At 44.6% G+C, this 144,179-nt stretch overlaps 8 protein-coding genes and 1 non-coding gene across 10 annotated transcripts in view; 6 read left to right on the forward strand and 3 right to left on the reverse strand.

Annotated features, from left to right (window-relative positions):
• The first annotated feature begins 15,803 nt into the window (after nucleotides 1-15,803).
• On the forward strand, nucleotides 15,804-88,734 carry LOC128301962 (receptor-type tyrosine-protein phosphatase mu). The gene is made up of 15 exons (XM_053038649.1): nucleotides 15,804-15,902; nucleotides 78,361-78,485; nucleotides 79,120-79,143; nucleotides 79,293-79,573; nucleotides 79,689-79,823; nucleotides 83,686-83,826; nucleotides 84,711-84,877; nucleotides 85,187-85,322; nucleotides 86,379-86,628; nucleotides 86,938-87,014; nucleotides 87,182-87,313; nucleotides 87,399-87,620; nucleotides 87,741-87,835; nucleotides 88,450-88,585; nucleotides 88,654-88,734. Exons 1-15 carry the CDS (start codon nucleotides 15,856-15,858, stop codon nucleotides 88,732-88,734), a joined length of 2,049 nt encoding a protein of 682 aa, XP_052894609.1. The 5' UTR covers nucleotides 15,804-15,855.
• A 157-nt stretch (nucleotides 88,735-88,891) lies between these two features.
• Nucleotides 88,892-94,616, forward strand: LOC128301961 (uncharacterized). Its single transcript, XM_053038648.1, has one exon. The coding sequence runs from the start codon at nucleotides 89,178-89,180 to the stop codon at nucleotides 93,186-93,188; it is 4,011 nt and encodes a 1,336-aa protein (XP_052894608.1). The 5' UTR covers nucleotides 88,892-89,177; the 3' UTR covers nucleotides 93,189-94,616.
• Nucleotides 94,617-98,926: 4,310 nt separating this feature from the next.
• LOC128303259 (CCHC-type zinc finger nucleic acid binding protein) lies at nucleotides 98,927-103,915 on the forward strand. Its single transcript, XM_053040152.1, has 3 exons — nucleotides 98,927-99,103; nucleotides 100,722-101,120; nucleotides 103,665-103,915. The coding sequence occupies exons 2-3, from the start codon at nucleotides 100,910-100,912 to the stop codon at nucleotides 103,913-103,915; spliced, it is 462 nt and encodes a 153-aa protein (XP_052896112.1). The 5' UTR covers nucleotides 98,927-99,103; nucleotides 100,722-100,909.
• A 189-nt stretch (nucleotides 103,916-104,104) lies between these two features.
• Nucleotides 104,105-105,023, forward strand: LOC128303258 (mediator of RNA polymerase II transcription subunit 23-like). The gene has a single exon (XM_053040151.1). It carries the CDS (start codon nucleotides 104,108-104,110, stop codon nucleotides 104,651-104,653), a length of 546 nt encoding a protein of 181 aa, XP_052896111.1. The 5' UTR covers nucleotides 104,105-104,107; the 3' UTR covers nucleotides 104,654-105,023.
• A 5,086-nt stretch (nucleotides 105,024-110,109) lies between these two features.
• Nucleotides 110,110-112,299, reverse strand: LOC128303249 (phosphatidylinositol glycan anchor biosynthesis class U protein). Its single transcript, XM_053040141.1, has 5 exons — nucleotides 111,947-112,299; nucleotides 111,217-111,871; nucleotides 110,726-110,997; nucleotides 110,504-110,646; nucleotides 110,110-110,436 (listed from the first exon to the last, which is right to left on the reverse strand). Exons 1-5 carry the CDS (start codon nucleotides 112,068-112,070, stop codon nucleotides 110,323-110,325), a joined length of 1,308 nt encoding a protein of 435 aa, XP_052896101.1. The 5' UTR covers nucleotides 112,071-112,299; the 3' UTR covers nucleotides 110,110-110,322.
• On the forward strand, nucleotides 111,294-113,034 carry LOC128303260 (uncharacterized). Of its 2 annotated transcripts, none has more exons than XM_053040154.1 (2): nucleotides 111,294-111,563; nucleotides 112,544-113,034. In XM_053040154.1, exons 1-2 carry the CDS (start codon nucleotides 111,544-111,546, stop codon nucleotides 112,938-112,940), a joined length of 417 nt encoding a protein of 138 aa, XP_052896114.1. In that variant the 5' UTR covers nucleotides 111,294-111,543; the 3' UTR covers nucleotides 112,941-113,034. The 2 variants fall into 2 exon arrangements, with proteins under 2 accessions (XP_052896114.1, XP_052896115.1); XM_053040155.1 differs by lacking the exon at nucleotides 111,294-111,563 and adding an exon at nucleotides 112,418-112,481.
• Nucleotides 113,035-113,279: 245 nt separating this feature from the next.
• LOC128303238 (uncharacterized) overlaps nucleotides 113,280-144,179 on the reverse strand; it is a 62,346-nt gene continuing 31,446 nt past the window's right edge. The window contains exons 3-15 of the mRNA XM_053040122.1: nucleotides 131,652-131,763; nucleotides 131,457-131,554; nucleotides 125,656-125,776; nucleotides 125,471-125,536; nucleotides 125,273-125,357; nucleotides 124,116-124,201; nucleotides 118,319-118,443; nucleotides 118,027-118,244; nucleotides 117,680-117,868; nucleotides 116,022-116,215; nucleotides 115,742-115,863; nucleotides 114,725-115,657; nucleotides 113,280-114,635 (exon numbers count right to left, since the gene is read on the reverse strand). Coding sequence (XP_052896082.1) covers nucleotides 113,627-114,635; nucleotides 114,725-115,657; nucleotides 115,742-115,863; nucleotides 116,022-116,215; nucleotides 117,680-117,868; nucleotides 118,027-118,244; nucleotides 118,319-118,443; nucleotides 124,116-124,201; nucleotides 125,273-125,357; nucleotides 125,471-125,536; nucleotides 125,656-125,776; nucleotides 131,457-131,554; nucleotides 131,652-131,763 — 3,358 coding nt within the window. The 3' untranslated portion in view covers nucleotides 113,280-113,626. The remainder of the gene's footprint in view (nucleotides 114,636-114,724; nucleotides 115,658-115,741; nucleotides 115,864-116,021; nucleotides 116,216-117,679; nucleotides 117,869-118,026; nucleotides 118,245-118,318; nucleotides 118,444-124,115; nucleotides 124,202-125,272; nucleotides 125,358-125,470; nucleotides 125,537-125,655; nucleotides 125,777-131,456; nucleotides 131,555-131,651; nucleotides 131,764-144,179) is intronic.
• LOC128306101 (U2 spliceosomal RNA) lies at nucleotides 121,125-121,319 on the forward strand. Its single transcript, XR_008287529.1, has one exon. It is a non-coding gene; the product is annotated as a U2 spliceosomal RNA (small nuclear RNA).
• LOC128303252 (zinc carboxypeptidase-like) lies at nucleotides 132,228-133,337 on the reverse strand. The gene is made up of 2 exons (XM_053040146.1): nucleotides 133,222-133,337; nucleotides 132,228-133,152 (listed from the first exon to the last, which is right to left on the reverse strand). Exons 1-2 carry the CDS (start codon nucleotides 133,335-133,337, stop codon nucleotides 132,228-132,230), a joined length of 1,041 nt encoding a protein of 346 aa, XP_052896106.1.

Consider the following 144,179-nt stretch of genomic DNA (forward strand, 5'->3'; position numbering starts at 1 on the left):
TTTGTGTCGTCTGTAGTCTTTAATGGATGGATTTACTGACCATTGGACAATCGCGACGATCTGTCTCTTTTAGGGACAAAAACCTAACTCTACAATCCCCACGACCAGTTGTAGTTGTTTAACAACAGAAAAGAGATGTGTTACGCATTGGCAATGTAAATCAAATCGTAAACCTTTCCGTCACAAATGGACATCAATTCTCCGATAACTTGACCAATAAAAGTAGGAAGCGGAGCGCCCGAATGTGTAGTGCCGAAACGACGGATTTTTTTGGCATCTCTACTCCATTCTCGCTCTAGCTTATGTTGACACTTTCCATGTGGCATCATTACAGCGAGGCAGGAGAGAAGAGACGCGTTGAGATAACGTTAGGCAAATGGCAGTAACGGTTGATATATGCAAAACAACACTACCCTCTGTTCATTCATATTTATTTCTTAATTTGGGTTGCGAAAAGTCAGTGTAAAAGTGTGTGTGTGTGTGTGTGAGTCGGATAACATAATTAAGTACGTGTGTTGTACGATGGGAAGCGAAATGGCAAACAAAAATACTACACCACCCGGTCTGTCAAACACGACGAGTGCTCTTTTGTTGTGTGTTTGTGTGCGTGAAAATGTCCATTTTGGCACTAAATTGACACGGCATCAGCGGGTGTAATAGTGACTAGTAGTTTAGTAGTATACTACCACCATTACGTCAAAAGTGACAGCTGACACGTCAGCATGTATCTGTTTACAAAAACCGAAATTAATCAGCATCCATTCGTATCGTGATCGTACAATGCAAATCGTTTGATCGTTTGATCACGGCTGCGTGTGTGTTGCTATGCGTGGCTCTAGTGTGGACGCCCCATTGGTGTTGGTGTATCTGTCCACAGCAGATGATGATGATGCCCTGTGGCCCGGTTTTGAATGGGATGAGAATGAGCAAACCGCATGAGACGCGCATTTCTATAAATATAATTCGGCCTTTCAAGCGCGTTTGTAACTGCTGTCCCGATCAGTATGCTGCCCCATGGCCCAGGCACTCTACCGTACCGACGATGCAAAGAACCAAAACACACACACTTACACATTCGATGTACAAGTTTTTTGTTGCCATGAAATGAGTTGGTTTAAATGAAATTTTCCCCTCATTTTAATAGTCTTTTTATTTGGATGAATATTTGTTGATTTGCACTGTTCTTTGTTGGGTCTTTCCAATAATTTTGATATTCTAAACATTAGTTAAAACCATGAGTTATTCTTTTTGTTGTTGGTTTCCACCCATTTACCCGATGCAGGGTTTTTCAAATGTCAAAATGTTTTTCCACTTGCAATTTATTGCACATCGTTATACAATTTAAAACACACTGCTTGGGTAATATATAAAAAATTTTGCCTTTAAACATACTTTTTCAAAAAAAAAGAATCTATGTAAACATCACTCATTGGCGCCAAATGTGCGTAACGTAACCGTTGCCGAAGCCATCGTGCTATCTGTCTTGGACGATTTTCATAACATACACGGCCGATCACTGGCCGGCGTTCCGGGGACACTTCCACCAAGCGAAACTTCCCCGCCAGAAATATCGGTGAGCAAACTTTTGCTGATCGAATGGCAAACCAGAACGAAGACGACGTCGCCTGACGATGGCGATTGCAATCGAAAGTGAAAATATTTGTTTTTGCACCCTTCTTCCCAACGGCCGCCCATGGCCCGATCATCCGTGGCATCCGGCCTAACGTTGAGCATGGCTTTCGTTGTTGTTGTCGTTGCCAGCATTAGCTAGCCGCCTTTCATCCGCGCGTGGTCGTAGAGGGAAATCCCGGGGAACGAAAAAAAAAACACGAAATATCTGCACGATCTCTTAACTCATCCGTTGATTGCTCGCGTGTGTGTAGGTTCGGGACCATTTTTTGTGGTAACTGCCTCTTCTATAAGTGTGCTCATTTTTCGACGCCTGAAAGAGACAGAGTGTCGGTATTCTTTCTCTGTTCGGGTATTCTCTGTCGAGAGAGAAAGAGAGTATGTATTTGTTACTGGATGGGTTTGAGGCCCTTGTTCTACGTACGGTTGGGGTCTGTGTTGGTAAATAGTGTTCTTTCCTCCGTATCACATGCGAGGTGAAGCACTTTCGGTGGTATGTCAAAAGCGTCTGGCCGCTCGAAACAGCGACAAGCAACGAGGTTTTGCCATTATCCTTCAATTATTGTGCATATTAATTAAGCATCGGTAGTGTCGGTACAGTGTGTCTATTAAAAACGTCAGCAAGAAGTGCATGTGTAGCAGATCATTCGTGTGATCTTTTTTTCCTAACCCCGAAAAATTCATCACGCTCCATTCAGTTTTGTGCACACAAGAAACGTGTGCTTCCCACAACCACATCAAAGGGTTGGGAATCGCATCTTTGTTTTTGGGCCTCTGTGCAAACGCTCATCGGAATGCAGCAATAGCAAAAACAAAAAGAATGATCGTCTAAAACAGCCGCGTGGTCAAGTGGTTCGTTGAATGAAAAATAGTTTGAACCCGCTCTCCCCGGGTTGTTCCGCCGTTTTGTCGACAAAACCCATCGTTGTGACAGGTGTTAATCAGAATTATATCTCCAACCAGGTCCCAGTGTGATGTGTTGAGGTGAATTAAACAATATTCACGTGGGAAGGAGTGTGAGAAATAAAAAAACGCAGCATAATATAATTAAATTTCAAACAACTTCGCGTGTGCTGTGCTTTGTGAAGAATTGCATTTGTGCGTGCGTGTTTGTTTTTTTTTTAGAGGCCTCATCTCATCCCCCACACGGTGGGTGTGTGATTAAGTTAATTTTTGTCCACGTGTACGTCCCCAGCGAGCTCCCCCGGAAGGAGGAAGTGTTTGGTTTGTGTACGCGAGTGTGTGAATTCTGTCTGCTGGCGAAGCTTCCGCAGTAACGAGTTAGTTATCAACCCCACACCCATCCACGAGGTGATGGCATTTAATGTTGTGCACCAGCACAAGTGAGTCAGTTCCAATAGCGACGCAACGTGCGAAAAAGGAGGCCTGCAACAGTGGAGTGCATCGGTGAAGGTGCTGCTGAAGGTTCATCATCATCAAACGAAGTCACTGCGTCGATCGGCGGCTTATCAAAATGTATGCAAACCATGGCTATGGAGAAACAATTTGTTTCTTTAAACAATCGCTTCGTTCACTTAGTTTGTTTTACTGTTGTTTATCCAAATGCTTTTCTTTTACTTTGCCTTGATCTCTTGTGATTTTTTACTGTATCCACCTCCCGAGTTGGTCTCAGTTTGACTGTTTTATCTTTTGGTCACCTTTACGTATTGCTTCTGTTTAAATATTCATTTATTTTCTCGACAATACTTCACGATCGTGCAATGTTAGCAAAAGAAAAAAAAATCATAGAACAGTTTCCACCGTCATACAAATACGATCGTTTGTTTTACATGTTGTGCCATAGTGTGGCTGTCCAACCCTGCTAGTTCGGATTCAGAGTGTGCTCACTTGTGCTTGAATATCATGTTGTGCCTAGTGCTTTTTTACGGTTCTGTTGAATGTTTCGTTCCATCTCAAGCATACAGTGTTGAGATAAGGGGTTTGGTGTTTTTGTATGGTTTACTCCTTTCTTAGCTTTAGTTACGCTGGTTCCTTTCAATGCTTATAGCTTAAGTTCATTTTTTGGAGACTTTTTATACTAAATTCTTCTTAAGAAAAGTAAGTAATGTTAAAGGAAATGTGAAAAAATACAAGTCCCGTGACTCAAGCCCAGTGACTGGCGTTTAACGAATTGTCATCAAGTTTAACACTGGGTTTCAGGTTTCGAATCCTACCTGATGTGGGAAATCAGATATCTTTTGCCTTCTGGAGCAAAGACAGAACGTTACAAAGTGCGGTGGATCCTAAGAACGAAGGTTGAAGGCAAAGTGATCGTCATGGTACCTCTTGGTGGTCGACGCAACCACTGAAATATTGAAGAAGTGCCTGGACAAGATGGACATTGTTGTGAGAATGTGTCAATCGAAGCCATCTATCCCTGACCACAGTTCCTTTCTGATAAAGCGTGGCATCTTGAACAGTAACGCCTATATGACACTGGAATGGGTACGGATGGCACGGTAGAATAGTGATCGCTTTTTTTCTCCAGCAAGAAGAAGCATGGAAGCAAGCATCCATGACTCTCATAAAATTTTCCTGAAGAAGCTTTTTTAGTGGTTGGTGATCAGCGAAAACGAAGTCCACTTTCCTTCAATTTTTTGTGATGATCTTGGAACGTGGGACGAAGTTCTTTCTGGAAATTGCCACCTTTTCCATGAAGTTCCATGAGAATGAATATGTGATCGTTTGGACTGTTATAGCCTAGAAACTTCATCTCGATACTGTTGAGAAATTAAGCTAAAGTTGACAGATTAAAAAGCTTTGCCGAAGATTTTCAACTCTCTCAAGAAATCTCCGACACTAAGCAAACAGTTTTTGAAGTTCCACGTACGAAGACATTTACTTTTTCGTCGGTCTTTACTACGTACTCCAATTTATTTTGTTTATTACTCGATGGGATATCAATGCATTGTTTTAGATGGTTTAATAAATTATTATATAAATTATAAATTAAAGCTTAACTTTGTATTATCCTTATAAGTTGTTGTAATTCGAAATTAGTTGATTGTTAACATTACGTGAAAAGAGAATATGTAAAGTTAAACAAATTCTTCAGTAAAGAAGTTAACTAAATTTCCAGACAGTTTTTCGCAAAAGACTATAATCCATCTGTATATTTTACTTGGAGCTTATTTTATCCTATAAAAAGAGCAACCCATTTTGTATGTTTTATCCTAAGAAGGATTCGCGTACGGTCGCCTTCTGACGCTTGCGGAGTAAATCCTGACAAATGTTCTGACAGCTAATCGAATGATAATGTGTGTTCCTATCGGCTGATCGGTTGAAAGGATCGGGAAACTTTATCACTACGTACGTTTGAATTTTCGCTGCCGGGGCTTTGGCAGGGCCGGATTTTCCGGCGAAAGGCGACCACATAATCCGGCCCGAAACAATGTGACGGTGGTGCGGTCCCATGGTTACGTTGGTGAGCCGACACGAAATGACCGGGCCTGCTGGCTCGGGGCTTGTATATCCATGTCGGTCCCATATTCGCTTATCCGGTTCGTTCGGCAAATCATTTTGCCTCCCGTTAGTGGGTGGGAATGACAACGGAAAAGAAATGCTCCCGAACGAACCATCGACCGAGCACCGACGGTTTTCGATATTCACATGCAAATGTTTCCGCTTACATGTGTCGTAAAGGATAATACGAAATCGATCAATTTCTATCCACTCGTACGCTCGTCCACACCCACACAACCCGGTGTTCGATACACCCCACTACAAACCAATATCACCCTCACCTTCCCCCCATTACTTATGGGTCCAGTTGGCCGCCGATTGGCGCGAGGGGCCGACACGACGATTGAGTCATGGAAAATGCTTTCGATTTTCCACCTCATGTCATTTTGTTTAGCGAACTCGATTGGGTGAAGTTGTTTAGCGGAGGAATGAATCTTTTTTCCGGTTGCTCTCTACATACATGGGAAAAATGGTTTGCCTCGTTTTTTTTAAGCAGAATCTGACACTGTGTTCCTACTGGTGTTTCCCGTGCGGCCAATTTGGGTAACCAAATTCAGCCAGAGATGGCATCTTGAATCGCTCAATTTCGACCAAACGACCATAAATCTTCCATTCCGTACATGCCGGTTTGAGGGGCAGAGTGGGAGGGTGGCAATATGGGTCTACATTTTTCCGGGATGACACGAGTAAAAAAAACAGGCAAAACATGGCCACCATCCTTCTACCTTTCCATACGGTAGTGTAGCAGATTCATGGTGTTATGAATGTAGATTGTTTTCCTGGAAATGCTGCGGGTGCATGAATAAATTCTCTAGCACGAAATGTTTTTTTTTGTCAGTGAAAAACCTGAGCTAACGGACAAATAGTACAAAATAAAATGTTTAAGAATTGTTTTCACATTCCACAAACTGGGTTTCCAGAGCAGAAACTTCGAATGGAGTAATATCCTCGCATCGTACAACACGCTTAGACGGCACGCATATTAATGTAATGTGATGGAAGAATTTCCCAAAACCGAAAAACAAACATGTGGGGGCACACAGTGTACAGTTTGCATAATATTGACATGCCTTTCTAAATCGAAATAACATTCGCTTACCTTTGCAAAACCCATCATTATATTCTCCACCTGCTAAGGCTATTTTAACCTCAGCCCCTTTACGCACACATTGAAGCAGTCCGGCCATGACATCGTTGCTACAGCACTTTTGTTGTTGTTATTGTTAACCATTTTCCACAACCTCATCATTCTGATGATTTTTACATATTTACATAAGCATAAAATTCAATTTATTTTCCCACGATCCCACGATCTCCGACGACATTCTTTTTCCTTCTAGTTACTTTTTTATCCCTTTACGCTCTGTTTCTCTCTTTCGCTTTGATGCGGTAGAGCAAAGCTGCTAGTAGCTTTTTTCCTGAACGATCAACGTTTGTGTTGGCTTCAAAACAAATTATACGTACAAAGATCAACTTTTTCAATCATCTAGTGTTCTGGTATACCATTTTTTCGATGCGATCCAACTAAAACACCAGGCGTCTCCATTGAAAATTGTTATCGTTGCAGAATTTTATCGTTTCGGTGCAAATGTTTTGTTCTAATTGCTATTGCGTTTCATGCTAATCTAACATTCTGTAAATGAAATTTTGGGCCTTATTTTTGTTCCGAACGAATTGTGTACACGCAACAATAAAAAACATTCACACACACAATAAAATTCCCACGAGTGTGCCCCGCTGAAGCTCGTTCGCATGCGGGTCATTATGTCGCTTGATTGTTCTATTTTCAAACCCATTATGTTGCTTTTATTTTTTGTTAAGCTTTTTTTTTCCTTTGCCAACCTCGCACACGAGTTGTGCTAATCAAATCGTTCTCTGATTCGCTGATGGCTGTCACTTGTCACATAATCTTCTTCCTTGATTTTCCGCATTCTCGGCCGCTAAATGTTGCCCCCTGTTTTTCCCCCGTGCTGCTCATCTTCCTTTGTCGCATTCCGCTCCCTGTCGCATTCAGCGCATGTTGATTCAGCAGAACGAGGCCTAGCTTTCACTAGCTATCTCTTTTACCTCTGCCTGATACTATTTTCCCTTCTAACCAAACAAACATGGCAGCTGCTGGGGCTTGATTTGAAAATGCAAACACACACACAAAAAACGCACACGAATGGGGTACGAAAATGGTTCCCAGTTTGCGTGACGCGCACACGTTTGTTTCCTGACCTAGCACGCAAAATCGTATGCATATTTTACAGCAAGCTCTATGGGGTTTTTTTTATATGTCTTGTTGTTTGTTGCCTCAGCGCAACGAGCAGCAGGTTTTACCGTGGACATGCAGGGCACCGTTGGTTGGAATTTGATTTTCCAATCGTCATCGGGGATGGCGTGAAGTGCACGCCAAGCGCAAGTACAAGCACAAAGCAGCGCCACTCCAGCGACGTGGCATGACAAATTTGATCAATGTCAGGCATCTGATTAGCTTATTCAGCAACACTTGCTGTGGTGGGGGGGGGGGGGGGGGGGGGGAGGGGAGTTTTTTGTGTTTTTTGTCGTTGGTTGCAACGCTCTCAACAAGCAGACCAAAATTTGCTGACAATGAGTGGTGGGATTGCTCGTGTATATCAGTATCTGAGGAATAATAATATTGGTGCATGCTTTGGTTTAATTTTGGTACAATTAAAAGTCATCACATCGTGTGATACATACGTAAACTCGTTTATTTTGGATTTAAATAATTGATTTGTTTGTTGAAGTTGAAAATCATCAAATCGTTTACTAGGAGGTATGAGAAAATTAACATATTTTATTTGACATTTGCAAATTAATCTGTGTTGATCAATACTCCTGATCATGATTTTGTTGGGAAAGCATGTTTGAACATTTCTGACGTCTCATACGACTACACCCTGGTTACGATCTAGATTTGTTGTAAGAAGCACCTGCTAAACACCTCTTCTTCTGGGCCTGCTGTACTAATCTGACCTTCTCGTACTGTATTAACCCCTAACTTGATAATTAATTCTTTATATGGGTTCGGATAGGATTTGATACTGATCCCATCGTTTGGATCCGGCACCACTACCAAATACTCCTATGTCAGTCCTTGCTATGGGTCTTGTGCAACATCAACAACCACCCCACTATGATCAATCCAGAGATCAACGTTCTACTTGTTGGAGAACAATAAAATTCCACGAGCATGCTCCAGAGCATGAATCAAATGACCTCGACCTACTCAGCATGTTGAACCGTAGTGTATCTTATGGTTGAAGAATAATGCTTGAAGCAATATAAACCATCGTTCTTGGCCGTCTTCCAACTATCTTTTTCCTTCCCGTATTTGTTATAAGTAACATTAATTCTCATCTTGCGTAGCTTGCATCATCATGATTCTTGGAAAAAAGAACAATTCTATGATTGATGCAGCAATTCGTAAAGTTTGTTTTTGTACGTCATCCCTGCATGGAACCTTTTCGAAATTTGTAAACTGGAATGTAAGTTGGTTTAATAAGCGTATTTAATTGAAAAAAAGAGAACATTAAAATCAGTTCATCGCTTTTGCGAGATCGCTTTGTGTCTATCACTCTCAGCGACAAACAAAGCGAAAACCTTTCGTCCATCTTATCTTACATTCCATCCGATCTTTTTCTACGCTGCACGAAAATGTCACCTTTAAGCTCGCGAAATGACGACGGGACGCAAATAAAATATCAACGATAAAGACAATTTTTTATAGCGTCTCGTTCATTTTACCGAGCGTATTTTATCCTTCCCTCCCATGTAATTGTTTATTGTGTGTGTGTTTTTTTTGCTGTTGTTGTTGATTTGCGTTGTTTTGGTAGTAATTGTTTCGAAACCGTATCTGTTTTCACCGTTTTCTTTCAACGGTTTTGCAGATCAACACACCGTCGCCAAAATAAAGTCGGTCGGGTTGATATTTTTGTCAAATATCACCAAACAGCGGTGAGGGAAGGAAACACATAAGGGAAAGGTAAACCATTAGCGATATGGTTGGGCAAACAACAGAGACAATCCTTTCTGTGTTTTCTATTTTTTTGCACTGCGGTCCCGGCACCGATCGGACGCAGGATGAGATGTTTTACTTAATTCGGCCATTAACCAATACAGCTAAGCGCGCAAGATGGCGCACCGAACAATGGGTGTTTTTTCGCAAAAGATTTATTTCTGTAGCTATTTTTAAGTTCCGTTTCCGTCCCCTCCATTCTCCGCAGATGTCACATCAACTGGGTATCCCATCACTCGACGTCCGTTCGTTGGAAGTATTTGATATTGAAGTTGAAAGGGTTCTTAAGTAAAAAAAACCCTTATTCTACCAAACACATTATGCTAACTCTACATTTGTGTGCGATAAAAGACGAGAGAAAAAAAGTAGACATATGCCGAAACCTATTAGAGACTTTATTTTCCCCTATTAATCTGCTTTTGATCATGGTGCTACGTTCAATAGATTGTTGGAGGCCAACGTCGGAAAGCCGAAAACTTTGTCATCTTCGAGTCCGTGAGACGGCACATAAAGGATTAAGGATTTTCCGTTTCAATCTCCACCAGACACCTTCTTCCGCGTGTGTGATCTACACGCTCAACAGGTGGTTGTACGCTGATTGTATTGCAGAGCCCCAATGTGGGCGGTGGGAAAATTTTGTTCCCTCTTCACGATGCCGTTCATTCATGTCCCGGAGCAATTGTTGCTGGCGCGCGTTGATGATTGTGCATTGAATCGCGGAAAATAGGCCTGGGAAATGGGTTTTGCCAAACTTACCCGTCAAGGTGTGCCAAGGCGTGTGCTTCAGATTAGCTGGGAGGTTTTATGCGAAGGTGTTATTGAATAGGCGCACGTCTGTAAATATGTACATCAGATTTCCTATAAGCTTGTAATTTGTGTATTGTTGGCTAGCGCTTTCATAACTTTCCATTGTACATTGGAGCCGTGCTGTTTTTTTTACTTCATCTTCACATGGTTATGGTAATGGATCTTCCTGTAGTATTAGATTAAAGTTCCTCGATTGAGATGTATGCATTGGAGACCGATGGGGTAAACTTCACACTCTCCGGTTTAGGGAATATTCTGGGTTGTAAGTTGTGAGGCCTCCAAGATTATGGCTCCCTCACAGATTTTCTATTGGCACAAACCACATATTTATATGTATGAGCTGTTACATTTATGTGTATGTTTGTGTTTATGTTTAAACAATTATATTGAAGTTGATTTTAAGTGTAAATAAAAACTTTAGTTTAATTATGTCTACAGAAAAAAAAACTTAAGAAACACCTTTAATTTATTCTTAAACTTCCGTAATGAAGAGGAAATTTGCCTTGGTAATATACACTCACGCTTGTAAATATCCTTTTTGATACATCAATAACTGTAAATAAAAATTGTATTAAGTGTTAGGAAATTCCGCATTCCTAATGTAATGAAAGTATAGCCTTTATTGCCGACACTTTGTAAACAACGAGTGTGCCAAAGTATTGCTTTTTATTTTCTAGTGTTTCGTCTTGCAAGAGATCGCAGACACGTCCTGATTAATTATAGTATATTCTTTCTTACATAAAATTGCCTAATACTCTCTATTAACAAATTATATTAAAATGTTATTAATGATTATTCAATAGAAGGCATAAAGAAGTATATAAGAATGTGAGACGAGAACGCAGATTTTGTATCAGACATCAACTGTGTTTGAGTTATATTTTTTCACAAACAGGGCCACCGGGGCGATTGAACTCGTCTCGTGCACTAACGGAAGGTCTTTCCCGTCCGGGGTCATTCGCTCAAACACACGGGCGGAACGCGCGGAACAGTGTTTTCCACACCGATGTACGCGATCGAGTACACGCGATCGTACCAGCCAAGCCAGCACAAGGATTTGTCGTCAAACTATTTTTAAACTTGCTAATCCCACGAATTATTCACCTACTTGGACCGGATGCTGGTACGTAAGGTTCGATCACTTTAGCTTTCCCGATCCGATCGTGAATGCGTGAGAGCAATGGGTGACGGGGCATGAATCGGAACGGCGGGGCAATATGAAAGACACACTGTACGGTGTTCCGTTGGTTTTTTTTTCCCTTCGCAAGATGCGCTCGCTTCGAGGTCAATGTATGCACGCTGGGGCGCTGTGTACCGCCGCGCTTGCCAAGGCGTTGCTGGTCATTAAACAATGTTTTCACGTTGCCGTCACCGTACGGGCGAGCGGTTTGGACGCCGGGTTCCGACTTTACTTTATTATTTTGAGGCAAAACTTTGCATCATCCGTCATTTGTGTGTGCACCGAGTGAAGGATGGATTGTTGCGTTTCGGTGGCGTCGTGTCGACGGATTGATGTGGAAACATAGTCCCACCCAGGGATGTGATGGTTCTAAGAATAGTCTCGCGGTATTTTGCGCAAAAACAACAAACATCAAGATAGCAGCACCTGCCTGCAGTGACCGAATGGCTCCGCGGTATGAGGGACCGTTTTGCGCGCTGAGTAAGGCAAATGCGTTTCGGATGCGTCCTTGCTTGAGGTAGAAAATTGTGCGATTAAATTAAATTGGGCAAACATTGGGGAATTTAACGTCGGAAAACTGTGTTTATAAAACAGCACAGTAAAATAAGCAACCAAAATATAGTTAATGGTTGTTCCACCGATGTCCATCCACTTTCCAACGCCATTGACCGTGACCTCACCCTGAGGGTAAGACAATCCCGGACAATGTTCGTCTTTGCTCTGACGCACGCACGTCCATGGCTACTTGATGAGGTGTAGGAAAAAGTGGTCTTTTTCTTCGTGTCGGTTGTTCGTGATAAAGCACGTAAAGTGTACCTGTTTGTAGGATGATGCACAATGGGTGTACCATGATGGAATACTGTCACCCGATACTACTTGAAACCTCGAACCGGGCAAGACCACCCCAGGTGGCAAGTGCGCCAGGTAGCATCATATCCTTCTTAAAGTCTCATCCGTACCAGTTGGGTGGGACAGTTTTCTCACCTGTAATATTCACACTTTTCGCAGTGGGAAACTCCTCCGTTCGGGTTGTGTATTTGAGTGTGTGTAAAGGTGCTGTCACTATTGCTGTAGGTTGTACTGTTGTCAACGTGTACAGCGATGTAGGACGAAGGACAGTTTGCACAAGTCAGTTGCTGCTGCTTCATCTCTTTCCAACCCATCTGGTCACGGAATATTTCGGATTGGCCTAGCGTCCCTCTTTCTCGTTTGTGGCTTCCATTCGCTTCACCAGCATCAGCACCAGTTAGTGGTCGGAAGGTGTGAAAAAGGACTCCTAGCGGAACAATACCTCCCACCGCTTTCAAAAGCCAACGGTTGGGCGCGGAGGCACCAACCTGGCTGGACCGGCGTTATCCGGGTGGGATGTGTGTGGTGGGTAAATTGTTGTTTCCATCTCAGCATGATTTTGCCTGTAAGCTGGTGACCGGTTGTTGGATAAATTATGAGCCCAGCAACAAACTATGTTACCCTGTTTGTTTTTGGTCGTAATCAGTATCAGTATGGTGAGCGAGTGCTTTTATTTCGGGTGAGGAATTACACAAGAGATTTATGGGGTTGATGTAATTGCATGGCACATCGAAACAGAAATCCAATACCAAATCGATTACTTCTGCATTTAAATATGAAATAAAAGCTTTGAGTTTAAATAGGGTAATTGTTTCAAAGGCTAATTTTGTTACTAAAAACAATATTTGAATTCAAAACTGAGTCGCCTTTTCACAAAAAGTCAATTCTAAAGCACTTTCGTGGGTTTTTCTCTCACCTACACATCTCACAACTTAGGTACGCCGGTGAAGTTTTTCCACCATCATTTCTTTTCCCAAAAAAAAGTTACCCCAAGGGACATTTTAAAAGGAGTGAATAGTTCACGCCACGCGAAGACTTGCTATAAATTTTGCAATGCTGCAGCTTGAAAACAACCGAAGCAAAATCACGAAACATCGCTTACGTTCCGTTTAGTTTTATGTCGGGGAAATTTTGCGAACAGGGCACAAGGTTAAGAACGATGGCAACGATGGAAGACGATGTATAGGGTTGGATGGAATTTTTTTTTGTTTTGGGAAGAAAGCTGGCTGGAAACATTGTAGACAAATTAGCACCATTGTGTTTCGACTCGGCAAGCGTGGGACTCATTTCAATGATTTAGTGTACATGGCAGCATAGTTGTAAGGAAACGGGTTTAATAATGTATGACTTTAGTAAGTAATGAGGGTTTTCCCTGTCTAGGACAATTTAACGATAGTTATTTATTGGAAAAGATGTATTACGGCTGCGTTGAACTGAAGGTAACTTTTGCTGATGTGAGATTATTTCAAGAGAATATAGCATAAAGATTGTCTACAAGGTTTTTGAGAGTTCTTTACCAACAAATTAGAAATCACTTCTAAATTCTTTGCACGTTAAACTGGAATGGAATATTTGTAAGGTGAAATTAATTCTGTTTCTCTTACTTACTTCGAAGACTAGATTTCTTGATTAGCTGAAGCTCACGAAACTCTTATTCAACGTTTATGTCCTCGAGAAAGCGTTCCTTCAAGCGTTGAAAGTTTTTAACACGGAAAGCCCAATGCTCACCGTAGTCGCTCTATGCACATTTGAGCACTATTCTGCAAGGGTCATTGTAGTAATTTTAAAAGCAACACTTGGAAGCACACATAACTTTAGAGAGTTCAGCCGAAATTCGTTCACCGAGAAATGTAATGGATTTTAGATACGTTACGCCTTAAATACGGCGAAATGAAATGGTGTTTCAGTGGAAATGGCATGTCCTTGTTTCAGGAGCAGAATGTAGCCGCTGGCTATATTTGTGTGGAATAAAAACAAATCTAAAAAAAGAAGTAAAAACCCATCCATTACATAAATCGGATAAATTCCGTGCACTGGTTACAGTATTCCGGTGACAGGAAAGTGAAAAGCATGAGTAATCACATAGGGACTTAATCCGATTAAGATTTGCCATAAGTGCATTGAAAGCATTAAATTTGTGAAGGTACCTTTAAAAGGTTAATTTCCTTTGTTTCCAAAAGTTTCAAAGTTAGATGGGAGGATTGAGATTACAAAATATTTCAATTTCTTCGAGCAAACAAACATGAATTATCATTCTATTATTTCAAAGAAAACGCGACGCGACGTGGGTGAACGAGTGAATGAGGCTACACTACAGTAAAAAGACTGGCGCTACCAAGGCTAGCATTAGAGCAAAACCGAGTATGTTTATGTTCACTTTACGGTGCGATGAGCAAGAATAAATTCAATAGAACTTGTATTTGTTCAATTTCACGATCCATTTCGTAAAAATAGCACAACCCATCATGGCTAGCGTATCACCAGGCACACACCAGGGATGATTCACTTGACGTATGTGTACCCGTACGCCATATCGATTGTAGTTTCGTTTGAATGAAGATATGGATAGCAGATTAGGACTCCCGGTGCCAAGTGTGGGGGGGCGCATTGGGTACTCGGGAAGATGAGAAACAGAAGAATTGGCGATGATTTTCAAGAACCACTGAGCAGTGAAAACACTGCACCCAACAACGCAATTTTGTCTGTTCTCGAGATTTATTCGTACGGCACAAGATATTTGCCCGTTGTATTTATACACACGCGAAAAAGCACACATGAAAAAGCACACTTATTGGCAAAACAAACAAACAAACGATCGAATGTGTATGGTTCTACCTTTCCTCATGTGGAAACCATTTTCGGTGTTTCCTTTTTCTAGTTTTTCGGTCGTATTCGGTCTTTATCTTTTCCATTTCCTTCTATTGTGCGTCTTTTCCTGTGAGATGTTCTCGTCGTTATCGTTAAAGGAACAATTAGCCGAAAGGAATAGTTTTGGTTGAGCATAACTACTGTTCCTCGTACAAAATAACAATCAAAATGCTCTTTACTAGGCAAGGAATAATATTGTCTACTAGATATGTATTAATTATTGCCGCTAACAAACGTTTTCGCTCGTGTGGTAGTAGTATAACAATGTAGACGACTAGAACGACCCGGTCTCCCGGTTGGCCGACGTTCAGACTAGACCAGTGTCGTAATAGTGTTGGTAACGATAGTTATTAACCGATTGTCCTAATTTTTCGTCCCGTTCTTCTCGTCCCCACATCAAACCATTAGCGCGCGCGTAACGAGCCAACCACGTGCGACCGTGAGCGCAAATACCGGCACCGGGACGATAGTGCAAACGATACGGCTAGCAGTTGACTCGTTGACCTCTTTGCCCCCAATAGCCAGCGAACATACGGGGGGGAGAGGAGGTTATATCGTAATGCCAGCGCACTAACGGGCCACCGGGAAACGATTGCACAAACACGCAAGCACCAGGAATCGTATCCTTTCCGTCGTCGCGTTTCATGATAGTGGCCAACGGACAAAAGCATACCACTGCCTGACAGTAAACGTAAAAGCAAGAAAACAAAAGGAAATAATCCAATACCAATCGGTAATCTTTGTCTGTGCGCTAGCTCTAGATGATATAGTCAACCGGAAAACGAAAAGGAGAGAGAGAGAGAGAGAGAGAGAGAGAGAGAGAGAGAGAGAGAAGAGAGAAACGGGGAAAAGCACATACATAGGAAAACTTTTTAAAACAAAAGCTCTCCGATAGAATAAACGGTCCCCTTTTCGGAAGGGAGCTGGAGTGATCAGCGAGCCATACACAATCTCCCAAATCCCGCACACTTACGTAAACACGCACAAACACATATAAGCCCCGGTGAACCTTCCCCACACATACCATCGCGGTTTCAAAATGTCCCGCTCGACGGCATCCAATCAACAGCGACGGCAAAGATCAAGGTAAAGGAATGATTCTTTTTACTACTCTCTCATATCGTTTGGTTTTTGTGTTTCTTTTCTAACTCTTTTATAACCTTTTACGAACTCTTTTCTAACCTTCTATGTCTCTTTTTCTATGTTTTTTAAATGTCTGTTTAAATGATTCTTCGGTACGTTTTGTGCTGTTTTCAATAAGTTTTTTCTATGAAAGTCATCACACTGTTGCGTTCTACGTATTGTGCACAGCTTTTTGAAATGTTTGAAACTTATTCGTCTCGTGGCGTCTTAATTAAACCTTTTAAAGGCTACCGATTAGAATCGATTAGACGTGCAGCTCATGTTGCAGGAAAAAGATACGGATCTTTTCTGCCGGTTTTCTACATATTCGGGTCGCTAATCGTTTTTGTCCTCTTACCGGTTCCTGCCACTAGAAGGTCGTCGTATTCGAGGCTGTGGAACGGTTCAATAATTTTCATCTCGCTCTTGAGCATGAAACTTCCACCAGTAAAAAGCGAGCAGCAGCAGCAGCATCAAACGAACGGTAGCGAAATCGAGAGCTGCAGCTACAACGATGAAAGCAAAGCGAAACATCATTAGACAAGTTTTGCTTTCCTTCCTGGTTTTTTGGGAGTTTTGGTTCCCTGGAATCAAACGAATCGCGCGCTTCGGGACCGATTGTTTCGTTTTTTTTTTGTTGTTGGGAGGGAATGGCGTTTAGTTCCGTGCGGTCATGAAAGAGGGTGCTGATCAAATTTCGGCTTTATACGGATAACAGGTTTTAGGGATTTTCCGTGGACAAGCGGAAGGAACAGAAAAAAACCCTGGATACAAAATCCCGCACCGGTTTCGAATGGGATGGAAAAGTAAAACGCAACGCTTTTTTCCCTCATGGAGATGAAGCAGAAAACGGCAAACATTCAGATCGGAGTCCATCCGAGTGGCCGAGTGTGGTAGAAAAGACGACTCCACTGAAACCATCGTACCGGCTTGCAAGCGGAACACAGAATTTTCACTCCACCGGATATCGATTTCGATCGATGCCTCTTCACGGGAGTGAAACTTTCACTTTAACCTACCCTTATCGTGCACCGTTTGGGGCCGGTTTCTGTTGGTCGATCGATGCTTCGATGCTTTCGATGTCCGCTCATCCATCCGAGGACCATTTCCGGTTCGACGGACATTTTGCCAGAGCGCAACCGGCAACAAACTGGCGAGTCGGTGGCAGGTCAAACCGTGCCAATCCCGTGCCCTCGAAGAAGACACAGCCGAACGGGGTTCGCTCACCAGGCGGACAGTAATGGGGCAGCATTTCACGGTAATAATATTATTGTATCATTTTTCAACTCAAACAGAGCAAAAGCGTCCGGGGACGGGTGGCATCGTTGAAACACCGAGACCCCATCACGGGCATTCGAGTGGTGGCATATATCTATAAAGTCCTTCTGCTGTCCATGCCTTCTTTTATGGCGCTTCCTTGCGTCAACAAATTCTTCTCGGGGTTTTTTTTTTCTTCGTTTGTATGTGTGCGTTGTCTCTACTCATTGCCCGGTTTCCATTTCGCTTCGTTTAGTGGCGATTTTCCGGGGCATTTTTCTTTGCCATCCTTAACCACACTGGCCCGTTGGGCACGGTGCACGTTTGCCGCTCGATAGTCGATAGTGGGACCGCTCGGGTTTTGCGTTAGCGGAAGGCAAAAACTGGCATTTAGTAATGAATTGTTCGGAACTGGAAGGATAAAACGCGCCTGACACTGGTGGGCTTTAGTTTGCTCCAGATAAATACTGGCAAATAGTGGCACAAAAGAACAACGCGTTCCGCGTTGGGCGTTGGGCGTATGTTTATATATTTCGTTTCGGTTTTGTTAGTTCTCTATCCATACTCGGCGCAGCACATTCAACAAGAAAATCAAACACTAAGCGAGAGAAGCCTGTATTTGTCAGCATCCATCGCGATAAACATGATCGATTAAGCGATTGACTAACGCACCTTGCACATCATATCAAGTTGGAGAGCTCGTTGTTTTTTTGTGCATCAAAAAGAAGTTGTTAGTTTTTGAATATGAGTTAATCATTCATTATCATCATCGAATTCCCTAGCAAGAGCTTTAAAAACTATTGGTAACCTGTTGTTGGCTATTGGCAAACTAATTGGATTTAAAGTGGAATACGAAGTGAGAGTTCTGGAATATTTATCACTTTATTGAGCTTTTGTAAGGTATTCTCAGGTTAGACACTTCCAAAGCTTTTCCATGTGAGGGAAGTATCAGTTAAGGATGAGTTTCTTCTTCTCAACCATGCAAGTTTCGACAATATCCTCCAATGGCAGGATGACCTTCGTTCAGCCGCCAGAGACTCGATACCGTACTCTATTTTGCCTCTCGAAATCAAGAAGTTATACTGGGGAACTTTGAGAATGGTTGAAGAACTTGTTAGTTTTTATTATGAATTAATGATTGGTGGCCTGGAATTCTCAAGCGAGAGCTTTAACAATGTTCATAGTTTGTTTTGGAGGAGTGTTTTCAAGATGAACTGCAATACGTAGAGGATGAGCTGGAATATTTGCCATTTTACTAAACCTAAGGTATTCTCAATTCCGATAATTTGAAAGCTTTTCAACTTATGGGAGATGTAAGTTGAGAAAGGTCTCTTTATTTTTCTTGTCTCTAGGGGTATGAACAATATCCTACACAGGTTTACCACACTTTTCATTGGCTCTGAAATTCTAGGAGTCATATTGGGGAAACTTGCAAAACTTCGTGTTTCGTAAAAGAATTCCACAACTATGTACAAGATACTTCAATTTAACTTCAGTAACATTCGACATGACTTCAACTTTACTACTTGCATCTGTTAAATTCCGTGTTACCTGTACAAGTTTTAATCACAAATAAGATCAATATCTATTACCGTATTAGGGACAGCATACCGTCAGCTTTTCGGTATTTATCGACGTCTTTTCTAGCGTGAGTTCACCGTCCCCAAAATCCTGGTGATTGTGCAATCTATTTACCGTACCTTGAAACTCGTCTAACCCATCCATCTCCTGCAAGTCAACGAGTCGAAAGTATCAGCGCTAGAATTAATTGATGGGTAGCTTACCCATATGACCTCCGCCGATGCTCCCTCACACACCTCAGACCGCGCAACCTGAACATGGCACATGGTTGGAACTTTATTTCCACGCTGACTGTGTGACGCACCTACGGAATTACGAAATTAAGCTGCCAACCATCTACGTACGTGCACGATCGTGAGCGGTGCGGTGAGTTTTATGGTTAAGGTTCGAAGGTACGAAGCACAATTTCACTTCTTCGTGTGCTCTTCGCCGCATCTTACAGCGGGTTTTCGGTGACAAACATGGCTCGGGGAACCGCACGAACCACCACCGAACGATGATGTCATATGGCGTCGTTTGCAGCTTCGCAGAGCGGACACCACACCACACCCTGCGCCACGTGTACTGCTGACTTAAAACGAATCCATCCACCCACGGCCCACACACTGCCACACTAACACACTTTTGTTCCAAATTATCATCTTTATCCGTCTACATTATTCATACCACCGGGAACAATCCCGAACGGCGTTCCGCCAGGTAAAGCTTTGTCGGGCTTTGTCAGGGTTTTGCGCAACCACAACCGATGCAGCAGCACAAGGTCGATCCGAACAGGAACCACCATCATTTCATATCGATCGTAATTTAATATTTTCACTTCTGAAGATTGGAAAAGTTTCCCGCTACGTAGGACGGTGTCTGTATGTTTTTGTGTGCATGTGTGTGTGTCTTCACTTTATGCTTCCTCCAGTGCCACTATCTTGTGCTTCGTTAAGCGTCGGTTTTGTTTTGCTCTTGCATCCCGGAACCCCGGAACAGTGAGCAAAACAGTTTTCCGGTGAGGTTGTTGTTTTCGTTGCAGTACCATCGACCGAGTACATCCACCGTGAATGGCTTTTGTTTTTATACGGCAATGCTTTTTTTTCCCTTTCGGTACCGGCCTCTTGACGCTGCCGAGTTATGGCTGGAACCAACCAACGATCCACCCGACCGGCCGTGCTTTCGAGTGCGTGCCACGTACAAGTCTTAAGTGCCTCGCGCAAACTGCGGATCGTGGCACCGTCTTAACGGTTCTGCCTTGGTCGCCCGCCACCAAAGACCACACAATGTGTGTTTGCCACGTAATGGCAAAATTGCGTCTCCTGGTAGCCTGCGGCCATGAAACGGGCGATACTTTACGAGCGCACCGACGCATTACGCGGGTGAACTCACCAAACCAACCTGTCGACGGGTAGAGGCTGTCGTTTGCTTCCACAGCTGGGCCGCTGGGTATTGTAATCGGTACAGTGTGTGGCACAAAGCGGAACAATTCATTCGCACCTGAGTGGTGCACCTTTGGGGGTGTGTAGGTGTAATTCCACCCCAAGACCTTGAAAGTGCACAGATGGCTAAAGCACACGGAGGCTTTCCCCGTGCAGGTGTGGCACCAACAGTGCTGAGTGCTGCAGACTGCAACGGCCTTTAAGTGGGGCCCAGATGTAGTAAAGAATAATATTTTTATAGTTGCTATTATCGCACGGGAAGCTCTGGAGAACGATAAAACAAGCTTCTTGTCCTAAACCAACCCACGCCAGCGAGCGTTGGAAGTTCAGTTCAGCGCACTAGTGAACGTTTAAATCAAAACTGTTCGGTTGTAGAAGCAAAAGCTCCCGGGAGATATTCGGCTTTCCACTAGAACAACAAATCCCCATATCAATCCAAAATGTTTTCTTTGCCTGCAGTTGTTTTACTCGTTGGACTTGAACTGTACCGGGACACTGTGTGTTGTGTCTTAAAAGCTTGGCTTTGCTAGGCACATAACATTGCAAACACTCTGTTGTGCCCGGAAACGTTGAAAGCACACATAAGGAGCGCTCCGTGCGCTCTGTTTGCATGTGTGTGTTTGTTGGGCTAGAAGTTTCCTCACGGTGACATGGTGAACGTTGCCATACCCCATTAGCATCGGTACGCAAAGACGATGAGAAAACTCCCTCCTCCTCCCCTCCTTCCCAACGCACCATGGTCTTAAGACGATGAAGACGACCGTCGCCAGCGTCACATTCATATGTTGCGCCAACATATGGGCTCCGTTTGATGCAAAACAACAACAAGCTCCTTTACCGCTTCGTGCATGATAGTACTTGGGGAAATGTTTCTTATGGCATGAAGGCCCGCACTAGTGGAAGCCTCGTATCGCGACCAGGCAAATCAAAACAACTACTCGGCGGTCCGAGAGGTGGGCCACAATTTGCATGGTAGCATTCGAGTCGGCGAACGCTATCCGTGGATTTGTTGGACCGATTTTAGGTGGAACGAAAATACATCAAAAGGCACCTTTGACGATAGTGGTTTCCCGGTGGCTGTCTATAATATCGCGACCTCTGTTTGGGTCTCGCAAGTATCAAATAATGTGCCATAAGGGTAGGTGCTTCATCCATTATTAAACAGATGTTTGTTGGGGTCCTTCTATTGCTGATTGGGGGTAACTTGTTTTGTAGGAGTACCGTAGAATGAAAGGTGTGTTTTTCCAATTATTGTTCCAGGAATGACACATAGTTTTATGTTTTTTTGAGTTCAAAAAGCAACAGACCAGTGGTAGTGTGAACTGTACAAGTGTGGAATATCTCCGTCATAAAGCACCACCTAATGTACTTTGGACGATGGAACAATTTGAAAGATCTGAAACCAAAGGGAAAACGTTGGCGAATTGTGGGTTTTATGGCTCAATTCTTCCCTTTCGCAGCCGAGGGAATGATGGCAGTAAAAATTTAAATGAGTTCTATTTTTCTATCAAACTCCCAAACAACCTTGTTGACGTTTTTGGGACACAGATTTATTTTAAGCTTTTCGTCCTTCCCCTCCAGGAAAAAAAATCAAGCTACACTGCTTTCTACTAGATTAAGGTGGCTCAATTTTCATGACGCATTACCTCACGCTGCAGGCAACGTACAAGCGGCTGCCAGATGTTATCCGGGTTCATTTATATCGCACCCTACCCCCCACATAACAAAACCCACCAAAATTTGGTACGGCGTTTCCCGAGCTTTCTCGGGTGTACTTTGTCATTTTCATCCCACTCATCAGTGACAACGGTGAGAACATTACTCGACAAAAACCAACAGACGCCCCATTACCAAGTCGCGATGTGTGTGAACTGTGCCTTGTTTTTTTTTAGTTTGCACCCGTAAATCATTGCCCTCCATCGGATGGAGGAAGTTGTCACCGGGATTTGGGATAAAAAATAACGCCTCATTACCTGTTCCTTCTGGCGACTGGAGTAAATAGTGATAGACTTATCATACACATCCAGTGAGGTTGATATTGTGTCGCCCGGGGAGCTCGCTGTACACCTGGGAACGATTGCACGAAGGAAATGTTGATTGTTGTGTGTTTTTGTTTGATGATAATCGGTTAGAAAACGTTGATTAAGTCGATTAGCTCAAGAACAACTTGTTTCAGTAATCGGGAAAGGAAAAAAAATCAACAACCCCCAAAACTCTGCTACACTCCAACAAGTCACCAATGGCGAGGAATGGCTGTTCGTCAATTTGCTGGTTTGCCAGCTTGCCTAAAAGTTGATTTAGTGCGCGTCAAGAAAACAATAATACAGTTCCCGGGTAGTTCTTGTTTGTGTACGGCGCGAAACAAACTGTTCCCGAAGGGGTTCGCGAGTGGCAACGGTGGCACACCGAACTCCAATTTAATCGACGCGTTGAGGTTGATAGCGTGGTACGTGTCGGTGGAGTAATCCACTTATTTAGAAAGATATTTCGGCACTCGAGACACCGGCCAGCCTGTGTTTGCGGTGCTTTTGCGTTGACTCGTGACATTCGTCGAGTATCGAAGATCTGCACGCGGTGGCACGGGTAAAAGAATACACCGACAGTGAAAGCCACGCAAAAAGGCTTACGGGGCACTCGCTTCACCCTTCAGCAATTCCCCAGGGGAAATATTGCCAGCGCTGAATCCAAATGTAGACAATCAATAACAAAACCATCATCCAACACGCCACACCACACAGTGGTTCAGCTTATGCTAACGGGCGGACATCGCGTACATATATCTTTCTTGTACATGTTACCTCTTAAATATATGAAATCCTTTTCCGGAATCATATAAATGTTGGTTGGATATCTAAATAATTTTAGTGCTTGCAACTGTTATATGATGCGGTGAGTAATAATATCCATGATGGGTTACACACCATCAAAGTGTTCCGCAAAATAATAAATTAAGATAACTCATGCAAAACATTTCCGCTACTAGCTTCTGTTACCTATTCATTTTACGTAAAAAAGAACTTGTGGATTGATTATTTGATACTCGAACTTTAAATGCATATAACTTTGAGTGGGGCAGTTAAGGGCATCTGAACTTTGTACTGATGATATAAAAAGAGTCAAATTTTATTACAAAACAATATGGCAAGTGCAGGTGGCCGCAGGAAAAAAAAATATGCGGGATCTTCAAACACTAGGCATATAAGAATTGCAGGACTTTTTGGAACAATTTTGTTGTGTAAATTTCCATTCGTGATGGTGATATCTTTACATTTTATGAATGAAGAGTGGCCAAATTTAAGATGATCGTTAATTAACAACTCAATTTTTAAAACTCATGTTTGTGTTTTAATCAAAACATGTTAAATTGTCTGCCCAATGTCCACCTCCGATCCATAGTGCGCACCATTTCCCTGCGCTTTATCGGGTCGTCCGGGCTTTCGTCGCTCGGAACAGGGAGTTGTTTATCTTTTGCCGATTTCTTTCGTGGCACGTGGAATGTCACGAACCACGGGTGACACACCGAAAACTCCTTGCCCGACGCCTTCGAGAAGGATTAGACTAAAACCGCCCAAAACGTGCCCTCATTGACCGATGGTGGTGGGCCAGGAGTTGATGGAATCCTACACCCGTTGAATCCTTCGAAGAAAGCATCAAGTACCCGGAATCTATGTTTACACTTCCATCCCCGGAATCCGACTTTTCTATCGCTCTTGCTCTCTGTTTCTCCCCGGGGGGAATCGCCACCGGCTTAATAAAAGGTACGTTAATATAGGCACATTTAGCGGGAAACGCTGGCCGGTTTCCGGACAAACGGACACAAAAGAAATTGGCACTGGTTTCTTCGATTCCTGCTATAAATCGGACGCACCAATTCCCTTCACGGGGCCAAAGGTTGCCTTTTCACGTGCCGGATTTCGCTTGAGGTTTCACCTCACGTAACACATTTCGTTCCGTTTACTCTACACTTTCGGTATTTTGGCGAGGGTGTTTTTTGTGTGCCTCGTCTGTGACAATGAATCGCCTCCTGTCGTCAGGCCGGTTTGCTCACGAAATTCGTTGCGTTGAGGACCGGCCGTGTCTAGAGTAGTGTTGGCATTTTTGAGAATTTCCTAGAACCCAACCGGATCCCCCAAACACGGCAACGAGCCTGACCTGTCGACCACGCGCAAAATGAATGTTACATTTGGGGGATCTATTTAGTTAAGTAGCATCAGTGAGGTGAGCGAACTAATATCCTGTGCTGGTTGCAGGACGCAAAGAGTACAATCCGCATTCAACCCTACCCGAATCGAATGATTTCGGCTTTCAACATGGTCCCCAGCAGAGGATAGGTCAGCACACACGTTCATCTGATGAGGGAAGGGGGCGTGTTTTTGAATCCATTTACCGACCTGCTCCAAGCTCAATGTTTGCAGGACACTCGGGAAAAGCACAAAGAGAGAGAGTGAGAGAGATATGGAGGGAAAACCACTCAATCGACCAGGATGGTGAGGTTGTTCCATTTCCGCATTCTCGAAAATGCTCTTAAACATTTAAACAGTCCAATAGGCATGAGTGTGTGTGGACGCAATATGAAAACGTGTGGTTGATTGCTTTGTGGTTTGTTAGATTTCAGGTTCGTCAATCATTCAGCGTTGAAAGTGTACCGTTTTGCATACCGATAGAGACGTGACAGGCAGGCAGGGCTGAAATTCATCAATCCCAGGCATAAACCTCGATTAGGTTCGACATTAGCTCGACTTGTACTCAGTGCCGATGTGTATTAAGCACTTCGTTTAACCACTTTCGATATGAAATTGATCGTTTCGTTAGACATTATTTGGAATGGTACATTATTTAACATCAATAAGCAATTCGCCTGCCCAGTAACGTACTCTTCTTTCTTACGAACCGATCGTACCGCTCAGACTCAGAAGCGCACTTCAATTGCAATTTATCTTCCGTAATAGAATCGTGAGAAATCACTGCAGCTGTACCGTGATTGCATGTTGCTTCATATTATAATTATTATAATACAACGCTTTTGATAGCTTCTGACTACCCATCCACCCGTCGGTGGGTGCTTTTGACGTCAGTGTTATGGTCGGTTCTGCACGCTTCCTTCACAAACCCCCGGTAAGCGTGGGGAAAGCCAAACGTACTTTACATCTTGTAACGCCACACACTCTAGACTTCTACCGACAGCCTTTCTTAGAACGAACCTTTACGCCCCATGTTTCGACGGTAAGTAAGAAAAACACACCTTGTGAGAAAGGTGCCTAAGTTAGGAGCCAGCTTGATCAGCTAGCGGAGGAGTTCGTTCGTACGTTGCGTTCTATCAGTGCTTTGAACTACGGTGTAATGAAAATTTATTATCTTTATCTCGGATGCTTTCCGTTGCGCTGGTTTCCGTAGCAACAACCGCGGATGGTGGAAGGCAGATTGCACTGCTTCAATCGCAGCGATGAAACAACATCCTTCGCAACCGTTCGCTCAAAACCCCCAGCATGCAGCACCGTTGGTATGGGTGCAAAATAATAAAAAAAGGCCACACAACGCGTGTGAGCGAAACCATCGCACTATATACCCGGTCGTGCAAGGTACGCAATGTGGTAATGGTAAACCCATCGGTACGGATTTTGTGTGCAATGGTAAGCACACTTATGCCCACGTGCACTATAAGCGCGCCGCTTTGGTGCGGTGTGCCCGTCTTCGGTCTTACCCGAGCTACGCTTGCCGGCGGAAGACACAAATCTTGATATGCTGGTACCGGTACCATAAAGAAGCATGAAAAAATGATCCAAAAGCTGTGGTTATCGTTGAAACCGCAATGCGCGCTGGTATTTTTGCTGATGTAATAGCTTATGCAAACGATGGACAACCGATGGCTCCGGTACGGGAAGCTTCAACCATTGCGTTACGGAGTTGGAATAATGGGTTGTGATGGAACGGTTGGATTCAAAGTCGCGATTAAAACTAGCAAAATTGGTATCAGGGCATTCATCACGTGCAATTTGTTTCAGTAAGATATTTGTATCAAGAAAAACCATTGGAAGAAACTTACTCTTCCACAAACCGAAATCTTCTACCTGGCCTACTAACTAGACGTTATGCTCTAATAATTGGTATGCTTCCTCAGTGGCCATCTTCCGCTACATAAATTGCAACCGAGAAAAGAAAGGCCTCGGTAGAAATGGTTGTTACACTGCCGGATGTCCAACGAGTTGAAGGTTATGGGTCAGATAAAATTGACCCCAATTGGATTATAGTAAGTGAAGCAGCCCAGTTCCGTAACCATTGTCGTCGCTAACCACATTAACTAACTCGTTTATTGTAATACCGGCCCCGGTTTGTGTTGGCCTCTCGCAAGAATGTAGTTATTGTTATTGAGATGATACCGGGCCTGGCCCCAATTCTTTGCAACGACTAAAAGGCAACGTATGAAGACGTCAGTAGCGAGCTAAAGGTATAATTCCCCATCGTGGTGACGTTCTGAAGAGATTACATACGCACGTTGGGGAACTGTTTTGCCAGAATGGAGCCCATCTTGAGATGTTGAAATTCTCGGTATCTAAAATTTCCTTGACATTCTACACTGTGTTACATTTAACACAGCGCTAGATTGCCTAAATGCAAACGCCAAAGGAATCATCGTTAAGCGACGACCCCTAGACGGATGGATTGGCTTGGGTAAGGACGTCATAACGTTGTCGGGGTGTGATTGTTGAAGCCACCGAAATGATGAGGTAATAGGCATTTACTGACGTACGACTGACACACAATGTGATACTGGGTGACATTCCGACAGGGATTGAAGCGATCTCCCGCTCCAGAAACCGATGGTGACAATGGAGCGACAGCCAGCAGCAGCCTAATGGCACGCAAAAGCATTCATTTGCTTTCGCAGTGAGCGACGTCTAACGCCGCTTAAACATTGCGAAGATTGCAGACAACAATTCGCAACAAGGTCCCAAAAAGGTGTCCGCGTACTGGGATAGCAGTAGTGACAGGACTCCGCAAAAATTAGCCAACACAACATCAACGTAGACTAATGCCGGTTTCACATCCGCTGAGCCGTAACGTAAGGACATTTACACTCTGTCTTCATCTGCCGTTTGTCTAGCTGTACATGCACCATTCACGAAACAGTTCGGCAAACATTATTCGGTGCCGGGATTTCTTTTCGGATGATGTCAACTGTTTTGCCGGCAGGATGTAGCAGAGATACACGCTCGCTGGGAAAAGTCACTGTCAGCGTTGTCTCCTGGGACGGCAGGGCGAGGCAGCGATCTAGAAGTCAAGAACAAATCCTCACCCGAAGCAAATCAACGCGGAACGGGACGAGATGGGACCAGATGGGACGCTTCACGGACCGGTGAAGACCGTACCGAATCTGGTGTCCAAATTTAGCCAGATGAATTTATTCATTCGGTGCCTACCACCGTACATATGTGAAGCCACGGACAAGATTCGAACCGGCAAAGACTAAAAGCAAGACAGCAATGTTATGGGTAAATATAAATAAACGGATTGTTGGGGAGAGGGACAAAGTGCCAGCATAAGGATAATCACACAAATGAGCTGTCCCCTGCTTACGGATGTACATTTGCTACATTTGTGGAACAGCTCCAGTGCAGTCATCCTGCCTGGAGGATGTTTTGATAATGTTTCGGTGGGATAAAATCTGACCAAGAAGCGCTTTGAAGTAGATAAATAGTAATCACGAAAAGCGAACAGAGCAAAGCTTCATATTCAACTGTAATAGAAGTTTGGAGAAGAAATATTGGAACACAAATAAGCGAACGATGTAGAAATTCGTTGAATTCCAATAAGTTTCGCTTTATTTTTCGACGTACGTATAAATCAATATCAATTAAAACACCAGCAGTAAGCTAGAAGTCCTACTTGCGTATCGTGTGTTACCACTTCAAACGATATTCGAAGCCACATACAGTTTTGTGGCCAACATCTGGTATCGGCCGAACGACGAGGCATTGCGCCTTGCGGCACACACTGTACGGTGCGCTCCGTTGCGAATGACAGATCTACTAATTAACTTGCTCCCTGTTTACAGTGTCGGGTTGGTGGCTTTTCGCTAAGCTCCCGTTTGAACACACAATCAATATTGATGCGTCCGTAAGGATGGAGGGTGTATTCGGGATGGGTAAACTAATCTGTGCTGCAGTAGGTATGGTTGGACGGTGTAACCAACTGATATTTATCATATTTGTTGACAAACAAACCGTTCGATTGCACGAGAAATGACTGTAAATTGAGTCAGAAATTTCATGTTTTGCGTAATAACCAAACGGTTGACATTTGCGTAATAAGCCAAACAACCAGACGGATGTACATGCTCGGCAAACAAACTACGCAATAGGTAATCTTTACGCAAAAGCAATCCAGTACCGGGTTCACATTGACTAACCGCTCGTATCACCAGTCGTGGAAAATATTTGAAAATTGCTTGAAAATATTAAATAATTACTCCACGCTTTGCTTCCCTGTCTTCTCTCGCTCATCCTTCATTCGACAACTGATAATTATCGTTTTCATTGAATCATGACATTCTGCTGGGGGTGGTTTTTTCCTCATTCGCCGCTACGAAATGGTTCAAGTTGTTTCCATTTCTACACCATTTCCATAGCAACTTAGCTGCATAGGGGAGGGCAGGGGTGGGGATGGAGGGAGGAGGTACAAAAAATAAACCTTAAACCGAAACAGAGCGAAACACTTCCTGTGCGTCATTATGGCATCATTAACCATTTTCAACGATACCATACGATCATCACCGTCATTAATGTCGTCTGCGCTTGATCGTAATCAGCACAGCCTCATTGCTCCTTCTAACGTCGAGTTATCTGTCAACGAGCCGAGCAGAAACGAGGGACTGTGGATGATTATTTTACCCAATTTCCTACTCGTCATGGTAGACAGAGCTTGTGGCATAGGGTGACACATAAAACTACACAACACATCGTGCATGCTGTGTACATGCTATCCTGTGTGTTGTTGTATTCGTTTTGCCGAGAACACAAACGAAATGTCACAAGAAATACCACTCAGAAATTGAGGTGAAACAGTATGTTTCACCATTTCGTCCCCAACGCGAGCATTCTTTCGAGTGGGAAATGCGAAACGATCCCACATCGCTGGTGAGTGATGAAGGTGCACGAAATGATCGATGGAAAACTGTACAGTCCAAGTACGGTTCGCATCCGAGCTGATGTCCACTAGTACACAGGAACGACGTCAGCAAAACCACACGACGTAGATAAAAAAACACTCCCCCCCCCCCTCTGCCCAACCGAACCACCCTCCGGGGACTCCCAGTGGACCGATTTTGAGTGATGGAGGCTTGACTTGCGTTTTGAGCGACAATGAACATTCCAATGCGAAGGAAACGGAAATGCAAAAAAGGACGAAGGCCATACATTTGCAAACGCTCTCACCATCGTCGTTCTGGTGGCAGTGGCTAATAATAGAGTCCGACTATTTTTAGCGTGCCATCTTAGTATCCTCGATGGTCGGTTTTTCTTTTGCGTGTTCCCCGGATTGCGAATTGATACTGAGGTTACAGAGGGCGTGATTGTGAAGGAATGTGTGCCTATCAGCAGGGAGCGGAAGATCTCTCCAGCACGGTAATGATTGTAAGTTATTCCAGGAAAAAAGGAGCCCCAACGTGACAGGGGCCGGAAAAATGTTTGCTAGACAAGGAAAGCTTTCGTATGAGCTTTTGGAAAAAAATCTATAAGAGTCTGAGAGGGTAAAAAGGGAAGCGAAAATGTCGATCAACCTAAAAATCAGGCTAGAGTATATTGGAATTCATCGAAAGGATAGGCACAGAGGGTCAAAGTGGGGGGTGTGTTGTATTCAGAAAGGGAAATTCAGAAAAGCTTAAGCATCAGAGGGAGAGTCTGTGGAGCTATTTTTAGTACACGAACTCAGTTTGGCGTTTGCTTACATGAGCAGATTATTTGTTTTCGTGTATGAAAAGCGCGAGCTGTTGAGTGGAAGGCTTTTACTATTTATTTTTTTATTTCGCGGACGTCTAGCGCACATCACCTTTTCTAAGCTTTTATGGGCTTTTTTTTGTTGCTCTCTTTCACCGAAAACACTCGACCCGACGAGCCATTAATGGCGCTTATTTTCGGTATCGATAAATCGCCAGCTCGAAATGAAGCACTTGCCGGTATTCTCCTTCATGCCGAGCGTATCAATGTTTGTTTTGGTATGGTGCATAGGATTTTTTTTTCCTCGCGTCTCCTTCTTTGCATGGTCGTAATTGTGATTTTAAGAGGATATAAATAGCTCACAACGTGTTTTATTGAATTGGGATTGATTCCATTTGCACAGTTATTTAATTTTCCCCCTGTCTCTCGTTCACCGAGCTGGTTCCATTTCCTCATCACGCGCCGGCAGTCATGAAATGACTTGTGTGGTTATTGCCTACCATGAAAGCGTATGCTAGGATTGTTGCTTATTTTCTATTTGCCACCCAGTTTTATGGTTTTGGGTTTTATTACCACACGCACGCTTCCTTTCCGTGGGCAGCTAGCGCAGCCTACGTGTCTGAAATACTGGGGCGGGCATTCCTGCCTGGGTGGAATTTGCTTTGTTGGGTGTACCGAAAAGTGCCCTTAAATTTGGTGTTAAAAGAGGCATCTACTGCACTGTTTAAGGCTGTTTGCTGTTATGATTGCAATGATGTAATGTGATTGATTGTTACGTTCTTAATTATAGCATATTTTATATATCAAGGAAGATAGCCCACCTAATAAGATTAAGTTGATATTGCTGGAAATAATTAATTCCCTTCCCCATCGTCCTAGTCCGTCTGCCTCAGGGTCACTTTGTGGAGCTTTTGATATTGTTACTCCATTTTCGTCTATCTTTGCTCCCTTGAAGTAGCGATAGCAAAAAACTCAACCGCCAACATGTTTCCCTTTTGTGGTTTTTGAGTGAGGGCGCGTGTATCTTACTACGCGCTTTGCTCTAACCAAAGTTCACCGGTAATGCTTGTTGCTTCCCCTATGTCAAAGGTGGTTACGCACGAGTGAAGTGGAGCAAAGTCATAGTCGAAATTATAGACCTTCAAACCTATTTTTTTCTTCCATTCGCTAAGCCCGCAAGCTTCTCGTCACGAACATTAGCGGAAAAATGTCCGGAAAATTGGTAGCAAACCCACCTGTCGGACGGTAAAAATGTTTCCCAGTTCGGGTGCTTTTTTGTTGTTTTTGTTCGCTTTCCATTTGCTACGATTTCACGGTTTTACCCGATTATGCTTGGGAGGGCACGTCTCGCACACCTCGATGGGTACGATGGGTAAAATTCAAATTATACACAATTAATGCCACAAGACAGGAGCAGGAGGAGAGGGTTGCAGATAAAACGAGGGGTCGATTGTTCGGTTGGGTTGAAAGAAAAAGAAGTGAATTGCCGCTAGAATGACGCCGAAATCGAAATGAGGTAGGATTTTACAGTTTTGGAAGGATAGAAACGATAAGGAAAATTATAGGAAATTTATAAGATTGTTTTGGTGGTTTGCGTACATAATAGAGATAATTAAATTGAAGTACAATGTTAACGTGATATATTGCAATGCTATGTCTTATATTTCTATTAATTCTTCCTCCGTTTTCGGTTCGATAGTGAAATTATTTGCAATAATGCAGCCGATATATAATTCATGTTATTGAAGTTTTTACTAATTTATGTTCACACAACTCCATGCCTCTTAAACTTGTTGCTTATTATCAGTTTTAGCTTCTCAAATTATTGAATCACCTTCCTTATATACATATTTAAAATTCCGACCATTCAATGTCAGCCCTCGGCCTTTCGGAAAAGAAAAGTTTCCGCATCCATGACACCTAACAAGGATACGTCGCCTAATTAATCATACGGTATGGCAACTTTAATACCCGTCGCTTTCAGCGCACGAGTAAATTAGGAAAACTCCCATCACCAGGCCCATTCTCATGAACGCTTCACTTAGCTTTCCGCTTTGCTGCGTTCTGAGAAAGTTCAGCAATACTGGGCGCCTCCACCGCTCGGAGCAAACATAACCTACCGGGCGCCTCCACCAGGCAGTCCGAACACAAGCTACCAGGCGTCTCCACCACAGAATGGTAACGGTGAAATAACCGTTTCCCTCCATGCACAACCATTGCATGCATTGAGAGTGAAAGTATGAAATGGTCGCAAAAAAACAAAATAATACAACTCCTTGCCACGAGTGATGCTTTATCGTAAAGGAAAGCAAGTAGACATTAATCTGTGCCATTGTTTAACCTTTAACGATTGTTTTTTGTGCGTTTTTGTTTTTCGTTTTCAAGCTTTTTGTCTGCTGTTTATACTCACAGTAGCCATCTCGTGTGACCTGGAATGATGAAATCTCGGGTCCAAAACCGTAACACGACGCTAGGAACTTCATTTATATCCGGTGCTGTAAGTCGGTGAGCCGGTGTGTTTTTTTAATGCCTTAAAGCCAGCCATCCCAAATGTTTATTTTCAAAACGATGAGAGGTGAAATAGAACATCCTTAATCGTAGAGGCACGCTTCTTTGTTTGCTGGTAGCCAAAAAGGACAACCCTTTTTTTCTTCCCTTTTTGCCGTTGGAAATTGAAGCATAAAACGGACAGTGTTCAACAAGGAGCAGTTTGGGAGAGGTACTATGATGTATGGAGCGCTGTTGGTGTAAAATAATGATAGACATCAATCGACTCAATAGGGTTGAAGGGGATGAATAGATGGTGGCCGAATCTGTACTATGGTTTGTCCCCTTTTCTTTTATGTTTCATTGTACTTTCCAAAACCACTCAGATGAGATGATGAAATCTCGTCAATGAAAAATGGCGCTGAACGTATTCTTGCATTGGTTTGGATGTTTGTGAAGAGCTTTCCCTCAGTGGATGCTTCATTTGGATGTAGTTATTAGTTTCGTTTTCTTTTCGCGCATTGTAGCTCAATGTAACTTAAATTCGCTCTCTTCAATATAGATTATTGCTGCTCGTCTCAATGCGGATTCCTTACCTGTGCAAACAACTTTTTGCACAAAAATCCATGTTGTGTAGCTGATCCCATGCCAGAGGTCAAATGAGAAACGATCTTAGGTCTAAATTAGTAACTTGAATCGAGTCAAAATCCATGACCGGCACAGAGCACAGAACATCAAGCGTCAAGGACAGCATAAACAAGTCCAACCCATTCTATGTAAACTGAAGGGTGACAATCTTGACATTGGGTAAAATGAGCTCCATCGGGAGCCATAATGATTTTTTGTTTGCCAAACCTCATCTTTTATACCATTTCGAACCCAAAACTTTATCCCAACGCGAAGGTAGAGAATTCAACTTAAAGCAACCTTCTCCTGTGCGTTATTTTGCCGGTGCCAACGTTGCCATGTGAGATGAACAATAAAATCGCTCCAAAATATCAAACAAAGGTACAAAATGGTTCGAAGTGTTACGAGAGAGAGAGAAGGAAAGAAGAAAGCAAAAAGTGACCGTGCGTCACAAGACCCGTTTACGGTCTGTTTCATCAACGGAAAACGATCATTAGCCGATATCGGGCTGAGTGCCATCGGGCAAGCAAATGGAAGCGAAAGGTCGTTCGCGCCGTCCGTCCATCGTTGATAGTGTGACAAAAAATAAATAAACACATGCCGTTAAAAAATAAACCCCTTTTTGGAGAGACCGGGTCACCGTGTAAAAGATAATAAGAAGAATAAAAAAATGGTCGGAGCAATAAAGAAAATTTGTTCCCCATCGCTTTTGTCGATCGAACATGACCTTCCGTGGCTCTGTGCTACGGCAAGTGCACGCACGAACACCCTTCCCGATCAGGGTCGTCCGATATCGGTAGTGTAATTGAAAAGGAATTAGAGAGTAAAATAGGCGTCCCTAGCGTTATCTCTCTGTTGGCGGCGGGGCGTAAGGGTTTTTATTTCGTCTAGACCCGACTAGGGGTGTCGATCGGATGTCTTAGGAAGCCTTTTATCGATTGATGATTGGATGCCACCGGTGAAGCCCTAATGGATGTTATGAAATAATGTTTTATTGATTCCTTCATCATTAAGCGAGTTATATGTCAATAAAACCTGTGCTGCAACGCTCGCTAGCCTTTGAATCGATCTTGCAGTACATCCACTACAAGAAAACCGAGTTTTAGTAATCAGTTCATGTTTCCAGCGTCATTAAATTACGGTCAGAAACGAAGTTTAAACCACTTCACCTAAACGATCTCCTGTTTAGCTTTATGTTTTCGAACATTTATTTTCTGAGATGAACATCATTTTCCGACTTTTTTCCTTACCTCGAAACCCAAACCAACAGAAAATGGAAACATCATCTGTTGCCCCATGTTTTCCTTTATCACGCAACAAAGTCACAACCGCTGATGTTGGTAGGCGAAGCACACGAAATGATGTTCCGTCCAGCACACGACCCAATGTCGATAATGATGAAAACAACGACTACGTGTCATGCTACCAATAATGGAAAATCATCCATTAGGAGAGAGTCCGAGAGCTCCAAGAAAACCCCCAACAGCGGTGATGTTGTGGATACGGGTAGTGTGGCAGGATTTTTGGTTTGTCGTAGCAGAATCGTATTCTGTTTTATTTAGTTCCCCACTTTTCGCCTAGACAAGACAATATCCACCATGACCACAGTTAGTTGGAAGTGGTGCAAAGTGGTGTGTTTAACCTGTGGAATCTCGGATTTGATGTTTATGAACACTGAACACGTTTCTGCTGGTGCTGCGTTCATATTCGTATTCAACACTTCCTCGTAAAAGTGTTCCACAGCTAGATTTGGGTAAATTGAGTTGTGCTTGTAATGCAACGAGTGTCAAAATTTGGAAAAGTTTAACATCAATGTGCAATCTGTAGTTCGTTATACAAATAGCTCTTGGATGATCTTACTGTAATACTAAACCCTGTTCCTCATTAAAATGCTTTGTGGAACGCAAAAAAAATAACGCCTGAACAAAGGAAATAAGAAAGCTTAAGTCTAAGTTATGCAAATTATAAGCTGCCAGCGATCGTCAACCGAATATCATCCAACTACCTGACGTGACTTGTCGGTGGAATTTTTCACCCATGTGCATATGAGCTTTCTTCGTCGAAAGACTGACAAAGAAAGTGTTTTACATAACTAACACCAACGCTGCAGGAAGATCGATGAATAATTTCAATCCTTCTCTGACAAAACCACGGAATGCAACATAAAAAGAAGCGGTCTAAAACTATTTCCGCTTGAGAAATGAATCGAAATCCTCGCGTTCGGGGAAACATTTCTTACAATAAAACCATCTTACACATCAACCGAACCAGCTCGCCCGACACGACATGAGGTAGCCGGAAAGACCTTCGTTAGTTTAGTTTTCCTTTCTGTTTTTTTTTTTCTAGCTTTTCCACCTCCTTCACAGTACTCCGGTCTCGGTACGAAGCATCGCACAATGCCTCCGAAATGCATCGTGCCCGAAGCGGGAGCATTAATTTCCTGTTTCGTAACGGTGTTTTTCCGCGTGTCACGCTTCACGGTGGGTGTTGGTCGTACGTACGCGACAAGCATTTGGAAGAAGCTTCATGCTTACGCGGGTGGCGAATAAAAATCGTGTGTAGGTGGCAGACTGGCTATAAAACATGCTGTCATACCTTCAAAGCTTACGATCCGTCGCTGGCGTCGAGTGGAAACGAAGAAAAACTAGCCGGGAAATAGAAAACTAAGCTTAGCAAGGCTCAACGGAGGGGGATGAGACTTTCGACGGCGAGGAAGCAACACTATCTGCTTAGTAGTGGCTCGAAAGGAATCTTTCCGGTTTGGTTTATTGTAGCATAGCTAGGAGATAGCACAATGGATGTGTTGAAAAGCAACGAATATCAAGAAATAACGAAACGACTGCATGTGATGTGGCGATGGTGACAATCGCTGAGAATTTTCTCATTTTTTTGGTTTCCAAGTGAGGAGTCTTAAGCAATTCTCCGTTAAAAAATATTTGCCCCATTTTGCAATAACAATCGTATCCGTGGGACTCACCAGCGCAGTACGGCAAAAATAAAATCTCCATTAGATTTTTCCCGATAAGCGGCAAGATTGTTCCTTCTTTCCCGCAAAACGAAACCATGAAACATTAACATCCAGGGGCGTGCTCCGTAGGAGATCGCCATCGTGATGTTATCGTGCCCATTATCTTCATTATGTCGATTATTAGCCCCGATCCATTGGGCTCAGGTTTGGTGAAAGAGAGAAAGAAGCAAGCCGATGAGCACCTCATCGACCACCAGCAGATTGACGTCATAACACGTTGAATGTGGCTTAGGACAGCCAGTGGCAGGCCAGGGGATGGGCCCCTTTGTTTCGGAATGCCGGCGCGGATAGTCAAGTATCAAATTAACGCAAAAATGTCTCACGCAAGCCACGCGGAGTGGAAGAAATCGTTTGAAATGTTGCGAACCTTATCGACTATTATCGGACAAAACCAACTCTGACGTTTTGCGGGGGGGGGGGGGGGGGGGGGGGCTCGCCCATTCGGACTGGGCGGGTGGAAGGCACGCCTGCAAGACGATATTAGCATGGTCAAATTTTATGAGCAGGTCACAAAGAAACAGGAAAATATAATGATGGCACCCAGGAAGGCCGGTCGTACTGCTTGTCATGTTTGGCTGTGGCCCGTCCGCTGTGACGGGGGTTGTGTTTTTCTTGATGGAGTTGGACGCAGAAGGGCCAATTAATTTCCGTTCATAGTAAGGAGCTATTATTTCATGCTCGATCGATATCATGTTGCATTGATTTACAGGGTTTTTAACAAAGACTTTAGTCTGTGTAGATAAACCTGGGAGAAAAGTAGTCAGATTTACAGATAAAATTACAGTGAAAATATGTCGTATAAATTAAAGAATTAAGATGTTCGAGAATTTCACCTACTGTATCGCGTTACCAACAACATTGATGTTGAGGTACATTCTTCAAGATGGTCAAATCTGGGATAACGTGAAGCTTATGTAGTCTCAGATCTCACATGCACCTCAGAGAGACAAAGACGCTCGCTGCGTCTCTGATAATTTGGGGATCTTTGAGGATTCATGAATCTGACTCAGATTCACAATTTTAACATGTACAACCAAGTACGAGAAGAATTATGTCGACAACTTTGAAGTCAACCTGCATTGCAGCTATCAGTGCATGTCTTACTCTAGAATTTGCTGATGTTTCTTCTTCGTTACGCTCCGATGCTTATTCGTCACACATAAACCTTTCTGATGTGTTAAAATTGTGAATCTTATAGCAAACAAAATTCCTGCTCTGATGCAACTCAGGCAAAACTATCGACGTGGCTCAATTGCGTGCCCCGGGCATACCAGTATTTTCCTTACCAAAGGATTAAACGCACCAATAAAATCAGGGAATTTCAATAAATATGTTCCGAACACAAAACCTGATGGGTGGCGAAGTTGAGCAATAGCGCATAAAACGATGTACGATCCTTCCGAGTAGGATCTCGCAACGCATAGGAAGGTCGTTTTGGAGCTGATGTTGATTTCAGCAACTGTCTAGGTGGAGCACTAATTGCATATGGCAAAGCCTCGAAATAGATTTTTACGCTTAAACGAAGCGCACTGGGTTCGTGCAAATGGGGGTACGAGAAATGTTTTGCCAGCTTCTTGGAAAGAGCTCATACAACCGTTTGACTGCATACTACGTGTTTGCCGACCCGGAAGCTTTGATCACATAGTGCGGACGTCGTACCAAGAACGCCTTCCATGAATAGGGCAAAAACGGTACGATTGATTAAACCTTAGCCGTGAGGCAAGTGCAGATGCATACCTTTGAACCGCTACGAAGCTTGATTTCGATTTCATTCCGCTGTAAATTCAATTTTTAATCCATAAACATCAATCAGCGACAGTTGCAGCGTTGCGCTGAGGGTGATCTTCACAGTGCGTCGGTGGGCGTTCTATGACTTCCAGGCACCCAGTGTTTCCATTTCATCCCTGCCAAGTGGATACTTGCTTTCGTTTACCTTTTGCCTTGCATGCGAAATTTATGGAAGAGTTTCGAAACCACTAGAGAATAACGCTGCAGATGTTGTTGAAGACGTGCCACGGTTGTTCGCACTGCTAGTGCTGGTGTGCTTGGTAGAGATTGCGGTTGGTCTGGTTCCCTGAGAACGACGGATGCGAAGCTGGCTCTTTTATCCTGCTCTTTATAACCTTTTGCTTTCATTACGTTCCGTGTATTTATTATCATTCCTTGTGATTTATCCGTTTGCTTTCGCTTTTGATTAGCCTCAATCTTGAAGAAATTAATCTAAGTTTCTGTTTACTCTCTCTCTCTCTCTCGTTTCAGGTACGTTACAACTACGATATGGCTTTATACTTTAAACACAAGATGTCGAAATGTGACTTCCCTCAAGTATGTTGTAGAATAACAAAACAAATTCGTTAAGATGAAAAACAGTTATTCCTGTTAAAGTTTCTTTTAGTCTCTGATAAAGCCACAGCGTATTTTTTTTTTATACGAAGAGATTTACTAAACTCCATCAACACAAGACTTTAAAACAGCGAGTGATCAAATCCACGTCATGTTCAATCACTCTCACTTCGCATCAAGTTTTGCTTAGCACGAGAAAAAAAAAACCTGAAATACAACGCTTCGACTTTCGATTTCGATAATGTCGAATCTATTTAACCACCTCTTGCCGGTGGGGTGAATGGTTTTTTGACAGCTTCCAGCACGGCATTCTCCTCATATCAATCATATATCCGTTTTGCGCACTTTTTTTGCGCCCAGAAACATTTTTCTCCCCCGAAGAACCATGTTCTTTCAAGAGTGAATCAAATCGATCGCCCATCTCCGTGTACCTTCTCGGAATTGGTCCAACGGTTCGGGGAGTCCTTTCGTACGGTGCCATAGCGGGTGAGCGTTTCCCAACGCACAAATAAAAGCAAAACAGCATACCCCAAACGGTACCTTTTCTGGCTCGTTTCACGTCCATTTAGCAGCAGTTTAGTTCATAGTCTAATCTGACAGCTAGAGTGCGTTCGATAGCGAAGATCGACATCCATGCTTGCTATGTTTATCAGCTCATCGCGCTTCAATCAGTGTGCCGGGTTGGGGAAATAATGGTTCCACCATTTTAAATGCCGCTCAGGAATCTTTGGTTCGGTTTCAAATTGTGATTCTTCAAAATATCACATTTGATTTTTCACACTACGCTTCCACTTTCTTTTTTGTGTTTTTTTTTTGGTTGAAAAATGGCAAACGAACGAATTGAATTTTCTCGTTTTCCACCGACTGGCAGCCAGGAAACCTGTTGTCCCGGTCGATCGTTCCCTTTTACGCACGACCCTTTGCCTCTTTTGCCCTCTGGTGCGAAAAGCAAAGGATGGGTGAATTTCCACTTTCCCAAATTGAATTGGGCTGGGAACGATGACGACGATGGCGACGACGACACAAATCCGAGTCCGACGGTAAAACGGCAAGAAGTGCTTTCGATTTCGACACTCCGATCGAAAAAGGAAGGTAGAAGGATCTCCACAGGAAAGCTCGGAAGGGCCGAATGTATGTGTTTCAGCGCTACCAGTAGATTCTCGGTCGGATAACAAGGAATAATTAAATGAATTTTTAAACTGCGTCCCACGTACTACCTTTGGTATTACCGCATGCGGCAAAGCGCACCGAAACAAAAAAAAAAAGGTCAAAGCAAATGATGGAAAAGGTCCGCAGGAAAACGATTTTGTAGAAGCGCACACACACACACAAACAGCGCTACATATACATAAACAAGCACGACAAAAGGAAAGCGCCCTTTCCTTCCAGTGGTGGGACTATTGTAAATTTCGATTATCTTTCTCACTGTGCTCCACTCTGACCACGGTGAGTAAGAAATGAAATCCTTTCGCGAACGGTTTGTCATATTAAATTGGCCACCTTCAAGATGGAAGTGACCTACTTTGGTATGATTGCATGGTCCAACTGTCCACCGGCCACCCGTCCCGGTCTACCCCGGGTTGTGGCTAGAAATGTAATTCTAAATTGCAACCGATTTTAATAATTGGATCGTAAAACAATTTTGCCCACCACCACCGTCCAGACTGATGCGTCCCATTGCGGTGTACACCTTCACAGCCGTCCCTTGGGTGCTGACATTCGGCATTTGGTTGTGATTGTGTCAGCATGGATATGGGTGTATGTGTGGTGGCAAAGCATTATTTCCGAACGTATTTGAGTATGGATGATTTATGTCCTTTAAATGTGCAACCGCATCGTAATGGGTTAGTGAATTATGTTAAAGGGGGTTTGTATGCAGTATTCCGATCTATTATCTTGTTGCTCACAACCAATACTTTTCATTACTGAGGATCGTTGTAAGGGATGTATAAGGAATTGTGAGGGTGTAAGATGGATGTCAATAAAATGAAGGATATATTCTTGAAGTCTCAAGATTAAATCGAGTTTCAAGAGCATGTTCGACAAACATATAAACAAAGCATTCGTGAAAGATTGCTTAGCAAAATTATTGTAAGTTTCCTATTATTTGAGGAATTGAATACTATCATTTCAGAAACTATCATTTGTTTGTTAATAATTTATATGCGGACAATAAAAATGTGTAGAACTTAATATGAAATTCATTGAAAATTCTTCAAATTTACATAAGATCACAAGCTTCGTATAGAACAATAGAAAATTTTCATAATGATATAAGCTTGTTACAACTCAGAGCTCGATATTTAATGAATTGTTTGAGAAATGCCGTTTTGAAATTTTATACTTTTTACTTAAACCATCATAGAGCATAAAAAGAGGTTTAAAATAATGGAGATGATCAAATCCAAACAACGATTTGAAACGAATTGCAAAAATAATTTAACTACTTTTAAAGTATTTGAACGATTGAAGCCTCGTCCGAAGAAGTACGCATGGATGCAGTTTTAATTACATCTTATTTTGTTTGCCCAAAACTTAGGAATCCACCTCCGGTGAACTTTATGTCGTGTTGAATTTGTAAATAAAGGCTGAAAACTCTCCCACCCATCGTACCAGCCGCACTATCAGCAATAAGGAACACACGCTGATGCCACATGCTGTGCATTTCGTCAGGTTTTTAGCAAAGCATAAAATGTCACTGCCAACACCACAATAAATGTTCACCCATAGTTTGTTGTGTGTGTGCGTCTTCGTTATACTCGTACGTGTGTCGAGGCCAGGAAACCAATCCGTCCTTACTATCGGTTGTTGGGAAGGTTGTTGGGCGAAAGGAAGGGGGCTTTTTTGTGACCCCGGCACAACGACCATGTCAACATTCTTGGATGTCCTTCGGGGATATCGTTCCGCAACCGATCTGTCGGGTGTCGGGCGCCGGTTTTTCGGGTTGAAGATCCGGGTGTCCGGGGTTAGCCAACGGCATAAAACGCACCCCGATAGTGGACGTGGAACGTGCGTGGGATGTCGGCACGGGCACGGCAAGCCGAGATAACTTGTGTAAGCTTTCGGTTATGTAAATTACATCGTTGGCCCATAAAAGGAATGTGTGCGATACCCGGTCCCGGTCACCACGGCACACCCGTTTGGCGCTAAATCGACGCTCGACGCCCAGGAAAAATCTTCGCGAAAATGCTTCGAAAGCAATGCCACGAATCGATCGGACGTCTTCTCTCCTTTTTTTCCACCCCGCCGTGGGGGAATTTCATTCAATAAATTATATTGATATTGTTGGTGGAACCAGGCCAGACCCTTTGCTTTGCTGGCATTTGTGGTGGTTGCATGTGTGTGTGTGTGCGAACGTTTGTTTTCTTCTTGTTTTGCTGTCAGGCCGTTAGTTTGCTGTTCCGATATCTTCGCAAGTTTCTTTAGCATTGTACGGTGCGAAGTAAAGATAGTGTGCGGTACGGTAGTGCGATTCGGAACGATCGTAAGGTTTCTTTGCCACCTTCGCCCTTTCCCGTGGTGGCCGTGGAGATGATAAAAAGTGTTTTACTGTTGTGCGAAACCCCGTTGGGATAGCCCGTTCGACATCTTGCAGTGGCAGAATTACAGACGATGCGATTTGCCTCGCTGGTTTTGCGAATAAATCAAACTTTGCCTTTGAATTTGATCGCTGTTTATTAGAAGCGTAATGTGTAATCAGAAGCAAATGAACCTTTTTCTTCTTCGTTTCGCCTCCGTCTGAAGTTTTAATTTAAAAGTATTCAGTTCAGTTTTAAATTTGATATTAAACTCTCCAAAGTTCTCTCGCTTTGCTTCAAAGTTCTGAGAAATAAATCTCATTAAAGTGTTTATGCTAGCAGCATAAACTTCCTATCCGCTTCAATATGCGCCCGCAAGGCAGCTTCCCGGTCTGGGTATTGCATAACACCACTGCATCAGCATTGCACAGCCTCACAGGGAAAAAAGGCGATGCAATTGGCAACCCATTTTCCATCCACTGCAAAGTTGTGGCCAGATTTGACTAAAGTTTATGCTTCAACGCAACAAAAAAAAATCCCCTGCAACTCCACCGCTGCTTCACTTCTATCAATTTCTTCCATTGATCATTAGATTTATAACGGTCAAAATTGTGTCGTTTTCAACCGAAGGGGATCCAAGCTTAGGGCACGTGGCAACGAGCGTAGAAAGAAAAACAAATTAAAACGTTCGGCCTTGCCCTTTCGGCTGGCAAACGTTTGCGGGCAGTTCGGAATGAATTGCGAAGCGGCAATGTTGCCTCAGTCGCCATTGGCATGAGGAAGTAGAAGGAAGAAAATAATCACCACATTTTAAATGGGCAATGTTTTTCCATTTTATATGCCTCCTCCCTGCTGTTTACTTGCCGAAAGTCGAATGAATGCTTGGAGTTGGTGCAATTTTAAGATTTTCCCGGATGGAAATAAATAGTTCCGATGGGAGATTAGCACCAATGCAAGGTCTAATCTTTTATCTGTTGTTGCTGTAAAGGGGTATTGTGAATGGTAGTTTGACTTTGAAACTGGCGAAGAATTATATTTATGGTTGTCTTAGAAACTATTTACAGTGTAGTTTTAAGTTCTGGCACGCAACCTATGGAAGATCAATTGCACAGTAACAGAAAAAGAATATTTACACAAAGCGATCATACGCAGCCATTTTTATAAACAATTTACATTTCATTCTTTGCTGAAATGTGACGAGCAACAGACAGCCGGATTCGACATTGTACGCAGCCATTTATAAACATCCCCAACGCTCGTACACTCACGGTTGGACACGGGCCCCAATCCATTTTGGTTAAACCCCTTGAAAATGAGATCCCAACCTGATGTCCGAACCCGACCCCCGGCTGGGAGGTACAATTTTTCGACAGTTGTTTTTTCTATCCCTTTTGCCGTAGTGTGCAAAATCCACCCAAGAAACAATACATCCGGGGCCGTACATACGGTCGCGGACCGCGAGCTCGCATCATTGTTGCTAAAGTGCTAAAGATGTCTTATGTCTGCTTTAGAAATTCCCAGCCACTCGGCAGCACATTATTTTAACCCTTGTTTGTAAACGGATCCGACCTTATCCTCCCTGCTCGGACCAGCGTTTTAACCCCTTTTTTTCCCCCGAAAATCCACTGTTGCTCCACGGTCGCAGCTATTGAATGTGGACGAGATGGGAAATGGGAAGGATGTAGAGCGAGGAGTGCACATGTTTTAGGGGTGTGTGCGAACGTGAACGATGAGATGAGTGAGGGCACTATTTTTAAACATTTTTCACACGCAAACTAAGTCGGAGGTCAAACGGAGAGAGAAAGAGAGAGAGTCAAAACCGCACAGCTACCGCACACAAAAACTTGTTCTAACACTCTAGCAGCATCGACCATAACCTCAATGCGGAAGAAGCAAACCAGTGGAAAAAAAAAATCACGGATGGTCTTCTAAACCTACAGCTGATGCTGATCCCTTGAAAAGACACAAAGAAATACGGGCACACATGATGGGAAGCCGATAGCCAAACCCCGTAATGAAGTTATGACGTGCATGAGCTACCTGCCAGAACCAGCTCCATCATTAGTCAGCTCTGTAACCGTGGACTACTGTACGTCATTTCCTGTCCAACAATTTGTGTCTCGGTGATTTCGGCGAAGGAATGCCACAACCATTGACGCCAGTGCGCGCACAAAACGCGTGCAGTCGGTTAGTACAATCCTGCAACCAGTCGGACGTGTAAGGAATTCTGGAATTTGTGTGAAATTTACGCCACATACGCCCGACGGTTCGTTGCCCGACGAGTGAATAACGCCGGTTGGAAATGTTAGATTACACATGCTCCCGGGACAGGAAGTTTCAATGCACGTCATCGGATGGATGATGGGTGGTTCCCCCGGTGGGGGAGAAACACACCACATTGTCTTCCTGGGTGGACAAGTGCAACCGATGCACCTACCTGTGGTACGGTGGATGCAATTTTCCCTGGTATTCGTGCAAGCTCCCACCGTCTGGCTGGCGTTTCTTTTCCGGTGCACAATGTAATCGCTGATGACAGGCGCATCGCTTGAAGTTGCTGCAAACGAGTTGCCGCGGTAACGATTCCTTTCCATCCCAGGTCTTCACGGTGGGTTAATTATAGCCACCGTACTCACATCGACCACATCGAGATTTGTGTGTGTATTTGTGTGCGATGTGTGAGGGTCATTGTGTTGACTAATTCCGTACTTTCCTCTAATTTGTGTCTATTTTACCTGTCCCATTAAAACCATGCTCGTGGTGCTTGTTTTCTAAATGGCGCTTAAAGCTATCCTTTTGTTAAAGTATTTCTTTCTAAAATAGAAATTTCATACAAAGCTCTTTAAACATGTTTGATTAATTGTTGTTGAATTTATATAAATGCCTGTTCATCAAGACAACATCTGGGTACTGCCCAGATCTGGGTCCGCCTGGGTACAATCGAAATTTTACATTCATCATCACAGTTTGCTAGCCATTTTGATCGAATGTTTATCATCAAATCATCTCTCATACCTTTCCGACCTATTTGTACGTTATTAAAATGGATACTCAGACGCCAAAGGCTACATAATTAGCGCGCCGCTCTCGTCGTTTCACCTCCATTCGAGGCTATTCCGGTGAAGTCATCGAGCAGCATATTGCAGAAAATCATCATTATTTCTGTTTATCTCATTTATCAGCTCGAATGCTTCACTCCACAGCCAGATTGCATAAAAAGGCAAACAAAACATTAAGCGCGGAACGGAACAAAACCTTCCGTCCTGTGGAGGTTTTCCGTTCGCTAATTAGTGCTCGTTGTTTGATTGATTGCTTTCGTAGCGTAACGAGAGAAGACACGGATTTTTATTGCTTTCGAGCAGCGAGGAGTTTTTACTGTTCGGCTCCACCCGGGGCGGGGCATCGGCGGGCCACGGCATCCTTTATGGGGTCGTAAATAATATGCACGAAAAGAGTTCGTATCGTGCTAAGCGGGGTTTTAAAATTCTTCCGATGCTTTTTATGCCATTTTCTTACCGTCCACCGTCAATGAGTGATAGTTCACCATTTCTCGTTCATTTGGAAAGTCTAATGGATTGGGGGTATTATGTTTTGCAATCTATTAAATCGGAACGGTTTGTTTGTGATGGGTTCCTGCAAAACAAAACAAAACAAAATACTGCTCACATCATGCTCTGCACCACACCAAACGGAGTGTAATCGTGCCGAGCAATAAAACAATGCCTTTATTATGGGTAAGACGAAGAAAAACCCTACCTCCAGCGTGTGTAACGGGGTTTGCCACCACATTACAAGATTTAGCACTTACTGCAAATGCTTCCCTAATGCCACCCGAAACCCGCTTTGCGGAAGATTATTTCGCGCCGCACCGGTGGTATCGCTTACGTCGTGCACTGATTTAAAAACCGAACGCTTACCGTGTGTAATCCTTTTTGCCCGAAACCGTTGCGTTACAGTCAAATTTTGTAGCACATCTTATGACAAAACGCGGAAAAAGGAATGGCAGTGCGTTTGCTAGTAATGAAACTTCCAAACAGAAGACTGGCTTGGTGAAGGCTGACTGAAAGGAGGAGCGGGTAAATTAATTTGTGCAAAATTCGACTTGTAACGCTGCAATGCTGCAAAATTCTAGGTAATCTGGATACGAGAAGCTTTTGTGTAGGTTTTGCACAATATGACTGTACTTGATGTCTTGGAGCTGACTGACACGATCACGACAGCGCTTTAGACGTCTTTTAACGTTTTTTTGCATAACTTGAGGCGCTAACGGTTGCAATTGGTGTGGGTGTTATTGTTATTTGAATTCGCGTTACAGGTCATGAAATACAATAACGTACAAAATACGAGACAAGATACGCCACAGTTAATGAATGCTTAATGTTTAATGAAAAGCTTTCCTGTATTTTCGCAGAATATTTTGTATGCTCAATACATGTACCAACGTTGCCATTAGTTCTCATCCGTCCGTAAATGTATTCGAAACCAAAAATATGATAACATTCTGATGTTGTCATCAGATTTTGCTTTGAATTTCCATTCCTACAAAAAAATACACACACACACACACACAATGTTGAAAATCCCCTAGAACGAACACCTCAAAAGCACCGTAGCACCTTGGTAACTACATTTTCTAACCTCATTGTAGCACCATTTTCAACGAGCGGAAAATGACATTTTTACTTTTACCTGAATGTGATTTACAGGTCCCCGTGCTTTATGGTTCACATTTTGGCCGAAACCACTCCACGGGAGTGGTGGGACCGGGAAGCAAATATAATAAATACACGCACACACCGAAAAGGTGCAGGTATAAACGAATCTCTTGAATTCGACGAAAATCGTCCCGCAAAGGCAGGTGCAAAGAAAATATGAATGTTTAATCCCTGGAGGTGCTCCTGGGTCGCTCACCCACTTGCCGGTACGCCACCCACGGCTCACCGATCGGCAGCCACTTGTTGCCAGCACCGGTCCGGAGGCTTTAGCGCCCACTCACTAACACCACCAGCCAACACACACACACACACACACACACACTCGTAGAGCAGTTGCCCTTTTTTGTTCCGGTTCGGATTTCGCTTTGTCACTCCGTACGCGTCCGAGAGCGTCTTTGCAGGCGTAGCTCTCGCGTTCGGGAAGCACAAGCTCAAAAACATAAGCACTTGCTTGTTTGTGATCCGATTCGGCTCTTTTGTTTATATTCCACCCTCCCTTCGTTCGGTGCGGCATTACGGTGTGGTTGAAATAAAAATACGACAGTCATGCGTCACGCACACAGCTGCACACCACAAAGTACCGTGACGCACAGCACCGTAACTCCGCTCCGGGTGGCATACGTAATCCGGTACGGTTTGCGAAAACATTCGGTTCTAGAGTTCGCATCTATCGGAAGGAAGAAAATCGCAAAACTTCTGAAAGCTACCGGGCGTCTCCATCGACTGCAATGTGTCTCCATCGGGTACCGGGCGTCTCCATCGGGTGCTATGTGTCTCCATCGGGTACCGGGCGTCTCCATCGGGATAAAAGCACAACACCGTCACCGTCTGTGCGATACAAAGTGGTCGGGTCGATGATGAAGGGTCGCTTCCAGCATGGTACTTACTTTTTTTTGGTTGTTGCAAGCACGCTGACCCCGTCTCCACCGTCCTATTATTTAGCGTGTTTTTATTATTCCACTTCCAGCTAGCAACAACCTTTCGCGGAAGGTCCAAACTCACAAGACCCATCTTGACCTTGGTGTGCGTGTGTGTATGTGTGTGTTTGAGGCTTTGTTTTTCTATTTGGTTCGTTCCACCACCGGGAATGCATTAAACATTAACACTTGCGTTGCGCCCAACTGGGGCCCTTTTAGTACACGGTCGGGCCACGGCCACGAAAATTCGGAAAAGCACTTGCATACATATTTTAGTGTGTCGCTGAAGTTTTTTTTTCGTCTCCTTTCCGTCACACAACAACCACCAGTGTTTGGGCGGTTTGGGGGTGATCAATTTCAGTTTTCGTCGTATTTATTTCCTTTTTTTTGCAACCCTCCGACAGACGGACTTGGTACCAAAATCCGGAAGTTCGGTACGGTCAAGTGCGTCGTTCGTTCTCGTTGAGTGAAAGTAGGTCTCGCTCGGTGCGCAACACTGGCAATATTTCACTCCTTGACAGGAGTCACATATCCGCTGGGACTGACTCGGTTAACGTGGGATCGTTGCGTAGGCGTTTTTATGACAGCAACTGATTGAACGATCTGGCGTATCATATGGCGAGGCGTCCACCAATTGGTGGAAATGAACGACTAATCGATGCAACGCGTACCGGAAACTGAATTAAAACGTTCTGCACGGGTATACACTGGCGACGGCCAGATACTTCCAGGTTTTTTTTATAGACACAGATGGAAAAAACACACCTGTCAAAGCTAAACGAACATTGCATATTCATGTCTTTGTATCGAATAGATAAACGCGCATACATTCGTTTGATTGTTCCGTGCGATAAAAACACACCAAAAATAGCACAACCATTTCCCCGTACGCCGCGTGCAATCATGCCATTCGTCCAGTGTGAGAACAGTGCATCAGATTGCATTGCCGGATGAGGCAATGCACTTACCGTTAATTGAATGCTTTAAAGGTATTTTCTAACCAATTAAATAAGAATCTACGACAGCCCGTCCACACACACACACACACACACCCTCGATGCCTATTTTATCCACGTCAAACGTGAGAATATCTGTGGCTGTGTGTCCCTTGCCACAGAGCTTCCACAGCTCAGAACAACCCACATGCCGTGCAGCACAAAAGCACTCGCTTTCCATTTATTTTACCCCCTCTTTCTGGGTTTTCCCGATGTGGGAAGGAAATTGAAATTTGTACGTGAGCAACCTTACCCGGGGCCAGCGTGCAAGACGGACCCGTACCGGGCCGGCAGCATGCATTCGAGCATTTCCTGTGGTTGCGAGGGAAAATTGAGCGTGTGTACACTTGACAGCAATCATCTCGAGCGACGGTCGTGCAACACGGAAGAAGTATGTTTCATCCAGCGCACTTCCTAATGGAAAGAGTGTGGTGAATGGAAAACGAATAAATACACAGCCACACATGGGCGTACTGAACGTGAAGTAGTTGAAATGGAAGAAAATTGCAATTTCCTCATTACCGACTAAGAACATGGCATCCGTTTATTTTGCAAGCACGACTACCATCGAAAGGATGTAAGTAAAGCGATCTCGTAAAGGAGTGCATTTTATTGCCACTGAACTTACGACACGGCGCAAGTGTGTCCATCCGATCGAATAGGAATCCAACTTTCAAAAGGATTTTGACACCCGTACACCCCTGGCTCGCGAGAAACCTGGGACGTCCGGTCAGCATGGTTAGCGTCGGGGCCCGTTAACAAGCCTGCTAACAGCATTAGCTCAATTTCCTGCCATTTGCCGTTCCAATTTCAAAACTTCAAACGCATCAACGCGATGGTGGGTCGAGGCGGTGACAGTTTGTTCCATATGCCGTACGGAACTGGACCGTAAGCTGCATGGCAGCTCGTGTGTAAGGGGTGAGTTTAGAAGCCGTTCCATCCTTCCGGTCGAAAGACAATTCCAACCGACAATCGGTCTTGTGTTACGTAGCTGGGCCTCGTTGTCCAATGTCACAAAGCTCAACGGTACTCCGTATAGAAGAACGGTGTGTTATCGAAGGATTGTCCCCGAGATTCACTTCTTGAAACCTTTGAACTCCGAACCCTTTCATCCACCCCTAGGGCTAGGATGGAGTGCAGCTACACTTCTGCACGAAACACTCGATTGGATCGATGATATTAATTAAATTGTGTGAAACTTTCTTTCACTTTGTCACCTTTGCGTCCGACCGGTGTGTCTTTGTGTGTTGAGAACGCGTGTGCGGCGAGCGATAGAACCAGATGCATCGGTTTTTCACCCTCCAAACGAAAAAGGGGGTGTGGGGTCCCACGTGGAAAATTGATTGATACCCAGAGCAACGAACCGTCATCAAATTCAGGCTAAGGAATCAACTTTTTACCATCACCAAGGGTTCTCATTTCGAACGGTGTCCTTGCTGTTGACTTTATCTACCACCGGCAAATGGATGATGGTTCGATAGTAGAAGCAGAACAAAACAAAAAAAATCGATCTGTCTAGCATTATTTATTCAACGAGACACTTTCTCTCCCTCCCGGCGCTGATAAAAGATGAAGCTTGTTCGGGATGGTATTCGACCAAAAGACGAAACCATATTTCGATGACCCGACCAAAGAAGACAATAACGAACACCTCGCCACCGCACCGACACCTTCATGTTGGGTTGGACAATGCTAACAAAAACATAACCCACTCGCTCTCTCCCTCTCTTTCTCGTCAGTTTGCAGCAGCAAATCAGCAACGCAAAAATAAAGCTTCCTGTTCTCCTGTCCATCAAGTTTGCTTTAGACAACTGAATCCTCCACATACTGGGTGACATTTTGTAGCACACGAGTAACACAGATGCAAGTCCTGGAAAGTTTTCCCGAGGACTGCACACAAACATGTTGTCGGGCCGGGGGTTGAATCCTTTGACAGGATCATATTATACTTCACCATGTAGTAACATCCATCCATATCCATTGCGGGAACCAAACGAACCAGACGGATCCATTCCGGCGATGACATATAAAATATGAATCTTAATTAAGTGTACTCCAATGGTTACCCGTGCTTTCCAGGGTTTTCTACCCTTATCTCTACTACGAAACTCCACCATCGGTAACCCTTTTCTACAGCAAGAGCTTTTCCAGATGGGTTTTTTGTGGAAATAAGCTGAGTGTTTTTTTTGTGATTAGTTCACTGCTGTCTCAATCACTCATTTTTCCAACACATCTCGCCTCGAATATTCGCTTGAATTATTCTGCTAAGGTATCTCAAGCTGTACGTCGTGCTCTTTTTCAATCGTAGTACCAGGGGCTCCTTGGGCAAAATTATACCTTCGAGGAACGGTGAACGTAAATGAGCTAGCAAAACGGAAATGGTTTCGATGCAATACATGCACTTATGGAAGATCAGGGTGACGCCATGCGTAATGTAGGTGAAGTGTGCACCGTGGGATGTAATTTATTGGATCACCTTTAATTAATGAGCAAATGCGGTTCGCTCCAGACTGGAGATGAGATGTTGCTGTAAGATATTGAGGTGTTTCCATAAATTTATCACTTAATATGTTATTTATTGAATTGAAGACACACTTACAGTGTGTGGTCTAAATCTATAATTTGTAATTGTATAATGTATTGTAAGTGTCAATCACTAAGCCACTCGTGTAGCTCGATTTAATAAACGGCTTCCCTCGTGAAATGTCTGCAACGAAGTGACATTTAAACAGTTTACAATCGATGTTTGAATGCTTTAGGATTCCAACCAATGCACGGAAGGGTTTTTTTTCTTTATATGAAAAAAAGCATTTCCAATAATTCACAGCATTTGTCTTTTCGCGCCCACACACAAACGTGCCGGAAGCGTTCATGCAGCGCTGAATGCAACCGAGCACCGGGTATGCACTAACGACTAACCTCACTGTTGCACTCAATCGATGTGTCAAATGCATCCAGTCAGTATGAGCATGCCTGCCTGCCGTTTCCTGCCGTCGTTGTACGTTTCAATTATCGTGCCACGATGTCTGCGTGTGCCCGTGGCGCTTGTCGTCATGAACGATCGATTAAACGAGCACTGGTCCTTCGTCAACCAAGGGGCTTAGCAGTGATACGTAGTGCGCTGGTTGCGATCTGTAATAACCCAAGGGAGCCTATTCATGCCTATTCAAGCTTTTAAAATGGCGGGTGTGCTAGTATATTTATACTTGGTTCTTACAGTCAATGCTGCTGAATTTTGCCTCAAAGCCTTCAATTTTTGACTGTGTGCACCAATTTTTGTGACATAGTTGTTGTATCTAAGTCACTACAGAGCCTATGGAGCCTTTAAATCTATTTAGAAATACAGGCTAGGTGTATACATAAGGCCCAGGATAATCGAAATTCATCTATTCTTCCGTTACTTTACTGTTGTTTGAATCACAATGAGAAAAAAAAGTTCATTCACAGTTCAATTATCCTTTTCTACGGTAAAAAAAAGTGTGGAAAAGATTTTCCTAATACACCCCAGAAAACCCCACAAAAGCCCAAAACGTCATCGAAAGCCTCCTTTTTCGATTATTCTTTCGTTATGCTTTCGCTTTCTCTTTCTTCCACAAGATGGTTCAATGAATTATGACCACACCATGGTTAGCTGTGGTGTGAAACCTTGTGCGCATAAAATCCACCCCAGGGGAAAGGAACCACCGGCCCACACTGGCCGATAATGAGCTGCGGCCGGAATTTACTTTCCTGGCGTCGATCGTTCGTTCGATCGTTAAATCACCTCCGCCCGGCATCACTTCCCGTGGGGCCATCGAACGGCACGGGGCGCAAGCGGCAAAATTGGGTTTTCGGTGATAATAAATGGTTTATGAATAAACGCAATCCCGCGCCCGGATGGCAGGAGGCACCGGGCGCAGTTCACACGTGAAGCATAAATCATTGGGGCTCGAATTGGAGCCCTTTCCGATGCGGGCCACATGTCTTCGGTGGTGGTTGCGCACATACCACCGCTGGGATGCGTTTTTATTGCGCACCGGAGGATTCAATCCGACAGGCGTTTGGCAGATCGCGGCCACACCGTTGAATGATGCATACGCATGCCGGATTTGAGTGGGATTTGCCGTCGGAAGCCAGTGTCAAAGTCACGCCGGCACTCGCACTCATCGTCGGGGCGAAAATTTATGGCCCCACTCCTATCAAGTTCGCTGCAGGAAATCCCGCTGGACGATGGTCGTTTATCATGGAAATCGAACCCTTTGCGGCGTGTGTGCGTGCGTGCGTGCGGACGGGAGGAAGATGAAACAAAACACCGCAATCAAAACCTTTCGGCGGGTGATGAACTGCGTCAAACGGTGCGTGGTTCAAAATGGAGCGCCGAGTCTGTACAAAAGAGTGATTTAATTTGTTTTTATTTAATTAACAAATTTTAAATAGATTGAAAAAGAGCTAAATATTTTTCTTATTGTGAAGCGTCAAATGGCACTGCGTATGCCTATAAATCACGCTGGGAATGAGGGTGATAGTCATCATCAATAGCGAAAGGTTTGAAAGCTCTCATGAACACATTTTTACCTCATCCGTTCGTTAGCATCAGGCCATATTTTATCTTTTCCGCATTGAGTACAAATCATGAAGCGTCAACTCACGACACATAATGTCAAAATAATTTCTAAATATATCAATTTGCCAGCCCCTACCATCGGAACAGGTTCCGGAATAATCTTCTAGCAATCAGAATCTCATCAGTTCGCTTAAGCAAATCGTATTTTATTCCACACTCGCCTCTTCAATACGCGACAAACCCCGATGACAACTGCTTTATTGAGCCAATTTGGCGTTAATTTATTGACAGTTGATTGTGTTGATTGAACAGCGTCGCGTCTAACGTTTCTCAGCGGAGCTCAAAGAAAAGACTTTCCTGTTGTGACTTTCCTGTTTTTTCCAGATGTGTTCTAACGATAGCTAGCAGGGTGAAGACAGGACCGCCCGAAGGTACGGATCGTAATAATGGTTCCCTAAGAAATACGACACGAATCGATTGTCCCGTTTGAAAATGGGAAGCTAATGAACTCTGCCGGTGCCGGCAGTACTTGTTTCGCTGCTAAAGCAGCTCTTTGTTGCCCCGAAAATCCTGACCGTCTCCAATGACAGCGATGACGCGGCGCACGGATGTCGCTTTATGTGATGGCTTCGGGCGCATTTGAAAATTGCCACCTGCGACTTTCGGTCGGAATCATCTGGCACGCATCCACGTGCGGACTGGCCTCCCAGGAGGAGCCCGGCTGCTTTGCTGCCATTGAAACAAGGAAGCCTAACCGAAGAACTCCGGAAGACTCGATAATGCTATCTGCTTTAGGTGAAGCCAACACGCTGGATACAATTGAAGGCTGTGGCTTGCAGGCGAGAGGAACGATTTTAGGTTGGGGAAGGTGCCTAGAGCGTGCGACGTCAATTCCGAATGTAGCCGGCAGCTATTTTGCGACTTCATCGACGATGGCAAACGACGAAGGATGCAACGTAATTGATGGCTTGATCGAAGGTGATAACTTGCCAAGCCAAAACCGGCAGTGTTTTTGGGATACAAAAGCCTGACAGAGCACTGCCTGAGTTTTGTCGAAGGCTTTTTCCAACGCAAGAAAATATCTTCAAACGTTTTCATTCCACCACCCCGCCTTCCCTCCTCTATCCTCTTTTTTCGCTCTCTCCCTCACCAAAACTTTCAAGCAAGTCGGACACAACCGATCGGACAAATAATAGCTTCGCTACTACGGCAGCACGGCAAATGCTGAAGATATGCGAACTTTCGGACCCACCTCGTGGACGTGTGCAACGGAAATCATCAGTTATAGAGAGGCCAATTTTATGTTCTAGCAGCATTTAACGTGAACATTCACTGCAATGCATCGCCCCGCCACGATATGCTGACGATGCGCACTCGTTAATTTATGCTAACTAATGCCGGTTCGGTTCTGTTGTTTCCCGCCGGTCATGTTCGGTAGGTTCGGTTTTAGTTGCTGCAGCAAAGCGGACATTGACTATCCTTGGAATTGTGTCGCAGTAAACGTGAATCAGGATCAGGGCCCGGAAGCATGTAGATTAAATTCAAAATATACGCATGAAAGCGATACGCTTAAAGAGTGGGAATAAGCAATGAAAAATGCTATACAATATTCAATGTCCATGTTTGGTCGTGTATCGATTTTTAAGCTGGATAGTTGTCATGGACGCAATAAAGCAGAGCCTTCCTGGAACACGGAATAAAATAAGGAAGATATAGAAGATGGATGAGAAAATTTGAAATAAGGATTAATTTTATCCTATTATCAAAATTACTTTTTGACTTAATTACTTCACAGAAACTCCTCACATCCGGAAATTTCTTGCAGTTCCCACGCCCAAAGTGCTCTCCAAACGTGCATATTATCAAACATAAAAGAAGTGTTTGCCTTTCTAAACGCTTTTGCATTTGACCTCGCTCACTCACTTCACCGATACCACGGTACGGCAACACTTCAATAACGACCGAAAGACTACCGGGCGCTAGACATCTCGCCCGGCCAACGATTACTCACGCTGACTTCTGCAGTTCGCCCGGTCCCGGTTGCATAATTCGTTGGGCGTGACTTCCGTCTACGTTTCGCTGCTCGCTGACGGATGCACCGGAATGGTTTGCGCGTCGAGATGGACTTTGGTAAATAAATTCACATTCTCAAGGCGCGCCTTACGTGATCACACCGAGACCGGCATGGTGCTTAGAATCTTCATCGCTCCAATATCCCGACCAACCATTTTTCACCAGAATTGATAAGAATTGTCATTCCGGAAGGTTGGAATTTGAGGCTGGAAGCGGTCCTGGTGGTTCCGTCATTCGCTGGCACGAGCAGCATCGGTACATTCGCGTGACTTCTAGACGAAGTTTTTTTTCCCACGCCATCGTACCGTACTCTCGCTCCTTCACCCTCAAATGCTCATCATCGCACTGCTGGAACAGATCCCGAATGTTCATGCGACTAACTTCTGACCTACAAATCGCAACCGTGGTGGGTTTCGTATTTTCTCGGTCATACCGGCTGCCATTCGTACCGTGCGTGGCGCCTCGGGCTAAAGTGTGCAAACATTCGTCCCCATTTCCCCAACTGCATCATCTCGTATCTTTGGCACAGTGTACGTAGACTGCATCCTTCGGGTGCAACGTAACGCGGGAGCGCACTACCAATCGCAAAGCGGAAAAAAGGAGAATGGAACCCAAAAAATAAACACGACCGCCTTGGGAAGGAAGATGATTGTGGTGGGTAAAACAGAGCGAACTTGCTTCATAATTCAGCATTGGAAACTTTCCACCGAACACAGCCCATTGGAAACCTCAACAATTTCCACGTTGATGCACAGCTTGTGTGTCCGGGTTTGAAGGGGGAGTGGAACAGAACACGGCGCACGGAACTCGGTCGAAAGTTGCTCCAACCTTCGGTGAAAAATCGTCCCAGTGAGATGAAGAGTCTGTGCGGAACTGTGAAACTTTCCCATCATGAAGCGATGGAGTTGGCAGTGTTTTGTTGGGTATTCTTTTTCCTCCCCTGCCGTTTATGCTTTACTCACAATGAAACCAACAGTTTTCTCACAGTTGGATCAATGTCGTATAGGTGTACTCGTTTTGCAGAATCCATATCCGTGTGCAGGAAAATTTAATGAATTTAATAGAGAAAAAACCGTTGCTTCAGAGCTAGATTAAATATTTATCTCACATGATGTGATACGGCTCGTGCATTACTGGGAACGATTCCAACATAATTTGCTACATTTGTGAAAGCAAATTTAAGTTTGGTCTAAATGTCACTGCCGCCCGTGTGTGTGCGCGTGCAAAGTGTGCAAATGAAGGACACATTTACGCCGACGCTGATAAAGGTAAAGCCAGCTTTTGTTACCGTCTGGCATTGGTGCGATATTTAAGCAGCGTAATACCTGCCCGGGATCAAAAGCATCCAACCATCCAGCACACTAACATCGCACGAGTTCCAGTAGGAAGCGGTGGGACAAACACTTGCTCAAGCGTAAAACTGTCAGCTACAGATTGGTAGCACTGGATGGATGTACCATTCAAAGGGCGCAGGGGGGGAAAACGCGCGAAGAGACGCGACAGAACGTTGCAAAAGTCGGTCTGGATGGTGCGGTTACGCAATAAAACACTGCACAAAATGATACACGAAGCTTCAGGGGTGGTTGGTTATGATACATCCCCGTTAGGTCGTCCACCCTTCGTACTACTTCTAGCCCTCGCCATCCACACGATTCGGTGGTGAGTGAAGGAAAAACAAGCCATTTTCCATCATTGCAATTTAATGGTGCCAGAACGGGAGCGTGAAACAGTTTATCACAACAGCGACAACGGCAGTACAAAAAAAATGGAAGTTGATGTTATCCACCATTAGCAGCATAATATGCGATACGTGTCCTTACCGACCCGGCCTGATAAAGCACCGGAAAAGTTAAGTGGTTCGAGCACATAGAAATGATTGTTTATGTTAGTTAAATGACGTATGCGCTAGATGTGAAAGGTCGGTGGAACCGAATGGGAAAGTGAAAGCTTTTTTTGTGAGGCATTTTCCACGATTTCAATTTAAATACCACCGTGCTTTGGTTGACAAAACTTAAAAAACTAATTAAAGCACACGGTTGGAGCGCTCAACACCAACACAGTAACCTCGCAAAGCTCATCATCACCGGCATGGGATTAAACCATCTGTAACGTGGCGTAAAATGGAAGCACCATTATTTTCACGCATATTTAACCGATCGATCCGGTGCCGGTGGGTGCAGAAGGTGCTAACCAATTTCCCAACGGATTACATCACATGGAACGACCACTGCCACGGTCGTCCATTTGCATGATCTGGGGTGGGACAGCTACAACAAAAAAATCGCTCACCGAACACCGAATCCGATATAAATACTGTTCCGGGCATTGGCAACCGTCGCATTGGGCTGGATGTTATAATGGGTGCCACGTGAAACAATAGAGAGAAAAAAAAACAAATGAAATAGTGTCCACGATAAAATGCAATAGATCTGGTGATAGTGATCATTTCCTACCCGTTGTTTATGCTATTTTCCGGGTGGACAGTTTTCAAAGCTTTCACGCACAGCCACACCACACACACGTTCGTTTTATGATGAAATTAATTAATTTTTGTTTGCCATTTCGCTGGTGTGATTTGGTTTATTTTGTCCGATGTTGCTGTAATAATTTTATTGCTAGCCCTTAAAGCTAATGCAGCTGAATTGATTTACAACAATGTACCGAGCTGTTTATAAATCCCGGACCCGTTCCATTCGCCCTTTATTGGCCGGTACGTTCGTTCACGGCTTCTGGAGAATTCTGGTGAAATTTCAACATGTTCAAATTTCTGTAAACAAAACGCTAATTCCCTTCGGGAATGACGGAACCATTCGGTGCGCTGCCGGAGTGATTTGAAGCACACTTTTCGCGCGGAATGCTGAATATATTGAATCCATCGGCTTCGTTGGCCGCGTGTGCGCGCACGAGTCCGCGTAGAACACAAAGACCTTGGTGTGCATTTTCGCGCTGGTCGAAGCTCGATTTACGACCTTTCGCGGGGCGAGAATCGATGCGATGGGAAAGTTGCACCGCTGTTGTGAGGTGCGAGATGGGAAATACATTTTCATTTTACACAAAACACGTGTCGCGGGTAACAACCCTTTCGCTTCGTACGGTGTTCGTTGTGTGCAAATCAGTATTGAGTACGAGTCTCGCCCTCCCATACATTGCTCCATTGCTGTTTCCAGGGAGTCTGCAGAACCGGGCTGCGGCGTTGAAAGGAGTTAGTGGTGGAGTTTTTTCCCCCCATCGTCAAACGATAGCATGTAAACAACGCACGGACCCGGATCTGATTGCGTTCTAAATATGTTTCTGCAAACGTGTCGACTCATATTCTCCGTTCCAGCGCTTGACCGTGTGCAGGGTCGTAATCCGCCATCGGTGTAGGTCGCTGTACGTGTTATGACGGTGTGTCATGATGAATCAAGGCAATGTTGGAGGGCAGATTTGCCGAGTTTTTTGGACATCATAAAAACGCACACACCATTGTACATCCTTGAGTCCACAGCTGTTAAGAGTTGTTTGTTGTAGAGCGTAATGTTCATTCGAATTTCCACACATAAAGGCTGTCGGATTCATTCATCGCTAAGACCATATGGGTTGTTGATGAAATGAAACGCTTCTTTGAGGCCACTTGGAATGTGTAGAGAATTGATCTTCAATAACAAAAAAAACCCTACGATATTCACCAATAAACAAACATCAATTCGTGTAAACGAAGTGTTCTGGATATGATGTTGAAGGCGAAAAGCGGAACATCCGGCTGAGTGAGTGATGGATTTGCGTCATGTCTTGGGGGCTATTTTTACCTACCCGCCAAATGGAAAATCGCATAAAAATAATTGTTTACGTCTGAATATTTTATTTCGCTTTTGTACTGCCAGCCACCCAGATGGCGATGGGGATTTGATTCGCCTTCTTGACCCGTTTTGTTTGGTTTGTTCTAGGGAAAATTCTTTCCCGCTTTAAATCAACCATTTCGTTCGTGTTGCGTGAACGTTTACTTTGTAATCGATATGTGAATTCATGAGCAATTGTATCATTCAATGAGCGCCGTTCCTTCTTAACCGCCAATTGTGAATCCTTCAAAACGAGTGAGAGAGATGGTTTGTTTCATTGCTGAACAAATTTTAACCCAACACCCCGTCAAAACCACTCGACAACCAACCACCGGGCGGCGACCAGTCGTGACACCATCAATCATCGCTTGACAATAAAGAAGTCTGACCAAAGTTCTTCAACCAACATCCAACCAACCCAACCAACTATTCCGATGGTTATGTTTCGGCCCATGCCTTCCGAATGATCGGCGAATCGACGCAAAAACACGCAGCGGTGCGTGTCACTAATTTCTTTGCTAACTTGTCACCCACATCTCGGTCAGCAGATGCTTCATCTGCCCCGAATGCACACAAAACAACCAATCAATAAGATAATAAATCATTCATTACATTTACGTCTCACCGGTTGCCGAGGGGAATTTTTAAGGGCCTGACGAAGCCGCAAACGAAACATTAGCATCCGGTGAGGTTTTTAAACAGGATGAACTACTTCCTAAGTGTCTCCTTTACGGAGGTTCTATTGAAATGGAGTTTGTTAATTTTTCAGATGACATTTATGGCATTCGGTGTCTCGCCTTGTCGCATTAATTATTAGCGAAGAGCACTACTTCTGAAGCTCACAAACCCCAGAGAGGAGAAATTGCCAGATGTAAAAACGCCTAAAGTGAGTAATTTGATCGGTACCTACATTAATGAGGTGTCGGTGAACCCAAATTTTTTCTTCAACCCCTTGCAGACGACACGTTTTGGACGATGGTGACGAATGTCAAATGAATGTCCACCGGATGGACGCACCGATTCCGTGGGAACACGACAGCATGCTCCACAGTTTCCAGTGGAACACCTGGAATTCAATCATTGGCGGGACTCGCAAAGCGCCTCTTACATCTCCACTGGCTCTGACGGGCTTGGTACGCCGGATACGTTGTCGGAACATGACGACGTATGGAAACATCGCAGTAGCACGGGAATGGGATCACCAGACAAAAGGATAACAATTGCCAGTCAAGTCAGTGAGCGCGCTGGTGCTGCACCGCATCAGAAGTAGGTCACCATTGGATGGGTACCGTCCACGAGGCGACGTTACGAAGAGGCCGGCCAGTGACGACGATGATGATGACATTCATCATGCTACGAGCGGGAACATAAACTCACAGTTCAAACTGGACCGTGCACTGGGTGGCGTCCACCAAAGACTCTCGCTCGTAACAGCAGAAAACTTGCTCGTTGCAGTCTTTCCCTTTGATGCTGGAGCTTTGGGGAAAAGTTTTTCCCCAACCGAAGTTTTCTTTTTGCGCTCTGTAATATCATCACGCCGTCACACTGAGCACGGTCGCCATCGCCCCGACGCCCGTCCGTGTCGATCGCCCGAACGCTGAAAGTGGATTATAGTTGGATGAATATTTTATTGACCGATTTCCCGTGCGAAGTACCCCGGGGAAAAAAAACGGACCTCGTGTTCGGCAGGGTGTGATAGAATGGCAAATTATCCCTCCCCGACACGGTTGACAATGTTGTTTGCGTAACATTACTGCACCGTGAAGAAACCCTGGTAAATAAATAAGTTTGTTCGCACAAAATGCCGGACCTTGTGCAGTGCGCTTGGTGGCGCACTCGCTACGAATTCACCTCTTGGTACTGTAATTCTCAAACGATGCCCAATGCTGTTGGCACTCGTTCAAACAATTCAACTGTAGCCACCCTTTAAACACCTTTCGACTCTTGCCGGGGTGCCGGGTTCTCTAGCCTACAGCCTAATTGGTGCTGGTAATTGAATTTCATAAGGTATCTTTTTGGGGCGTTCGACATACCATTCCGATAACACATTCAACACAACGTCCGGATGAGTCCAATTTGGATGAGTTTCAAGGCACCGGTTCATTCAACAAGGTGGACATAGCTTAAAAGGATATGTGTGCACGGCTGAAGTTTTCCCTCCATCCCTTGCAAAAGGACTCAACATCCTTCCCAAGGATTTGCCGGGATGTTGGTTAGGTGATGGTTTAATTCATTTATGAGACACTACGCTCGCACGTTGGCATCTAACTAGGGGTGTGGATTTTGTGCTTAAATAGTTCCAGGAATGGTGCCTCTGCAGCACCAGAATGTAGCTTAAAGATTATCCAAGCTTCCGTAATGCTTGAATGATTGTGTTGGGTTTTTATTAGGTTCATTACGACCGTTTCCGACGTTCTTCCAAATGCAAATCTGCTACGGAATAGATATTTTGTACACACTGCAATGGACCCTGCACCTTCTCTTACTACCAGCCTTCCCCATTTTCGGACCGTCAAGAATTTATCGAGGAGCCACCACTAAACCGATGCTCTAATGCGATCACTTTACGGCCAGCTGACCTTTGCCACTGTAGTTGAGCACGGCTCGACGATATCGTCAATCTCTTCCAGTGCGCTTCCGCAAACCATTGGCTAAATGCACTGTCGTCGATGCAAGGCCGGGGGAAAAGATCAACGACAGTCTTTGCAACAGCACACCCAGCTAGAATGGGTAGAACGTGCCTTAGCAGGCCACAAGCTTTAATCATCCTTTTGAACAAAATCCCACGGGCCACTTGGGACGTTCTTGCAGTCGATACGAACATCGGCATCCAGTGTGAATCGGAGATGCCACACATGCGATGCACGCTTCCTTCTTTTTCGTTTCTTCGTGCATTCCTTGCACAAACACATACGCACGATCGATTTCCTTTTGCCGCAGATGACACCGGACATGGACTTTCCATTTTGCAACTGCAGTCGGGCGGGGGGTTTTTAGTTTTCAATCGTGCCGTTATTATGCGAATATATATTCCCTCTTGCACATTTCACATTGCGGGTTGAACGAAGGGGAGGGGAGACGAACTAAAAAACAAGAAAACAGCAGTGAGTTGCAACCTCAACTACATGCAGCACGAGATTATCTCCTTAACCTACATTTTCAGCCGCGTGTCCATGTATGTGTGTTCACCGAACGTTGGTAATCTTTCTGGCATATCCCACACCCTCCCGAGCGACCGGAAGGACGCGGCCACATTGCCTTTCAAGTTGGTTGCGTCGCGCCTTGCCCGCCTTCGTCCTGGCCGTCCGCATTTCGTTTCTTCGCCCCCAGAAGCAGTGACGCTGTTGTCAGATGTGTCTATTTTGTCGTTGATGATGTAACACAAAGTGGTTGCTCATACTCAGCAGTGACATTATGGATCACTGCTATTTTGCAGGCGACAGGTTTGGGTTGCGGTTTGTTGTGCGAAGTTTTCCCTTCGGCAGGAATTTTCCTTCGTGCAAAAGCGCACTTTAAAGTTGGGTGCCTCGGACCTTCGTGGGGGTTGTTTGTGGATGCACTGTAACGGGCGGTGTATGTGGATCATATTTCTTCGGATCCTTTCAAGTGCGCTTTTGTCCCTTTTGATTCTACCGATGCGTTCCTTTTATTTCACATCCACATTGTGATGTATTTTCTTTCAGTAATGTTTGTCATGCAGCTACACTTTTATGTGTATCTGAATCGTTATTCGGGTGAAAAAAATCATACTCGTGTTAGTATTCTAATTACTGTTATTGTGCTATAAGTATCTCCATTCAACCGTAAAGTGGTCTCCCTTGGCTAAGATTGGCATTGCGGCCTCCAACACTCACTCTCAACCTTCCTTCGTATATCAATCATCCAAGCTATTCTTCCAATTTTGGGATTATTATTGGTAACTTAACATTAGAAAAACCGTAAATTTATCGTCAAATTTCAACGAGTTATACGAGTTATTTAAGTCACACTAATGTATTCGAATATGACATTTGAACACTCTCAGTTACTTACTTAGATAGGAAGCATACTTCTTCAGTAAATTCCATTCCTTTGATGTAAGATTTGTTCCGTAGCGGAATGGAAAATCTTAGACCTTCTCTGGAAGTCTTTTAATTATTACAGGATACTTATTCAATCATTTTGTTTTATGTTCATGGTGAATCAGATCTCAATACAATGCATTCACTTCACAGATTGTTTGCTGAAATGATCTCTAGATGCCATCTCGTCCAACGAAAACCAAGCTGAATCAATTGTCTTCCTGAAAGTAGTTACCGACTGCTCCTTGCTTGTCCATCTTCCAATCGCCGAATTAACCCTCTGAAGATAATCAGTTGTCATCAATGACAAAAATGTTTATTCTATAGGTGCAGGGATTCGAAAGGTCACAAAATGTTGAGAAGATTTCGGTGAACAAAATGGCACTATTCGTGCTATGCAGAACAATATCAGATGAAACCACACATTAAAGCAATCTAGCTGAAGCTCTACAAGTGATAAGTCAAGTGCAAAGCTGATTGAATTAACCTTTTCTCAACTACTCAATTCATCTATCTAAGGACTGAAAATGTTTAAAATAAATATCAGATAAGTATTGATAAACTCTTTGAAAAGATTTTTCTTCTTGCTTTTGTATTATGACACCTTCTCATTTCGACTGGTGCCTTCGGTGTGGGTTGATATACATTCACCAAAAAGAGTGAACACATTTTGACATTCGGACGTACGAAATGAGCTGCATTCTACCGATAACAGCGCATGAACCTTGAAGGCCAATTCAGCGTCAATTCCTCACTTTTCCAAGCGCGAAGCTTGTATGCGAATGAACAAAGTTTGATTTATACCAACAACCATCCGAATGTTCACCACACACGCGGGAATCGTAAGTTTTCGTTGCTGTTAGACACGCGGGAGCGAAAACTGATTTACCAGACACACACACACACACATAACACACGCGTGTCCTCGTTTATCTTACTTTCGAGTGTCTTCCCGCGCATCAGTACCGCCGGGTGAGCAGGCTTCCGTTACGACGCTTGCCCGCCAGCGAAAGTTGAGCAAGTTATGCAAAAACCGAACACGTATCAATATTTTCCTCACCGTCACACCACCGGAACGATGCTGCACGGTCTGATTGCATATGGCATATGACGGTAGGTCGTTCCCATCTGACTTGTGGGAGTCCGCATTTTCTCCATTGTGGAAAGTGCATACCCCCATCCTCCCAAGGATACGAGAATGTTCGCCACATTGGAATGCTTGGTTTTTTATGTTGAGGAAAAGAACTTTTCAATAACATTTTTGTCATAGTTTTCGATGTAAAGCGAATCTCTTGGTGGGCATCCGTGCACGACGATCTTCGCGTGGGTGCTTTACGTACAACGTTGCACCATCGGCAAAGTGCAAGACAGCGGCATGCACAACAAAAATTCACGAATTTTGAAAGTATTCCTAGCGAGAACGGCAGTTCATAAATGTGTGTCAAATGGTTGCCACGGTTGATAGTGTCAACGTCCAATTTAAGGAGTTTTCTTAAATAACACCATCTGACACTCTTCAAAAATTGCATCCCAAACTCATTACTGCTGTAGCTGCAGATGGATAAAAGTTCCGGCACATGTTATATTCCACCGCATTTCGCAAATCAATTTTATTCGCATTACAAGTACCATAATGGTGCAACTTGCTCCTGAAAACGTGGATGGCACAAAAAAGTACCTCCAAAAATCAATCCACCGCGTCGCGTTCGGAGTCTTAGTGCCGTGTTGGGGGTTTTTGGGTGGCGTTTGTACCAAATTATAGCACGAACAACTTTTCCCGCGCAACTTTCGTTTGTATTGACAGTGGATGGTGGAGTGAAAGGAAGAAAAAACCGCGCGAAAACTCTTCTTCCTACACCGGACATCGTCGGTTAAGCCACGGAAATGAACTATACACTGTAAGTAAGCGAAGTAGAAGATAAACTTTTATTCCGTCTTCTCTTCCTCTCTCTATCGCTCTCTCTCTCTCTCTCTCTCTCTCTCTCTCTCTCTCTCTCTCTCTCTCTCTCTCTGACTAAGTTGTCAAATAGTAACAGCAATGATGTACATTGGCAAGCTGTCTAATCATGTGAAGGAATCAAACCTACTTGAATCGCACGCCGCCCCAATCATTATCTCTGGAAGACGGCGCACCGTCGACGGGAAAGGGATAAGGGTCGGTTGTGTAATAGTTTATTACTATTGTAACTGAAGAATCAGTAGCTTATTTCGGTTCCATTTTGGGGTCATCTTACTTGCCCATTAATTTATGTTCCCTTCATTTGTTCTCGATGTGCGTAGGTTCGATTGGATTGCCTATCTTCGGTAGAGTTTATCTGGAATTCAATTAATACTCATTGGAAGAAATATCCAACTCATACAGAAATACCCACAGAAATGCTCAACCAAGAGTAACTAGTTTGTATAACCTTTCTTTCTTCCCCTGGAATCGTTCTTCACATCCATCACTCAACTCGTCGGAAGCCGTCGCAATTCGTTTCTCCGTACGGGTGTGCATTGTTTGTCAGCATCCGTTTGACTCGGCGCGGAACAGCATTGTTTGTTTATTGTTCTGTACATTTAAACCAAAGCACGAAACAATATGGCGAATTGTTTCGTGCGTGTGTGTGTGTGTGTGTGTGTGTGTGTGTGTGTGTGTGTGTGTGTGTGGGTGGGGGGGGGGGGGAGGGGGGTCTCTGTAGAAGAGACCAGAAAAAATCCCTCCCATGAGATGAGCTTTCCTTTGTCTGGGCATCTTTGCTGAAGTTCTAACTAAACAAAACGGCTACAACAATAGCCGAACCACTTCACCGCACCATCCAGCGTCCTTGCGTTTCAAACGGCAACGGTGACCCGAAAACCCAGACGGACGGTAGACGAGAAGTGGTTTTTTTTTTGCCTTCCGTACCACCCGCAGCCGACATCAGTCACTCGGAGAGAGCAGTCCACCGAACAAGCTCGGGCAGCTTTTCGGTGCCACTCAACCGCTTGTCAACACAACGCGGGGTACGGGCAGGGATTACATCTTGGCCAAACTGTGACTTACGCGCCGGTATCACGTGGCCCTTCAAGTCGTCAGGATACCGTTTCGTTCCACGGTTTTCCACGTGCCCTTGGAACATGTGGCACCGAGGGTACCGCTTGTGGCGCGTGGATTCGTGAAGCGCATGCAAAGCAAAACCAAAGAGGTTTCTTACGCAGCACGAAATTGTAGACAATGTATCACAAGATTTTGAAACCGTTCTTTTATGCTTATCCTTATTGTTTCGCAGTTTTTTTGCGTTTGCCAGCGACTTAATAGCAACTAATAATTCATGCTGTAAAAGTAATGACAATCGTTCAGTTGAAGCCTCACAAATAAAAGGAAGAGTGCCCAAAAAATAACCATAATCATTTGACAACTCTCAGCGAGGTGGTAAAAAATCGCTTGCCTTACATTGATTTAGTGAAAGGAAAGTGCAAGATGTACACTCATCTTCACGTTCGCGCGTGTGTGTTAGGATGGGTTTGCGAAAAGCACTTTTCACGAGCCATTTTTATCACCCACCTTTTGAAGGGCATCCATCTACCTACCGCGATTTAGCACGTTTACGCCATTCACACACAGCCAGACATGCGAAATCCACGTCTTTTTCAAAAATTGGTCCAAACCAGTGGTCGGCAAAATATGTGTCGAAAATGATCCTTTCTATCCAGAGTTTGCTAAAATGTTACTGTAATTAAACTTTTTGGCTGGTTCATGAGAATATTTGAACAATTTCAAGACGTTGTTAAAATTATCTTGAGAACTCAGGAACCGCTGTATTCGGTTGTCGGGGTACCTTGAGTCCTTGTGCCATACTGCACTATGTCCCAAGAGATACACTCAGCCTTTTCTATACAGGACCAAGATGAAGTATCGAGTGGTAATCAATAATTTAACAGCTATTTTTGTGCATTTAATGAACACTTTTAATTGTAAATAATTCTGCAGCAATAATATACATACAAAAATAGAAAGATGGTGTTCCAATATGATAATCTTATTGAAACGATGGCTAACAACAACAAGAATCGGTGGAAACATAACGATTGAATAAACAGGAGATCATTTATTTAAAAAAAATGTTTATGCTGTTTATGTATGTTTATGTTTATTCTTGTTAATTTTCATGATATTTGGCTCATAACTCCAAAGAGTTTGCCGACCACTGGTCTAAACACAAAATGCGTTCACGGTAAAAGGAGATTTTCCACTGCTTTCATTTTCCGCAGAGGTTTAGCACATGCGAAAAAAAAACAGATAAGTCAAGATGTGCCCGTTCTCATTTCGCCACGTTCCGCTCGAGGTTTAATTGCACCGAGGCGCTTGGGTGTGTTTGACGGTAGTTTAATCGCCACCCACCGGTACTAGCGACGGAGAAAATTCGGTCACCATTTTCTAATCCGCTATTTTGCAGGCACACCGACCGGCAAAGGGAGGGAATTGGGAGGGATCGAGAAGTGGAGGAATTAATAAGATGAACGAAGAAGGGAAATAAGTCAGTCGTTTAGGGGCGACCATGTAGACCACGAACATAACTGCGCCTTGCATCGGGAAAGGGACTCGGACGGATGGATAGCTAGATTGCAGTGGTTGCAAGATTATTCTCAGCTTAATTACATCGCGTCCGTTCGCAATTTTCCTTGAATTTCACCTTAGCGCCTTTTGCCTAAATCCTAAATGCGGCCCAGGGCGAAAACGGCCGTCGTCGTCTGTTCCTTCATTTGGGCGGGTGGCATTTTAGCAAAGCCGTGTCGTACATGTGAATGCCAGAGACAGGCCGTCAAACGGAACAATGACAAACAAACCAAACGGGCAGCTTGGTTTGGTATGCTGCGTTTTTAATGTGTTCTTTCATGCTCGATGTATTTAATGGCTAATTCTTCCCACACCACAAACCCCAACCGGGAAAGGGGATTGGGAAAGTTTTTTTTCCCCACAATCACAACCACACTGTCGGGGGGTGGGTGTCATCTGATGAGCGAGAGTAATTAATTTCAACAGCCCGACAAGCGCTGAAGTGATCAGAAAACGCTGCATGGTCACTCAAACAGATCGTTCCATTTCCTTGTTTTGCTATCAATCGTCCTTGCTTGTGTACAGTTTTAATCGTCACTCGATCCGTTCGATGAGATAAACTTGCAGCGTAAACATTAAATACTCACCACTTACTCTACGGAGCGTTGGGTGCCTTGTTAGCTTCGATCGGTTTGATTTTCTGTTCTCATTCCTCCGCTTTATGCGGGAAAAAAGCGTTCGCAGCATGATCCATAAGAACTTGGATGGATGGAAAGCTGATGCAAGGCGATGAAAAAATAGCTCATTCCGATTTGCGTCCATACTCGGTGGCAGTTTTGTTGTTTATCAAGCGAATGAAAAACCTTCACACAAAAACCATTCAGACATTGGAAGTTTATTTCACCCGAGAGCAGGAAACCCTAACGGTTGCTCTACCAATTAACCGAACAGAAGACCTTCCCAGACATGCTCTAAAAGAAATGGTAGCCGACAAAGGTACAACACAATACACACCCCAACCGTCCGGCTGACCGGAAGGACCCGAAACAGGAAAGCAAATAAAATAATTGCGCGTTTCAAAACGAAAACAGATCCACTCGGGCAAAAGAATTCGGGAGGGATGATAAAGAAGAGCGCAATAATAAAAACATTCAATCCCAAGAGAAACATTGACGACGCCAAGGAATGACGTTTATTTACGTCGTGGATATTTACGATAAAAAATTTGGTCTTATTTTTCACTCATAACTAATATAAGCAAATTTGTTTTAAAGTAAAATATTTGCACAAAAATATTGCCAAAATACGAGGTCTTTAAAGGCTGTAATTTCAGATGAATGAATTATCAAACAAATTATTTCAATTCAAATTATTATCTATAAAAAAAGTATCGATATTTCATTTACGATTGCTTCAAAACAGTTGAACAATGCATTTATTCAATCAACATTGTAAAAATTTCATTTTTGTCCAAGCTTTTGCACGTTCTGCGCCCACTGTGCGTGGTAATTCGATCAGGCACACAGTACAAGTGCACCTTTTCTCTTGTGCCGCAACGCGCCTCGGTGGGTTTAATTAACGAATCATTTGTAAGTTTATTTCCCAGTTGAAAGTTATACTTGTTTATTGAAGCACCAGCGTTGCACCCAACAATTCAGCAACGAAACCCGAGAAAACTAGCAGAGCAAATGAAGCGAAAGCAAAGAAAAGAGAACTTCATAAAACCCTCCAAACCAAACAATGAGTCGCACAACAAAGCTTCAACAGTCTCTTAAATGGCTATCGTTTCAGAGTTTTGGTGCGGTGAAACTATTTCCGTTTTGAAAAATAACATTCTAAATGAATGAATTTGGCGAACGATACTCGTGGCATGGCATGGAAGTATTTAACAGTGAATGGAGGCCAACCACTATCAGAGGGATAATTTTGCAAGCGCTTTGCTACCATCCGCCCGGTTGAGGCATTTTTCCAACTGCAATAGTTTCGTTTCGGTGTTTTGTTTTAAATTAATGCACGGAGCTAACCGCTTGGGAGATGAATTTCACGATTCTTTGACCTGGGTCTGTGTATCTCCGGGAAGGTATGTCCGAAGCGAAATTATCAAAGTCCGTGTCGAAAAGGGAAGTGAGAGTGTACATCCCCACGCCCCAGAATGTCGTTTGAAGTTTTTGAGGCAAAACTGTGTTGGAACGGAAAACTTCACCGCATCCGTCTTGTTCATCCCTTCACAGGACGATGACCACGTGCCAGCGCTGTCCAACGAAAAGCTGTGATCTATCTCGCCCACCGACTAGAGGGTTGTTATGGTGTGTGTGTATTTTTTTTTACTTTAGTTTTCCTCATCATTTCCCCAACGCAACGCAACGGTTCTTCGTCAAACTTTTTGTCCTTCATCTTTCCGCAACCTCCCTCCCTCCCCGGTGCACACCCAAATTGTGTGATGGGCGTTTTTGGGTACACTCTTGGCACACGCCATTACGTTTTGCCCATCGTACGGCGAATAATGCTGATGGTGCAGGGAACAGCTTCCACAGGCCCGTTGGAAAATTGCCAATCATATCTCATGACTAATAGGGTCGTCGCTCGTTACCGGCAAAGTACCGAGCGTGTGTGTTTCGTGCCGCAGCACTGATATCGAAACCCATATTGTTCGCCCTTTTGCCGGAAACCGACTACCAGCTGGGAAGTTTCGTTCATGGTGGACGATTTTTTTTCGCCAGTTTCACAACGCCATTACACACATGTGCAGCACATATGTGAGCGTGAGTGTGTTTAAGTGTGCTTGCAAAATGAGGGACGAGTGGGACAGGGAGGGAGGGTTTTCAGAAGCGGAACCCGCCCCACTATCGTTTCCTTCCCTCTCTGATTCAACGTTTTGGTTCGCTTGTAATGATGATAAAATGTTTTCATTTCGAAAACTGATTCCCTCCAACACGGAACGGGCAATTCCGCACATCGAACCGTCGGTTGACGGGAGGGTCAGGTAATTGAAAGCACACGTGCTGCGGGGGTGGCGGAAAATAGGGGGAAAGCTTTTTGAGTTATTGAATTATGGATTTGGCGTTCACGCGACCAAAAGGCGAAAGGGAAGGGCAAGCTTTAAAGTGGGAAAATAAGAACACCCAAAACAGGTGAACGTTGCCCATCACTCAAAGCACCGGAGTCACAATCATCGAGAGCCGAGTCGTTAAAAATTGTCTTGTTAAAATTCATCAACCTAATGCGCTGGCCAGGCCGGTACCATATGTCAATTCAACCGCAAAAGGTCAGAAGGTTTAGCAAGAGAGAGCTTCGATGCGACGAAGCGCACCGTTTCCGTTTCCGGGAATAGATTCCTCATTCCACCCTAGCAGCCACCGAGGTGTGTGTGTATGCGTGATTTTTTGCGAAATGAAAAATTATCCACATTGCTTAACGGGAACTGGTTGAAGTACGGGTGTGGTCCGGAAATTGGGAAAATTAAATTTCCCCACACTGTGCTCTAGCTCGGTGTTCCGGTAGCTGCATAATAAACAGGAAACCGGTCGCATACGTACGTGTAAATCGTATGCAGCTTGTAGTTCACCCTGTTTTTTTTTGGTTATCCTGCTACTGCTACGACGATACAGCCCTCATTGCCTGGAGGATGCTGGAAGTAAATTAAGTTCAGCAGCAACCAGCACTACTCTACTTTGAATTCAGTGGTTCGCTTTCAAGCTCACTGCTGGAAATCATTTCCGATTCCAGCCCGTAATTAAGTATTATCATCGTTCATATTTCATGAGCATCATAATCATTACTATCCAGCGCTTGTACTTCAGCGCGATGCTTTTACTGCATCACCGCGGACCGGCGTTGTCTGTGCGCCTGCCAATGAACTATTACCAAGAAGTTTCTTTCACCCCCGGTTCGCTCTCTTCTTGCAAACCACTAGAACGTGCTGTGTTAATACAGGATGTTTCGGGTTAAATTTGACATGTTTACTTTTAAAAGAAAAGTTCGTGTAACAAGAAAAATAATAGTTGGAGACTATTTAGTTGAAACAATGAAGTCAGTTTATGTTGGCCTTGCCATGGGGATTGTGGCTTCAACTTGTTCGTGCTTGTTCTGAGGCAGGGTTTGAACTTGTGGTCAAAACTATCGGTGACTATTTTGAATAATTATTTTTTTAGTACTGTAATTCATCCCTCTTTTGACTTTATTTTTATCAATTAATGAAGAATGAATGAAACACTAAGAAGATATTCTTTTACCTTGCGCAACTTTCAAATTTATCACATGCACCCTGTATGTAATATCGCATTGCATTCGCTGCGTACCGTACACTGTCCTTGTTTATTTTCCTTTATGACCCTACAGCTTAAATCCTGTGAGCACAAGATACCGAGTCAGGGTACGAACAGAGACAGTGCGATGCGAAAAAGTAAAAAAAAATGTATCACCAAACAAACAAACAAAACAACAACATGGAGTGCTAGCTGTGAAATTAAAAATTAAAACGTGCAGCCCCATCCATCTTGTCGCTGGCCCGATGGCCGTGGTGGACGTTTCCTGTCCCCTTTTTGCTACGTGATGTATGGTGATGCAGAAAAGCCGCAAGGCACACTCACTCTTTCACTCCTATCACTATCGCCCACGGAACCGGAAATAGGGTGGCAACTCCGGCTAATAACATGGCTCGAGGTAAAGCGGGCAATGGAGGAATGGGTAAACATAAAATTGACAGCGTACAGAGCACACATGTACAGACGGGGGATCAGTGGAAGGTTGCCACCATTTTGGGGCACATGCAACAAATCAGGCTTGCAACACACCGAGTGCACGTATCCTGTAAACGCATCCAGCACCGGGAGAGAAATAAATTAACACAAATACAGGCGCACGACCCTGGTGCAAATTATCCCGGCACCAAGCATCATTCGGGGAAGGAAGCACCGCTTTTGGGTGGATATGTGTGGAAAAATAAATAATCTAAAGTTGGAAAATGGAGCCGGATGACGGATCATCCGGAATGGATGGCGGTATCCTTCAGGTCATTGCATCCTTTTTTTATTTTCATGTGTGAGTGTTCGGTGCGGCTGATTGAAGTAATGCGGATGATGCGTGCAGGTATTCGTAATGATTGAAGTGCTCGTACGCTGGTACCTGCGAAGCCGATCGTTCAAATGTATCGCTTTAATCGTAAGCCACCAGGCGCCTCCACTGAAACGTGCTTGAGTTTAATGCAGCCTTTTGTTTTGTGGCATCTGTATACAAAGAAGGATTATAAGCGTGTATTTCAATGAAAAAAAATACATTTTGTTTAAGTACTATTAGTACTTTTTGTTCTGCAAAAGGTTAATCGATTAATGTTGCAATGCAATAGTTAGTTCGGCCGCCATTTTTTAAATCACTTGAGTTAAATATTTTTGCTCTTTGTTATTAATAATAATACAAGAATATTCGTGATATTTTTTTACATTTTATCAACATTATGGCAATATTCTGCTCAAACGTATCAACTATCTATAAAATATAAAATATAATTATTGGAACAATTATTATTATAAAATTATTATAATAAAATATAATTATTGGTCAATTATTATGATTATAAAATATTTGTAAATATATAATATAATTATTGGAACGTATTTTGTATGCACTTTAGCAAACAGACAGATAATGCAGAAGAAAGTGTAGGGATGAACATGACAGTGTTGCCAAATTTCAATGTTCCCAATTACACATAATAAACTTGTAACATGATGACATATCATCCCAAAAGCAACAAATGTTTTTATGTCTCTAATACTTTATTTAAGCTTTCAAAAATCTTCAAAGTACCAAATTGATATAAAAACTCCATCCAGAACTCGTTCATGAAAGGATTTTATGCTGCTTACATCTTCGTAAATCAGTCACTTCTACCGAAGGATGCACCATAAGCAAACAAAGTGTTGAAGTAATTTTAAAGCACTGCTTAGGAAAACGTCGTCCGCATGCTTGCTCCTGAGGGGGAAGAATTCTGCAGCTCAGCAGGATTTTCATTTCAAAGCCTTCGACCCTTTCCGACTTCATCCGCAAAAATGCCGAAACGGCCAAATCTCCTGCCGGCGTATGTTTGCATTCGAATTCAAGAGAACTAAACACCGAGAATCCTCCACTGCTCCAGATGTTCGTCCAGCTGGTTTCCTTTACCATACAGAAATGCAGCCTTAAAAAGAAACCCGGGAAGCATGGCAATTCCGTTGTAAAGATGCTGTGCTGTAAAGCATTAAAGCTCTCCATCCGAGGCGGCTGCCGGCACTGCAGAAGATATGGACCGTAAACAAGGCAATGCCATGGCATCGGGTTTTCGTTTTCATGCAACACCAAAGCAACACCCCGGCCAACAATGTGATCATCTACCGGCCACTCCCTGTCTTTCACTCCACGCCGATGAGTGCTGGGCGTTCAAGTGCCTGTAAAACACTCCAGAGCAACGACATCATTAGTTTTAATGCGGTTAAATGCAGCATATAAAGCAGCATACAATCCACTGCTCAAGGCTGCCAGCGTAGGGTAGTTCGCATTCGGTGGCTGCTAGATTTACGTGACAATGGGTTACGATTCGAGTGGCTCCGAAGGTACGGTTGTAAGTTGAGCCATTAACTGCAGCCACTACAATATCATCAATCAAGTCCGGCAAGGGCGCTAGTATGCAATGGGTGTATTGTGCAAAAAAACATGAGTTGCTGTGGAAATCATTTGCAAACTAAGACGAAGAAGGTTGTATAAAGGTGAATATTAATGTTCTACACAATAATCAGAACTATTGTTCTATAAGCGCAGCAATTAGTGATCGTTTAATCTAATTCTTATTTGATGTTTCAGGTATGTCTTCCTTTTTAGAAGAATATTATTTAATACACTAGTATAAATCATAATTAGGAAAGGCCTCCTCATTTCGAAAATTATTATTTAATAGCTTTCATATCAACTATTAAACACTGACATTGCATCAATAAATCAAATAGACCCTACGCCACATGTTGAATGCATGTTTTATGATCAGTAACGCAACGATTATCTTCCAATGATTCCAGTTGCTCAAAAACACTCGGACATAAAACTTGCATTGATCGAAAACCAAAAGCTTCTCCCAATTTCGCGTGCAGTCGCTCAATGCGCTTAAGCACGATAGCAATCAAAATCGAATCCCATTACGCCGTGTTTATTATGAAATGGAAGAACACGGCGCTAAGGAGGTGATGAGCTTCTTTGGCAATTAATTCACTCCAATCCGGTGCGGTCTCGTTCTGTGGTTCTGAGAGCGAGAAAGCGTGCCAGACGACGATTTGCACCAGCGCAAAGTCGGTTGGTGTTGATGTTTTCCTCCCATTCGTAGATGCTTCAAAAGCATTAACCTTATCGCGCTTAGGGATAATACCGGGTGTAGCTTCCAGATCCAATCCCTCGGGCCAATGGGGAATGTTTATTGAACCGCAACGAAAAGCTAAGGCACGCTGTACTCCGACTGCACACGGACTGCTGATTGTTTTGCTTTCACTCAACTAACCGCAAACACTTCTCGTGATCGTGATTGGAAGCAGTCGGCACTGCTGTTGTCACTGGCATGCATGGAACTGGACCACTTGCCCTGATTATTGTCGTGTAAGCAAAACAATTAACGTGAGGGGAAATGAGGTTTGAAAGCTTACTGAGTTAATGCGATTTCGGTAACTTGCTATGCAGCATTTAAGAGCCGTATCTAACAATGAGGTTCACTAAGTATTGAAGTATACAGCATGCTAAAATTTTCTTTACTGTATATCATCAGAGTCATCCGAGCCATTCTAAAAATAAACGACATCTTGTTTCAATATTTTATGGAACTTCCCTTGTAACAGCCAAGAACCCGAGAAACTCACGTTCCGATCTCACGTCTAAGGAATGATTATGTTTCACTGCAATTAGCAAGACCATTTTTAGCACTTTGTCACCTGGCGCTTCTCGATAGGGAGTTATAGCACATTAGTGCAACGAGCAGCTGTTCATGCGCTACCATAATCGATAATTTATCATCATGCTTCAATGGCTCACGGTTGCTACGGAACCATTTCCAGCGGACCCAAAAAGTGATAATGGTGATGCAGACCGTACCGACTATCCGATGGGTATTGAGTGTTTACAGACATGTATTTGTGGATGTTTTTTTGCTTGTATTGTTCACCCTGCAGGATCTTTTCCCGTCACATTTTATCCATTTCCGATCTTTTCTGCTTGATGAGTGTTTGAGCTTTTGCTAAGTTTGCAGCTGAAAGGCTATTAATAATAATGAAGAAAGTCTTAAGCTCCGCCGCTTGTAATAGTGCCAGCAAGGTTGGGAAGCAAAACAATGCAGCTCCAAAGCAAAAAAATACACAGAAGCCCCGAAAGGGGGAAGAGTACGGCTAAGTTTACCCACTTACACACTCTCTCTTTCTCTCTATCACCGTGTAAGAAGGGTGAAGAAGTACTAAGAAATGTATTTGTTTTACAGTTTTCCGTTTGGTACGCTGGAGTGCCAACGCGAACCATTTGGACGCACTCGAAATAAGCTTCTTAAAGATGGCGAATCATCACCCGGCCACTCATTTCCATTATCAGCTGCTGAGAAAATCATGCAAAGTCGTTGCTCATCATTGAAACACGGCCACGAGCTTGTATTCTGTGCATTTTTCCGCCGTGTTCTGGTCACCGTGGTAAGGAACTTTGAATAAATTTTCGATTTTCCACTCGAGCTTAATAGACTCGACACGAACTGCTGCAGCGAGTGACGAGGGTGGGCAGCTGGTGTGGAATAAATAACAAGATTGAAAGAGTTAAATTCAACCGACCAGCCAAAAAGGGGAAAGTTCGTTCGAAGTTTGTGTTGGCGTTTCCAATTGAAAAACTGCCCACGAACAAACGGGCGCTAGCTTTATTATCATATTTGGTAGCATACAACCCCGCCTTCGAACAACGGCAGTTTGCTAATTTTCAACCCCCAGCCCGGTCTGTCCAAAATAGTCTAAACACTTTTACCTGAGCACGATCTGCACGTTCGAAAGTCGCAAAAAGTGTTCCTTCTCTCTCTATTTCCCTTTGTTTTTACTTCTCTCTGGTCACCCAGTTGTTGTCATGACATGCTTACCTTTACGTATTAAACCGCATGGAGACGCCCGGTGCCCCAAGAAGAATTTAGTGCAAATGGCAGCGCTAATTAATTGTCGCCTGATGTAGCCGATCGGTCATCGATCTATAAGGCACAAGTGATGGATGGTGAAATATTTATTTGTGAGAACACCAACAAAAAGGTAGACGCGCGGTGGATCAGTTCTGTTCTGGAAAAATCGAACCACAAACTTTCTTAACTTAATCACATTTAAAAGACGCAGAAGGAATGTCTAAAAACTTCAAGGAAATTGCTAAAAACTTGCTAAATGAACGTTTGTGCGTCTCGTATTCGCGAAAAGGATACTTGTGTCTGCTGGTGTTCTGAAGTTGGAGTTCTGAAAGTGAGCGCTAATCGGAAGCCTAGAACTTGTGAGCTCCGGTGATCGGTTCTCCAGTATTTTGGCATACATTTGCATAAGTTGCGAACAAGGTGAATAATTTTATGCAAAACTTCTTTTCAACCCTTACTCTCCATCGTGACTTCATTTTACAGTCCATTCCGAGCGCGATGGGTGAGAAATTGTGAGCAATCGACCAGCACACAGTAAACGTAGACGACTTTCAGTTCCACACTCGTAAGCGATCGATGTGATAGTGCGACTCCCTATGAGTGTAATGTGTATGTATGTATGTATGTGTGTATGTGACCGGTAAAATGTTAATTTCTATTCCACCCGGTATGGTCGTTCCATCCGATGCAGTCATCGTGAGGGGCGGTAGGTGGAATCGTGCTTTATTGCTCGCTGATATTACGTTATCCTCCGTTATCTGTTGCTTGTGTAGATCTTAGTTGCTTCTTCCCTTATACACACCCACCCAAAACCCATACACTTGCCTGATTGTTTGGCAGTAATCAATCAAGCGTTTCAGATCCAAATCTCATCATCATCGGTACGCAAACCCACAGTGCGCAACCACCCAGACCGACCCGGCTGCAACAGTGTCCGCAGCTCAGTATCTTTGCCCCCAATCGAACTGCAACCGTTCCGGACACACCCAGCACGGTGGGCGAATATTTATTCAACGTCATGCTCGTAATGACTACGGGTAGAAATTTGTTTGCACAATTCGATCCGGGTGGCTGTGGCCCGGCCGAATGATGAAAGTTTGCAATCTCCCTCGTTCGTGACTTCAATTTGTTACGCCCGCACTGGATTGGGGTGAGGGCGGCACTTCTCATCCATCATCGCGGCGAAAGGACAATGACGGGCAATTGACAAAATAATCAACGTCTGTAAGGAATAATTTAAGACGCAGCGGCATGTTCTATCAATTGGTTTCGATCGTGCAAAACCGTGTTACAGAAACGGGCCGGTTAATATCAATAAATTATCCCCGACCATTGCAAGTGATTTATTACACGCCGTTTCAAGGGGCATCCCGAGAAAGTTTGTTAAATGTTTAATAACATTACCCTTTTTCTCTTTTTCTTCTCTTTGTCTCCTTACTCAGGTCTACCACACGCTATGCCGACCTAGAGAAACCCAAGAAGAAAAAGACACTCAGTTCGACGAGTTTAGTTTCGATACCCAACACCATAAAGTTAAGCATGTTAAATAGCGGTTTGCTGTCACTAGGTAAGCGTGATCAGATTTCTTTAAATTTCCCTCCCAAAAAAAAAGCGACACATTCTCTCCACGGGCAATAGACCGAGTTGAGGATAAATTTCCCAAAACAAAAAAGAACACAGCTGTGCACCAGAATGCCATAACGATAAAGTAATGAACGACGATCTTCCACCGATTCGCGATGGAAATGAAATACACTAACGATCACTATATAGCCGAGGTAGCGAATGAAGAAGGGTTCAGGAAACCGCTTCACAGTTTCTGCACTTCAAAAGTAATCTCAATCCAATTAATAATGGTCGCCTTACTTTATGAACAACTTGCAAGTGGCCACCGTGCTCGCCAAGCTGCACGTTTCTTTATGCAAGTTTCAGCGGACGGTCGGGGAAAAATGGACACACACACATATACACTTAATCGCCACTTTGAACGTCGTATATTAACGATGCCATTCTTCAAGCACAACTAATGGAGCACTGTTGGGAGGTAATGGGAAAGAACCGGTTGGGCGAGAATGTGTCGCAATGAGCTTTGCGATGGGAAAAGTTCCGCAGTGGGGCGCAGTTGTTAGTAATCTAATTTCTTCACTCCATTTTAATTCCGGTTTCCGGTGTTTTTTTTCTTTATCGCCCATTATTTGCAGATAAAGTAAAACTATCCGCACGAGGTAAGTGTTTGTAGTTCGGGCTTAATCCGTTCCGCGTGCTCGAGGATCAAAGCAACAAAAAAAGCACCACCGCGCACAGTCATTAACGATACATCACCGGAAACGCTGTTGCCCATTTTATTCTGTTGTTCTTGTTGCTATTATTGCAGATGAGAAAAACCCACTATCGCAGACGATGCCCGACAAACCGACCGAACTGCGACACTTTGCGAAGCTGTGCGAACAGCGGCGCAAGTTTCCGATACTGTACAAGCTCGAATTCCAGACGGCTGTGAAGGTTGAAACCAACTCGTGCAAGCACGCCCTGCGCAAAGCCAATGCACTCAAGAACCAGAACCCCAAATGCATTCCATACGATTACAATAGGGTTGTTTTAGACAAGTACGACAACACACCGGACTCGGACTACATCAATGCGTCGTACGTGGATGTAAGCACGCACCGCTGTTGTGATTTAACTGTGTCACTTTGTGTCGTTTGGTGTTTGGTCCGTGGAAGTTTCCTTATTAAGTGATGCCCCTTTTCCGTCTCTCCTCTATCGCCAGAGTTTACTTAAGCCAAACGCGTATATCGTAACGCAGGGACCAACGGAGGATACGGTGCTAGATTTTTGGAGGATGGTATGGCAAGAGAACTGTAGCGCTATTGTGATGCTTACGAAGACGTTCGACTTTACTAAGGTAAGTTGTTGAAGTTCTCTAGATACTAAGGAGTTGAAGTTTCCATATAGTACCCCAAAGGGCATCTCGGCACATGAAAGGACTACGTCAAAATCCCATCCAGACCATTCTCTCTTAGCAATTACTTTGTAAAATAAGTCAATAGGTCCTTACAATAGGACAGGACTCGAGTAATCTGAATCGGTCACAAACTTTCACTTGATTTCTGAATCAAGATCTTCGCCCATGAGCCCTCTATGATCTAAAACTGAACTGTATTTAGAGATAATCGTAGAAACGGAGCACTTAAAGTGAGATATTTAAGGGAGGGCCCATGTTACATTTACTCTGAGAGAGATTTAAAACGAAGAATAATTATTCCACAAATGAAAGTCAACTGAAGGTAGCAGGACGTCGAATTTTAATGCAGGTTATTCTTAAATTAAGGATCCTCCACAGTCGTTCAGTTCACTTATAAGAAGCTCCAACTCTGCATCTGTCCGTAACACACGCAAAGTGATGTCAAATATTTCTCCACACATAATCCCATCGTATGTCATCGTGTTATTCATAATCTTCGCCCATAAACGTGACACCTTATCGTCTTCCAACCTACCAAACAAAACAAAAAATCTGACAATTCTGACTGTGATTTTTTTCCACCAAAAATGCAAATATAAAACTCCCATCCCATCCCGATTACCATTCCCACTTGACCAAGGCAACCAAGCCGTACAGCACACCCTCTTCACATGATTTTATTGCCGCGCCGTTTGTAGCATTGCTCCAGCAGGAGGTAAAAAAAGCTTAATTCGATAAATTCACTCCACCTAAAACGCGGCAAACGATCCACGCTCAAACAAATGGTGCCCGCAGCGCAACTTTTAAATTGCAATCCATCGTCAATCATTTCGTGGATTTAGTAGCAGAACGCTTCTGGTACTGTTTCCCGCGGTATGCCGTTTGCGCACTTCATTGTTCTGAGTATTGGAATGATGGTGCTTTACGCCATGTTTCGTATTCCAACCGGTCCATCGCTTTTCACCTCCAATATTCCTAGCCGAGGGATTTTTTTTTCGGGTGCGTTTTGTCTGCCTTTCCTGTGTGTTCCGTTTCTCGGGGAAATGAACGTGCTTTTACAAAGTTTATGCGATCGAAACCAAAGAAAGAAAAATAGGAGGAAAAGCACAGTGGAAATTCATTCAACCACTGAAAATATTTTTCTTCCCACCTTCTTATAAACCGATTTTCCAAATGTGTATTTTATGTGCGCAAATCGTTCTCAGGTTGGGATTGTTCCACTTTTTTCCCACTTTGGCCACCCCTGGAGAGTAACATCCCGCCCCTCGACTATCGATTTCATAGACATCATCGCCATGGTGGTGAAGCATAAATTTAAGCGAAATAAAAAACGAAAGCCACCCAGCCAACACTTCCTTATGCTGCTACCGTCCCGGGTGTTTACCATCCATCCAGCTATTATTTTATGTCCCCAGACATTCCTTTTCCATTACCGTGTCATCCGGGCGGATCCGAGAACGTTCCGGTGCTGCTTTGTTTCTGCCAGTTTCGCTATCAATTCTGGCGTAAAAATGGGAATTTGCCGAAGGTATTTACACATGGCTCGCGTGTGGTTTGGTTTTTGCGGTAAAAGGCGCGATCGTTGCGTTGCGCTCGTTGAGAGTAACAATCATCCGCCGAATACCGTTCAAAACTGCTCACATCAGCCATCGCGCAGCGTATTGATGATAGAGCTGATTTGAGGAGCGGGTTGGAAAAAATGCGAATATTGCACCATTTTCGAAGCTTTGGTAGAATTAGTACAGAAATTGGAAAACGAAACACCGGGTACGGAACGGTTTGTACCGTTTTATGCTGACAAATCATTAAAGGATCAAGAATGGAATGATAATAAAACAAAAAAAAAAACGCAGTTCCATTACTGCAACCGAAGTGAAGAAAATCAAAAATGAGCTAAGAGAGTAGGAACATAATAGAAAAAAAATCTGGCGAAGAGAACTCTACCGTTTTATAGCGCAAAAAGCTTCCACACTTCAAACCGGCATCGTAACTAGCGCACTCGCTTTAATGAACTTTTCACTCAAACACGCGTTCCCGGCCATTAATTCCAGCTGTCTCCATTTTCGTGCCTCATTGCACGTCTCGCGACGTTTCCCACTAATGCGATTGTTGTGTAAATTAATGTATTCATCTTCTATTTGTACAACGGAGCCTCGCAATCGTTTTTCCATCGATCGCCCTTTCTGCTCCGTTAGCGTTAGCCACCACCCCCGAACGTTCCCACCCACAAACACACCCGAATGGTAATGATTGGCCGCTAACAAGTGCCTACTTTTATTTACTGATAAAAACCACCACCATTCACCTCCTTTTGTGCTGCTGCTGAAGCACATCACCCACTGCACTGGGGCGGTTAGTCTCGTGCGGGGAAAATACAATTTTAGCCGGACGAAACTTTCCATTCCAATTTCCATTAAATCCACCATAACTCAGCTGCAACTGCGCGCGTCTGCTGTGAACAGTTTTTAGCGACGTAGCGCTGTTAACGATCGGGTGGGAAAGTTGGTACTGCCCATGGTTATGTTTTATTTTCTCCTCTCTTTTCCTGCTTTATTCTATTCTGATTACATCCCATTTTTTTGTGTTCCGTAATATATTTACCTTGTTTGTCTTTAAAAACTGTTATTTCATTTCTTTTACAGTCATTCTATTTTTCCTTTGTGTCTCTTAACTGTCCCTCTATGCTAGCGTGTTTATTTTTACTTAAAAACACGATTTTCCTATTTCCGGGTTTCACCTTCGTGACTAGACACTATTTGTTGGCACAAAATGCACACGAGTTTGATTACTTGCATTACAAGTTTTTCCCCACTGTCCCGTTCGTTTCTTTTGTGCACTTTCTTTTTTTTTCAAACCCCATTGAACCACCTTACATGACCATCCCCATTTTGTTAAAGTTTATCTTTTTACCGCTGCTTTGTTTTGTACCTTTCTGGTCGTCGCTTTCGCTAACGAGCTTCATCAGAATCACCCATAATCATCGTTATAATCAATGTTCAAACTTTTTCATACACTTTCTTATCCCGCACTCTCGCAGTAATGTGTTCTTTTTTTGTCTACTTTTTGCTCAGAATCACTTCAATTTCGAAGTATGCTAACGCGGAAAAGTGGACGTAATAAAGTTTGGCGTGAAAAAGATCTGTTAAAGCATCGAGCGATGCGGAAGTATAGAAAGACGTTTCGTATAAGTTGATCAATTGGACCCGTTTCTTGAAGAAGAGTAAACAAATAAACTAACCATGCGTCAAGTAGATGTGTTTCGGCAACACGAATTATGTTTACATGGTCATCAAGGTTCGAATGATGCTACTTTTTGTAGTAAAATGTTAGCAAGCTTTGCTAAAAGAGATCAATTTTGACGAAGAGATATCGTGAAAGTGTCAAAAACCTGTATTTCTTCGATCGATTAAGTAATATGATTCCGATTGTTTCCAAAGAGTTCTGGACGGTTTCAATCGAACCTATCTTCCGGAACTGGTTCAGAAATTTTCCGCCAGAGTCCAGCACTAAGGTTAACATATGACTACTACCCTCGTCTCTCTTCTTGGCGTAACAGACTACTTAGGACATGCCTGTTCCATTTCTGGTTTACTAGACTTATTTTGCCACCTAGCCGGATAGTCAGTCTTTGCTACTGATCCGGATGGGATTTTGGTCCGGTCCGTTCGTGTAAAAACCAACCCTGCTACCATCATGTCACGGGGCCGCCCTAATACCTAATAATGATGAACTGTAATAACCCATTAAATTTAAAAAAAAAAAAACAAAATCTCTCTTTTTCTCTTTCGTTTTCGTGGTTTAGGTTATGTGTGTTCAGTACTGGCCACCGAACAAGGAGAAGGAAGAAATCTACGGCGATATGCACATCACGATACAGTCCGAGGAGGAGCTAGCCAATTTTCACATAAGAACGTTTAGGCTGTTTAAACTCAATAAAGATAACGTAAGTAGCCAGTTGCCGTACGCTTTGATCTTAATTAGGGTGTTAAAATGGTACGAATCACTCGTCTCCCGCTTATGTGCTGTTTGCTGCTGAGCAGGAATATTACGCTCTGGTTGATATATAAAATGGCGTGTCTTTTTTCCCCCCAATGTGATCCCCTTCTTCCCCCACGTGGCACAATGGGACGATGGCCCAACTTTTCCAAAGACAAACAACATGAGGTTCTCTGCGGTCTTGACATAAAGCAAACGCGACGACATATTTAAGCTGCACATGTACCGTCCATTCGTCGACTTTTCTGCCAACACTTCTGCTGCCTGCTGGTGTTTCAGGCAAATGTGGAAGCCTCCCTGCTGGTGTGGGGTCCTGCCAGCCCACCATAATGGATAACCTGCCGCGTACCAAACGAAGGAGGAGGAAAAACGAACGTTCTGGTACACGTGTTCCGATGTGGCCGCGTCATGCCTCCGTACTGCAGTTTGCGACCGACTCCCGGCATAGTGCACATTTTATTTTACACGTTTCGCTCATTAACCGTGAGATGAATGGGACAATTACACTAAGCAATGTTTACATTCCACTTCTACCCACGGGTTCACCGGGTCTGCCGAAAAGTTTCTCCCTGTCTCCCGGTCTGCTTAGCCCACTGCGTTCCTGCGGGGGTTTCGGGGTTTGTGGGATGAAACCGTCCCGGGAAAAATGTGCATTTTCTAACAGCTTACCCAACCTGCTTTCGGGGAGAGAAAAACCATCATGTACATGTGTTTTGTTTTATGTGCCAGACGGAGGGAACATCGGGCTCGGGGGAAATGTTTTTTTTCTCCCCCCGAAGCTATTCTTTTACTCTACTCATTTTCTTTCCTTTCATTCCTGCGCGCTTACAGGTAGTTGCCGAGGAGCGATTTTTACTACAGTTTCACTACACCGAATGGCATTCACATACCTGCCCTTTTTCCAATGCAATTCTCGAGTTCCGCCGGCGGGTGCGCGCCGTCGTCGGGACAATCATCAAAGCGAACAGCAGGATCGGTCCGATGCTGGTACACTGCAAGTAAGTAGAGCGAGCCGAGCGTACCATGCGTTCCGGTAGAGGTTGGTTGAAAAGTTTCTTCAAATGGTGTATGATATTTGTCGACCTGCTTTTGAACCCGTTTGGGAAGGTTTCTCATGTAAAGATAGTTACACCTTACGATAAACAATTCAATCTTCCGTGGTTTGCATGCTAAGAGAAAGCCCAGGAAGAGAATGTTTAGGTTGGGCTTGTTGTTCGGCTTGTTGTCGCCTTAAAGTTTGACCAATATTTATTTTCCATTCTTGTTCTTTGTTTCTTCGCCATTTTTCGCCATTCTCCGAACGACAGTGACGGTGGTGGACGATCGGGCGTGTATTTAGCGATCGATGCCAACATGGAGCTGGCCGAAGAGGAAGACTCGTTTCACGTGTTCGGCTACCTGAAGAAGCTACGCCAGTCGAGGAAAGGCCTTATAGAAAACGTGGTAAGTACTTGCTGACGGTGTTCAGCTTCTGCTCGTCTGTTACGCATTAGACCTCACAACTAATCATCCGAGTATGATCGGCGGTACGCTACAGTGAGCTTTCATTTCCGTCTCGGTTGTCTATTTCTGTTTCTGGAGCAAAAGATGCCACTGGTGAAGATGTGAAGCCCGCAACAAACAGCAGCACACTTTGCATATGCTAATGAAAGTGCATGCTGTATGCAACGCTTTTCTGCATTGTACTACGCCGAAAACAAATCAATTTTGCTTTCGCTTCCGTTTGACATTTCAATATTGACCCTGCGGGTGTTGTTACGGCGTGCGGATGCGGCGACATTTTGCAGCTGGTGTTTAAATATTTCATTTATCACTTTTCCGCTCGATAGCGTCCGCGCTCTTCGGCAATGGCACAATTCAATTACTGCAACAAACTGCAGTCAGGTTTTCCTTTTTTTGTTGTTTGTTTTGGTTGATTTTTTTTTACTTTCTCCTCCACGCCATTACTGAAATGTATTCCATTCCACGATGATGATGGACCGGTGATGGTATTTTTGCTTCCGCTCCGTTAGACCCGTTGGTTGTGGCATTCATTTTCCGAATTGATTTGGACGCTCGGTTTGCCGAATGATCAATGGATGGGGAAATGGATGAAAATGTAATACTGTCTCTCGGTTTGGCAAATTGATTGGCGAGGGTAAATTAATGTGACCTTTATTGATTTTTATTGCATTTCTACGTGGAGTTGAAGTATTTTACTGATTGATAATAATGATTATGTCCATTAAAAGTTTATTAACATTAATTTAATATTGTACGAATAGGAGGGTTGGGGTTGCATCATTTCATAAGCAACCCTACTTTGCTAAGGAACATCGAAGAGAATTTATTTACATAAATTCCACTTTAAACTCATTGAGATTCCGTAGTGCACACAGTACGGTAGTAGAAATCGTCCAAATTATCGTGAAACTGTCACCCACCGTATGCAGATCTAAATGCTCCCTTGCGGTCGATAACATCTTACCGGTGTGGTTGTATTCTTCACACTCTTTCAAGGACCAATACAAATTCGTATACGACACGCTGGAGGAGTTCATTATCTGCGGCAATTCGTGGTTTCCGGTGAAGGAGCTGTCGCAGCGATTGAAGGAGAAAAGCCTGAAGGATCCGCTCACCAAGATGAACTCGTACCAGCGGGAGTATGCCCAGATCTGCAAGCAGACGCCCCGCTTCACCATCGGTGACTGTGCCGGTGGCCATCGGGGTGACAATCGGGAAAAGAACCGCGACGTCCTTTGCGTACCACGTAAGTATGCTGCCGGTACCGGAACACGGCGCACTGCGCGAATGAAATGAAGGAGGAAGAGAAAAAAACGAAGCTTAATTCAATTATCAACAATGACACAAACCTCGTAACAGCAGCGTTGATGCTAATGATTTTTCTTTTCGCGCGCGTTCTGCTCTTTTGTTTTGTCCCCCATGCCCGCCTGTGTCGTGTTGGTGCTGGTGTTGGTCTCCGGTGGATATCTTGGGCGTGCCATGGCGTTCTTCAATGTCACCGTCGTTGTGGGCTGGAAAATAAAATGCAAACAAAAAATACCCACCAACTAAACAGCTGACAACTTCCGTCCTTACCTTAGCTCGTTTCAGGGAAATTCATTTACCGACTACATTAACGCCGTGTTCGTTGACGTAAGTACACTCCGCCGTACGGAACACAGCCGTGCAGGCGAAACAATCCCGTGTCGTCGTCTGTTACCACCTTTCGACACGTTCAATTTCCCACCTTTTCGTTTTTTGGGAGGGGAAAGTCGGTTGCCTAAATATATTACATACATTTATGCATCTTACCACCACAGGGCTACACGAAACCGCGCGAGTACATCGTCACGGAATGGCCCCTCCAGAAGACGTGCGGTGAATTCTGGTCCCTCGTTTACGATCACGAATGTGCTGCCGTCGTCGTGCTTTGCCAGCCGCCTCACAACTCGGTAAGAAGCTTCAACATCCACACACCGCATGTAGCGGGTTTTTTTCACAAGCAACCGGCACGCTTTTTCCATTCCATTCCACCAGCAACAATATCCCGCCTTCTGGCCCGAGGGTCGCCACTCGAAAAAGTACGGACCGGTGTTTACCATCGATCACATCTCGCACCAGCACTATTCCAACATCAAGTCGTGGATCTTCCGGATCAACAAGAAGGTCATCTCGCTGACGGAGCTGATGGCGGGCGTGAAAGCACCCCCGAGAACGGTGCAACTCTTCCAGCTTACCTGTTGGCCGATGGGTCATAAGGTAGGGCGCGACTACCGTACCACCATCCACCACCAGCGCGTCCATTGCGGTGCAGATAATAATCTTCCTTTTTTTTTGTTGTGCCGGACGCCATTCCGGCGTGGTTTGCCACCATTGCAGGTACCGACGTCGACGAACTCGCTGGTCGAGCTGATGAATATGGTCGAACGTTGGAGACAAAAAACGGACTACGGTCCCGTCTGTGTCGTGTCACCGTAAGTAACAGCCTTTATCGGCCCCTAAACTTCAATATGAACAGCCCTCCCTCTTATATTCCCTATGGTCGATTGTAACATTGGTGATTCGTTTTTTTGTAGTAGTGAACCTCTGTCCGCTTTGAAATGGAGTTTTAATTAAAACCTTTGGTTCTTTAAACCCATTCCGAACCAACAATAACCGAACAAAACTATCACTTTTTGTCGCCATTTTTTTTGTGAGTTTCTACGTTTTCCTGCACAAAGTTCTTGTAGTAGAGGTACTGTTGGGCTGAACTCTGAACGTGTGCAGAAATGTGAAAAAGGGCAAGTACCGAATTAATTGAAATCGATTGTGCTCATGTGGGTCGTTGGAACCGGTTCTCAAAAAGTTTGTATTTCTTTTTTGTAATCACGGAAAATGGTCTCTATAGTTGATTTGAAAGTTTATTTTCTTTTTCATATGTATTTAAAATCTACATCATTTAACAGTAGGCATTTTTATGACACCAGATAGCATAATTAATTTTAGGTTTTGAATTTAAACGAGGAACGTTTTGCTCCACATTGGTTTGGTAGGAATAGGGTGTGACAGCTTTGTTTACCACTCTTATCCACTTATCCTTTCCTTCTAGTGATGGCCGTAGCCGTGCCGGTGTGTACTGTGCGGCCAATGCCTGTATAGAGCAGGTCATCCAGCATGGGGAAGTGGACGTGTTTCAGGCTGTGAAAACTGTGCGAAGGCATCGACCACAACTCGTCGATAACATGGTACCTTCCTTCCTACCTAATGTTGTGTTTCACATTATAACATCTCCCTATAATTCCATCATTTACAGACTGAATACAAGTACTGCTATGATCTGGTGCTGCACTACGTGTTGCACTACCTGAATAAAGACTTGAAAGAAAAGAAGTGAGAAAGCGATTTACACGATGATCTGTGGTGAGTTGAATGAGTAGGTGTACTGCCAACAACCGTTCAGTGTCTAATGCGCACATCTTCATTCCCTGTACTTGCAGGTTTATTGAATTTGGACGAGGGAAAAGCATCCCGCTTACGCCCGAGTACTCAAATTCCGAACTCTCCAAAGAACTATCGAACGCAGGTCGTGTAATCGTGGAAAAGAACATCAGAAAGCTACAGAAGGGAGAGTCCTACGATCACTGTCAATCGTTTGACGATAAAAAGTTTGTAATCGACAAGAACGGACGCATTTGTGAGCGAAAGAAGAAGGGCCGGCTGTACAGTTTGGGCGGTAATGATCCACCGAAACGGTGCAGCCGGGGCCGGCTCGACCGTCTCAAGACGGTCGGAACATTCGACATCACGAACGAGATCTCACGCCTCAGCCAGAAAACCATGAACCTAAACGAACGCATCATCAGCACGCAACTGTTCGCGCAAACGATCGACGAAACGGCCACCACGACCACGTCGGTGGGCAGCAGCGTCGGTTTGAGCGTTGGCTTCGTGCCGTTCGTTGCAGCAGCCACCGCCGGTTTGGCCGGTCCGAGCGGGACAACCGTAATGCTACCAACCGACACTGCATCATCCGGCCCATCAACGTCTTCCAGCCACGCGAAACAAAGCGCCGAAACGATCCACCTGTCATCACCGCATCATCTGCATCCACTGCATACGGGAGGCAGTGGGAGCAGCAGTAGTGTAGCCACAGCGGCGACCCTTGTACAGCAGCCGCAACACTCAACACCACCATCAACCAGCAGAGCCACCGGGAAAAGCCGCAGCCTGAGTACGGGCTCGTACATCACCAAGGACTCTAGTGCACACTCGAGCGCAGAACGGCTCACCAAATCCAACAGCCATACGGAGGTGCACATCAACAGTGGACTGGCGGGAGCATCAACTTCAAAAGATATCGGAGGATCCATAATGCCGCAGAACAAATCGTTGGAGGAGGGCCGTTCGATGATTCCCTCGGTGAAAAGTTCCCCACCTGTCCGAAAGCCTATCCTGCGCAAATCGAAGAAAATCGTTCGTACCGATTCGGAGTTCCTGAAGGGTAACATCTACGAGAAGGAGTCGAGCGTGTCCAGCTCACAGTACACACCGACCAGGGATCGACGCAGGGAACAGTTCGCCGATTACCGTAGCAGTAATCCATCCTCCGAAACGCACAAATCCACCGACGAGAGCTCCAAGAACATATCGACCGACGAGATCGACACCGTGTTCTCCGACACGATGGATCTCGAGCAGATGGAGCAGGACTACCGGATGCATCTGAAGAACAATTTGCAGCGCGAGTACAAGAGCGACAGTGACACGCTGGACGAGGTGGGCAAGAAGCGCACACCGGATTACAACGCATGGAAAAACCAAAGCTACGAGAACACGTTCGATGTGTACGGGAAGGAAATCAGCGAACAGGCGGCAAACGGTAGAAATCATGCCGCAAACGATCGGGCCACAGTCGAGGCGTCTGCGAAAGGCGATGAACACCCCGAACGACCATCTACCTCGGCCGCACCGAAACCGGATCGACCAACGGAGCTCGAGCTTGGATCCACGTCCGACGGTGGTGGCAAGTCGTCCGCTTCCTCCACGAACGACGGTCCATTTGGTCATCTGTTCGAGAAGAATTTGGGGCGGTTTAAGCGTATGAACAAGTTGCTCAAATGCAAGCGCTTCAGCACGTCGGCATTGTACGAGAAGAAATCATCGGCGAGTGGAAGTGCCACCGCATCGGACGGCAAACCGTCGTTCACCTCACCTACCAAAAGTATACCGAATGCGGCACGGTCGCCCGTCAAATCGATCCACTCCCAGTCGAAAGCCTCGATCAGTTCGTCCAAATCGTCACTTTTCGGAAGCAAAAAATCGGGCACCGGGTTCACGTTTAAGGGTAAGCGGTTTCTCTTCACTGGCAAGACTTCACCCAACAAGTCGAAGTCGAACAACGAGATCAGCTACTACCGTACCAAGTCGACCAAGAGCTCCAAAAAGGGTTCGGTGAAAAACAACAGTACGGCGTGCCTGAATCTCGAAACCACCTGTACATCGCCGCTGTCTGAAGCATTTTACAACACGACAGGCAGCGTGCGGTTGAGCGCGATGGAGCTGTACGAGAAGTTTTGCTCGCAGGACTTTAGCGGGCTCTACAAACACGAAACGGTACGTGCAGATGCGGACAGTCACGGTAGCGGGACGGACTCGAGCCACTACGAGTCGCATAGACATCTCGGAGCGATACGGAAGTATCGGCGGCGTAACTTTAAGCTGTTGCGTCAGAAAAGTGAACCCAAGTTCTCGTTTCGCACCGACACACTGTACGAGGACAGCTACGACGGTGTGTGTTACCATGATGAGAAAGACGAGGAGGAAGAGTACGGCACGGAGGATTACAATCAGTTCTTGTACGATGAGCAGTACTATGAGGAAGACATTGAGCATTACAGCATCGAAAACATCTACTACCAGAGGAATGGGCTGATAGCGCTACCGGATGGAAGCTATGTGCAGCGGTATCCTTACCGCATGGAAGACGAGGAAGGTGACCAGGATGAGGAAGACGAGGAGGAAGAGGAGGAAGAAGAAGAGGAAGGCGAAGAGGAAGAGGAGCTGGGTGAAGAGGAAGAGTGTGACTACCAGGGTGAGGAGGAGGAGGAAGAGGAGGAGGAGGAAGTGGATGAGAATGAGTTCGACGAGGAGGACGAAGATGAGCTGGCCATGGAGGAGGAAGAGGAAGAACGGAGGCGTCTACAGAGGCTACAACTACCCCCACCGATCGAGCTCGTCGCCTCGATGGATTCCGACTGTGACGAGATCTATCTGATGCCGCAGAACGAGTCCGATAGCAAGAAGTTGATCATACAGGACTTTCTGTTTCATCGCAGCAACGACTTTGACGCGAACGTCAGCGGGGACGACTACGACATTGCCGAGGTGGACGAGGAAGCGGAAGAAGAGAGGGAGTTGGCACAGGCAGAACTGGAGTCGAAGCAGACACGGGTGGATCAGGGTGTCGAGGAGCAGCCGGAGGACGACTTCGAGCAAGACTTTCGGATGGAGCGATACGCGGCGACCGATAAGGAAACGCTTACAATCTACAAGATTTGCTCGAAGGAAAGCATACTGGAGTCAATGCGGGGCGAGACCCCGGAACGTGGTTCGGATAACCTACCGCACAGTGCCTCGATGGAGCAGTACTTTCTCAAGTCGGACTGCGTGACGACGCTCGAACGGACGGCATCGTTGGATCTGCTGAGCAATTCCAGCGGTACGCTTAACAAATCCACCCTGACGGACTATGCCTTCGATACGGTGCGCAACATGAACCTGGACAGCTGCAGTACCTCCCGATTGAGCCTGTCGCTCAAGAGCGAAATATTCGAGGACACCGCTAATGGTGGTGGTTCCGGTGGAGGTCCTTCACTGGCAGCGGAACCGGTCACAGGGCACAGCACGCAGCAGGATGCTGCCACCTGTAGCGTAGAATCTGTAGAAGCGAGTGCTGAAGTTCCACGTATCAAGAGTTGGAACATTGAAGACTTTACCCTGACACCCGAAGAATCGTTCTCCGACGAGCAATTGCCGCTGGATGGGCCGTGCGATGGTGATGCGTCAAAGATTGCGGAACTAATACAGGAGCGCTGCGCAGATAGTTCCTCCGCACAGGAGCCACTCGAACTCGATCACCACAACGGGACAGCTGAGTACACGATCGTCGATCTGGACGAAGAACCCTACATGCTGGATCCGACTATTTCGGAATTTACGTCGGAAATCACAAAAGAGTTCGATTTGCTGTTTTCCCGCGCAGAGACGGAATCTTTGCAAGCGGCCGCTGCCGTTGTCTCGACTACCTTGGTGGAGCAACCGTCCCAACCCCAGCCGGTACCTCCTCCTCCCGAAGGACCTTCACAGCTCGGTGATGTGTTGAAGTTACTGAGCGATCTTCCGACACGCTACTCCATGCAGATGCTAGAACACATCAATCTCGACTCGGACGACATACGTATTCCGGTGCGCGAGGAAGCGAATGGTACCGCTCCAACGCCACCATCACCGCCACCACCATCAACCTCGCCCGTTCCAACAAAACCATCAGCATCACCGAACTCTTCCGTCCCCAACAGTCAACCGCCAGAAAGTGCCAAACCGCGTACACTCGAGCCGAGCGGAAGCGGACGATCGTTCACGAAGATGAAGCTAAGGTCAACGCATTCGACCGGAGCGACTAAAACGGCGGCCACCACACCAACCGCACCGGATATCACGATATCGGTCGGTGGAGTACAGGAAGCCGCACCAGCCTCCAAACCGGGCGGCAGTAGCGATCGGTTGAAGAAAGCGCGCAGCCAGTCGTTAGGTAACTTACGGAATAAAACCAAATGTTTTCCATTATAGAATTTAAGTAACACTGTAACAATAATCCTAACACTATGGGTGCTGCCAGTAGTAGTGTAAGGCAGCGCACGCGAGGTTACGCCAAGGTTCACACTGCACGCACGGAGCTGAGTGGTGTCGGATACTTTCAGACCGCTCCATCAAACCGTTCCCGTTGCGTTGCAATGCGTTTTATCCAGTTTGTAGGTTGTTGTGCGAAGATGGTGATTAGTAGAACGTCTAGTAGTTCCGAGTGGACGATATTTTTTATACGAACTCCCCTAGCCATCCTGTCCTCTCCACTCCGACGTTCGTACTGTAGCCATCCCTTTCCCATTATGCGGTGGCTATGTAGAACCCACGGTAAACACGGTCGTATTTATACACCAGATCTAATAATATTAATCTAGAGTAACGAATTGTCTAGCCAAAGTAGAAACACTACGGTACGCCGGATTAATGTCGATTTGAAAGGAGGAGGATCAGACAGAACAGACAGAAGTCGATCCTCAACGTTTAGCACTAAGTCTTCATTTACCCATTGACAATTGGTCTACTGTTGTTGGTGGTACTTAAGCTGTCTGCTCCTCCTGCTATGTTTCAGCTGGCCAGATTTTTATGGGCCAGCATTTTTGGAATTGTTTGCAAGCAAAGGGAGGTTATTCGATTACGCTTTTTGTTATTTAAAATAATGGATAACTGAGAATCCTAGCTAGTGAGAATGGATTAGACGGAAATGGAAGTTACATAAGTTGCAAGCAGTAGATAGACGTAAGGGAATGGAACAATGGAGCATCGCTAGCTCCACGGGCTAGGGTGATGCAGAGTTTTCTATTCCGATGGGACCACGACAGAAGGAGAGGAGTTTGTTTTGCTACTCGGGAGAAAACCCAGAGAGAGTATCGTTTATATTTCCACTGTAACTGTTGTAAAGCTAAACAAACAATACACTTACTGGACATACTTTATCATACTACATCTGTACTGTTAGGCATCTATCGTGTAAGCGTTCGATCTTGTTTTGTAAACAGACATTTGCCTTTGTTGTTGCTGTAGACATATTACCGAAACGTGTCGATATTCCGGAGATCTCCCGGTGATCTCTTGCTCCAGAGGGAAATCAGTAAAGAGTGGATTGAATTTTATCTTCCTAAGGAATGTGCGTGTGTGTGACCCAGTTGCATGTTATGTAAGTGATCGTACGCATTATGTGTAAGTGTATCGTTGTCTTGGATATAAACTAGTCTAATGGACTTTGTGCAAAGAGATCGAAAAAAAAAACAAACAAAACCAACACAACATAGACATAAAAAAAACATCTCATCACAAGTTTTAAGCAAACCAAACCAAAATGTAAATGATATTATTAAACGAAAAAAAAACGAAGAAAAAAACAAAACCAAAAAAACACAAAACCTTGTAAATCGCAAACCGAGCAAAAAGATGAAACGTTCTAAAACTTCAATAGGCTTACATTCTAGAAACTGCAATCGGCACACCGGAGTGAAGTGACACTCGCACCCGGTTGCCATTGTAAGGCGAAATGGAAATGGATAAGCAACTTATTAAGTCAGATAGGAGTAAGTTTAGTACAGGTATAGAACATATTTAAACACAAAATCTCACCCATGCCCGCTATTATCTCCTTAACTTCTTTCGTCCAAATCCTGGATCCTGACGGTTAAGGGTTGATGGTTTTTCTGTGTACGATTGTTAAAATTGAATAATCAAAAAAAGGTTAACATCGTACTCCAATCAAAAAATTAAAACAGGAGTACGTTAGGTTTCGATTAATTATTGAAGTGGAGTTTATTCTTTTTGTCTCCCTGTATCTCTTTTTTGTCTTACTCTATAAATCATTGTTAGTAGAGAGCTCTGCACATCAATGGGAGACTGTGTTTAAATTTTTTAGAGCAAAAAAAACAAACATCACTGTAAAAATACACATCAGTCTGTAAGGCTAGGTTTATACTGATCTGATATACTGATAAAACTGAACCGTGATACAGTTTAAATGTTTGATGGAATGCATGTGAAACCTCACGTCGAAAAAATGGAGGTCCTCTCGTTTATAGCATGGTACATACACTAGCAACCGTATAGATGTATTGTTATAATGTTCATAATTTTTTATGGTAGTCCCTGTAAAGTACCATTCGCATTAAGAATATGAGTGTACGTGTGGAAGTGGATGTCACATGATAGTATCGAGAAGAATTCAATTCTTGCACACTGTACAGAATGTCTAGCCCGGGAATACGCAGCAGAGAGGCTCAGTTGTTTATAGACATGTTTTAGGGAATTTAAAATTGCCGAATTCTTGCACTTTAACGTACACAAATCATTGGTAAAACTTCGACAGCAGAAGCTTTACTGCGAAAGCGTTGGGTAAAATGGAAAATGAAAGTTAACTGAACCAAAACAAAGTAAGACAGCGGACAGATACAGCGCTAGTACATAAAGTAGCAGTACCGAAACCCTTGCCAATCGAACCACGCCAAGCGTGAATCGTTGGTTTTGATAGACTTTGCTTATTGTATATGCTGTTGGCTGTTTTCGTTCTTTAATTCGCTCATATCCCAAAAAGTGTCAGCTTCAAAGTCGGGTGCAGTCGCTTTTGGAAAGCTTTTCTCCTTATACTAAAGGGTTCCCGTTTGTTTGCCTCGTATTGGAAATCTTTGATAGCTTTTTTAGACTAACTCACTCACCGAGGACACCCGTTTATTGCGACAGTACTCCAAACTATACACTCTTTCGAAGCGATCTTACAAATCACACCACAAGCCCGTCTGCAAATGGCTGCTTTTTAAAAACAAAAACCAAAATAACCAAATCGGAATCAACTCTTTTTGCACTTAAACAATCGTATGGCCTTACAATGAATGGGAGCTGCGTTACGCGGGATGAGCGGAAGATTTATTGCGGGTGATCAGGGATTAAGAAGTTGGTAAAAGCGTCTGCCAAGCGGACCCGCTGTCGATCGAACACGATCGTGTAGGATTTGTGTTGTTATGTTTTTGTCTTTTTCGACGTTCGATTAAGCATAGACTTTAAGCAAAATGCCTCGTCCAAATGCCACCCCAGATGGGAAGGGAGGAATTGAACCTGAGTTGAGGCAGGCTCCCAGCTCCAGCACCTTTTGTATCTCTGTATTTGCTATAAGCTCAATGTGCGCATTATGTGTTCAGCAGTAACAACGGCATTTCGCGCGATCTTCTCCCAGAACCAGCGTTCCGGAGATCTTGTTGAAGAAGCCACCCCCGCCCCTTGTTGATGTCGTTTAGTAGCACTCGTTTGCGTGTCGACGGATCCAAATTGTGTGCGGTTGCGTTTTCGTTGTTAGATGGGAAAGATTTTAACATGTACGTTCGATGATCAGTGATCAGGAACGGAACAATGCATTAGATTAAGATAAAGCTAGAGGCCACATAATAACTAAGGGAAGTATAAAAATGAACGTTTAAACTAAACAACCCGGAGGGAATCTAATCGTGTAACGTGTATAGCTGATTACTCACAAATACACACTCGAATAAAGGCAGTGGTTGGAAAGGAATTTAAAAGAAATCTAGCATAAAACATCATAACCATAGCTAAAAAGAAACAAACAAACCCAACAACACTCGATAATTGTTAAGTATAAACGTGATAACACTCAAACAGACACGACATACGCCAAGCATTATTTGTTGTATTTAGTAGACACATATTATCATGGCCATGGCACACGCGGCTGTTGTGCTCATGTTCCACTGTTTATTGAAGAAGGGTGCAACTCCCAGCAGCAGAACAAACAAACACACAAACAGACTTCTGCATACCAGTAATTCAAAGTAAACTAAATGAAATTAGTATAGCCAAATCTATAACAAAACCTGCGATCGGTTGATGTTGAGCAGTTTTATATTTTGTTTGCGTTGAAGATGTTGAGCACATTTTTCGGTTACATTTGTACAGGCAATCGAAGCCAAAGAGTCACTATAAAACTCATCCTAAAGCGTATCGGGAATGGGTGAAATAAAAGATAGGGAGTAACTATTGCGAATATAGTATGTGTAGGTGTCGTTGTTGAACCATAGATAAATTAAACGTGAAAAAGAATAAACAGGAGAGAAGTCAATAATACTTGTGGATATCTGCTGAAATATAATGGAAGCCACAGCCAAAACCACCCCCACACAATACATATTCCGCATTCAGGCGTAATCTTTTTGCGATTATAATCGTCGCTGAACCGGTACGCGTATCAGATCGTTCGGTTTGATGGTGCAGATATTCACCGTTTGCGAGGACATAATGAGTTTTTTTTGTTAGCCCAAGAAATACTCCTTCAACCGGTTAGTTGCAGCATAACATGGAACCTATTTTGCATGCAAAAACACAGGAACAGGGGCTCGTAGCTTCGTTCTGGAGCATGACTCCAGGCAGCCGCCATGGTGCAAGAGGAGGAGAAACAAACTAACTAGCACAATTCACTAGACAGGGCGGAATATATTTGTTAACAGTAAGAATTGTACAATATCATCTTCTGCGTTAGGAAAATAATTTACATGTTGTTATGTTACTTTTTATACTTTACCAAAGATTACGGTGAGTATGCTGTGAAGCATTCAGGAGGATTACCGAGTATAAAGTGGATATGTAAAAGCAATAGAGCATGTACACTATCTCCAAAACACAATTATACACACATCCACAGCCATGACACATTCTACAAAACGTTGAAAGGAGCTGAAGATCGGGACTAAACAAATTTTCGTAAAATATCAACGCCTATGAGTTTGATAATGAAAATTGTATGTTGTTCGTCTATTTCGTTTCGTTACATCTCTTTGTATAATCCAGAGTATGAAATTATTTTTATATTTGTGGAAACCAAATACATCCAGCATCAGAATAAAACATCGTTGGAATATAAAACAAAGGGATGGTATTGTTTTGATGAGGATAACTGGAAATTTATATTATTTGAGAGAAAGATAATATCCAAGTTAAAATATGATTTTGTATTGTTTTAAAATTTTGAATCCAAGGAGCCTACAGCAACTGTCAATTTGAAAATGTTGAAATATTTCATGTGGTGTTCTGAAAACTCAGCTTGCTACGAAACGCAATTCTTTTCCCGAGAACTTGCAATTATGCGTTGGAAACTAGTGGAAGTGAGTTAAAATTACTCGTCATAGTTAGTATAACTTCAACAATATAGCAGTCCGTTATTTAACGTAAGTTTACCGTCAATTCTGTTCTGAACAGGAAATATTTAAGAGGTGAAACATTTCAACACTAGTGATAGTGGTGAATGTGGTGAACAAAACTCATTGCTGTTTGTCTTCAAATACTTCTAGTAGTTGTATCTGACCCACAATAGAATAGAAGCCTTGCTTAAAGTTCACAATCATAATTGCCGAAAACTGCTACAAAATTGAGTAACATTCGCCGGAGCAAAATATTAGTGAAATGGGTGAAACGTGTGGTTTAACTTCCCTGATATGGCTGCCAATTTCGACCAGCATTTGCAGTGGTTCATTGTGCGATTATGACTACGAGAGTCAGTGAGAAACGTCACCACAAGGCGGAAACAGAGATGCAACTGTTACCACCTCGCCTTCAACTGCACCAGAGGGAGCGAGAGCGAATAATATGAATCACCTCGCCGCTCGGTTCATTCGCACCCGTCGCGTGTACCGAACAACCCAACGACGACTAGACTCAAAAGCGCTTCCGTGAAAATTTCTGCACACGCCGTCTATTGCGAGCCCGCTAGAGTGTGCTGCACGGGAAACGGTTGCGATCAAAGCGAGTGGAGCAGTCGTAGCAGTCGAGTCAAGTTGGTGTGGTTTCCGTGGGAAAGCAGTTAAGTTTTACTGAAAGTGTGGTTTTTCCCAATCCTGGAGGAAGCGAAGTGCAAGTCCCGGTTTTGAGCGAGAGGAGCGAAGGTATGAATGAGGAGTGGGACGTGGTATTAATTCTGGGTGCGAGACCTCCGTGAACGAACGCGAATTAAAAAACGAGATCTTACCAAAATCTTACCGATAATGCCCGGCAACACGCAACGTCGTGGTTGGATGAGGGCGGCTTTGCTGTGTGAACGATGGAAAATCGATCATCGGGGAGCCATATTACAACTAATACACACGGATGCAGACACAAGAGATAGGCCCACGCGTGAAAAAACGATCCTGAATTCTCTGCAATGGCGACAAGTAAAGCAAACCCTTTGATAGAGTAATGGCCACCGCGAGGTTAGAAGTATTCGATTGGCTTGGCACGCACACACACCGCACGCGGCGTACATCCGGAAGTCGGTTTTCGATGGCACATTTCTTGCAGCGGCGGCATGCAATTGCACTGCGCCCTCTGTCTTCGAATGGTGGGCTGGTTGGCACAATGGCGACCCCCGGGGATGCAAGGAAGCCCCCAACGTAAAGAGAAAATCGGCCACATCGCTATTACGCATTGCCTCGGTCGAGGAGGAAATTTGTTCAATTGACGATTGCATGTGGCCTAGAGAGAGGGAGAGAGAGAAAGGATGTAAGAGGAAGAAGAGTGTGTGAGGTTGAAGAGATGTAAGAGGAAGAAGAGGGTGGAGGAAGAAAGATGGGAAGGGATGAAGGGGCAGCGTGAGGAAGAGAGGGAGCGAGAGGGAGAGAAAGAGAAGGTGACATTGTTCTAATCGCAGTTGGCGGAAGAAAAAGCAACTGTAATGGAGAGTTCCGTTGTGTGTGCGTGTGTGTGAAGGTCATGGGTCTCTTCGTTGCAAAACCTAGCAGCAATAGCAAGTTGGCGGCCAGCAGCAGCTTTCGACTCCGAGCAACCAACGCCAACTCTGGGGTACTGCCAACATTGAAGACTGAAGAATTCTTCCGTACCATGGAAAACAGGGCAATGCGGTTACATTGCCGTACACCCAGAGACACGCACACATACCCGTGAGATCTGCCGCGGCGGAATGTGCCGAATAAATGCATAATTAAGTCCATCCCGGAGGATATAATGCGGCCAGGAAGATATAAAAATCGCTTATTTCATATTCGAGTTAACGCTGAGGCATGGATAGTATAGAAGGGAGTTCTGTGTGAGAGAGAGAGATAGTTGGAGAAGGTATAACGAGAGATCAAGGGAGAGAGAGAGTGAAGGGCTACAGACGACATCTTGGACTTTTCATCGAATCCAATTTTTGCTTCCTCGCGCGCGCTTGCTGGCGAGAAAAACCCACACATCACAGTGGCGATGGGGACTCCTGTGTAGATTTGCATCAAAAGGCAGTAAAACAGGCCGGGTTGCCGAGCTCCTCGTGTGTTCGGCTCTGTCTCCGCGTCCTGTGTTTTGTGTGCGTGTGTATCTGTGTGTATCGTAAGTCCCTCCATAATTCCGTCCAGAACATCTCAAGGCCTTCCCCGGTTCCCGTGTTTCCTGAACTCTGAATCCGTCGTGCACGTTCCGGCTCATCCGTGACCAGAACAAAAAAAATACCAACGCGCGCGCCATCAGCGAGCACAATGTCATCCTTTAAAAGCAACACAAAAAATGGTGTACCTAATTTTTATTCCGCAGAGTGTGCGAAAGAGTAAGAGAGAAGAGTGAGAGCCAGCCGGTTTCGCCAAAGATTGTTGGTTGGTTGGTGTGTCGAGAGATATCGAAGCAGAAGGGAGAGAAATAGCGAGAAGCCCCGCGCGCGCTTACAGCCTACTGAATTTCTTTAGAAGAACTAAAGTCGCCCAACACACCACAGAGCAGAAAAGATGATGTCGACTAACACTTGCTTCAAGTGCGACCGTCCCGGTCATTATGCCCGCGACTGCCAGAACGTTGGAGGCGGCGGTGGCCGTGGAGTCGGTGGACCGCGTGACCGTCGGGACTTCGGAAGACGGGAGAAGTGCTACAAGTGTAACCAGATGGGACACTTTGCCCGTGACTGCAAGGAGGATCTGGACCGGTGCTACCGGTGCAATGGTGAGTAGAGAGCATATGATATATTATATTCTTTATAAAAAAATCATTATTTGTAGGTCTCATAGTAGTCATATGTCGTAGAATTTCCAGTGAAGACCACATTTTGTTGGGTTATGTTTGCCCTCAACGCGGTGTCGTCTGACGTTGGCAAGAAACCGGCAACAACCACCATGTTGTGTTGTGCCGTCTGCGTGCGTGGCGCCTGTTCAATTTTGTGTATTGGTGTGTTATGTCGTCACGCCGCAATCGTCCATTACGCGTTGCAATCGCAATCTTTTTTTCCTCGTCCGTATAGCGAAGGATTTTTTCCATTACTGTATCGAAGACGGATTTTAGTTTACCTCATTTGAAATAGGAAGAACTCCATTTCATAACTGGTTTCCATTGCGAGAGTTGGCACACGCACACGACGCACCCCAGTTGCCGGTTACCGGCTCTCTGCGCTTGTAGAACACGCAAAACATACGCAGCCGATCTGGTAGTGTGTGCGTGTATCAAAAATCTACCGCCAGATCGCGCTACCATTGACAATACGCACACAGCAACACCGATTGATGAAACACGAAAATGGTGTGTTCTGTTCTTGTTGGAAAATGTGTGTTTGTGTGGAGCGATAGCTATGATGGCCGGCGGCAGCTGCGGCGATCTCTTCACACTTTTGTGTGCCAAAACCCACCCCACGGGGGAAATCGCAAAAATTATATTGCGTCGTTGGCATTTCTTGTTCGGCCGGCGGGTATTGGTGGACGTTGAATAGTACCCAGTTCTATTGCGGACATTGCTCACGGTTGTGAGCCTGAACCTGTATATGTTCAACACAATGAATAACTTAACTAACTGTACGATGAATATGTGTTTCATTCTTATCTAATATAAGGAAGTAAACGTTGCCGTACTCCATGGGACTTTTGATAGCCATGATGTGGTGAGGCGCATATGTTTTTCGCAATTTCTACTTTCAGTTTTTTCAAGGTCTGCCTAATTACGCCAGCACATTCTATCCCCCACCGTTCCCACCATTGACTGACATGGCAACGTGTAACAACGTGTACCGCGCCACCACAAGAGCCAGGGGTTGGCAAACTTCCATCTATCGCCTGTTTTTTAGGCTGTATTGCATGGTTTTCATCGTTGTCGAGCAGAAAATTGTAACTACGGTAGATACATGTTCCTTACCCATTAGTTCCTGCATCTTGTGCGCACTGAGCTGCGAAGTGGAATGATCAATGGCGTTGATTATGCATACATACGCAAAACCTGCGGATTTGAGCCGTGTTTACCTGGAAGCAGAAGAATAGAAAGAGTAGACGTCTCGGTTATAATTTTCCTCTAGCAAATATTTCCCTTCCCCTAAAACGGGGTGATTGTACTTGTGAGCTGTTGAAACCTGAAATTAATCGATGCAATTTAATCGATCGTCAACACCCCCGGCGCACCGCTACTACACTACTGTGGCTTACTTTCCTGTGTCAACGGTTTTCTTTTATCGATTAATATGCATCTTGTTCGTTTTGTGGTGGAAACAGCTTTCACGAACAGACACACGCAGTAGGCCAGTGTGAAAAGTCCGTGGGTATAATTTTGTTTTTTTCCTCAAACACACGTCAGTGCGGGGGGAGAGTGAGTTGCCGACCGATTGTGGGCGGTAATGACGATGATGATGACGAGAGTGCCATGATGTGTGTGGTACATGCGCGCCATGCAAGAAGCGCTACATCAGCATCATAACACGAAGGCGCGCGCGGTCCGCAGTCTCTCACTGCTGTCTTGTCCGTGTTTGGCGTGCGTGCGTGTGTGTGTGCGGGAATTTTCTCTTGTCTCTGTTAGATGTTGAAAGAAAACTTGAGCCTTTTTACAGTAGTGGATTTTCCAGAACTAAATAATCACGTACGCTACTTCGTAATATCTCAGGAAACTTGAAATATTGATTTATAAATTTCATTGCGAGAATAGCTCTCATATTGCTATGTTTGTCTGGTCCGCGACGGTTAACAACTAGAAAACAGAAATTACATAGTTCCGGTACTAACATACGGTTCACAGTCGTGGACGTTTTCCAAAACTGGCGAATCCTTCTTAACGCGTTCGAGAGGAAGATGATCTGATGGATTTTTGACCTACCATGTATAAAGTCCTTTTTAGTTCTTTGAGGTCTGGGGACAAAGTAGACGTTTGAACGTGTGCGATTAAGAATACTTCTGCTATGCAACAGGAGCAGGTGAATAGAACGTTTGATTTGAAACCGTTGACCTCCTGATATGGCTCGGTTATCAGTTATAGCATAAAACTAACATTTTATTGTTTTATTCCAACAATCGCACAAGTATAGCTGCTTTGTGATAAGAAAAAGCATAGTCAGATAGAGACCGTACCCATTGATAAGAGATAGCTAAATTGCATGATCCTGAGCCCAAATGGGAACCCCTGCAGAGAGCAGCAATACGTGGAAATATTGAACAGCCACGGTCTCCTATTGCTAGTAACTAAATTAAAAACGGACGCTTTACTAAATTATTCTGTTTTTACTTCATCTACTATTTACAGGCAGCGGTCATATTGCGCGCGATTGCAGTCTGTCCCCGGATGACTCGTGTTGCTACAACTGCAACCAGAGCGGTCATCTGGCCCGCAACTGCCCGGAGAAGAGCGACCGCGACATGAACGTGTCGTGTTACAACTGTAACAAGAGCGGCCACATCTCGCGTAACTGTCCGTCGGGCGACAAGTCGTGCTATAGCTGTGGCAAGATCGGCCACTTGAGTCGCGACTGCACAGAGAACAAGGGTCGGGATTAGAAGTCGGGTTACTCGTCGTGGTGTGGCAGTAACAACAACACTGCGGCGTATTTCCGCTTGCCACATCAGTCCTCCTCCTCCTCTACTACGGCAGCAGCAGTAGCTGCGAATGCATCAACATCTCCGCATCAGCAACAGCAGCAGCAGCAGCAACAACATCATCATCATCACCAGCAGCAGCAGCCGCAGCACATGCAACAACAACAGCAATCGCAGCAGATGAACCACCATCAACAACAGCCACCAACGGCGCCGCCACCCCACCATCATCATCATCATCATCATACGCATCATCCAGCGGCGGCGTCGGCCGGACCACTGCACGGTATGCCACACGGCGGACCGCCCCATCTGCATAACATTGCTGCACATCAGCAGAACCACCACCATCCGCAACAGCAGCCACCCCCGCCACAGCAGGGTCCCCCGCACCAGCATTATGCACACCCGCATACCCAGCAGCAACAGCAGCAGCAGCAATTGACCTTTGCCGAGACGACCAAGTCGACCATTCTCAAGACGGCGACAGCGGCCGGCGGTGGTACTGGTGGAGCGGCCGGTGCGGCAGGTTACGTTCTGCAGGAGAATTATTATAATTCAGCAACGGCGGCTTCGTCGGCCGCCGCACTGATCGGTCACTCACCGTACGGTGTTGGAACGGTTGTTCCACCGATCGGTGCCGGCACTGCTGGTGTTGGTGCCACAATATCGGCTAGCAAGCCTCGATTCAAACTCTAGGCACGAGGACGAGAAGGGTACACATATACAGTCAGCTGTATAAACCCCTTTTATGACAGATGAAAAGAAGTAATGCTGATGCGAGCAGGGCTAGATTGTTAGGAGGAGACTAGGATTGATGGGGAGGTTACAGTACGCGGAAAAAAACAAGAAAGTAACACGACCCCGGAAGAGAAAAAAACAACAAAAAAACATGAAATGAAAACTTCATTTATTATAAACAAACACTATCCTTAAATATTATTGATTAAAAGAAGAAAAAGAAACAAAAAATGAATACAAACACAACAAATCAACAAAATATGCATTATATTATACACACTCTCAAAACGAAACGAAGCAGTAGCAAGGAAGACACTCTAGTAGCGAAGGGAAACGGAAAATGATGGCAAACAACTAAACACACCCCTCTTGAATTCGCTCTCACACCTCTTCATCGCGACGAAATTCACGTAGTTTGAGGAACTGAAAACCACTCCGAGAATGTAGGCTTCAAATCCGAATGATTGATGAGAGGACCATTAGCTAACCATCGCCGAGGATTTACTATTTGGCAAGGTGTGACATCTGTGTGTCATCAGTACCGTGTCAGATGCGCATCCACTTTTTTCAATGTTCCCCAGCAAGGAACGGTGTATCGAGAGTAAGCAATGATACACATTATATATTGCCTATGTTTTCAATGGGCGCCGCATCTCAGTACGTGAAAAAGAGAGGCTTACATTAAAGAAACTTTCGCATAGGAAAAAACATGTTCCACGGGTGTGCAGTAGTACCGCTTCTCTCAGCTGGTAACTGGGAAACAGAATGAACGAGACACAGTGAAAGAGGGAGATGCTTTGAATTTGGGCCACATTTGTCTGTTGTATTGTCACGATTTCTTTTAAAGCGAAACTGCTAAAGTGTGGTAGGGGTTCTTAAGAAAGTGACAAATCCTTCAAACACGGAACGCAGTTAATCTGTGCGAAATATGAAAGTTTTTTTTTAAAGAGTCCACTGATAATGTCTTTAAAAAATCCTTTGCGGATGTAAGCAGCAACAATAGTAGCAGCAACAGCACCCGTGTGTGCTATAGCTATAGCGACGGCAAAGGACACACAAACAAGCAGAAGCGAAGGGAGGACAGAGGTGGTTTGTTCTCTCTTTTGTGTGAAGCGAAAAGGAGGTGTGTTGGGTGGGCAGCGTATCGTTGTTATTGGGTTGCGAATGCGGCATAGGTATGACCTTTAATTAAGCATACCGATTTGCAGTTGGAAAGGCAAAGGCGCAAGCAAAACCAAGAGCATATTTGTTGTGAGTGTGTGTAGTAAGCAGCAGCAGCAGCAGTAGCAGGAAGATTGGAGCACTAATGATGGTGAACATTGAAGAATTTTGTAATAGTGGTTAATTTGAATTATTGTGCAGATGGCGAAAACAAAAAGAAAAGTAATCCTAACACGAAACAAACAAAAAAAAAACACATCCTGTATCCTGTTGCTTTTGGTGTTTGGGCGAAAGTAGATGATGTTCGCGTGCGTGTTATAATGTCCGATGGTATGGAGAAAAGTGGCAAGAGAAATCTGGCGACAATCTGCGTCGATAATGGATGGGTGAGTGTGGTTGGAAAGAAGCGAACGAGAAGAGGGCGCAGCTCTTCCCATTTTAATTACCCCCTTTATTTTGTAGTTGTGTAATGAGATACGTATGTGTGTGTTTGTTGTAATCGTGACATGAAACTAACGCACAACTTGCTCCGTGTGTAAAATGTAACAACGTCAACTGTAGCAAACAACAATACATAAGTCCTTTTTGGGGGGAGTAGAGATTTACATGATTGAATAATGTACGTGTATGTGTATGCTTGCATTATCGTTTTAGGTTCCACAATTTATATTTGTCCAACACAGCCGAGGATGAGGCCCCGCGAATATCGCTATTCACACAGAGAACAATTTGTCGCAACATTCATCCTGTGTGTGGGTGCGTTAGTGTGAAGGTGCATGCACACACCGGCAAAAACAAGCATCATTCCCCGGGGTATGCATTTAAAAACAAATATCTCACACATAATCTTTTCCCGCAATGAGAAGCGAGGACGAACAATTAAACCACAACCCTTTAAAGAAGACAAACCAAGCGAAACGTAAATGAAACTCTGATCTTAAATCAGCCTTTTAGTGTCCGATGTACGTCTACAAAACACAGTGTAATACTCAATTGATACAGTCATATAACGAAAAAAAAAAATTAAAAAGCATAAAAACGTGAAGAAAGGCGAGTATAAATGTGAAGGAACCAGGAGGGAAAAGATGATTAGGTCACTACAGAGAAGCAAGTGCGGCACCACAGCTAATGATCATCGGGTACAGAACTCAGTCAAGGGAGCGAAGTTACGATGGTTGGAGTTAGATTGAAGAATTTAAAGTAGTCGACCAACTTTTACCCCACACGTAGCAGAACCATATAAACCCTTAGAGAACGCAAAAACGTGTTTATATCGTTTTCATCGAAACGTCCGGTAATAATAGCAAGAGAAAGAAGGGAAGGTAATGCGAAACAAACACAAATGAAAGTAGATCTTGGCGGGATATAGTAAGTGAGTTGAGTTGTTTGATTTTCACTACGATGCGGTTTTAGTTTTAGCGGGAGTTGTAATACGCGAGTACTGGCAAAAAAACAGCAGAGAAGAATTATTTCAAAGACGGCACACATCCGTATGAGATGTGTACATCCGTATCCACATTCTTCTCAATCAGGGTAGGAAAGGAAAGGAGTTTCGGTTCTCACAACGATGCTAATTGATTGATGTTTAGCAACTGTGATAAAACAGCATGAGAAAGAGAGGTAATATTGTTGATAAAAGCCGAAAGTGTTTGGTTGCATTCAAAGGAGTTGTACCAACAAGCAAATTAGCAAAAGGTCAGCGTAGAATTAATCAAGCAGATAAAACAAATGGCGTGATGGAACTGCCATGTTGAGGTTTTGTTGGGGCTTTATTTATCAGTATATATGCCGTGGATGTTTGTGAGAATTAAGGCAGTCATTCAGGGGCGTGGTACTACAGAAAGGACGGTATTTTAATGTGGGAAATTCATATTCACTAGTTCGCTAGTGGAGATCCTTTCGTGGTGTATAGGCGACATATTGGAAAAGACATTCCGGTATATTGGAAAGATTGTTTTTTTTACTTCCATTCCTCCGTAACGTCTTCGTATTATAGCAACCCGTCCGGAAAAAAGGAGAAACCCGAAATACGCGGCATTAGTACAATTAGAAGCGCGTTGAAAGATTCACTTAAAAAGAGAGCAGCAGTAAAGAGAATCGTATTTAGGTAACGAATCTCTAGATCTCGTTAGTGTGAACGGTGGAAAAAAGCAACCGTGAAACATTATTCCGCTTTAAGAAAAACAAAACGACGTACGGCTTTACACGTTACTTCCGCGTGTTGTGGATTCTTTGTGTACTGCCCCAAGCAGAGTAACACAGCACGTGCAAGCAGAGAGATACACTTAGCTCGTATATTTTTTCGCACAACATTGAGGTGAACTCCAGATGCGCGCACACAGACCGTTGTTTTGGATCTGGAACAAGCAATGAAGAAGGTGGGGCGTCGATGAAGAAGAGTGCACTCGATCGAGGAAAGGCAAACAACAATATGAACCTGAATTAAAAACAAAGAAACATACTAACCAGTCACTTTTACACGGGGGAGCAAACAGACGTTAGGGACTTTCACGCGCGCATGGTGGAATTCTAGCAGAAGGAACTCTTTCTATACACGCTGTTGGGGGGCATTTATTGAAGACGAGGACGATGATGGAAGGACATCCTCCGGGCCCACCGTGTCCCGCGGAAAAGGTGGAGATTATTATCCAAATAGGTAAAAGAAAGCGCCTTTGAAGGGTGGAAAGCCATCCCGCGATAATGAGGATGGATTAAGGTGTGTGGGGAGGAAATCAAGGAGATGGGGAAAACTAGGAAGAAGAGAGAGGCAGAATCTTTTGGATGATTTCCTCACGTTTGTAGCAAGGCAGACAGTAACCAGCCGAGAGAGTCCGAGTTATAAAAGGAGCGTGGATTATCGTTTTATGATAATCTCGAATTATTTTTCATAATATTTACCGTAAGAAATGCCTGGAAGAAGAAACGCGAACGGCTTGGGAAGTAATTGGAAAACGTATGCGGAGTCTGGACACTCGAACACTCGAATTGCGCGGAATGGACTGATGGAGATGAATTAGTTGGAACCGCGTTAGGAAAGGGAAATGAATTAGAACCGCGCCCACGTACTTTGAGGGGAGAGTAAACATGGGGGAAAACAGCAGAGCGCTCTTAGCCTCATGCAAGACTTCTGCTGTGGGCAAAGCCAAACAAAACGCGAGTAAGGAATGGGGTTTGTTGAGTTTTTGTGCAGAACGGCCTTATTTTGGTGTATGGATTTCATGTCCGTCTCGTAGCTTTTTTCATTCCCCTTGTTAGCAAATGTGATCACGTTCAAAACGATGAAATTATGAGATATTGCCGGATTCCGTGTCTAATACGAGGACCGGATTTGGCGCGTGGTATACTGCCGAAGTGGGGGGAGTAGTGTTGTCTGGGCAAAGATTTTTACTGATCGCTATCAGTGACGGAGATTAGAAACTAAATTTACGTTTTAAAATCTACTCATCTTCCTTCTACTCTTTATGTACAACCATGACATTTACTTCATGCGAAACAAAGGATGGTTGGTGCCTCCTCCTGTACGATATGATGTTCTGCGTAACTTGTTCCACATGGCAATTAACCCTTTGATACGCTTAAAACCACCAAGTTCTATCTGTAAAGAGCTAAACGAGCGGAAGGCGAGAGAAAACCCTGTTGAAAAGAGGAAGAAATGGAATGAACCAAGTTTAGTAATTGGAACCTGAAACAAAGCTACAATAAGGGCAAACATTTCTACTTAATCCTCTCGTTGCACAGCAAACAACAAATCTCAGTACAAGGCCAAGGTTTTGATGCCCACACGTTGACGAGAGAAAGACATGATGTATGTATTGTTTTGTGTTTTCAATTGTGCTTTGCCGAAGTGTTAACAAAAAAAGTAAACCATCTACCAAACACTCCGATAAACGGTTTGCCAACGAGAAAAGTGGGGGAGTCACAAGACACGGAAACCATAAATAGGCGCGCGTTCTCACGCCTTCTCGTGTGTAGTACGACTGGAATGGTGGGGTTTAACAGGTAGTGCAAAATAATTCGCTACGAGCGGCCGGATTACACTGCTAAACAAAAAAAGGACTATTAACTTATTTATATATCGATTAAAATTATTGCAGAAACGGATACGGGATTGTGGGATCGCGGAGAATGACAGTGGATCGAGGAGAGAACAAAACAAATGAAGTAAGAAAAAAACACAAGAGAACAATATCGAAGAAGGGACGACAAAAAAATGATAAAATTGTGCAAAATGCAAATGCTTTTTTATTGGACTCAATAAACAAGATTTGTGATCAAAAAAACTGCGTTTGGTTGGTAAGACTTGCATATGTGAAAGAGAGACCAACAAAGAGAGGAGCGGATGTGTGTGATGTTCGAACATTTGTTATTTAAATCATTTATTTGTTTTTGTTCTATGCTTTCTTTTACAGCTGCATTGCCGCCACAGTTACCGGGGATGGTAACATCTCATCAGCCTTTTATTTGTTTTAATACTCCAACGTAATTCGGGCCTCCTTTCCATCTACCAACACGCGGATGCCGTGCTTTAGGCAGAACTCTCGCTTGATATACCCAAAGAAGAGATCCGTTATAAGGAAAATCTGCAAAGAGAACGAATTGAATTATGCAACAAATCGTCTGCAAAATTGAAAAGAATACCATAATTACCTGGGCTGTGCAGAAAATTAGCGTCACACCGAAGTAAAAGTTGGCGTTTGCTGAATTGTTGTATATCCACAGGTGCCACACGGTTGGGGCGAGCACACTCGTCACCAGCATCGTTGCACCGACGATGAAATTGTTCTTCATGACTGAAAAATAACGTAAAAAGTACACGTTGAGTTCGAACTTTTCTCTCGCACAATATCGCAGCAAGAGTTTGTGACTCACACATGGAAATCGATTTCCACAGCGGAATGAGGGCAAGGTAGAAGCTAACATCGCCCACGCACGGATAGGAGCGAAAAACGGCCGCCAGCCCGATCAGCATCGTTGCCAGCATGATCGGTTCCTTGTGTAGCTTGAACGTGAGCGGAAACAGGTACAGCAATGTGGCATTGATTTGGAACGAGTACAGGAACAGCGTCCGGAAGTGATCGAACATTTCCGTGAAGAAGTACCAGAACAGCCCAATATTTGGTTGTAAGCTGCGGCAGTTGATGCTATACATGGGATGAAAGAAAGTGTGTCTATTAGCAAATTCGTGTTTGGTGAATCCGATTTAATTGCATGAATCTTTGCATGAGGATTCAGACCCGAGAGTCGATTTGTGAATGCTTTAATGCTTAAGATTCATATAAATGACACTTCACAAAAGATTCATTATGCACAACACTACAAATCACACGCAGATTTTGCAGAAAAGGCTTTCGAGCACTTACATGAAGCCATACGTGGCGTCTAGGAAACTCCAGTCTCCACCCATCAGAAAGTTGCCGAAGTAATTAACTCCTATAAATAAGCTTGCAAATAAGAGGCAGCTGGCCGTTATGCTGCGAAATCTGCTCCCACTGCTGCCTGTCCCGGTTTGGTGATTGGCAATGTGCAGTGCGCCCGGTGCGAGTAACACAAATGGATACAGATTAATCTGCGTTTCGAGTGCCAGCGCCAGGAAGCTGACCAGCCGTTGACGACGCGATAGCCCGTACAGAAAAGCGGCCAGCAGGAAGTTACTCCACACGGTCGTCGTCTGGCCGACACAGTTTAGAATGGTGTACGGATTGAACAGGTAAGCAAACCCGACGGACATCGGAACCGTGTGCAGATCCGCCTCGACAAGATGGAGCTCATCTGTGTCCTTCGCGTACGTATCCATTTCGTTTCGTTGTTTTTCGTACATATCGCGTATAAATACTCGTGCCGCTAGCAGCAACAATATCCCTGTCAGAACGTCCAGCAGGATGAACAGGGACGGTATGGCACTTGGGACATTATCTAACAGCCAGCGGGAAGCGTGCAGAATAATTGGATTTTTATGATACACGTCCCCATCGTATGGATTGATTCCGTTCGCATACAGATATGCGCCTTCCTCGACTGTGGAGTGAATGAGCGAGTCAGTCAAACGAAAGGCCGGTGTTTAATGTTTAAGGGAGAATGGAAACCGCTTACCTCGTTTCCATGCATTTATCGGAGTAGATACTTCCACCCGGTTCTGTATCCCTTGCGAGTAGCGCGAATTCATCAACAGAAAGCGCACTGCTGCGGCCACTCCTATGCTTATCGCCAGCTTCATTCTGGATACGCTGATATCTTGCGCGGCCACAGGCCCAACGTTTTGGCAGCACGTCAATTATTAGTAGATGTGTTGCTTCACATAAACGTTTAGACTTGTGATTTGTAACACACTTTCCTTATCCACCACACTACCACATTTTTATTCACTTTCGCGTTCGTTGTTTTAAATCCCGGTCTTCATCGATAAAAAGGGCGAATGAAGAATTTGTTTATCTACGCTGTTGGTGTTGTTGATGTTTCGCTTTTGTTAAGTTGACAGTTCGCGTAAGCATGTGACAACCGTTTATCAAGCCACGTTTGTTTCCTCACTTGACGACATGCTGGCATGCTGTCAAATTATCTAACACGGTGTTTGTTTACATTTCGTCCGGCACGGCGCGTGCCGAGTATTGCTCGCTTTACTTACCAGGTTTTTAGCACGTAAAACCTTTGGAACGTCCTAATTTTAATACTCTTTTCAATCCCTTTCAGATCATCGATATCGTACAACTTTCACAGCCGCAAAATGCGTATGGCTAGTGCATTGTTACGATCTCGCAAGCCACAGAACGAGACGGACGTACCATTTCAGGAGGTGCTGCCACTTCGCCTCAAAAACCATGTGAGCGGTAAAACAGATAAAACAAGCGATGTGGCATGCCTGCAAGAGATGGCAGTGCTCTTTTCCTGTCTGAAAACGCACGATTTCAATGAAAGTTTGTGCGCTAAAGAGGTGGGTACCTTCCAGCGCTGCTACAAGGTGTTCCTGGATAAGAAAATGGACAAAAAGGAAACATCCAGCAAGGGTATGCTAGTGGCAGGAAAGGACCTCAACTATAAGCAATTAAACAAGGTGCTGAAAAAGTATCCTACATCGGCACAGAATTAGGGATAAGATCCTTGTTCGGGGTTGCTGCTTGGAAGGTGCTTATGCTGATGCATATTGTAGTGTAATAAATCCTTCATACAATAAGGAAACACGTTTGTATCCCGAAAATATTCGAAACCAGGTAAGTAACTTCATTTTAATCGTTTAATTACTCATGTACACATTATTCTGAGGTGGGTTAATTGCACAACGAAACAAAGCTTGTAATTGACTGCTAGTGCCATCTGTTGTTCGGTGCCGAAACTCATTCAAAATGTTTTCCCATTTCTTTTGTCGACCATTGCAGCTGGTTCGGATTTTACTTCGACAGCCTTAAGAAATCCCATTAATCCCATTAGCTCCGTTCATGCCTTGTGGCTTTATTGATTCTCTATGCTAGTACAATAAATATAGCTGGGTGTGTTTTTGACGAACCTAGAATGTTGGCAGTGTTGTTCGTAAATTGTGCACATTTACATGACTAAAAAAGGTTTTTAGTTTTTGCAGAACGACTAAGCCATTAGGCGCGTCACATGAATAAATTATGACTCTTTACGAGCATTAATGAACTTATTGTCCGTCGCGAACGAACGCTCGACGGAAAGAATACATTAAATAAAACGATAAATTAAATAATATGCGCATCAAAAAGAAAACACATGCGCCGATAGTAACGATGAAAGGTGTACGATTAAACAGATAACAATTCAGAACACTTCCTTGCGGAACTGGAAGCCAAACTGGTCGCACTTGTAGCGCAGGGTTTTGGCAAGCTGTGGCGGTCCACAGTAGAACACCGTCACTTTACCCTTTTTCTGGTCCTGAATTTGTTTGAACACTTTGTCCCAGTTGGGTCGACCGGCGTTAGTGCGCGTTTTTAGCCCGGTGATCAGATCACGCTTCTCTTTCTCGTGTAGCAGATCCAGGGCGAGCTGCAAACCGACCGCCTTCATGTCCGTCTTTTGCAACGCACTGGTAATGTACATGTGCATCTCGAGGAACCGTTCCATTGCGCCACCGAGTTCCGCCTGTTCGATCTCGAGCTGGGACAGTAAATTGACGAACCACTCGAACGAACGCTGATCACGGTTGATCCAGAAGAAGTCCACCTTGCGCAGGTTCATGATCGTCGGTGGAATCTCGCTCGACCATTCGTACGAACACCGCGGACAGCAGTGTCGGGCCTTCCAGTAACGGTGCATGATGGATTGCAGGATCGAGGCGAACGGTGTTACACCGATACCGGTCGCAATCAGCACGGCATGCTGCGCTTGGAAGATATGACTCGAGGGTGCACCATACGGTCCGTCAATGTAGATTTCTAGCGGTTTACCAACGGGATAGTTGACCGGTCGGTTTCCGGATGCTGCACCGGCTGTAACGATTGCATCTTGCGATGATGCTGACCCAACCGCAACCACGGCTGTGCCCGTCGTTGATACAGCTCCTGCTGTGCGACCTTCTTCCGCATCCTTTTGCGTGAAGACACCGGGCGAAACGACGATCGAATTGGTTGAGTCGCGCGGTTCACAGTTCTCCAGGCTTGGAGTCTTAAAGGCGATGATCGTGGGTTTGTTACGCATATAGCGGAAGCTCTGCGCAAGCGATTTATTCTGTGGACTCAGATAAGCCAATCCGAGCGATTGGAGTCGTGCCTTGCGGATTTGAACTTCATCGAACGAGCGCTCCGATTCCGAGCGCATGTACTCCCGAAGTCTAGTTAGTGAAAAATGATGCGTGTTAGTGAAAAGTGAAAGTGTCAAATATGCTGAAAAAGGTAGAATTCGAACATTTGCATTACTTACACCATCATACGCTCCCGCTTTTTGAACTTGTTCTGCATGTCCGGCATTGAGAGAGACTTCTCCAGTGGGACCTTCTGCTGGAAGATCAGTTTATGCAGGCTTTGTTCCGGTGTGACCTTACGCTTCGCATCTTTCATGTCGGATCCTGCCGCCCCGTCCGGACCACCATCGACTCCATCACCGGCGAATCCTTCATTCGATATTCCAGCAACTCCGCCAACTCCACTCGATCGTGGGATAAGCTGATCGCGCCTAGAAAAGGTCCGCTGTAGCGTCGCCTGTATCTTCTTCAGAGCTCGATTCTCCGACATTTGCCGTTCGAATTTGGGTTGGCCGGTGGACGTTGTGATTGGAGATGGTGCACTATAGCCTTCCATCGCAAGCTTCGAAGTTCCCGGCGGATGTCTCTGCTTCATAATACTAGCCGGAGTGGATGCATCACCCGTACGAGGTATAGCTCCACCAGGCACAGCTTTCGCTTTGTTGAGCGCCGATTCAAAGCTAGAACTTTTGTGTATTGTTCCGGTTGGTGTGGGTTTTAGCTTTTCCTGCACCACATCAACTGAACCGCCGGTGGCGACAGCAGCCACCGCCGGTACCGATGCCGCACCAGAACTTCCGGCCACCAGTGCCGGTATTTCGCCATTGTGTAAGCGTTCCTGCTCTCGCTCGAAGAAGTTGTGCAGCCGGTTGGTCCATTCGCCAACACCCCGAATATGCAGCCAGATGTAGTCCTCCTGTTCCGGTGCGCTGCTCAGCGTGAATGGGTGCCACTCGTACTGGGCGATCGCGGGAATGTTGACGAAAACGTAGTCCCCAGGCCGGAAGCAAAAGTGTAGCGGACGTTTGATCACGAGATGTGTCACCTTGGACGGGAGCAGCAGTCCGGACGAGATGTACGTCTTGCCGTGTTCGGTGCGCATCCAGACTAATCTTTGGGAACGGTGTTGGAAGTCGTTAGGCAAGTAGCAGGGTAATCACCAGAGGTCAAACTGAGACATCTCCACTGCGACCTACCTTATTGTGCGTTCGATCAGATAGATGAGACCGGGTACAATGAACCACTTCCAAAAGTTGGGCCCATGGAATAACACCAATATCCAGAACGGCACATACAGCAGATGCGTCCAATAGAACACCTACGGAAGTTACAACAGTCAGTAAGGAAGGAAGAATTACAAAAGATTAAATATCAGAATCAGGTGCACTATTGCAACAAGATCACAACTAGGACTATCTCATTCTAGCAAATTCTAACAACGCTAAGGAACTAATGGATGCTTGGTGTTTAATATACTTCGAAGCTGCCACCACGTCGCACGAACGGCTGCGAGCAGATGAACATGATTAGCAGGATCAGCACCAGGACGATACCGGTCGGATTGGCACAGCCTTTGATCGATCCGAACAGACCGGGCCGGGCCGTAAACAGCCACTCGGCCGTGGTGTAGTTGTTGGCGTTGAGTACCGGATCGTTCACGACGATCGTGGCTATATGTACATAGGCCATACGAAGGAGCCAGGGAGCAATGGGGACGGAAGGATTGTGCGGTTGTGGTTTGCGATAGTAGTTTGATCGGAATGGAAAGATAAATACAGAAGAAGAAAGATTAGGGATTAGGGTTAATGCGCTGTGTTACAAGTGCCGGTGGTCGGTTGAATCGCTTCTTTTTTTTCGTATTAGTAATGGTCGACTGAGTGATCGTCGGATCAATACAGCGTCGGACGATACAATGTAAGCGGTGCAGTATACTGAACGGTTTTGCGGTCACCGAGTTAGTGCTGGTAAATTAATTTTTAACGAGATCAATTCTACCACACACTCAACGTCGTCCGGAGTCGTTCGATCGGCGGCGGCTTACAGTACAGGCAATTACAGTCCGTCCCATTCAGGTGCTACCTGATCGAGGATGTCGGTGGCTGATATTTCATCGATTACCGACAGGTGAACAGGCTTCGGTGCCGGTTTTTAACCGGAGCTGCTTTGTGATAAGGAAAAACGCTTTCAGGCCAAGATAAGATTATGTCGGTGGTTGGGAGATTAAATGCATAGCCTACAATGTAGCGCGATAAGTGAAAACAGGATATTGAACAGAGGGGCTTTTAAAAGAGTAGCATGCCGTAATATCTACCAGATGAAGTATAGGGCTTAACGTATGTACAAATGTTATTTAAGGTGTTGGATTCTATCTACAAACCGAAGTTTAAAGTTATTCATTATAGTAAGAGATAGAAAACACAATCTACAAATGTACAAATAGTATAAACTTTAATTAAACAAAACAACATAAGATATGCAAGCGTAAACAATTACTGTTTTGCAAATAAATGAATAAAAGAAACGACCAAAAAACGACTTCTCCTAAAGAAGAAACGACAAAAAAACCCCATTCATAAAAATCTCCCCGAACTCACTAAATTGAGTTATAAAAGTATAATTTATGATATCGCTTGATCGCTTTTTTCCCTCAGCTTTCGTTTTAAAATTTATCCCACCACAATCGGTGCGGAGCGTGTGCATATAAAAGTGCATTCAAGTCTCTTCCATCCTCACCGTCATACCCGCTCAGATATGCGAGGGACATTTGGCACTGGTGGCGCATTTTATGACTTCCTCCCGATGGAAGGAAATGAGCGATTTGGACGCTTGGTGTGACTTGGCGAGGTTTGGGGCACTTGGTTGTGCGTTTGCGTAAAATAAAGCCATAAAGCCGTGATTACGATTCCGCCCTGAAGGAACAAAAACCTAATGGTAAGGGCAATAAAGAAACAAAATAACATCATCGCGAAATTGCGATGCAAGGAATGGGAATGGAACTCTTTCCCCTGCCATTCCTCTTCACGGTCGAATTGTTGCGTGCGTCGAATGGTTTCTCGTCTGGACGGTCGTCTGGTAGAAGTGTCCGGCGTTTCGTTACGGACAGGTCGGCCACTGTGCCGTGGCGTGTTACTTACTGAAGTTAAACAGGTGCATGATGGTGTGGACAAGGCTAAAGATGGCCACCAGAACGCCGGTCAGTTTATGCAGATAGATGTGCTGATCGAGCGGCAGAAAGGCCGTAAAGCCGCGCGTCCTCAGAAAAGTGATACACTGGCGCAACATCAGCACCAGTATGAAGGCACAGTTGAAGTTGAGACATTGCCCTGAAACGTGAAGATAGGTCGAAGCAGTCGGATACAGTAAATGCTTAATCCTTTAAGTGCAGAGCTGTGTAAGACTTGTTGTGGATAGCGATCAGGCGAAGTAATGTTCTGATAAGATTAACTCATTACTCAATAGGGGAAACTTCTCGACCACTTACCGCAGGCTCGTGCCATTATGACGAATCCGTTACTGTCTCGATACTGAATGGCACGCGATATAAACAGTCCCACGTTGATCAGCGTAAAGATCGTCAGGAACGACAGATACACGTAGTTGTTCTTGATGTACGGCGCCGTCAGCTGATGGGGCAAGGGTTTTTTCTTGCGCTTCTTCTTCGTGTCGTCCTGTGGCAGTGGCACCAACCATCGATCGATGCTGTACACGGTCAAAAGTGCGCGAGAATTAGCTTTAAGGATACTGCATGAAACTCCACAAGCTGAATAGATCACCTGATGCTCAGATTCTCCAGCAAACCGCCATGCTTTTCGAGCTGATTTTTGAGCGCCTCGTACGTAATGGCACCACGATTAAACTTGTCCGCATCCTCAAACATGGCCATGGTAAGATCCTCGATCTGCGGGAAAGAGCATTTACCTGGCATTAATGTCACTTATGGCAAACATGTGTCCCGGGGAACTCTCGCCGCTTCACGATCAAAATGATGAGCAAAATAATTAGCAATAATTAAAGGTAATTTATGAAGATCCACATCCAACTGTTGGAACTGGGGAGCTATTTGGAGGTGCCACTGACGACTTCACCATTGATTCGAAGGTGTGGTAGAACACAACGTGTACACGGACAGGTTCCTCCTACCGGAGGCGAATGCTCCCTTCAAGTTACACCGGCTGCCACTGTGAATGTCAGAACTGGGAAAGATGCGTAACCCTTCATCACCCATCTGCGGCTCTTTTCTAGCTGCTAATGAGTCTTATACCCGGGACCCTCACATGCACGCGCACAGATTCACAGCGTAAATTAATCTTCAACGCTGACTAATGGCTTTCCTCTGGCAGCCACCATCCAGAGTACCAGACATCCGGACAGTTTGATGACCGGTTTCCACCCGTTACTGAACCTGACCCGCACCAACATTCCGAACCACCGGCAGCATTTACTGCCTGGCAGTTGCGATTTGTTAGCAATAGTACTTTTAATGATAATTTATTCCATTACAAAATTATGAAACAAATTAGAGCGCGATTGTCCGCGACCGTTCGCCGCGTCAACACACAACCACGTCCGGGGCAGGACCCGCCGTTTTCTGGTTTGTGCGCACCAGGCGTGTGCGTGTGTTTGTCATAGCAGTTTGCAGCTAGGTGCGAATTACCAAACCATTTCTCATTCGTCGATAACTGACCGGAATGACGGATTGGACGGGGATTCGGGTTCGAAATGTTTGGTGCTGGTGCTGAAAAAATCTGCAAACCTTTTTTTTTTGCTTTTCTGCACACTCATCCGGAAGAGGGGATGGCAAATTGAACTCTCCTCTCGGTCGGGCTCACTGCTAACCGAATTAACCTGCGCTTCAACAGGTGATGGTGCGTATTCACTGACTCCGGGTGGTTTGAGTAACGGGCCCGGAGGGAGACGGGGGTTTTTGTGTGTGTGACTCGCAATGTACGTCGAGAGACAACCCCAAAAATGGTCTGACAGTGTATTAAGAGAAAATCATTAATCATGCCGAACCGAAACTACTACTGGACGGTGCAGCTCAACCACCGATGAGATGTAGTTTCGGCACGGGGGATAGGAACGAATGCGAATGATTTATTTTATGCACAACTTTTATTAAAGTCATCTTTACTAGTTCATACAGATTGAAGAAACTTTTACGTTTACGATTGTTATTTTTGCTTTGGGAAAATTGTATGCTTAGGGAATTAAAACGTATAAATGCGTATAAGCTATTTGTAGTTGTTTTTTTTTACGAAAGACCCTAATCCATGAATGTTTCGGTGGAAGTTCATTGAAACTGAAGCAGCACATTTGTAAAACAAATAATACTTACCGGACTTTCGTAATTCTTATCGGACTTGATGTAGCGTAGAAGAAAGCGGGTGATTTATTTTGTTGCACCCGTATTTAGAACTGTTTTTGAGTGCACTGGCAGTGCACGTTCTGTTGTTGGCGTTCACGAAACTTAACGAAACCGATCGTCAACTGTCAACTTCCTGCCTGCGGTGTTACTTGGGTGAACATACCATCCCCCCCCCCCACCATGACAGAATGTCATAACAAAACAAACTAGTTGTTAGCACGTGTTGTTCGCGGCTAGTGGTGGAAAGCAAATTCTAGTGATTTGCGGGTGATTTTTGTGATTTAGTGAGTTTACGTGTGATAATCCCCTTGACAGTTTCTATTTTCACTACTCGTGTGAGTTGGTGCTTGCCCGGATGTCGATGATGCGTGTGAGGGCCATGTGATTGTTGGTAAGGATTCATCCATCAGGATGACTAATCGGCCAGGTAGTATGTCATTGGTTCGGTGATGCCTCATGTTGTCTTTCTGCAATTCCTGCAGATACTCCGTTGTGCAATGGTTCCAGAAACGTTGGACCATCAGTTGCCACCTTTGGAGTTCATCGAGAGTAAGAATCGCATGCATGGATGTACCGATGAGGAAATGCGTTGGGGTAAGTACTGCCAAATCGTTCGGGTCGTCTGACGTGGGCAACAAGGGTCGGGAGTTCATTGCTATTTGCTGAAGGATGGTGGTATAGCCTTCGTAGGGCAGCCTGGTGCTGGCTAGATATCGGTATAGATGTCGCTTGGCCGTCTTCACCGCTGCTTCCCACAATCCGCCGAAGTGTGGAGCATTTGGTCACGGCACCATGTACGGAATTGTGGATTACGGATTTTTTTATTTCGTAATATTTACCGAATGTAGCGTAGAAAATAGAGGGTGATTTATTTCGTAGCACCCGTATTTATAATAACTGTTTTTGAGTGCCCCTGACACTCCCCATCCTGCCTGCGATGTTATTTTGCGTGAACACAAATATTGTAAAACAAAACTCGTCGACGCTTGGTGCTGCATAAATATTGCACCGCACTGTAAAAACCTATACCTGGAAAGATGAAAGTGCGTGTACGCTACCTGTGGATGAGGATTCTCCGCGAACGGATGCTGCACACTTTTATCCCTTTCTATACCGTGTTTTGAAGGAAATCATGCGGACGAATGTGCGTTAAACATCGCTATAGCAGCAGAGCGTCGTGCAGGATATAGGCCTGGAAAAATGATTCCACCGGTATCGCTTCTCGGCCTAAAGGCTAAGATCAAAGTGTAGTATCTGTTCTTATCAGCTTAACATCTGATAGCTCTTCCATTGGAAGACAACAAATGTTAAACTGATTTTTGGAAGACGGAGGCCAGTTACGGAGCTTGCTCCACTGCCTCCACGGGTTGGCCCGGTATTGCAGTACCGCCGGGACTGGCCCACATTCAATCATAACAAAACTGTTGAAGTAGGAAAATTCTTCAGATCATTGGATTTTTCCATCATTATTGAGATCAGTGCCAGTGGCAAATATAAACATGAAACACATGTTTGTTCACTGAATTCCTTAGCACCCGCACTTTGAAAGTTCAAGGCGATACCTTCCAAGTTACTACTTCAATCAAGCCACACAAAATCCTTCTCACAACGTAAGGACACTTCACACGAGAAGCCGTTCAAGACAAAAACGTCACGTGACTACATTTGCACCGGATATCGTCCGTTAATAGTTTGACAGCTTGTGGCCCGGGAACCGCTGTTCCACAGTTTGCCTTCAGCACGAGTGCTGTTTCATTTTTTTTTGTTTTGTCATTACAAATCGGAAAATAAAAGAAACCGAAGCTTTTTATCTAGCTTTATAATTTAATTAAAAAGCCACAATAGCAGAAGCAAGTTCTTCTCTTTGCCGGCAGCGGTTGGAACTGGTTCCCGGCGACGATTTTTTTTTGTGGTTATTTTTTCTCCTTCTGTTGGTGATAGCCCTGAGGGCTTGCCACGCTACATGCGAGGCATCGAATAGTAAACAATCTGAACGAACTCGAATGGAATGAATGGGGTGAAGTAAGTCAGCCACGGATGCTACTATCCGCGTCCGCGAAACCGATTGGTGTTCTGCAGGATGAAGTAAAACGTCTGCTCGTATGTTTTAATGCAACGAGAAGCAGTAATTTTGTGGAGTAAGAAAAACAGGCGAACATAAAAAATATGCTGCTACCCGTGGAAATTAGATTAAGTACGGTAATGAAGAAAAATAAATAATTTATCATTGCCCGTCAGTATACACACTTCCGTTCCGAATGGTTTGAAGAAACTCGTGTCTAAACGAGAAACGTTCCTGTTAGAGGGATCACTTCTTTCCGACAATGTTCCGTCTGGCGAAGATGTGTGGCTTATGGGCGACGGGGACTCAAACGCGACTCTGATAATTGTATCTAATTTAGCAGGTTGTGTGAATTAATATTCACCTGGCACACACGAGATTACTCAAATAATCATCAAATGCTAATGAAGCCAATGAGTTCAATCGTTCCAGATCGATCGACAATTGAGATCGATCAATTAAATCGTACGATCGGTGAAAAGCACCACACACAGCATCCTGCTATACGACGGCACCCAACTGGGCAGTCTGTCTGGCCGGGTACGGTTTAAGCCGGGCTTCACTAACGTCCACAGCATTGGTACAAACTCTGTGGAACGGTCACTGGGACACCCGGGAATGGAAAAGGGATAATTAATTAGGTTTGAAAAATTGAAAGCATAATTTATGCGTGGCCACGATTCGAAGGGCCAACGAGGAGTGCGCGGTAGATTGGTTCGAGTGATATGGTACAGGCAAAAACCGTTTACGGGCACCATTAAAGTGGGGCTCTCCGTACGAGGGAGGACAAGAAAGGAACAAATTGTCCATACGTCTTAAGTAGAAGCTCAGCGGGAGAGATTGGAACTCGATTGAGAATGGTCCCCACGGGAAGCGGCATTAGGGTAAATTACTTCATCAGAGAAAGTGTGTGTCCGCTGGAAGTCACGAAGCAAGTGAAGAGTATTTCAATTTATTATTCCCCAAGTTTGTTTAATAACAGAACTTTAATCATAACAAACTTCCGGGTTTAAAATTGTGTTTAGACATTTTTTTAAAAGATCTAAACAAACCATCTCAAGTTCTGAATAGGCAAACAAGTGTTGGGTTAGTCTGATTCTAATTCATGAATCTGAATGAATCTTCGAACTGAATCCTGGAATCTTCAAGGAAGATTGATAAATTATTCTTAATGAATCTATTTTGAGTTGACTCCTGTTTGGAATGACTCTTAATTAAAGATAGAGATTCATTCATGAATAATTCTTCTCAAAAGATGAATTAAACACAACTTTAGTTATCTATGTTTAAAAAACCCAAACTCTATTCTAAAATATTATTCTATATCTTACTTTCTTCAAAGCATGACTGCAATTTAAACTGTATTTTTTTGTCTAACTTTGTAGACACACTGTCACATACACACTTACATACAAAGCCCACAGAGATATCACGCCAAGCAAAAATATGACAGCAATCTACTGGTCCACGATCGGAACACGGTACCAAACCGTACAAAGTAATAAGTCGCATGCGGACCACATTTTAATGAAATGCGCATTCATCTCGCCGTGTGTATTTCTTTTTCAATTCGCCCACTTTTTGCTTGAAGATTGATAAACGCAAACAACATGTATTCCCGATGGATGAAGTGACGAGGGTGAAACGAGACACAAACAACCCAAGAAAATGTACGCCAAAAAAAAAGCGCACCAAGATATCTCCGGATCTCTCAAGACCACAACCGTCGCTTATGATGAATGTACTGTTCTGAGGCGAGTTGAAGTGAAACGGGTTGGTAGGGAAACCAGTGGAATGTCCAACCTGCTTGATAAACATGCGCGACTTTGATGCTGTGGCCGTTGCATTTGATTTTGAAGTCCTGCCATGTGATACATGTTCGCTGCGACCGCTATAAATTACTGTCCGTCTCGTGTTGGCTTACCGGTCACGGAGGCTTCACCTGCTCCGATAGCTCTCCGCAAAACATTGCACACCCGGCCGTCGGAGCAATGTTGAGGGCGGGTGGACATTGCTCCAGAGCGCTTGAGAGCTACTTCTAAGCTTGTTCTTGCAGACGTGAATCGAAACATAAACCTGGCCCGTGAGAGTTCCCAGCGTGCGGGCAAGAAGAAGCCGACGCGTACGTAGAAGTAGTACCAACCTGATCCTCGGAGAAACGCATGCCGTTTTCCTCCATGCACGCCCGCATCACATGCTGTAGCTCACGGTGTTGAATCAGTCCGTCACCTGGCGGTGTGTTGTTTTCCCGCCCCGGGGAAGTTGTTTGTTCGGTTTTCCACATGTAAATCGAGAAAAGGGGAAAGAGAAAAGAAAGATATACTAGATGTAAAGGAGTTGTTGCTTTTGGGTGGATTATGACGATGGGAAAACGACTCGCTGGAGAAGCTGCAGGTTGTGGCTTTGAATCAAGTCACCATTAATTTGTGTCTCTGGCCAGCGTGGTGCGCCAGTAATGTAGCCATAAAGCAGATAATGAGACCACCGATTAGATGCTTATCGATGCTATGGCGTTCGTACGTGATCCTCATGTTTCTGTCACGACTCGGCGGCGCGCCGTTGGCTCTGGACGTCTGGTTGAATTCTTCGCGTAGCTTTACATCCCAAGGTGTGCTGTGGTCGACACACACATCAAGCAGTGTGTGTCTTTAACGTTTAGCTAAAGCGTGACAAATGCTTTCATTCATGCTCTAAGCTGCTTTTGGGGACCGCGGGTTGATGGAAGATGGAGGATTATTGCATGAATATTTGACACAAGATTGACAGTAGCTCGTGTGAAACATTCTGCTTGGATGGAAATCGGCCTCAAGTTGGTAGACGACCACAAGCGAATAGTTCGATTGTTCCACGAATGTCGTGTATTATGCTCACTGCGAGCGTCGTTTCATACGATGATAGATGTACGCACGGAAGCTCGTGTGCGGTTACACGGTTGTACCGATGACGTGAGCTGTCAGGGCCCCGATGTCGTGAGGTCCGTGGTCAATCGAGCACAAAAGCCTCAGGAAGCTTTCGTCTGTGCAAGGCGCTAAAGAAGCAAGTGGCACCAATTTTAAGCCCCCGGCAAAGGTGCACATTACGGTTGGAAGGGATTCATGGTGGAGGCTCAAAATTTAGCTCACATACTTCCACACAGACCATTTTTCTCGAGGAAATCAACCATTTCACATTTCCTGTGGCAATCGTTTAAATCGATGCTCATAATTTCGGCGACCGACTGGAGAGCTCCCAGATGTGCTATTAATTATTGATACCCCAATTAGAGGGGAATAAATCAATCCGAATGTGTGTTTCCCGTACCGTCTAAATCATACACTTTGAAGAGGAACTTAATTTTGTCCTCTGGCGACTGTCCGGCAAACTGGTGGATGGCATCGATGAATTCCTGTCGATGGGAAGAAAAGAGCCGACCCAAATCGGATGAATTAAAAGCAGCAAATGAGCGGTTTCGGAACCGAAATGTCACTGTGAAGCGTGGTCAATCATCACAAACCTTACCTGCAGCGAGATGGAACCGGAGTTGTCCTTGTCGAAGATTTGGAACACACGCTCGGTGAAGAATGGCTGTGTGAATTGCAGATTGAAAATGGTAGCTCGCGTTACGGCAAATTCGGTGGATTGATAGTTCAGATTTCCTAGCGGAATGGCTGGCGCTTGATTGCGGTGAGCTAGCCGGTACTTACGTTTTTGGAGGTAACAATTTTCTTAAACTCCTCCCGACGGATCTCTTTCTCATTGCCGACTGTTTTAATGAACAGTTGCTCCAGCCGCTCCAGTGATGATTTGTCGAAGCCTGTTCTTGGGCTGATGAAAGGGTGAAAAGAAACATTGGTGAAACTCTGGTGCGCCAACATGTGTCAACAGTTACGTGTTCTCTCCCCTCGCGGGACAAAGCGTAACCTTTGCCTCTGCATTAACCAGACCGGCAATTAATGACACCGACAGTGTGTGTTAAAGTGCATCAATTAAGCTTAAAACCTCTAAAGCTTCTTCAGTGGTGCGCGTGATCGGTCATGTGGTCCCAAATGATCCAGAAGTATTGTGACAAGCAAAAACAATTCATCATTATCCAAGATGGAAAATGGTTCCATCCTACCTGCCATTGAAGAAAGGTTAGGGGACCCTATTTTGGTATTCCTCGTGACTCGTGACTTTTTCGATCACTTATGATCGGAAGTGGGTTTTTTTCAGTGTTCCATCATGTCCACCGTAGACAGAGCCACTTTTAGGCTCAATATCTTTTCTTTTAAACATAAACAATTAGTACGATGAAACTACAACCGATAACAGCGATATTGATTATGTCGTCAATAATTAATTGACATCTGTTGTCTCGTGACAACGTTTGACTTGAATAGGTTACATCTTAAACCCCTTTTGAGCGAACCAATTTACACTACAGTGTCTATTGTTTGTTCCATTCAAAGTTTTCATTTATCAACCAATGGAAAACATGAAATGAGAAAGACCGAAAGCCTTGGAGTCTCGCAGTGGCCATTGAGCAAGTGGAGCAAGTGTTAAGCTTTGCTCAGTTCCAGTACCAAACATGGCAAACCATCCGAACTGTTCAGATAATCGATCGCGCACTGTGAGCATTCGCGGGAATGGCATCACCTTGAGAAGCGCACATGTGATAAACTTAAATCGCGGTGCGATTCATTTCGTTTGCAGAGGAGTTCCAAAAGAAACGCCACAAAAAGCGAGCGGTCCCGCGTACCCGGTTAATTGGCTTTCTTTGGGCCCGAAACGAGATTACACTGCCGAGAATTGGGGTGACAGGTGGAATTTCCTCAAAACAAAGCAAGGGTACCATTGATGGCTTCGGGGCAAATGACGGCCAGATACGGAACCTACACGCATCTGAAGCGGGTAGCTCCAAATCGTAACAGTCATGTTGGCCAAGGACACGTGTGTTGGAAGCAGGTGGGCAAAGCTAGTGAAAGAGCTCTTATTTACGTGAGTTTGGAGCTTTATTTTGTCGGAGAATTATGTGACTTAAAGAAGATACATGGCTCATGTACGTGTAATGATCGAGTATATGACTTTATTTGCAAGAAATTGATGTTACACCTTCTGAAGAAGTGGAAAGCGATCGTTTACCGATGTCTTCTGTTGACAAATCGCACAGCGCATTCCCCGTGGTGAGCATCGTTCCAACCTGGACAGACCGTGCCGGACATCTATCACGTGCCTCGTCCAGTAACCACGACGCTCATACCGACGACATACCCCATAAATCTTGATTAGCCCATCTGAGCGCACTTCACGAATATTCGCGGTTGCGCTGGTTTGTTTTTTTGCTGCATCTTATCCCTCCAGCAACTTGGTACCAGCACGTTCAAATAAGGATCCTCGACGCAGATGGAGAGAAATAAATCATTCCATCTGCTACTGCGAAGATCTCCGTCTCCTCCACGCGTTCCAGACAGACCAGCCGTCATGGGCTGACCGATTTATCGCAAAACGGATTCCTCGCACAGGGCGCAGGTCACGCGATACGGTCCTCGATCAACCAGCCCGATTGACACCAGTTCGTGCCAAATGTTAGTTCCTCAAAAGCCACAAGGAAGAAATTCGTCGCGAAATCTAATCTATCCCCCTCTCCTCCGCTCCATAACGATCCACGCGACCGCGAACGTGAAGGTGTTCAATGTTTGTATTTATTGTGATGATGATGATGATCGCAACGCTTTCCGCGATTCGTGACTTGGCACTCCGCCTATTCGCTTTGCGCCATGTGTCGTGTAGCAGTGAAAAAATGAAGGAAAGCTGTTTACCTCAGCGGCAGCACACTGTGGCCGCCCAATGCTACCATCGCTTCAGCGCGTTTGACCTGGGTGCTCTTTTTTGGGCCATGTTTGTTGCAAAAGGTACAAACAAAGCAACAATTGGGAGTTTGTTGTGCCGGTGTGATGGAGTGTTTTGCAGTTTGTCAAAGTTGGTCACGAATTTCTCGGGTGTGAGCGAGCGTTTCGCTGGTAGGTTCCAAGCATGAGGCTGGAAGTTTTGTTTTCTAAACGATCGACTCTTGAAGTTTTATCGGCAACCCTTCAGTTGGGCATGTAGACGAAGCTATCTGTCGCATATATTTCGGGATCATTCAATTAAGGACAACATAAAAAAGAAAGTGAAACTCTGAACTTTGCTCCCGTTTATGCACTTTCCAAAAATGGTGACATCAGGTACTTCGGCCGAGGGTTCCCCAAGATCTCGCAGAGTACAAAATGCGGTAGCTCCATCTGGCGGAATAAAGTCAATACATATTAATTATGCACCATAATCACGCATCTCCATGAAGCCATCCAATTCCCACGAGGCAGGATTCCGGGTGCAAACAGCAATAAACATTTTTATGTGAATGCAGCACGATGTGAGCACCGGTCGAAGAATGCACGCATAGCAAACACATTTCCCAAAGGTGAAGTTCGTTGCGAATGAGCTTGCTGTCTGAGGCTATTTTTCGCATTGACCAGAAATTACGACCTGACCCATTATACGGGGTTCAGCTTTGGCTGTGGGTAAGCTTATGAATCATTGGCGTTGGGGCATCGAGGCATTGCTTCTGGGTTTGCATCTTTCGCTACAAACATCTTCCCATACGTAGACGAGGTTTGTGCACCGGTCGTCTAATTCCTGCACATTGCGTTTGCCACCGTGTTGTCCATCTGTCTGCAACCATTTCAACTGTCCGGTTTTCACGGCTCGTAAATTATGGTCCCCTCTCTCCCTGTTTGCGCATTGCTCGATGCTCCCGATGCTTCCTTTCTAAGCCGCGTCATCGATCGATTATGGGAGAGCGCGAAAAGAAAACGCTAAGCTAGCCTTTTATTTTTTCTAATATACTTGTTAACATTCACGCAACCGTGGCGATCGATAAATCATGCACTCGCGAGCTATTTATCAAGCGCGGGCAAACGGAAGAAGATTGTGTGCGTGAAATTCTTGCGCGCGGAAAAATGTATGCCCGCCCGGGGGTGGCGGTTGCAGGAAGCAATCGGTGGCCACGGGAAGCCACCGAAACCGTGGCAGCCAGTAACCGATCAGCTGCTGATTAGCTGTACGCGTTACGATCATGGGGCCCCGACGCTGTTCGGGACCCTCGGTGCTTCATCTGGTTTTCCATTCCATTTATTTTATTACATTTCGCGACATAATTTATGAACCCTGCACTGCTGGTTGCGGGCACACCAACTCGCGAACCGCGGGTGCATGATTTACGATTTGTCAATCGGTAAAATGTATCCATTTGCGCTAGTCCGCGTCCAATACCCACAGGCTCGCAGGTGAGTACGCGTGGCCGTGGTATGCAAGCAGGCGTTGCTTTAGCGCATTGTGGGCAATGCGGGCTTAGTGAATGCTCAGGCAACAGCTGAAACGATCGTGTCGAAAGCATCTGAATGAGCTCGCACTGCGTCTGTTTTCACGTACCCTTTCAATAGCATTGCCGTAGTATCTACAATGACGCATGAATGGGTGAAAAGAATATCGCTGTAGCGTAGGGGAATAGGATCTTTGGGAACGGATTCTAGAATTCGAACCTTGGGATCAATCCCAATTCTTTAATCAACCATCGTCTATATGCCGAGTCTAGATCCGTCAAGACCCTGTAGGATTCTTGAATATCTGAATTTGTCTTGATTAGAATCCCGAGTGTGTATACGAAACGAGAATTCGTTTACAAAACTCTGGAGATTTGGATCTTAGAGTGGGAACCGCAACTTTTATTAATTGAGTGGAATCCAGGATCTTTGAGGATCTGGAAGTGTCTTGATCAGAAACCGGAGTATGGATTCGAAACAAAAATACATATGCTGAACTTTCAAAATTCGAATATGGGATTATGAGCCACATTCTTTATTATTTGAGTGGAAATCTCAAACAAATCGCAACTGCATTACTTTTCTTTGTAAAGACTCCGATTAATTAATTTTTAATGTCTCCGAACAGGCATTGGGATTGGATTTTATTCTATATTTAATATTGCTTTACCTTATGTTTAGCATTCTTCAAATGTCAACCCTTGCTATTGACTTTGTTGCTTACCACCTTGATTATAGTGTGTCCAAAAATGGCACACCTGATTGAACACCTCGCATCTTGTCTTACGTTGCATCAAGGCTTTCATTCTTGTTCAACGACGGTGATCAATAGTCCATCAAACCCGATTCGATGTCTGGCGTTAGGTGGTGCTAGTGGCACGTTACTGTCACTTTAATTGGTTCTCGCTTGCATTGTGCGTAACGGTACATTACTGCAAGAAGAGATGTTTTTCACGTACGAATATACGAACCAGTCAACGCTACTTGGTGATCGGAACCGTGTTCAAGTAGTGCGTTGCGCCTGATGTTTGCGGTGTGTATTTAATTTATGCAGTGTAACATCGCTACCACTATTGGTTCCCGATCCTGGAGGGATTTTGCAGCGTAATGGGGCACACTTCATCTCGCTTCGGTAAGTTTCTTCTCGAGTGTGATAGCTGGTACTCTAAACCACTCTTCACTTGTGCACCGCACGATCGGTGCTACCGTAATTTTGCTGTCCATCAAATCGAAAGATCTACCGTGAATCGCCGGTGGATGCGATGGACCGGTATCGATCGGTTGATCTTATCGCAAACGAACAAACACGATCGCGCAGCACCAGACTACCTGTGTACGTGATCGTCGCTTTCCACTGCAAACCTGATCGGTGCCTTAGATATATGCGGCACTAGACGCGTACAAAAAAGAATCGATTACGGTTGCTGATTAAGGTAGGAAAGGTTCTCGTTACAAAATGATTTGGATGATGAATTTGCTATCTTTTGCCCCAGTCTGGAGTTACGGGCAGGTGTCAAACACGCCAGAAGCCATGACGAACTGCAATACTTCCTCACGAAAAAAATAAAACACATTGTAAAGTCGGCCCTGTGTGCCTCAACGGATGATGGATAGAGCGGTCATGACTTCAACTTATCTTTTTACAACGTACTGTACGAAGAGGCCGCCAAGATGGTCTTACCACGAGGCTCTAGTACCTCTGTGCGATTAAGATCTACCTTTTTCCTGATTCCAATGCCCGTAAATGGTTGCCGAAAGAAAGTGAGCAAAACATCGTTTATTTACCCAAACCGTCTCGCAGCAGCCCGCTCGACGTTGATGGTACCGGACAAGCCGTCGTGTGACTTGTTCCCGTTCAACATTCACCGCAGACTACCCGCGTGTGCCTCATTTGGGAAAAACTAATCACGGTGTCGTGATTGAAATAGATCCACTTTTCATATGCGCGAAGGTGTCGGAATAGTTGTGACGGATTTAATTATCCATCGGCACATACAGACACAAACACGACTGGCCGGTGTGCGTCGGTCGTCCATGTTTGTGACGTTTCGCGCACTTGCGGGCCCTTTTTTGAGCCCTCCACGGTGCGGGAGAGATAATTATTCGATCGAAATGCCGTTTGGAATGTTTTCTATTACCGTGGGTTTGACGTGACCGTCACTTACCGTGAGTTGGTGAGGTTCGAGATGAACTCCATTATTTGATTGGTCGATATGAGGTTGGTGGAATCAACGTCGATTAGTCGGTAGAGCTTATCAAGAATCTAGTTCGAGAAAAGAAGTTTACAGAAAGTTATTTTAGATGGGAAGTGTTGGTTAAGCAAGAGAATAGTACTGTTAGGAATCTGTCAAGCTACTTACCCCTTTGGCATGCCATATTTGGCAGAACTTATCATATGTCACCGTTCCATCTCCGCACAGCACGTACGCTACCGATTCCAGCTGTTCAGCAAAGTCGATTTGTTTTTCATCGCTATAAGAAGGAAAAGAAGAAAAAAGTGGAACAAATATGGTAAATAATATTCTAAATTAGATATAGCTGAGCTTTAGCTGTCTCAGCATCAACAGCTGGTACACTAGTGTAAGCCCAAGGGTGGAATATGTGTGTATTTGTTTCCGTCCGGATTCGCTATCGGAATGATCATCTATCGGTAATCGAACAGCTCCTGGGTACTGAGCGTTCCACTCTCGAGCATGTAAGTTCGCTACCAAAATGACCTAAGCCTCCAGAGACACTAAAATTCTTGGACTGGATAAACTGAAATGGGTTTAGTGTATGAAGAATTGCACTGCAATAGCTCCAAAGGCAAATTCATACTACTATCTTCTATCTATTTTCAATTAATGGAAAACAAAATAACTTGGGTAAAGTTGCAATGAATCTTTATTGGTTCTTAGAATATACTTTTTCGGAAGCGTCTATTAACCGTTTGCATTTTAATTCCATTGTTGCCAATCGGATTCAATAGCCATCGCCAGAATGGACGCGAACGCTTCCTGGCCCAGCGGTATGATTTGATCGGTCATCATCTCGTGCGTGTTATCGAGTTGCTTCAAGATTAGACACACCTTGATTCCGATGCTGGTACAGTAATCCAGACAGGAACCGTATTCAAATGGACCGTAGTCGGATACAATTGACACGTCAAACTCTTGTTGCGACTGTTCAAGGATTGCTTTCTGTCCGGCATACGCAACCGCACGCACCAGATCTATGTCCGGTACCGGATCTTCCGTATATGACCACGATGTGCAGATGAGCCGTCCGTTCGATTGCAAGTTGAGCACCAATAGAGCGTCTGTATTGCTCTCCAACAGATCTTTAATCGCTCTTGTTTCTGGTTCGGAAAACGGTGACGGTCCACGGTAAACTTGCCCTGTGGTTTTTAGGTTGTAATGAGCAGTCATACTACCCCACTGAATGTCAAAATTATTGTCTATACTAACGCCAATGTTTCCATCCGGTTGGGGCGCACGATTCTTCAACCATTTGCGATTGTGCTCCTTGCTGTACTGGTACCCATCGGGATTCGGCATCGGTACTATTATCCAATGAAAGTCAGTCGAGCTCGCGTAGCTGGCCGCGTTACGAATCAGTTCATGGATTATGTACAAGGCGGAGGTCATACCGACCCAGTGTCGGGCATACATGTTACCGATCAGTACTATCTTTTTCGGTTTATCTTGGAAGATGGAGATGGCGTTAATTTCTCGCCCCTCCACTGATACTCCTAGGCTCTGTAGTTGACATTTTTCGGGATTTTCGGTCGCCAGTGCCGTCAACCATTGTGAGGCTTCGTCGTACGTTAGGAAGAAATCGAAAATATTGTAATCTGTCGACGATTTCGTTTCATTCAAACACCTGTTGAGTTGAGGATCGGTTGAAGATTAATTGACATTCTCTTACGATCCAGAAGTCAGACAAACTTACTCGATTGGAATATCGATCTCATTAGCTTCGAACACTGGTAAACAAATGATTGTGGCCAGTAAGGTTAACACTGATATCAGTGAAGAAATGGTACGCAAATTGATACACTGAACCATGGTTGAGCTGCACAAATGTTTCACAAACCTGTGCAAACTACATGCGTTAGGACTGTTCTACAACAGGGTTTATATATCGTAAGTACAGTGAAGCGATTTCAAATAATGTGTTTGGAACGAATCAACTGGAGTAGCGTTAATTGAGTTACTTGCATTCGACTACAAACAATCAATACAAGTAATTGGTTTACTAATTGAATAGCTGTTGTTGTTGGATGTGACAAACAAGGAAAAAAAAATAAACACAGAGTACTATCGAATAGTTGATTGAAAATGATTTAATTACTTATTTTCTGATCGCATTTGCAACAGTGTTGCAAATTTACGTGTTTATGTAAATGGGACAGCATTCCAGGTCTGTGTTGAAATACCGTTTGGATCATGCCTCCCAGACGCAGAGCTAGGATGCAATTTAAGCACCAAATAGTTAGTGATTGAGATAAAATCTTACAATATTTTTTTTATTGTATTTATGTTTTGGTATAATCTTTGATATGATTGCACTTTGGCAAGTCGGAAGCCAAGGAGTTAAAGATGTTAATGCCTTAATGCCGATCGAGTGACATTAGTCGATGGCCCTTGTTTACGCACCCGGTAGTGTTGGACCGATCGTGGCAAATTTCAGGCGTTCGGTGCCCTGTTTGTCCGTATACTCCCAGGGAATATGTATAAGCTATCCGCTGGCATGAACATCAGCATACAACTCCTGCGATAAACTAGCAAACCTTCTCCCTTAATGTTATCCAATTAAAATCTTCCATTTGTTTACAAACAACATTCGTGTTTGTCCAACATCCCCAGGGAATGTGAAATTCCTCCCGCAGGGACACAAACAACTGTACGAATCCATGGGAATGAAGCGTGAAATTGTGCGAACCGGCGTGAATTAGACACCGCTCCCACCGTCAGGTGTATCTTGATGGCTCCGAGTCAGGTACAGGCGCCTGCGGCCTACTTCGTTTGGCCATTTACACATTCGATCACATCCAACCACGCACAGGGACACCCTTTGAGGAAGAAATAATCGGTTCACATTCCTTGCCGATCGATATTTTCCGCTTCGCCGCACAACCGAGAGTTGAAAGACGGCGAAAAGAAGTGAGCAAAAGAATCACATGCGTGCCAACGACACATGTAGCATACGCATAGACGATCTGTTTTGCTCCGGTCCGATCATAAGTTTCTGCACCTAATTGGACCACAGTCCCGTTTGCTTAATTACAGTGCCTGGCGGAGATACGCACTGTCAAACTTGCGCAGAAACACAACCCAATTACGACGGATGCTAATTAAGCGGATCCGCACCACGGTCTTAACCGGCGGCGAGGACACAGCGACGTAGTTTCCTGCGATCATCTGTACGCCCACACGCACACACTTCCCCAACTGCAAATTTTAGGCACTACGCAATCGAGATTGGGCCGCCAAAACGAGTGATTTCTGATTGCTTCGTTTTCGGGTAATGGTTAATAATTTTCGGTGTTAAGTCGTAAGCTTATGACACGTTTATTCCTGGGCGGAGCGGGCGGTCAAGCCTGGTTGGAGAGGGTACCGTGCCGTGTGGTTCGAAAGTGAACCTGACCTCACCATTCGCACAAGGAAAGATGAATAAGAACTCAATTTGTGTGCAGTGGCCAATGTAACCCCACGTAAGATTAACACATTATTTTGGGCCCGATTAAGGTCCCGACCCGCGGGTGTGCCCCGGGTGGGTAAGTCTGAGTTAGTGAAACGCCATTGATGCGGGTGTCGGCACAAATTTGCAGTCCGATTAAACATTTTGTTCCACTTTAGCGTACAAGTTGCGCAAAAGGATACGAACCGTAAATTAGCCGCTAGTAGGGTGGAATCAGCTTGAGTGAGCAAAGCGTTTCTCTTTACGGGTGAGGATGTTTCCAAATTGGGAAGACACACCATTTTGCTGATACGAAGGAACACGTGGGAACCTAACGTCATTAATATATCTAGGCGTCAAGATAAGTCTTGTCCTAGACGATTATCAGCGCATCAGATGTCTTCACATGGACATTTATCCGTTCCTTTTTTAACTTATCGCAGTTTAACAGTCTATACATGAAGCAACAAAACATGACACCAAATTAAGATCGTTCGTAACAAATTTCATGCCTCGCCCTAGACTTCTCGATTCTCCAAATTGCATTCATCTTGACACAGAGCTCCCAGACACCCCATACACGGTTCGTGCGACCACCCATAACAGCATGCGTCAAGACCACCCAAAATGCGATAACCATTAACACTCTATCAACCGTGCGGTGGCGATTTGTTCGCATGACACCGAAGCGCAATTTTCCACCCGAGAGCCGCATCACCATAAACGCCACGCTGGAAGCTCCAAATGCTCCACCTGCAGCTGAAATAGAACTGAAATCTCGGATGATGAAAAAAAAAACCCAGCCATCCACCATCAACTCAAACGCCATAATGCGTCAATTTAGTGCTCAACCAAAGGGCCAACGCCAAAGACAGCTCGCTAATGTACCGCGCCTAATCAACGGTCCCTGGATCGGGCAAACTTATTAATTCAAATATAAAAGGTGTTAAATAGTAGTAATTGATTTAAAGAATCGAAAACAAGGAAAAGCTCCAGCAGGCGAGCTCGTTAGTTTTCAACATATAAAGCAAAATCGCACGGGCACGGCTCGCCGTCACGGGCACTTGGACGCCGCGCCAAAAGGAATGGCCACGGTTGTGTTTCATTCCCCCCACCGCGTATAAAGGCAGGGAGGGGTGATGGGAGGATGGTGGCGAATCGGCATAGAGGAGAGTACTACTTCCATACGCGAGCAGCGCGGCGTGTGGAAAGCCATGACGATTAGTTTTATTGCCACCGGTACCAGCAAAACCGGTGATAATTAACGTCCACAAGCCGCCTTACACCGAGCCACGTCAGGCTTGGTGGCGTGAGGAAACCCAGTACGGTAAAATTTTCAGTTGAGGTAGGTCCGGATCTACCTGTTGCTGTTCCATCACCGTTGATTGGAACCACCGTACGGGAGAGCATTATTATCATAATCGACGTGCTGTCGTTGGTAGGAAGCTATCAACTACATCATCCAGCCCGGTCTTGATCTGCATAGAGTGTCTTCCAGCAACAGGAGCAAGCACAAGAAGCGATTTTTTTGTTGTAGCTCTGTATCATGTTTTGTATGAGGTTGTGTGCATCTTGTTGCACAGATATGTCTACCCAAAAGGCAGCATTGGAAGTACGGTGTCTAAAGCAGGTCCGGGGGGGAATTTTATCGCATGAAACGGGAAGCTCATCCCGATAAGGTAAAAGCTACCAGCAGCGACCGAAGCGACCCTCCTCCCCAGGGTGTGCCATTTCGGGCATCTGCGGAAGCCGCGGTGCACGATGGAAATGGAGTTCTGGATTCATAAATTCGCATCTGTTTGATACGCGCTGATCACCATCGAGTTTTGGTGTTTGCCAGGGTGTCGCTACCGGTGTGGACGTGTTGTGGAATAAACATACTGTGGTACCTCTGGTTCGCGCACTTTTAAACAGTACACCTGCGGAGAAAGGTATGCTCACAATAGCTGCAATTCGGTAGCCGGTGTGTGTTTGAGATCAATTTCAGCCAATATTTTCGCGAGTATGGTCTGTTGGGTACACACAACCCAGGCACCATTCGAGGACAATTTATGAGATGCGATTATGAGCAATGGCTCTCAATGGTGTGGAGTTCGGATTGAAATGGTGAACGGGAATACCTGTATCGGTCCGTATCTAGTCAACTGGAACACTTTTTAACCACAAAACACCAAGCCGGTAGCCGGCGTGTTCCTTGTTACCATGGGAAATATTCGCAGGTCTCTAGACTAGAGATGGGTAAAATCATATAAAAACGAAGCCGGTTCTGAACGATTCCAAATCTTACTCAGTGAGAGTAGTTAGGTGCAATGAGAACCGTCAGATTCGTCCGGATCTCCCCCGGAATTGCTGATTGGATGCTGATGGTTCTCACGGTTTCAAGGATTTCGGACGATGCTTGCCTCGATTCTAGACAGTTGCGACGATTCCAACGATTCCGAAGATTCTAAAAATTCCTGACAATTTCGACGGTTTTGATCGATTCCAAACGGTTCCGAACGGAACTGGTGGTTCTCTCTCTCCCGAACCGTGGGTACGTTCCAGAGAACCCATCACTACTCTAGACTCTAAACCGTACCGTCGGGTCTTGTTCGATTGAAATAATGTGAACATATTTCTTTCCCCCAGATGACCATATCGTGTGAACTCTCGAGTTCGGTAGATAAAAATGAAAGCCCGTTTGCCGGATTCTACACCTTCGTGGAGTGTTGTTTCCTCTCTCCCCATTACCACGGAACATGTTTGGTGATTGAATAAATCCATAAAACATCAACCCCCGAAACCGTGTTGGGGACACCCTCATCCAAACTGCCAAAAAGGCAAAGAGATTGTAGATTCACGCTCGGTTTTCCCCCGTGTGTGCCGTGTGTGGTATCAAATTTCGAACAATTAACTCATCCATTAGTCGCCACGCCATGCATTGTCGAAGGTGAGTTCTCTTGTTATTTTCACCTCGAAACAATTACATGGTTCTGCGTGCGAGGAGGAGGGGGCGATCTGTAATCTGGTTTGCTTGTCCTGGATGCTCATTTTTAATCAACGAAGAACAACATTTTAGCATTCCACAACAAGCGCCTTAACGAGTAACGAGCGCATTTTAATTGTCGAAAAAGGCCAGCTGCCGTTAACGAGTGCGCTTTCGAATCCGTGGCGCGTTGAAACGTGATCATGTTTGGGGTGATCTGTGTTTGCAGGAGTTGTTCTTCGATCCGTTCTGTCGCTTGTTGCGAAACCGAATCGTGCGCAATGTTAATGAAGTGTTGAAGTGGTGAGTGCATTTAATAAACATGAAGTCATATTTCATTGCACGAATGCAACGAGGAAGGCTCAAGGAAGACTTGCCGTGGGGAAATTACTGAAGTTACAAAGTATTCTTTATGGGATTTTCGACGCCTGGAATTTGAGATTCGAAAGATAATTTTTTTTTTAAATCTCTTAAAGTAAAACAGTCTAGAGTGAATTCTTATTCATTGGAATCATTCTTCTGAAAGATATGTTTGATACAGCAGGATTGATGATACAATTCCCGGGGTGCATCTTCGGGAGAAGGACACTGGAATATTCATCATGCTGTCAGACTACACCGGGCCCTCGCCAGCGTGAGAAAGTACACCCGACGTCGTGTTAAAGCGCACGCATAAATAATCCAATTTTAGTGTCGCAGCTCCACGATCAAAGATGGAAGCCGCATTCGTGGTCCTTCTTCGGTAGGCGTGCACAGCGCTCACTGTACCTGGGAATAGAATCGTGCTCCCAAGCCCCCGGACAAATGCCCGGCGGCGGATCAACCTGTCGGGTGCATCACGGTACACGAGATACGGCGAATCTGGTCCGAGAGTGACCCAGGAAACCATTCACCGTTCATCGTAGAGCCCTCGAGAGCCCCTGTCGTCGAAATCGTTCGTTGGGATCAAATTCCCAAAAACGATCCCCCTCTCCCGGTTTGGCGCATTGCAAAATCTGTACCAACACGGGCAAACAGTCAAAACAGTCAAAACGCACATAAAATAGTGCAGCCCCAACATGGGATAACGATAAATTTGATAACCTTCTCTTCGTTGGTTGCGGTGTCAGGTGTCTTTACCCGGACGCGGACGCACGCAAGTTAGCGTAGTGATTGAGCAAATGCTCACCGGCTGCCCATGTCTGCGACGCTGTCCCGACTGCTTTCATTTTGTCGTCGAGCCAATGCGCGTAAAGTGACCTCGGGCGCGGTGTTTGAAGAAATGTATCAATTTTCGTACCGGCGGCACAGTGTTTTAAAGGTGATCTCTCGATGTTTGAACGTGCAAAGTGAATCCCGAGCTTTGGCAGGCTCTTGGGGAAGGTGATGAGTGTTCTTGTAGCGATCGTACCACGATCGATGAAGAGAGTGCCTGTGGAACTAACGGGCGGTTTTCTTCGCATTCGTTTGCTCGTGATGTCCGCGCCGAAGTCGACAGTTTCAACCGCCAGCACGGATCCGTTTGAACCAGTTCTACCATATTTGGTACGAAAACCGTGAAGCTGTAAATGGGTTTTTATAATAATTTAATTCAATTTAAGTTGTTTTTTTCTTTTTGCAACTCTACTGTCCATTTTTTTGTATTTCTTCTTCATGTGATTCCGTAGATTGAAATTTGAGATTTATCGCAGCCTCAAACACTCTTTTCTGGAGCACTTCTTGTTTTTGGCCGTTTCCTGCCCACTGCGAGAATGCAAGAAATGGGCGCACGTGCGGCCCGGGATCAAGATCCCGTCATGTCTGGACCGCTGGAGTGGATTATGCTTTTAGCCGGTGAGATTTCGACCGTGCGATAACTGCGAATCGTGATCGAATTTGATCGACACAAATCGACTGCAGCGCGGAGTTCGAAGCACCACATCGCAATATCAGCGCGACTTCTTGCCCATGTTAGGGCAGATACTTAAGCGTATCTTGTACATTAACTGTTAACTCCCGAAAATGGGAAGCCTTGGCCGGTTGACGCTTCAATCAATTGCACAACCCCTGCTCGCAGCACTAATTAACGCCGATTTCGATACCCATAAACACTTCGTTCGAAGTACTGCTGGTTCACCGGGAACGGACGGGTTCGGTAAGAAAATATGAAATATGTATTGCAACGACGAGGCCACGGGTGGTCATGCCTGGGGTCTAAATTGTCGCTTCTCGCGAAAATATCCTGAAGGACCAGAGTCTGTGCAGTGGAACGAGCGTATAGGACGGTTACTTAAAGCATGTTTATGCCGTCTGTGAATTTATGTGTTCGACCGGACGGGCGCATAAGAATGGGTAGATTACGAACCGAGGTAAAGTTTGGAACTCCGGGAGAATGTGACGCACATAAGCAGCATCATTAAAAATGGTCAATATCTCAATCTGTACCAATATTTACCGATTACTATCGAGTGTCATAAACATTCGGAACCCACTGTACAGCGCGACAAAAGGTTGCTTTCGCACAATGCGTGCGCCATTGATCACCCATTCATATTGGTAGCTTGACACAATGCACAATGGTTCCTTTATGTGTAGTTCGATCCTTTCGAGTCAAGTGCAGTTCTGCTACGCACTCTCGCCGTAGTCACGCAACTATCGCGAGTCAACCACGCTGGGCAATCAATCAAAATGGGCAGTCCCACCTTTGATTATTGATACCTCCAGAGTGCGTATGGAGCGATCGAGTGTGGATCGTTGTGGTTGGTCTGCGTATTGGAAAGACTGGAAAGATAGAAAGGGCGCCCCACTGCTAGCGTGCGGACCACTGTAAAATATTTCAACAATTAAGCGTCAATAGTTTCGACCGTTCGGACGTGTCTTCGTTCATTGACCATTAGCGTGGCGTGGAGTTACGGTCTGCCTCGGGATGGTGGTTAAATGAATTATCAACTGTTACGACCCGTGAGCATTGTAGGGTGTCTTTGTAAATTTATTATTACTTCATCAACACCCCCGGAAAGGGCTCGGTCGGTTGAGCTACGGGGAGTGCGCGAGTGTCTCCCTCTGGCGATATGTCTGCCTGAAGGGAGTTCCGTTGCAGGTAGATTTTCTAACGGCTCCACGCCGTTTCATTGTGAAAACGGCTTCATCTCCACGTGCGTTCGGATGATTGGCGCACACCCTAAACACATGCTGTTCGCAGCCGGTCTGTCTGAAGCCCTGGACGAGGGCTTTTGTCCCTTGACAGTTTTCCTGAAAGCCCAGCAAAAATGAGTGGTGGAGTGGAACAGCGTGCGAGAGAACCCTTTCCATCACGAAGGAGGTGTCTGTTGGACGTCTTGTCCGGAGGCAGTTACAAGACAGGTCTCGCCGGTGATCGAATCTGGCGTTAACGGGTTCCCGCAGTTCCGCAGATCGACACGATCGATAGATTGATGGTAGGCATATTTTCTTCTTCACATATGCCTTGCGCCGACTCATCGTCGGGTATGGGTATCAGTTTTGTAGAAGCACACTTTTTCTTAACACAATTTTGTAGCTTTGCAGCTCTTCGTGTTGCTGAAGATGCAGGGTACACGAGGAGTTTCGATGCCTTGATTGGGACCACCGGGAAACAGGATTGTTGAGTTCAGCTTGCGGAATGCCACCGCACAGGACAGACGTGCGCTTCCGTGCGCAAAAGAGCACCATTATCAGCGATTGTGATCTGCACCAGAATGGAAATCACGAGATCGCAGACGATCGATTTCGTTACTCCCTTGAAGGCATGGTTCGAATGTTTTGCCCCACCGTACGGAATGAAGATCGGCGGATATTACTTGTCGAACTGCGATAGCTGGATGGAAAGCAGATACGCACACGATGTGCTTCGGTTTCATCCGCATAATAAGCGCATCTAGAGGTGGAAAACTCACTAGATATCTGCGAGCAAACAAGTGTGTGATTTGGGGAAGATTGTTCGGTGCGTTTATCGATGTTGAATGTAACCTTCAGAGATGGAAGACTACAACTGCATCTACAGTAGATGGAATTTTATTGTAAGCTTTTGAAAGCAAAACGACTACAAACACCGGTGAAGGGTGCGATTGTTTCGGTGTGTCCTGCAAATGAAAAATGGACGAATTTATTAGGAGCGCTGTCTTACCGCGGTAAATGTAGCGCATTTGTCTGCCCTCGGGCCACTGCTGGGCGTTACAAATGGACCGTTCAATAGAGTGCAATCGGTGCACATTTGTCAAAACCGAATGCCAAGCGGTATACTTCGTTTTTTTTTGGCTTCACCCACGCACGTTCGGAGGGCGTGTTTGAGCATTATTGCATACGTAGCCGCATTACAGTGCCGTGCTGCTTCACAGTGTCGGTTACCTTGTGCATCACAGCGTCGATGGAAGGGTCTCCGGGATACACGGGATTACACGACTGTTTGCCATGTTACCTTGTTGGTGGGCACGCAGGGAAGCCAAAGCCGAAAGCCTCCAAAAGTAACACTAATCTGCGTGTGAAGGTGATAAATCTTCTCCCTTGCGAATGGGAGCAGCGGCGTGATTAATCTCGTTTTAAACATTCTTTCCTCTTTGCATGCCGCTGTGTGTCGCCCCCGCACTGCACAACGCGAAAAGTCCTTCGGAAGATTTTACAGGGTTTTACAATAGGTAGGATTGGGCCACCACCAGGCCGGTGTATTGGTTGTGGCAGCGGTCTTCACACGGCAGGACCGGTCCAAAATCTCATCCAAATCAATCGTCTGTAGAGGTCTAAAGACCTCTTGAGATTTGTTGTGCCGATAAACAGAAGAAGGAATAGCTAAAATTGGATATTCCTGGGCACAATTTAGTGAATATGTCAAATCGGCAAGGCGGTTTTCATATCGGCGGATTAAATAAAAATATGAAATGTAAGATATATCTTTTTTGCACAGAAATTATACGCAAATGATGTCAAAATAGGATTTAAGAATGCTATTTAATAATAACAAATACCTGTACTTAGAATTCCAATGATATAATCCTACAAATTTTCGTTTTACATTTCAACTCTTGAACCCAACGATATGTAAACCGACGGTCGATATTACATTCTCTAAATTTGGCACGTTATTCCATGTCCAGTTTGGCCTATTCAGTGAAGTGTTTTGTGTTTCACAAACAAATTCGTTGTTGCGATTTAGTAAACAGTGCATGCCATATCCCATCTATTGCAGAACCCTGTAACGCAGTCACATCCGCGCCACTGCAGGATAGCGCACGAAACAGTGCAGCTAAAAATCAATCGATCGATACTGAAATGGGACCCGTACGGCAAAAGCGAATTATGGTCGAGTATATTAATACTCACGATCAAATTAAACATGAAACCGAACACATCACCGTAAATCATAAGCATGTACACACCTTTATCCGGTCAGCAAAACGTAAGCCACCACAGCAACTGACCAAGACACGCCTTTCGAACGGTGTGCGTCACGTGTGCCCATGAGGTGGTATCGCGGTGGGAGGACATTACGCATGGGTTAAATGTCGTGCATTAATTTTAATATTACCTCACGCGGGGCTGCCGATCGGGCAGGGAGCCTGGAGGGATCGGATTTTCCGAGTCGATCCACCACCGGGACGCTACACAATCAATGCTGACAAATTGAATTGCGTGCACCCGAAATTGTGCGCTTTCTTCTCGATTCCTCGTGGTTGAACGTGTTCGGTGTAAAAAAAAAACGAAACATACGTTACACGACACTCTCGCTGTTGTTCGCCGGCGATATGGTCAATCTTCCAAAGCAACTTGTAATACATGAGACGTACAGCTGCTTCCCCCCTCCGTAAGCAGTGCGGGCAAAGAATTGGGATTCAATTTGGTCAAAACTACTCGTGTTACTACTGGATTGCGTATATGCTATCATACAGTTTAATCTACAACAATGGAGTGCCGTCGGGCAGGGTTATATTTGGTACACACCGAACGTGTATCCCGCAACCGATGGGCCACACCCGGGGCAAGATCGATCGCGCCGGCCGCGAAAACAGATGAAAAACGAGCTACGGAATGGGTGATTTTGGTGTGGCAGATAATTCATAACCGTTTTGCTGCACCATTTATTCATTTCTTATCCACTGATGCGCTACCGAACCGGAGCGCTGGTTCGAACTGCAAAAGGGCGGAACTCGGGGTGTGTTCGGGGGAATTGATTTTTTTGTTGGAGAAGCGAAATAAGGTTAATGTGAATTGATTTTTCGTTGCGCCGAAAAAAACTTTCCAGCACCGTAAACATTGTGGGAGGTATGAACGACTGGCGGAAGAAAGGTCACTG

This window comes from Anopheles moucheti, chromosome 3, assembly GCF_943734755.1.
Source record: "Anopheles moucheti chromosome 3, idAnoMoucSN_F20_07, whole genome shotgun sequence".
Classification (NCBI taxonomy): Eukaryota; Metazoa; Arthropoda; class Insecta; order Diptera; family Culicidae; genus Anopheles; species Anopheles moucheti.

Bases quoted from the DNA above. Each gene is read 5' to 3' on its own strand.
- LOC128301962 (XM_053038649.1), top strand. From the start codon at position 15,856: ATGTCCCGCTCGACGGCATCCAATCAACAGCGACGGCAAAGATCAAG. The intron at 79,574-79,688 runs GTAAGCACGCAC...CTCTATCGCCAG, and splicing joins TCAATGCGTCGTACGTGGAT to AGTTTACTTAAGCCAAACGC. The intron at 85,323-86,378 runs GTAAGTACTTGC...CACTCTTTCAAG, and splicing joins AAGGCCTTATAGAAAACGTG to GACCAATACAAATTCGTATA.
- LOC128301961 (XM_053038648.1), top strand. From the start codon at position 89,178: ATGAACCTAAACGAACGCATCATCAGCACGCAACTGTTCGCGCAAACG.
- LOC128303259 (XM_053040152.1), top strand. From the start codon at position 100,910: ATGATGTCGACTAACACTTGCTTCAAGTGCGACCGTCCCGGTCATTAT. The intron at 101,121-103,664 runs GTGAGTAGAGAG...TACTATTTACAG, and splicing joins CCGGTGCTACCGGTGCAATG to GCAGCGGTCATATTGCGCGC.
- LOC128303258 (XM_053040151.1), top strand. From the start codon at position 104,108: ATGCAACAACAACAGCAATCGCAGCAGATGAACCACCATCAACAACAG.
- LOC128303260 (XM_053040154.1), top strand. From the start codon at position 111,544: ATGGTGTACGGATTGAACAG. The intron at 111,564-112,543 runs GTAAGCAAACCC...AATCCCTTTCAG, and splicing joins ATGGTGTACGGATTGAACAG to ATCATCGATATCGTACAACT.
- LOC128303249 (XM_053040141.1), bottom strand. From the start codon at position 112,070: ATGAAGCTGGCGATAAGCATAGGAGTGGCCGCAGCAGTGCGCTTTCTG. The intron at 110,998-111,216 runs GTAAGTGCTCGA...TCCCATGTATAG, and splicing joins GACGCCACGTATGGCTTCAT to CATCAACTGCCGCAGCTTAC. The intron at 110,647-110,725 runs GTGAGTCACAAA...GTTATTTTTCAG, and splicing joins GTGGAAATCGATTTCCATGT to TCATGAAGAACAATTTCATC.
- LOC128303252 (XM_053040146.1), bottom strand. From the start codon at position 133,337: ATGGTTCAGTGTATCAATTTGCGTACCATTTCTTCACTGATATCAGTG. The intron at 133,153-133,221 runs GTAAGTTTGTCT...TCAACTCAACAG, and splicing joins GAGATCGATATTCCAATCGA to GTGTTTGAATGAAACGAAAT.